Below are 144,179 nucleotides of genomic sequence, written 5' to 3'. Positions count from 1 at the left end.
GCCATGACTTATATCGGGCTGCTACGCATCATCGTTTTCCTAGTTGCTTGTTGTTTTTGACGGATCAAATCAATATGAACTGCAACATATCAGAAAAAGCAAAGATATCCATCATCATCTTTTTTTTTTCCAAAGTGTGTGAATATTTTATTTTGTCTAAGACACAAAAATAATACGTCGGCTTTCAAGAATGACTAAGAAAATTGTAAAACATTCACATTTGAGAGGCCGGAAAAAGAAAATTTGTATTTCATTATAACATTAGAAATTATAACAATGATAAAATTATAATTATATATATATATAAAAATTTTAATTTTAATTTTATTTTATTAATTTATTGATTATTTTATTTTTATTTAATTTTATAATATATTATATATATATATATATATAACATATGTATATAATATATAATATATATTTTTAAAAAATAAAAAAAATATTATATATAAAATCTATAATTTTTACAATTTTATTATATATATATATATATATATAGAGAGAAAATATTATAAATTTAGAATTATAACATTAAAGCAGTAATCGAATCCCAAAATGGTTGCCGACTGATTTGATTTGTTGTTCCTATGAGCTATTTATTTGATATTCTATTATTATTATTATTATTATTTATATATCTATTTCTTTAGTTCAATAGTATTTCACTTTTTTTTTTATCAAAATGCTGGCACTTGGAACTTTCTTTTGTGTTATTTTGCAGCCATGATCAAAAATAAAAGTAGAGACTTGAGATGAAAAAACACTTTTGAATTGAAGAACTAACTCGTGGCAAAACAGGAAGTAGAGACTTGAGATGAAAAACACTTTTGAATTGAAGAACTAACTCATGGCAAAACAGGAAGTAGAGACTTGAGATGAAAAAACACTTTTGAATTGAAGAACTAACTCGTGGCAAAACAGGAAGTAGAGACTTGAGATGAAAAACACTTTTGAATTGAAGAACTAACTCATGGCAAAACAAGAAGGTGAAAAAAAAAATCACCGTCTTCAACGAAGGTACAAAGTACTTTTGTTCATCATTGATATGCAATTAGAATTGTTTTTACACGTGTGTTGGGAAAAAAAAAAACTGCAAGTCAGGCCTTGTGGACGCTAACCAAGGTTCCATTGTATTTTGTTAAATAATAGCGAGGATTACATCATCGATGTATTTCCAACTGAGCTTAAGTCGGCGTAATTATCTTATAATTGGAAAGATTGGGCAACGTGAATGACTAGCAATGTTCGAATTCGTGCTCTTTCACATGACACTAATCACACCGCCGCTACTTGATCTTATCCCCCCCCGCAGGCTTGAGTAGGAAGCACCCGTGAGAGGAAAGAAAAAAAAAACAAAGATGCTTTGATTACTTTTAAGTACTGAGTCATAAGACACTACGCAACTGTCTGTAAACTGCCTGAAAAAAGGTCACGTTTTCCCATCTACGGGCGTGTTCACACGAGGGCATAGGTGTCTGAAGCATACTTTGTATCCAGCAAGGTATGACGTATACATCCTCAATAACCATAACTTTTGAGCCTACACACACACACACACACACACACACACACACACACACAACTAGTGCATACAAAGGCTTGTGCAGCTGCGTGTGTGTGTTTAGCATCGTAGTGACTGACAGCACAAGTGGCAATGTGAACTTAAGACATAAAAAATAGAGATTTTTTTTTAAAACATCACATCTGCAGTGTGACTAATCACATCGATAAAAAAAAAAAAAAAAACGCTGCTGGTTCGACGATCCGAGGAGTGATTAAAAAAATGTTCCTGTATGTGTGACAGATGAACCCAAATGTGCTTTGAGACTTCCTTGAGTTCCGCGAGGGAGCGCCGTGTCTCCATGACAACACACTGCATCCGAACTGGATGGGGAGAGTGACGTGTCTTCACGTGCATCTTCATGTGTGTTGTCAGTCTAGTTCAGGGGAATCCGGTGAGTCTGAGGGTTTCTCCGCATCTTCTGGGTGGTTTACAGCGTCCCCCCGAGGTGAGTTCCTCTCCGCGGAGTCTGGTTCTTCATCAGTCGGTGTCACAAACTCTGTTGTTTCCTCTTGGATTGTTGTGGACTCCACTGGAGAACCGTCGTCTTCAACTCTTTGTTCTACATCACTCTCCTCGTCTAGTCTCTGGAGGAAGGAGAGCGTGGCGGGGAGGTGGCCGGCACATGGGTGGAGGTGCGGGGAGTCCGCAGGGGGGAGCAGCGTTAAGGACTCCACGCTCAGGGTGTCGGCGTTGCTGTCCGTGAGGAGGGAGATGGTGGGTTGGGAGGCCGGGGTGAGGCTCGGAGCCAAAGCCGGCGCTGGGGTTTGGGTGGAGGGGGCGGGGGTTACTTCCCCGACACCCGCCTCCACCACTTCTCCGCATGATGAGGCGGGAGGGGTGTGCTCCAAGAATGTGCCATCATCTTTAGAAACAAAATGAGGGAACTTTTCTTTATTATTTCAACTGAATTAACACAACTTTTAGTTAATTAATTTCAGTTGAAGTTAATACAATACACAATAACAGGCAAAAAAAAAATTAAAATAAGTGCTAGAGTATGTTTAAAAATGCTTTTAAAGACATTTTTTTTAATTTTATTGCACGCAACCAGAGGTGCATATGTATATATATATATATATATATATATATATATATATACTTTTTAAAAATAACAAAAATACTCATGGCATCACATAAATATAAACAGTTATAGTATATACTATTAATATTATTGATTGTTTATACAGTCATTTTACATATTAAATAGAATAAAAATAAAATACATATATTATGTAAATAAAAAAAATGTAATTTAATTATTATTAATATATTACATAAATATATTTTAATATACAATAAATATAACATTTCATGACAAAATACAAATACCCAAGGAATTCATTTTACATATTAAATAGAACAAAATTAAAAATACACATATTATGTAAATATAACAATAAAAAATCAATTAAATTATTAATATATTATATAATTATATATTTTTAATGTACAATAAATACAACATTTCATTACAAAAATACAAATACCCAAGGAATTCATTTTACATATTAAATAGAATAAAAATAAAAATACATATATTATGTAAATATAATAATAAAAATCAATTAGATTATTATTAATATATTATATAATTATATATTTTAAAATATACAATAAATATAACATTTAATCACATTAATTTTAATTAAATAAAACATTTAATTTTCATAAATAGAGAAACAATCATAAGTCAATTTTGTTTTTTATAAAATAAAAAAAATGTAAGTAATGCAAATATATGTATTTTTGTATTGGTGTAGTTTTAATATTTACATTTCCTTTTTATTTTTGCTGTTATTAATACACGTTCCATTACATATTTAACAGCCCTGTGTATATATAATTACAGAAAACTGTACAGTATATGAATAAGGATCTGGTTTTGATTCTTTAAAAGTTATGATCTAATCATTTGTGAATACTTACGGTAATAAATACGGTAATAAGCTGCTTCCTAGTCAGCCGACATGAGAAGTAGACGGTGTTTGTTCCTGCAAGGACTGTGTGTGTGTGTGTGTGTGTGTGTATGACTGGCGTACCTGTGGGGCTCTGAGCTGAAATGGAGCTTGCCGTAACAGAGTCGCATCTTCCTGTGCTCCCACTTCCACTGGAGGGAGTAGACGGGGAGGACAGAGGCGAGGGACTGTGTTGCGACACACAATGTGCTACCGCAAAGCCTGGGGGACGATATATATATATATATATATATATATATATATATGCGTATATATATATGAACATGAGACATTTTAGGCCATCAGGACCTAACAATTACCTGGGACTTTATCAACTGAGGCAAAGACGGCTCTGCTGGCCGTGGGGTCATTGGGCGCTCGTCTCGACTGCTCGTAAAAGCGGAAAGGGAGGCCGCTGGGGGAAGCGTTGGCTGTCTGACCGAAACCAAGCACCTCCGTCGTACTGGGCTGAACAGGCAGGTCCAATAAAGCTGAGTAAAGAAGCAGAGAAGAATTTTGATGGTAGTTTTTGCTTTTGCTTTTATTTTGAATGCCGAGATTTGGATAAGTGACTAAATGTGCTTTCACTTTCTGTACAGCTCACGACTGCCTGTGTATCCTCACCTGCAATTCTTTGCATTTTCATACGTCTGGCTTGGATGCGACCTTTGGCCAGTCTCTGCTTGGCGATAATGCAGCGGATGTGGTCTGCAAAGATGAAGTTGGCCTGCAGGATCGGCAGCGGCTTAGCGTGAGGGTTGGAGCTGGGCTTATGTATGATGATGTTTAAAGCTCTGCTGTCGTCTTCAACGCCAGACACTTGCATGTCCTGGAAGCAGGGGGATTGCGGGGGGGAGTTTATTGTTTATGGTAACAAAGGATACAGAGTTTAAAAATGAAAGGGAAAGAGAAAGCATCAATTGATCCATGTGAAAGAAACCAACCAATCAAGTTACAATTCTCTTTCCGTGAAACTACATGAAGCAATATTAGCAGAAATGACATGTGAATGCTCAAATCGGTTGATCAACCGGGAAGTGAACCAGCAACCGTCATGTTGGGAGACAACCACTCTGCGACCTGCGAGTCATGCCACCATGTAATGTTAAATGTAAAATTAATTTTGAAATTTCCCATTAATTTACAATAAGGACAAATGTCAACTAAAATATTGCATTATGGAAAATGTGGGAATTTTTTTTTTTTAAGTCTCGAAAGACAGCCGACATGATGTGAATGTTGGACTGCTTTGAAGAGGTTGGAAAATGTGGGAGTAATTAGCGGACACAAAGAAAACAGAGTTTGAAATGTTGGCATGTAAAAAAAAAAAGAGGTATCTAGAATGATCACACAAGGACTGTAGATTGAACCAGCAAGCTAATTATAAATTAATAAAAAAAATAAATTTAAAAATAAATAATTATTTTTCACCATTAAGGGGGCACTTTTAATATTTTTCCTTAATTTTTAGCAGACAAAAACTGCCAATTTTAAATGGAATTGGAAAGTAAAAATGCAGACCGGATGCTGAAATGTACAAATAAGTTGAATGACTACAGCGAGGAGCGAACCAGCGACCAATAATGAGCAGAAGTAGTAGAGGAATAAATGGAAAATTCCGAACTTCCGCAATAACCCCATTCATCAATAAATGTAGATCAGGGTCTCAAACATGCGGCCCGCGGGCCAAATTTGGCCCACAGGACACTAGTTTGAGGCCCCCGCCTTCACATGAAACATTTAATGTTAGTGCGGCCCGCGCAAGTATGATATGGATGCTGTATGGTATCATGTACCCAGAAAAAAATATTACGTTTGATTAATGTTCATGTTAAAGGTTAAATAACTGTTAATAGTTATCCTCCCTATCCGTGTGGAAGTGGTAAGTTTTTGGGTTTGATATGGATGCTGTATGGTATCATGTACCCAGAAAAAATTATTACGTTTGATTAATGTTCATGTTAAAGGTTAAATAACTGTTAATAGTTATCCTCCCTATCCGTGTGGAAGTGGTAAGTTTTTTTTGGCTATTTAAGTTTAAATGAAATAACTTGAAGGCTACCATTTAGGTCGCTAGCTCTCTAGTTTTTGCGAGTTAGCATGTGTCTCAAGACCCTGCAGTTGCGCAATAGGTTGTCAATAAAAAGAGTATAAATGTGACTATAGTCGTGTTTTGTCATGTCTACAGGGCTCTAATAATGCTTTGTTCATTTTAATCGGGAAAAAATAATTTGTCTACACACCAACTATATGTGGTTTCTTAAGTTTTTATTATATGCCGTTTTATTATTATTATTATTATATTTATTTATTACTGATTGATTGATTTTCTTTATTCTTGATTTATTTATTTTTCATCTTATTTTGTGTAGAAAAATAAAAATGAAGATATTTGAGAACAGTGGAATGTTTTATCAGAGCTTTTATTGTAGAAAATCGGAACCAAAGCACTGAAAAAGTTTGTATATTTTTCTGTTTTTAATAAATGGGTTTTTTTTTTTGGAAAACCTGATGCGGCCCATTGGGGCATCTTTTCTTCTGATAAATGACACACACACACACACACTTTTCTCCTACCTGCAACAGCCCAGCAAACTTCACAACACCCCATCCGAGGCGTTTGGTTTCTGGTTCAACCAAACTCATCTGGTAAACGTCGACCGCTAGGAATCGTTGAGCCTGGCAGCCATCTTTGCTGACCACCATACACGCTATGAGGTCGCTGTTATCTGAAATCATCATGATGGTCACTCTGGTTAAAGTAAATAACTTCATCACAGCACAGAAACTTGGCATAAATTCATTTGATTCTTGACACAATCACATTTATGTGTCGACACTTGAAAGCACCATGATACATTGGCAGCCACGAACATGCACACACGCCCTAAAAAAAAGAACAAACGGTTCTCCTTTCAACAGCATCACTTCCTGTTGCCAAAAAAAAACGGTCTCGGCTGCAGATGCTGATGCCCCCCCGCACTCAGGTTTTGTTCATTGAGGCTCTAAAACATGGGTCTCAAACATGCGGCCCGCGGGCCAAATGTGGCCCACAGGACACTAGTTTGAGGCCCTCTCCTTAATATGAAAGTTTAATGTTTGATATGGATGCTGTATGGTATCATGTACCCAGAAAAAAATATTATGTTTGATTAATGTTCATGTTAAAGGTTAAATAACTTAATAGTTATCCTCCCTATCCGTGTGGAAGTGGTAAGTTTTTGGCTATTTAAGTTGAAAGGAAATAACTTGAAGGCTACCGTTTAGGTCGCTAGTATTTATTATTTGTTTTATTATTATTATGATATTTATTTATTTATTACTGATTGATTGATTTTCTTTATTCTTGATTTATTTATTTTTCATGTTATTTTGAGTAGAAAAATAAAAAGTAAGATATTTGAGAACAGTGGAATGTTTTATCAGAGCTGTTCTTGTAGAAAATTGGAACCAAAGCAAAGTTTTTTTTTTTGTTTTTAATAATTTTTTTTTTTTTTTGGAAAACCTGATGCGGCCCAGTCTCACCCAGACCTGAGTTTGAGACCCCTGCTCTAAATATAAAAGAGTAACTTCAGATTGACGTACAGATTCCCCTTGCAGACTCGCACTTCCTATTAATGTGGTTCCTTTAATTCTGGTACCTTAGTAACTGGAATGTTTCCATCTGTCGGGTGTGACTAATGCAGATTTATATTGCGTAGTAAAACGAGAGGCTACCCTTGGGATAGGTCACTATGTCAGAAGTCAGAAGAGTCAAAAGGGAGTGAAAGGTTTTGACAAAAGAGGGGAAATAAACCTCCACCCATTCTCAGCTTTACTTAGCTTCCACAGAAGGGCGGAGTGTGGGTTTGGTGTGACGAGCAGATCTTTCGACAATGGATGTGATTTTTCGACACAATCCTACTGAGCAGGGTGTCAACTGGAATTAAATGTCGACAATGGAGGGACTGGATAAAAACTGAAACTGAAAGTAATGTCAACAGTCCTAAAAATGGGAGGAAGAACAACTACTTCAATTCAACATATCAGTACATAACAGTAGTGCATAAGTAAATCTACTCATTTACTTGTTAAGCAAATATTTTTGTAGTTAGAGCAGAGAAAAATGGCTTCCAATCTTCTAAATACAGTTTTAACATTATTAGAGCCTTCCAGACATGAAATAACACCCCTATAGACACCCTTACACTCATTCATTCATTCATTTTCTACCGCTTTTCCTCACGAGGGTCGCGGGGGGTGCTGGAGCCTATCCCAGCAGCCGCCAATTAACCTAGCATGTTTTTGGAATGTGGGAGGAAACCGGAGTACCCGGAGAAAACCCACGCATGCACGGGGGAGAACATGCAAACTCCACACAGAGATGGCCGAGGGTGGGGGAAAGACAAAATAAGAAGCCAAAAAGTTACCACTTCCACACAAAATAGGAGAACTCATTCATTCATTCATTTTCTACCGCGGGGGTGCTGGAGCTTATCCCAGCTGTCTTTGGGGCGAGAGGCGGGGTACACCCTGGACTGCAGACTCAGAAGCGGTAGAAAATGAATTCATGAATGAGTTCTCCTATTTTGTGTGGAAGTGGTAACTTTTTGGCTTCTTATTTTGTCTTTCCCCACCCTCGGCCATCTCTGTGTGGAGTTTGCATGTTCTCCCCGTGCATGCGTGGGTTTTCTCCGGGTACTCCGGTTTCCTCCCACATTCCAAAAACATGCTAGGTTAATTAGCGACTCCAAATTGTCCATAGGTATGAATGTTGAGTGTGAATGGTTGTTTGTCTATATGTGCCCTGTGATTGGCTGATTAGGGTGTACCCCGCCTCACGCCCAAAGACAGCTGGGATAGGCTCCAGCACCCCCCGCGAAAATGAATGAATGGACGACTGTCATGGCTACCGTAACTCCACTGTGAGTAAAATGGTGTAAAAAATGGCTTATTTTCTCATATGATGTCAACTCTATTGGGTAATACAAGTATAAATGTGAATATAGGGTTGTTATTTCATGTCGAGAGCTCTATAATAATGTTATAAGTAGAGTGGCAAGATATAATAGACTTCAAGGAGCATTAAGAATACTTGATCTATGTCATCTTGAATCCGAGTGTGTACCTAATGAAGTGACCTTGAGTCTGCATCAAATCAATCATGTTTTGCGGGAGTGCCAGGTTTGTGGGTCTTACTGAGGTCTAAGACGTCGTCGGTCTTGATGAGGTCCTCGGGTCTGGTCAGAGGCAGCTGAGTCTCCGGTTCCCCTTGCAGCTGCAGTGATAGCGATCGCAGCATGAAGAACACACGTATGGCCTGGATGCGGATGAGAGGAGAAGGTCCACAGCATAAAAAGCACATGAGATGCGAGTTGAGATGAAATCCACTGAGTGATTTAACGCACCCTGCGTGTCTTCTCCACATCGCCGCAAGGCAACCTCTTGACAAAGTCGATGCCAGTCAGAGGCGTGCCGGTGGGTGGCAGCAGTATGGAGGCGTCCATCATTAAATACTCCACATTCAGTGGTTTGCTCTGAAATGATCACCGCTTTAATGCCAAACAAATATGTGCAAATATGTGCTAGGAATGGAAAGGGCAACTTACTGTCATGCTCCTGTACTCATCTTCAAACATGTCCAGAAAGATCTCCTCACCCTGCAGTGCAAATATGTCTTTTGTATTAATGCAGCGATGTACACAAAGCATGCTATTTGCAATTAGCGTCTAAAGGTCAGTGAAAGTCTTGCATTAAAAAAGGAAGGTTTTTTTTTTTATATCAGGTTCTATACCAGGGGTGGGCAAACTACGGCCCGCGGGCCACATCCGGCCCGCCAAGTGTTTGAATACGGCCCGCCCAATCTTTCCAAAGTATTTCATTTAAACTCAACATACAACCTGGCATCATGGCCTGAGCCAACCTTTTGATGGTTTTATCAATTTCGTTTTTTGACATGGTCTGTTGTTTACAAAGTGCTCCTGAAAAAAGGGACACAAGCACATAATAATAATAAGAATTATTATTATTATTATTAGATTATTATAATTATTATTAGAACTATTATGATTATTATAATTATTATATTAATGCTAATTATTATATTAATTATATATAATATTATTGTTATATTTGCATATTTTACACAATAATAATATAATAATTATTATTTTAATTTTATTGTAATTATTATAATATTTTATTATTTTTTAAATATTTAAATATAAATATAAAATAATAAATAATAATAGCAGATTGCATGACAATTTTACAGATACAATAATACCAGGTGGACTGTTACGTGTAAAATATATAGTCTACCCCCCCCCCCCGTAAATTTTGTCATATCAATGCGGCCCGCGAGTTCTATACCCAATTGCACATGTTGTATGTTGTTGAGTTATGTATGATATAAATAACATAACATAATTATGTTGGTCCTGTTAGACTGTACACATTAGGATGTGATGATAATCATCTTTAGTTGCTTCTGACTTATGTATACTTGAAAAATATTGCAATGCTACGGTCTTATTTAAGAACAAGAAAAAAAGGACAACTAAGAAGATTTTTTTTTTTAATGCAAAAATTGTAGATCAATAATTGCCATGCCTAGTAACTCTTATGACCAAAAAAAATTTCATGTTTATGTTCTGATGTTTGAAGGAATTTATACAATACTTATTATTTTGGTGTGCAAAAAGACTTTTACTTTAACCCTTAGATGCATAAGTGGGTCAAAAATGACCCGGTCAGGTTGTTTTCATATTTCATATTTTCATCATATTTGGCATGATATCATATTTTTGATATCATGCCATTCACATTTTTAACTTTTAAGAACTTTTTGTGTTACTACCCCAACCTTCCATAAGTGGGTCAAAAATGACCCGGTCAGGTTGTTTTCTGAAAAATTTTTATCATTTCATAATCCAGGTATTGCTCAAAAAACATGTTTTTGATATCATGCCGTTCACATTTTTAACTTATCTTTTATACATTTTAAGAAATCTTCGTTTTTATGTTACTACCCCAACCTTCCATAAGTGGGTAAAAAATGACCCGGTCAGGTTGTTTTCTGAAATTTTTTTATCATTTCATATTCCTGATATTCCTCAAAAAACATGTTTTTGATATCATGCCATTCACATTTTTAATTTTTAACAAATTTTCGTTTTTGTGTTACTACCCCAACCTTCCATAAGTGGGTCAAAAATGACCCGGTCAGGTTTTCTTGAAATATCTTTGTAATGAAAAATTGTTATTTCATATTACAGGTATTCCTCAAAAATTATATTTTTGATATGATGCCATTCACATTTTTATCTTACTTTTTATAATTTTAAGAAATTTTTGTTTTTGTGTTACTACCCCAACCTTCCATAAGTGGGTCAAAAATGACCCAGTCAGGTTGTTTTCTTGAAATATCTTTGTAATTAATTTTTTTTATCATTTCATATTCCAGGTATTCCTCAAAAAACATGTTTTTGATATCATGCCATTCACATTTTTAATATATTTTAAGAATTTTTTGTTTTTGTGTTATTACCCTAACCTTCCATAAGTGGGTCAAAAATGACCCGGTCAGGTTGTTTTTCTTGAAATATCTTAGTAATGAAATTTTTTTTTATCATTGCATATTCCAGGTATTCCTCAAAAATCATATTTTTGATCTCATGCTGTTCACATTTTTAACTTACCTTTATGCAACACATAATGGATCCTCACATTTTCTATTGTTGTACGGGGTCATTTTCTTTTTCAAAGATGGGAAAAAGTGAAAAATTAAGATTTTTCTAACATTAGATTATTATTGTGTGGTCCTAAATATAATACTAAATATCATACAAGTGATTATTCCTAACCAAAAAAACGCATTGATTCTAGTATGGGTGATTTTCGACCCACTTATGGAAGAGTGTAGGGTCCACTTCACTCACCTTGTAGAATCGCCGGAGTAAGTGCAGACTTTCTTCTCTCGCCCCCTGTGACAAACACAGGAAGAGTTTTCACATGGAATCATAGAATCATAACAACAATTAAAACCGGATCCGCTTCGACCGGCTTTAATTCCTGCAAATCGGCAGGGCTTATGAATAGGAATCTGTTTTTGACGTTTTCTGCTACGCCCTTTGCAGAGGCAGACAATGCATGTTCAAGCACATCCCATGTAACACAAAGCAACTACTGCAGTATAAAGTTTTATTACGAACTGAGGTGCCAAAAGAAACTGAAATCAAGTAAAGCCTGGAGAAGAAAAACAGTCCAAATGGTCCTGAGCAAACACTGACTATACGTGAATGTAATCAATAATTAAAACAATACAACAATAAAAGGTAACAGGGGAACAGGGAAACGCCTGCTTCCTGTAAATCAATGGAGTAGAAGATGACGTACACTGCATCAAAATGATAGAGGAAGTAATACAAAAAATACAAGAGGAAGCAGTTCAGAGTTCCAAGAAGATCAAAGTATGTTGATATCTTCCTGCTTCTCAATACCGATAACGATTTTTTTGCCCTTCATCATGGAATGTTCCTCTTCCACTGAAACAGCCCCACACAGAGGACACCACGCTTCTTTACAAGTGAGCTGACAAGTGAAGGAGCGCTTGATTTGTGCTGCCTGACCCGCCTCCAGCCCTGAATGGGTAATCTTGCCTCAATGGAGCTGTTTTTTTTTATGTATTTTTAGTGTATTGCGGACACTTTTCTGTTACTAATACTTTCTAATATACTTCTGTCATGTCTGTAAGTAATGTGCAACTATAATAATATGACTAAGATGTGGTATTTCTGACAGCGGTGTTGTTTATTTAGCACACTCATTATGTCTATGTTGGGTATGGTACAGTAACTGTAACAGTAACTTTGATGTCCTCTGTGAGCTGGAGCCTACACCAGCTGACTTTTGGCATGAGTCAGGAAACACTCATGAGAGAAATATTAGTTATTGTTACACGTGTGTTGTGCGTGACATACCTCCAGACAGGCCAGATGGACGTCTTTGATTATACACTGACTTCCAGACAACACGGATTGTTTTAACAAAAGGCAGCTGAGCTCCAGGGTAGCAAGGCGCACCCTGCCATCTAAACACAAGAAAAACACACAAAAAATTTATAATTCATTTATTATTAATTAATTTATTATTATTAATAATATTTTTTATTATTATTAATAGTGATTTTTTATTAATATTTTTTAGGTTGTTGTCTTTTATCTTGTATTTTAGATTGGTGTTTTTATCTCCTGTACAGCGACCTTGGGTGTCCTGAAAGGCGCTTTTAAATAAAATGTATTATTATTATTATTACAGCAAGGTGCACCCTGTCATCTAAACACAAGAAAAAAACAAAAACAATTAATTATTATTATTTATTATTAATTATTTTATTAATAATAATAATAATAATAATAATAATTTATTAATAATAATAATTTCTTATTATTAATAGCAATTTTTTATTAATAATATTTTACAGCAAGGTGCACCCTGCCATCTAAACACAAGAAAAACACAAAAACAATTAATTATTATTAATTAATTTATTATTATTAATAATAATAATTTATTATTAATAGCATTTTTTATTAATATTTTTACAGCAAGGCGCACCCTGCCATCTAAACACAAAAAAACACAAAAATATTAAATAATTAATTCTTATTAATTTATTATTATTTATTTTTATTAATTTATTATTATCAATAGCAAATTTTTATTATTTTTTATTAATAATATTTTTACAGCAAAGCATACCCTGCCATCTAAACACAAGAAAAACACAAAACATTTTAATAATTAATAATTATTAAATTATTAATAATTTATTATTTATTATTAATAATAATTTATTGTTAATAATAACATTTGTATTAATAATAATTTATTATTAATTATTATTTTTTATAATTTATTATTAGTAATAATTATGTACTGTATAATTCCAGCAAGGCATGCTTAGAGGTGCAATTCCACGTAGTGCATATCACCTGGCTGTGCTGCCTGGCTCATTACTCTGATCAGCCTCTCGGCAAGCACCAAACTGTAAGAGCTTCGTTCCTGGTCGGGGACGGGCAGCTGCAGCCTCTCTAGAAGGTCGCAGTTTATACCTGAAGAAAGACAAGCAGGATATTCAGACAAGTGAAAGAAGCCTTAAATTGTGCAATAAAAGAATAAAAGGCCAACCTTTGCTGTGTGAAACCGCGTAGAGCAGGCAGAGGACAAACAGGGCATGGTAGTCGTCATCGGAGCAGTCCAGGGCGCTGTACACCATGTCTAAGAACGGCCTGCGGGACAAGTAGAGGATAAAATAAGTTTTGTTTTTTTTTCTTGTCACCGTTGGGACGTGATCATCATGTACCTGCTTCTTTGCGTGTGCGAGCGGGTGGCTGCTGCGGTCTTCTCTTCATCCGTGATGTTCTGTTCGGTCAGCTCCGTCACTTTACACGTCTCCATCACCACCATCTCGATCTCTATGTGTGCAAACATAGACAAGTTGCATGCATATGTGATATCATGTAAAACTCTTTATATGCATTTAAAGCTTATATGACTATGAATTGACGAATATAGTTTTCCACAATAAAAGGAAAACACCACATTTGGAAATTTGTATCATGTGTTGCTGTCAGAAAATATGCATTCAAATACATACATTTCTGTACAGAATATTCAAAAAATAAAAATCAAAGTGAAGGAGGACTCGGGCTTGGATGAACAGTGGAATCTCACAAGTCAACCCTTTGGATGCACAAGTCTGAATTTTTCAGGAAAAAATATTTTCCCATTTTTATAAGACAGCAGCGTAACCTCAAAGTTATGGAAACCATGAAAAGATTAGCGCATGGTGTGTGCTTTGAGCTACACTTATGAAAAGTAAAACCGAGTTAATCACAGCTGCAACAATTTCTCAACAAATCAGTGATTAATCAGTGAACACCACAACTATTCGTGTTTTGATTTCAAATGTAAATATACGTATTTCAGCCTCTGACTGGTGGCCAGCCAATCACAGGGCACATATAGACAAACAACCATTCACACTCACATTCATACCTATGGACAATTTGGAGTCGCTAATTAACCTAGCATGCATGTTGTTGGAATAATTTTACTTTATTTTAGTTTTATTGTGTGCGAGATTCATTGTTTTGTACCCCCCCCCCCCCCAAAGTGAGTGCACATTCTACCGCTTATCCTCATGAGGGTCATGGGTATGCTGGAGCCCAGCTGTCTTCAGGGCGAGAGGCTGGTGGCCAGCCAATCACAGGGCACATATAGACAAACAACCATTCACACTCACATTCATACCTATGGACAATTTGGAGTCGCTAATTAACCTAGCATGTTTTTTGGAATGTGGGAGGAAACCGGAGTAACCCGAAGAAAACTTCTTAGATACTGCTCCCGGCGTTGTACTCTGTGGAAGGTACTGCGCAATAACCAGTGATTGGGAGAGTATTGGTAGCTAAACAGAGTCTAATTTTCTCTTAGTATGTCTACTATATTGGGTAATTCGGGTGTAAAAGTGACTATAGGGGTATTATGTCATGTCTACAGGGCTCTAATAATGTTCATTCATTCATTGATTTTCTACCGCTTTTTCCTCACGAGGAATCCCAGCTGTCTTCGGGGCGTGAGGCGGGGTACACCCTGGACTGGTGGCCAGCCAATCACAGGGCACATATAGACAAACAACCATTCACACTCACATTCATACCTGATTAACTTAGCATGTTTTTGGAATGTGGAGAAAACCCACGCATGCACAGGGAGAACATGCAAATTCCACACAGAGATGGCCGAGGGTGGAATTGAACCCTGGTCTTAGAATAAATATATAATATAATATATAATACAAAATATGAGGGAAAAAACTTTGGAAATCCATGACTTACTATGGGGTCAATTGTTTTGAAATCAAAACAAATCAAAGGTTGACCTTTAGAGCAGGGGTGGGCAAACTACGGCCCGGGGGCCACATCCGGCCCGCCAAGTGTTTGAATACGGCCCGCCCAATCTTTCCAAAGCATTTCATTTAAACTCAACATACAACCTGGCATCATGGCCTGAGCCAACCTTTTGATGGTTTTATCAATTTCGTTTTTTGACATGGTTTGTTGTTTACAAAGTGCTCCTGAAAAAAGGGACACAAGCACATAATAATAATAATAATAATAATAATAATAATAATTATTATTAGATTATTATATTAATGCTAATTATTATATTAATTGTATATAATATTGTTGTTATATTTGCATATTTTACATAATAATAATAATATAATAATAATTATTTTAATTTTATTGTAATTATTATAATATTTTATTATTTTTAAAATATTTAAATATAAATATAAAATAATAAATAATAATAGCAGATTGCATGACAATTTTACAGATACAATAATACCAGGTGGACTGTTACGTGTAAAATATATAGTCCCCCCCCCCGTAAATTTTGTCATATCAATGTCAAAAAGTTTGCCCACCCCTGCTTTAGAGATTCCACTGTGTTTGGCTTCAAAGACACACACACACACACACACACAGACCCACACACACACACAGAGCAAGATTAAGAGACAGGCGGACAGATGAGGAGCACAGGATGGATGATACGTCATTGCGGAAATGGACAGCTGACTTCTAATGGAGGACATGATGTATGATAAGTGGTAGCCATGGGAACCAAATGGAAGTGCCAAATAAGGGAGGCATATTTTTGTCCCTACGCCAACACAAGAGCGCTCGTTTGGGCTGCTGCAAAGGTGGCTTTTGGATAACCGGGGTGGTACCCCATGGCAGACCGCATCAGACTCACGGAGATGAACAAAGACAAAAAAAAAAACGATCCTGTTGTCTCACAACTCACCTTCCGCCGCATCCCCACTCGCTCTGCTTCCCTTAGAACTCCCACCTGCTCCTACAAGATCTGTACCTTTTCCCTTCTCCCTCTCTCGGCCTCCCTCTCCTCCTCTGCTGTTATCGTCCCAGCCCTCCTCTCCGCCTTCCCGACCGCCTCCGCCGCCTGCTCCTCCTCCTCCTGCTCCTCCTCCTCCTCCAGTAACCCCGTCATCATCCTCCTCGCCCAGGTTCTTGTAGTTTGGCCTCTTTTGGGTCCTTTTGCGACCACGGTGGCGGGAAAGCTCCAGCGAGCGCTCCAAAGACTCTGGTGGCTTGGTGAAACGCCGTACCCCTCCTGAACTTGCCTGCAAGGAAGCGGAAGATGCATTGGAATTAGTTCATTATCCTTAAGTTAATCATTCGCTACCGGAAAGAGGTGATGATGCAACTCCACAATAGAAGAGAAAGCATGTTTGGTGCAGTTTTAAGCCGGAAAAAACAAGCCATATACGTAGTAGCAGTAGTGGATTTTATAAGAACTGCAACTTTCCCATAGATATACATGCTACACAGTGTTGTTCATGCATTCATTTTCTATCGCTTTTTCCTCACGAGGGTCGCAAGGGATGCTGGAGCCTATCCCAGCTGTCTTTAGGCGAGAGGCGGGGTGGCCTCACATTCATACCTATGGACAATTTGGAGTCGCTAATTAACCTAGTATGTTTTTGGAATGTGGGAGGAAACCGGAGTACCCGGAGAAAACCCACGCATTTCACGGGGAGAACATGCAAACTCCACACAGAGATGGCCGAGGGTGGAATTGATCCCTGGTCTCCTAGCTGTCTGCACGCTAACCACTCGACCGCCGTGCCGCCCAGTGTTGTAGTGTTAAAAGAAATTATGCATTGAGAGGAAAAATAATTGTGTTGTTTATGTTTATATTTTGGCTAAATGTACCCATCCATCTATTTTCTATGCCGCTGACGAGGGTTGCGGGTCTTTGGGCAAGAGGCGGGGTACACCCTAAACTGGTGGCCAGCCAATCACAGGGCACATATAGACAAACAACCATTCACACTCACATTCATACCTATGGAAAATTTGGTGTCACCCCGGAGAAAACCCATACACGCACAGGGAGAACATGCAAACCACTCGTCCACCGTGCAGTCCGCTAAATGTAGCGCATATGGCTAAGTTCTTAAAGTGAAAGTTGTGCTTCACAAGAAGCTGTTTTTCTCCCTTTTTTGTTGAGAACTGATATTTTGCTGAAACTTACCGATGTAGGGTCAAGTGTAGAAACAAACCTTTTTTTTTTTTTTGTCATGAAACATGAGAGGGCGGCACAGCAATCTAGTGGTTAGCGTGCAGACCTCACAGCGAGGAGACCAGGGTTCAATTCCACCCTCGGCCATCTCTGTGTGGAGTTTGCATGTTCTCCCCGTGCATGCGTGGGTTTTCTCCGGGTACTCCGGTTTCCTCCCACATTCCAAAAACATGCTAGGTTAATTTAGCGACTCCAAATTGTCCATAGGTATGAATGTGAGTGTGAATGGTTGTTTGTCTATATGTGCCCTGTGATTGGCTGGCTACCAGTCCAGGGTGTACCCCGCGCCTCTCGCCCAAAAGACAGCTGGGATAGGCTCCAGCACCACCCGCGACCCTTGTGAGGAAAAAGCGGTAGAAAATGAATGAATGAATGAATGAAAGATGAGAGTCTAACCTTTCTCCCTCTCGGTACGGAGTGTTCTTACTGTTATGTACCCCAATGAATAAACTGTGATGTAAAGTATGCATTAAAGTGCTCATGAAACCAAAACAGATTAATTTTGCTATTTTCTACATGCAAATGATAATCATAACTTCATTTCAGGTTGTTTACTGGTCGGTGACATCACGTTGACAAAAAATCTTTCATGAAGTGAATATTTTTTATTGGTTTTTTTTTTCTTATTTTTACAGAAGGTGCACTCACAGCCCAGAGACGCTTTTCCAGAAAGCTTATATATACATATATATATATATATATATATACACCACATAAACTTGAAATGGTAGCTATTTACACGCTAGACGCTCTCTTACAGTAAATTGCTACTGATGTGTCAGGTTGTTCACGCTACATCACTGATGCAGAGACACTGACCGGCAAACACGACACTCCAACCACACGCAGACACAAAGGAAACAGCTGGTCTGCATAGATAAGAACTTGGTGAGAGGATATGAAGTGTCTTACAGTAAAACTGAGTAATGCTGATAATAATTATTGGCTTAATTTGCTCAAAGGCGATAGTGGTCTTAACATGACGTGATTCCAAGGCGATAGTGAGTATGCATGTGGTGAAGCTGTCAGGACTGCAGATAAAGGGAGAAGGGTTTCATCTTAAGCAGGGGTCTCAAACACGCGGCCCCGCGGGCAAAATGTGGCCCGCAGGACACTAGTTTGAGGCCCCCGCCTTGATATGAAAGTTTAATGTTAGCGTGGCCCGGGCAAGTTTGATATGGATGCTGTATGGTATCATGTACCCAGAAAAAATTATTACGTTTGATTAATGTTCATGTTAAAGGTTAAATAACTGTTAATAGTTATCCTCCCTATCCGTGTGGAAGTGGTAAGTTTTTGGGTTTGATATGGATGCTGTATGGTATCATGTACCCAGAAAAAATTATTACGTTTGATTAATGTTCATGTTAAAGGTTAAATAACTGTTAATAGTTATCCTCCCTATACGTGTGGAAGTGGTAAGTTTTTGGCTATTTAAGTTTAAAGGAAATAACTTGAAGGCTACCGTTTAGGTGGCTAGCTCTCTAGTTTGCGAGTTAGCATGTGTCTCAAGACCCTGCAGTTGCGCAATATGTTGTAAATAAAAAGAGTATAAATGTGACTATAGTCGTGTTTTGTCATGTCTACAGGGCTCTAATAATGCTTTGTTCATTTTAATCTGAAAACAAATAATTTGTCTACCCACCAACTATATGTGGTTTCTTGATTTTCTTTATTTTTCATCTTATTTTGTGCAGAAAAATAAAAATTAAGATATTTGAGAACAGTGGAATGTTTTATCAGAGCTTTTATTGTAGAAAATCCGAACCAAAGCAATGAAAAAGTTTGTATATTTTTCTGTTTGTAATAAATGCGTTTTTTTTTTTTTTTTTGGAAAACCTGATGCGGCCCAGCCTTGCCCAGACCCTAGCTCCAGTGGCCCCCAGGTAAATTGAGTTTGAGACCCCTGATCTTAACCTTCTAATGACCACGATAATGTCTCCCCGTGCATCATGTTTTGAGACGGATGAAGATACTCAAACTGAAACTCAGATGCCCTATTTCACCCTACCTCTTTAGCAAACACAAACCGTCGAGCACACAAGGAACCATGCAGCACATAAACACATGCATGTACACTTTGTCTGTGTGTGTTACACTTTCTCAGCATTCACGTGCCGGAAGCAGTAGTTTCCCGAATATATTCAGACAAAAGATGAATATGTTTAAGTATGGGCTGCACTGCCTTCATTTGTGTAGATCAGGACCGCACTAAGATTAGACTTTCATATCAAGGCGGGGGCCTCAAACAAGTGTCCTGCGGGCCACATTTGGCCCGTGGGCTATGTGTTTGAGACCCCTGGAGGATCACCTCAAAGCGCTGCAAAGTACAGTCATCTCTCATGGTGAATTGGTTGCACACTTGACCATGATAAGTGAAGTTAAATACAATTTTTTTTAGCATTATTAGAGCCCTGCAGGCACAAAATAACACCCCTATAGTCACATCTCCATTGCGATTACCGTTTGTTTACACCACATTTGTTCAACTGGAATGTGCAGGCTACGGGATCACTGCAGGGACACAACAGACGGTCGTGGCTTTAACCATTAACAAGCTAGCAAGCTAACTAGTGAGTACTACTAGTTTTTTTTGCTGATATCGGCTCATATTAATCTCAGATCAGGACAGTCTTAAGCAAAATGCTGAAGCCTTGCGTGTTCAAACCCCTTTTTAGTGCGGCTTTTGACAAATATTACTGACAATTATTCGTACCCGGTGCGTCATAATACCACGTCTATGTTGACTTTCATATACTTCCTTATTAGCTCAATTTGGGAAGAAAAAAAAAACATTCATTGCCAATCTGCAAGTCAATCAATGACATAAATAACATATTTAATGTAACATATTTAGAGCACGTGATTCCAAACACGTCTGTCAAAACCGAGGTCAAAGAGCCGATAACTGAAGTCAGTGTCGACTCTGAATGCTTCCGGAGGCAAGTGAGTGAAAGGAAGGTGTGAAACCTGTGGGATTGCACTGTATAGTGGCTGCAACGTGCACATCAAACCACAGACTAGTATCTTTTGCGTGGGCTACACCTGTCAGATGACTATGTTCTGGTAAACCGCTCACGCTCTGGTGCCGATGCTGAGAAATTAATGGAGGTCACGGTGCTTAAGAGACACATAGAAACACACCGATCTCGTTCTGGTTACCGAGGAACATGCCACAGACATGTGTCAGTGAAGTGCATGTTGACCGACCGCTGTAAGCACATGCATATGAAATTTCCATAAAAGGCATATGTTGCAATACTAATGTCATCATCTGATCTGCTTTCTTGACGCGTTGCAGGAAGTGCAATGTGACCACCTGCACTGACGCAGAACAAATAATCCGAATTATGATTAATTAACAAAAAACATTTATCAAAATGTAACTGGATCTTGTTGTTGCAGGACAACAAGGCCGGAATAACACACTTAAAACAGGGGTCTCAAACTCAATTTACCTGGGGGCCACTGGAGCTAGGGTCTGGGCAAGGCTGGGCCGCATCAGGTTTTCCAAAAAAACAAAAACGCATATAGTTGGTGGGTAGACTAATTTTTTTTTCAGATTAAAATGAACAAAGCATTATTAGAGCCCTGTAGACATGACAAAACACGACTATAGTCACATTTATACTTTTTTATTTACAACATATTGCGCAACTGCAGGGGTCTTGAGACACATGCTAACTCGCAAACTAGAGCGCTAGCGACCTAAACGGTAGCCTTCAAGTCTTTTCCTTTAAACTTAAATAGCCAAAAACTTACCACTTCCACACGGATAGGGAGGATAACTATTAACAGTTATTTAACCTTTAACATGAACATTAATCAAACGGAATAATTTTTTTCTGGGTACATGATACCATACAGCATCCATATCAAACCCAAAAACTTACCACTTCCACACGGATAGGGAGGATAACTATTAACAGTTATTTAACCTTTAACATGAACATTAATCAAACGGAATAATTTTTTCTGGGTACATGATACCATACAGCATCCATATCAAACCCAAAAACTTACCACTTCCACACGGATAGGGAGGATAACTATTAACAGTTATTTAACCTTTAACATGAACATTAATCAAACGGAATAATTTTTTTCTGGGTACATGATACCATACAGCATCCATATCAAACCCAAAAACTTACCACTTCCACACGGATAGGGAGGATAACTATTAACAGTTATTTAACCTTTAACATGAACATTAATCAAACGGAATAATTTTTTTCTGGGTACATGATACCATACAGCATCCATATCAAACCCAAAAACTTACCACTTCCACACGGATAGGGAGGATAACTATTAACAGTTATTTAACCTTTAACATGAACATTAATCAAACGGAATAATTTTTTCTGGGTACATGATACCATACAGCATCCATATCAAACATTAAACTTTCATATCAAGGCGGGGGCCTCAAACTAGTGTCCTTCGGGCCACATTTGACAAATTGACAATTTGACAAAAATGGAGGTTCCAATGTACGTATGTTTCAAACTGTCCACACTTTTAAAGCCTGCTGCTGCTGAATACATAAACACAGTAGGTGTCAGACTCGGGTTTGTGTACAGATGCTCCCCCTCTGTTGTGGTCGACCCGACCAGCACTGTTATAACACTTAGCGCCTCGCGTTCACTGAAAAGGTAGGCTGCTTCTGAAAAAGCGGCGCTTAGCGGACGCACGCAGTGAGGTGAACAACCGCGAAGGTTCTCAGAAATGCTGTCTGCATACGAGGCTAACACCCACCCTACTACAAAAACAGATGGTCAAAACCAAAGAAAGCAGGGGTGGAAGGCTTAAGGGGGTGGGGGGCTGTCTAAATTTGAAAATGACAGAAGGGGGGAATGAGTTAGGAAAGGTGAGCGGGTGGCAGAGAGAAAGAATCAAGAAGCTATTTTATTTGCATGTTTCTGCACTGATTAGGGACTATGAATTAGGGAATAAAAAGTAGATACTACCCCCACCCACATCTTATAACCAGCTTGTGGGTCTGTGTGTGTGTGTTGCATATTAATGGTGGGTAAGTATGCACGCAACAATTTATATTAGAATTTGCCATAATGTATTTAGCAAATATTGGTTGCTTATTAATCAAGTCTATAATTACAGTTTCTATTTTGACCACTTAACGCAGGGGGCCAAAAACTTACCACTTCCACACGAGTAGGGAGGATAACTATTAACAGTTATTTAACCTTTAACATGAACATTAATCAAACGTAATAATTTTTTTCTGGGTACATGATACCATACAGCATCCATATCAAACTAACATTTAAACTTTCATATCAAGGCGGGGGCCTCAAACTAGTGTCCTGCGGGCCACATTCGGCCCGCGGGCCGCGTGTTTGAGACCCCAGACTTAACGGGAACCTATTATGCTTATTTTGGGCCCTTTGTATTGAGTTATGGACTCCTATAGAGCAGCGACACACAATAACTCCCACAGAAATCGTTCTAGATCTTCCAGAATCTGCACCTATTCCAGCTGTATTTCCTTGGATTTCTCCAAAATGGTCCTTTTTAATTTATTACACACACACAACCCGCCTCCGGGCTGTGATTGGTCTCACTCAGCTTATAGCCGGGCACGCCCATGTAAGGAAGTCGCCGGCTCAACGGGGAAGTCACAGGGAGCCCGTGTTAGGAAAAAAAAAACTGAAACTGAGCGTTCAGAGCCACCCCAAACGTCTCGCAGGACTCTCACTTTCAAATGCGCAAACCTCATTATGTGAAAGACGATAATACAGCATTCTAACAAGATATGTAAGTCAGAAAAGTGTAAAAAAAAAATTATGTGTCCTTTAACTATGCCGAGTGTATCGATGTGTGGAGAAAAACGCATACCACCTACCGTGTTCTTGTGTGTGCTATGAAGGTCCATCTGCGGGATGAAGACGGACAGGTCTCCGTTAAGGATCACGTCGGCCAGGGCGTTGACGAGGGGCTGATAGTGGATGATCAGAAACACCTGGAACATCAGAGTGTGAAATATTGTGTTAGTTCACCAATCTTGTCAATCTTGAAATGGACCAATCAGAATTGTTTATTTAGACCGCGGTCCGTAGTCCACAGTCCGCGTTTTACCCACATCGCGTTTTCTTGTTCGCGATCAACCAATCAGCGATGGTTTGACTATGAAAACATCTATCATGGCGTCCCTGCCAACATGGTCTAATTCTTCAACAATCACCAAGGTGGAATCTTGTCAATCTTGAAATGGACCAATCAGAATCGTTTACTTAGACCGCGGTCTGCGGTCCACAGTCCGCGTTTTACCCACACCCGTTCTTCTTTGCGATCAACCAATCAGCGATTGTTTGACTACGATCGTTTGTCAATGTTCTGCAATGGCAAAAACCATTGCAGCCCATAGGGGGCTCCAAAATGTCATTTAAGGTTGCTTACTTGAGAGAGCAGGTAGAGGGACACCTGAGGGTTGATCTTTCGCTCATCAGACTAAAGGAAAAAAATAAAATAAAAATAATTGAAAAGGTCACATTCATAATTTGAGCTATTTGGGAACCAACTTACTGTTTCATGGCTGACCAATGAGTACACATAAAGGGGTAAGAAGAGGCGGTTGAGGAGGTGGTCGGTCAAAACGTCATTGAGGAATTCACAGTTGATGATGAGGATGTCGTTCAGGTAGTGAAGGTGGTCGAGGTGCTCGGCGACCAAGTCGCTTAACTTGCCTCGGTTCTTGTGCCTGAGAAAATAGCAGAGAGGATTTTTTTTTTTTTTTTTCATCATTTAAAACAGGGGTCTCAAACTTGCGGCCCGCGGGCCAAATGCGGCACGCGAGCCGCTAGTTTGAGGCCCCCCACCTTGATACCAAAGTTTAATGTTGAAATGACAGCTTAAAGCTGTGTGCACACCGGACACAATTAACATGATTTTGCCCCGCCCATACTGTTACCCTACCCTGCTTTGCTTTGGATTAGCAATGAAGCTAAAGGCTTATGACGCTGGGTACAAATAAATGCAGGAAATGATTTGGAATAAAAACGGAAAATACACGTCAAGATAAAGCATCTCATCAAACATGTTGTTAAAGTTACGACGCTGCTCCCAGATGGAACCGAGTACGATGCTAACTTGCTAATTGGGTAAAATTATTACGTTTCATTAATGTTCATGTAAAAGGTTAAATAACTTAATACTGTACATTTGAATCTTAAAAAAATAAGTTCTCTACCAACTGTATGTGGTTTCTTACGTTTTTCTTATTTGCTGTTTTATTATTATTTTACTTATTTATTACTGATTGATTTATTGTCTTTATTCTTAATTTGTTTATTTATTCATTTTTATCTTATTTTGTGTATAGAAAAATATTATAAATATTATTTATAATTATTATAATATATTTTATAAATAATATAAAAGATATTTGAGAACAGTGGAATGTTTTATCAGATATTTTGGTGTGGAAAACCGGAACCAAAGTACTGAAAAAGTGTAGGGTATAGCAGAAGCAAAAGCATTGAAGATAGTTTTTTATTGATTTTTTAATAAATGTGTTTTGTTTTGTTTTTTTTTTTTTTTAAATCTGATGCGGCCCGGCTTCACCCAGAACCTCGCTCCGGTGGCCCCCAGGTAAATTGAGTTTGAGACCCCTGATTTAAAATGTCATATTATATCACATGTTCAGGGTCGGACATACGTAACTGTGACTGAGGTGCTTCTGGGTGGTTAAAAACAAAGAGCAAGGGCGACCCCTGGAGGCCATCCTTGACAATAGAATAAAAAGTACAATGTGCTTACTCTTCATCTGTCTGCACGCACTTATCCAGTTCGATGACGTGGCTGCCGATGAACCAGACCAGGTTGCTGAAATACGGCACCGCTGTCTTATCTCGGATGTAGTGCAGCATGTGCTGGTTGTCCACTGAAGAGAACAGGAAGTTAGGGAGACTGCTCGTTAGCACGCATGCACACACTTCCAATATTCACACACACACACACGCTGTGCGGCAAAAAAAAAAGGACGACAAACTGACAGTGACAAACATAAAAAGCAAAAAAATAAATAAAATAAATCAAAATTAAATAAAAATAAAATAAATCAACATTAAATAAAAATAAAATAAATCAAAATTAATGAACCGATTAATTATTTTGCCATAAATGTCTTGTTATTTAGACGCAGTGATATTATTAACGCCAAATCTATGATTTGAACAAGTCACACGACAAAGCTAAACAACAGTTTACTTGTAATCGGCAACAAACCCGTGATGTAGCGAACTCGTCATCGCGTTGATCAGCTGAGAAGGCTTAACTACACGCTGATTGGACGCACATCAATTTCATGAATGGTCGGGATTTAGACAAGACATTTAGCCTGGCTTCCAACCTCGTGGAACAGTTTAGTTGAGGTCCTAGTCCAGCCTAAAAAGGCATGACTGGATGAATATGAATTTTTTCACCTACAGTTGAAATACGAGCAAATGATGAAAAAGGCAGGCTTCGCTACACATAAAAAATAAAGACCAGAGCATATAAGGGAGCTATAATTTACGGCAGGGGTGGGCAAACTTTTTGACTCGCGGGCCGCATTGATATGACAAAATTTACGGGGGGGGGGGGGGGGGGGACTATATATTTTACACGTAACAGTCCACCTGGTATTATTGTATCTGTAAAATTGTCATGCAATCTGCAATTATTATTTATTATTTTATATTTATATTTAAATATTTTAAAAATAATAAAATATTATAATAATTACAATAAAATTACAATAATTATTATTATATTATTATGTAAAATATGCAAATATAACAACAATATTATATATAATTAATATAATAATTAGCATTAATATAATAATCTAATAATAATAATAATTATTATTATTATTATTATTATGTGCTTGTGTCCCTTTTTCAGGAGCACTTTGTAAACAACAGACCATGTGAAAAAACGAAATTGATAAAACCATCAAAAGGTTGGCTCAGGCCATGATGCCATGTTGAGTTTAAATGAAATACTTTGGAAAGATTGGGCGGGCCGTATTCAAACACTTGGCGGGCCGGATGTGGCCCCCGGGCCGTAGTTTGCCCACCCCTGATTTACGGTATATAATAGCGAATAGGCTAATAGCATGCTGTTGCTGTTTAAAAGGGAGCGTAATTTTAGCACTTTAGCTAAAAAATAATTCAAGGTTTTTAAAAAAGCTTCTCGGTGCCACACAATGTCGGACATACAGGAATGAACAAAACAACATTAGAAGTACTTTAAAACTGTCGAAATTCCAGTTTTGGATTTCGGGTAGCACACTGAATACACCACTGTGAGTTGAGTAATGATATAATATGAGACCTTTAGGCAATAATGAAGCACAAAGGAGAAAAACACTACGATATTGTCAAACGTATCACCAAAAGAAGAACCAATATGTGGCGTAACGGGATGGGGGGGGGGGTGCCAGAGGAGCCACTGTTCCACCAACAACTGAAGAACCGTTTAGCAAGGACGGCATGCACGTTTTCCTGTATGAATGTAGGTGGGTGACAACGAATGATTAATCGAAGTAGAGATACACACACACACACACACACACACACACACGACAGGGCTGGGTATCAGTAAAACTGACGTGTGAGAGTTTTTTTTTTTATAATTTTTCGGTGGGTCAATTAGCGTTTATCGGCCTCACGTCACAGCAAACAAAGCTAGTTTCAGGAATACCCAGCCCGAGAATAAGACTGAATGAATGGAACCAACTTACATGAGACTGGATTAGGCAGATGGGGCGCGCAGAGGGAGGAGGAGGAGGAGGAGGAGGAGAGACAAGGAAAGCAGGAGGTGTGGTTGTTGTGGGGGGAGAGGGGGAAGGGGGGGACAAACACAGTGTTAATGTGGATACTGGGGTGGCTGTGGAGGGACAGAGGTTGACAGGGACCCCATTTATTCATTTTTTTTTACATATAAAACTGCCAGCAATATCACATCTGGTTATGGCAGCTTTCTATGAATTGATGTCAATATTTGAAGAAGATAAACAAAATTCTTTTAGAGGACGTATGCCAAGGAATCAACCGGAAGCATTAAAGCAGCGGTGTCCAAAATTTTGCCGCCTACGGCCACAAAAAGGAAAGGAGCAATTCATGTCGGTATGCTAGGAAATGGCATTTATTACCATCTTTATTTATTCTATTATCTTCTATTTATCTATTATTTATTACCACCTATAATTACCATAAATGTGGGGCTTTTTTTTTTCCAAACATTTCAATTGAAATTATTTTTTTAAATTAACTTCTCATAATATTATGACTTTTTCACTCAACCTATTTTTTTAATGACAACTGCAGTGCTAATATGACATTATCTTTCTTCCTAATATTACATGTTTATTTTCATAAAATTGGGGCTTTTTTCTCCACCCATTTTTCTTTTCAAACATTTCAATTGAAATAATTTTTGTAAATTATGTTCTCATAATATTATGACTTTTTCACTCAACCAATTTTTTTTAATGACAATTACATTGATAATGACATTATCTTTCTTCCTAATATTACATGTTTATTTTCATAAAATTGGGGCTTTTTTCTCCACCCATTTTTATTTATTTTTTTATTTTCCAAACATTTCAATTGAAATAATTTTTGTAAATTATCTTCTCATAATATTATGACTTTTTCGCTCAACGTATTTTTTTAATGACAACTATGGTGCTAATATGACATTATCTTTCTTCCTAATATTACATGTTTATTTTATAAAATTGGGGCTTTTTTCGCCACCCATTTTTATTTTTTTTTAATTTTCCAAACACTTCAATTGAAATAATTTTTGTAAATTATCTTCTCATAATATTATGACTTTTTCGCTCAACCTATTTTTTTTAATGACAATTACAGTGATAATATGACATTATCTTTCTTCCTAATATTACATGTTTATTTTTATAAAATTGGGGCTTTTTTCTATACCCATTTTTAATTTTTTTTTATTTTCCAAACATTTCAATTGAAATAATTTTTGTAAATTATCTTCTCATAATATTATGACTTTTTCACTCAACCTATGTTTTTTTTTAAATGACAACTATTGGTGCTAATATGACATTATCTTTCTTCCTAATATTACATGTTTATTTTTATAAAATTGGGGCTTTTTCGCCACCCATTTTTTATTTTTTTAATTTTCCAAACACTTCAATTGAAATAATTTTTGTAAATTATCTTCTCATAATATTATGACTTTTTCACTCAACCTATTTTTTTAATGACAATTACAGTGATAATATGACATTATCTTTCTTCCTAATATTACATGTTTATTTTTATAAAATTGGGGCTTTTTTCTATACCCATTTTTAATTTTTTTTATTTTCTAAACATTTCAATTGAAATAATTTTTGTAAATTATCTTCTCATAATATTATGACTTTTTCACTCTTTTAAATGACAACTATTGGTGCTAATATGACATTATCTTTCTTCCTAATATTACATGTTTATTTTCATAAAATTGGGACTTTTTTCTCATCGTTAGAATATGACATTTTTCACTTAATATTTTGACTTTGTTCGTGTCAAATGACGGCTGTTTTGTTTTCATTTCTGCTGTTATAATTTTGCTATTTCAACTTTCTTCTTGTAAGTGACTTCATTCATTCCCACAATAATTGATTTTTGAGTGTGCGGCAGGCCGTAAAACGCCACAACTTGGACACCCCTGCATTCAACAGTTACATGTTTAACATTACAATCATGAAGAAAAAAAGCGTTACAAGTTCAAGTTGTTACAAAAGGAGTACATAGCAACAGGGTTGACTTGTTATCAACCATAAATGACAAACCCACAATGCAATAAATGAACACATTCTTCACTATAGTGTAGTAGGCCTTAGCCACAATGTGTACCTTTACCATTACGACACTGCTGGGGGCGGGCGATAAATGGAGGTGTAAGCGGCACGGTGCAAAGGGTCACATGCAGGACAAGACAAGACCGTTTCAGGGGTTTTCAGCCATTGCTAATATATTGCAGTAATACAGTATATATTGACGCAATGGTATGTTATGCAAAGTGAGCAATGTGAGCAAACGAGGCCAACCCTCTCGATGCACTGCCCGTCTGAGGCGGTGAACAGGCAGCGAGAGCGGCGATGAGACTGTGAAGCTGACACGGCGGAAAGCGACACTTTCCCGTTGTTGGCGCGCTGGCGACATCACCGCTGTTGCACTCTCGAAATGAGTTTTGTTCAGTAAAACATTGAATAACGTCAATAATAATTGGCTTTATGTTTGCACAACGCAACCACGTCTTAGCATGACAAGTCACATTAACGTGATTCTAAATTTAAGCCTATGATAAACTTGTGGGAACTAGGCCTGAAACGATAATGAATTAATTCATCACACAATAACTGAACATGAGCGCTAATGTTGCTGGCATGTGCATACGTGTCACTTTTTCCTCGTCTCTCGCCTCCAAACAGGCACTCTGTGCATTGGTTTCTTCCATAGAACAACAGCCTGAACGGAGTGAGACCTTTTGTCAGTCCTACAGACTTTGTCTTGGTTGTATATAGTCTTGTCTCGTGACACCGCTATTAGTTGGTATAGCAGTTAGTAGTATAGCATGACCCATGCAGTGTAGCCGTAAGCAAAGTGAAATACTTCTACAAAAAAAGGTGCAGAGGATCAATCAAAAGTGCAAATGTAGCAAAAAGGCTGTAGAAAAATTGCGTGTGCTGCAACAAGCTTTGACATAAATTTGACGTCACACTTCATATCGATACCATTTTTTGGCAGAGGTAACATGTGTGGTTACCTGGCAGTCATGCTCATGCATCATAAAAAAGCAAGATAACGGGAAAAAAAATAATGTGTGTGTGTGTGTAGGCTCTCAAGACTCACCTTTGTAGACGTTGAGCGTGATGGTGCGGACTGCGATGCGGACCATGCTTTCAGGGTGGTTGAAGAACTTAATGGCCTCGGTGTACAGGGCAAAGTCATTAGTGTGCTGCGTGGGGGAAACAGAGAAGAGGCACCTGTGAGCAAACTCCACACAGAGATGGCCAAGGGTGGGGAAAGACAAAATAAGAAGCCAAAAACTTACCACTTCCACACAAAATAGGAGGAGAACTCATTCATTCATTCATTCATTTTCTACCGCTTTTCCTCACGAGGGTCGCGGGGGATGCTGGAGCCTATCCCAGCTGTCTTCGGGGCGAGAGGCCGGGGTACACCCTGGACCGGTGGCCAGCCAATCACAGGGCACGTATAGACAAACAACCATTCACACTCACATTCATACCTATGGACAATTTGGAGTCGCTAATTAACCTAGCATGCACGGGGAGAACATGCAAACTCCACACAGAGATGGCCGAGGGTGGAATTGAACCCTGGTCTCCGAGCTGTGAGGTCTGCGCGCTAACCACTCGACCACCGTGCCGCCCCCGTCCCTTATTACTATTATTTATCACAATTAAAATAGTACATAATAGTATGTCTCAGACGTGCAGACTTCTCTAAGGCATCGCAGGTTTAAGCCGTTTTTGCGGATAAACGAGGAACGCCGCAAGATAAGCCGCGCCGCGTCGCCTCACCTCGTTGTAGAAGAAATGCACGGTGTGATTGTTGAGCTTGAGTGACAGCGTCTTGAGGAAGGAGATGTAGTAGGCCATGATCTCCTCATCGGAAAAGTCAAACTTGTGGACGATGATGGAGTTCACGTGGTTGTTTGATAAGAGGTAATCTGCAGAGAGGAGGGTTAAATGTGACCAAAGTGATGGATTCTTTATTTATAAATCTGATATTTTCATCGTTAGAGCATAGAAACCCTGTTTACAACCTCCAAAATACATTTTTATAGACATTATTAGAGACCTCTACACATGAAATAGCACCCCTACAGTCACCTTTACCCTCATATTACCCAATATAGTCGACATAGTTATTCATCAGTTATTAGGGATTCAGAGTTGAGTTTTAGCTAGGTGTGGGTTGTGTTGAGAGATCATTCAATAAAAGCCTGTTGTCTGGTGCTTGTGTGTCTCATCCAATATTACTGACACCTGTTGTCCCGGGTAGAATACTACATATCATCTTCGCGTCTTTGAATGTGTCTTCTGAATATATTTTGATGCTTAAAAATGCTTCTTTTAGGAAAAATAAAACAGTAAAATGTGCTTAAAAAGCTTTTTTTTTTTACATATTACAGGTTGTTGTCAATCACAAAACAGCATGTTTTAGTAATGAACATATTTGAACCAGAAGCAACAGAACCAATGTTGTAATAATTGTACAAAAAAGCTGAGCACTTAGGATACTTCAAATTCAGCTACTGCTATCTTGTGAAGTTAATTACAAAAAATTAAAATTAAAAAAAAAACACTCGATATGGAGGTTGCCTACAGCCACAGCTGTCAATGCCAATGTTTTCTACTAATTCAATAAAAAACTAATATATAGTGGATGCATACGTAGTATGTCAAAAGACTTACACAGAGACGTCTCGTGGCTGATGTTCTCAAAGAGTATATTCAGGGTCTGAAGAAGCTGAACACATACATAGCGACCAGACTTCTGTCGCAGGATGTTCAGGAAGAAGGCAAACATGTTCTTCTCCAGGAAGAAGCTGAACACATGACATTGACAAGTTCATCGTCAATATAAAACAGCTTTTGGAGCTTTGTATGTTGGAATAATGTGCTTGTCTGCCAGTGTTATTTGTCCACAACTACAACAATTGTTATGACAAATAACAGTTAACACAAAGAATATTGGAAAACACTCAAAATAACTCCATAATTTCAGATATCAAGGAGCTGCATTGATGTTGACTTACTCAAACACAGAGCTGTCATTCTGGTCCCCCCAGATGAGGATCTCTGTGATGGAGCGGATAGTCTCCACCAGGAGGTTCCGGTTGTGGTCTGTCACTGTGGTGTTTTTGGTCAAGACATGATACATGTACCTAAAGGCGATTTGAAAACAATACATTCAAGTAAAGGCAAACCTTGAGGCCTTTAGCATGGAGGTCAAAGTTCATTTCCAGCACTGTGACAGCTATCAGGGAACTATGTGAGCAAGTCAGCATTGTAAATAATTATACAAATAATCACGTCTACGGTGGCAAAAAAGAATACAATCAACTAAAGACTTCTATGTGACTTCTAAGTGACAGTTTCTTTTTTTAGATGACGATAAATCAGTAAATAATATCTATCGCTGGTATGTCAGAAGCGTATTATTACAGTTATCGTGTTAGCTAACGTTAGCATGTATATTTTCATGCTAGCTACTCACTTTAAATGGTCCAAGGAATGGATATTTTTCGATTTCCCCTGTCCCCCAACCCAGCTCCTTGACCTGCCAAACATGGCTGCGGTTGCAAGAGCGCTGACGCTTTGGCAGGTCTTTTATTTCGCTGATGTTAGTAGCGTCTGCATCTGTCCATTACACCCACTTTCGGTGGGGTAGCTACTTTAGCACGCAGACGGCTATAGGCTGCGACGAGATGGAATGAAGAATCGTTACGTAATTGCGGCCGCGCGTGTGTGAGATTTCTGGGAGTTGTAGTTTTTCCACGTGAGCGTGTCTACAAAAGTTAACGTGTAAAAACTACACGACGTCCCCTTGTTGTTGACGTATTTAAGCACGTGACGAAGAACCAACTGCAATACTGATTGACAGCTTACACAACCAATTAGAATACAAGTTGGTGATCAGCGAACCAATCCGCAATCAAAAGCTACGGCGTCACTTGCTGCGGTCCGCAATGTTTTGATACAGTTGCTAAAAATGTTGAGAACATATGTGTGGTGGTTAAAGAACGAAGACGTGTATTTTTTCTCTGGGAAATACTATTCAAGGTTCGAATGGACACAATACACATAGAATTTCTGTATGTACTTTGTTAATTTTTTTTTTTTTACCGATACTCTTTTTTAGCTTTGGTTAGTTGGCATGACTAGAATTCCGCTAATAAGCAATGTGAAGCTAAGGTGATATCAATGTGAAGCTAAGGGTAGCTATAGTGATATCATGATATTGTTTATTGGTAGCTATGATCGTGAAGCTTTTATACGCACACGCGTTTTATTGTCTTTACCCGTCGTAAATGTTCACATATCGTAGTATTTATCACTTTTCCGGTCCGGTCGGGACGGACAAGATGGCTTTGGCGGATCAATGACAACAGAAGTTGTGCACCGCAGCGCCTGAATCGTGGCTTTGTTTCTCTTATGACACACGCAATTCATGCACAGTTAGATTCAGTGGAATCGCTTTTGGACGAGCACCCCTATATGTTTTATCTGGGCCTATTCTTTGTGAACGTTCTCATCCTCTACTATGCCTTCCTCATGGAGTACATAGTCCTGAATGTGGGGATAGTATTTCTGCCAGAGGATATGGATCAGGCCCTGGTGGACCTAGGGGTTCTGTCTGACCCGGCATCCCTCCCTTACGACACGGACACGGACCTGGATGTGTTTGAGGGATACCTGGACTGATGAGACTGGTGCTGATGAAGGTGATGAGGATGCAGAGGTCGGGGGCCTGCTTGGACCTTCATTGGAGAGGCAAAAGGTAATTTTTTTTGCAGTTAAACTGAAATAAAATGCAGAATAATTATGTTTTTAAATATGTTTTTGCATAAAATGATTGGCTTGGTTTCTTATTTATGTCAGAAAACAATTGCTGTTTTATGCAATATCCTTTAAAGTGGACAACTCTTTCCATAAAACTTAGTATACAATTAATACTTTCATTGATCGTGGTTAATTAGTTCCAGACTCACAAAACACAAACAACCATTCACACTCACATTCATACCTATGGACAATTTGGAGTCGCTAATTAACCTAGCATGTGTTTGGAATGTGGGAGAAAACCCACGCATGCACGGGGAGAACATGCAAACTCCACACAGAGATGACCGAGGGTGGGGAAAGACAAAATAAGAAGCCAAAAAAAGTTACCACTTCCACACAAAATATGAGGAGAACTCATTCATTCATTCATTTTCTACCGCTTATCCTCACGAGGGTCGCGGGGGGTGCTGGAGCCTATCCCTGCTGTCTTCTTCGGGCGAGAGGCAGGGTACACCCTGGACTGGTGGCCAGCCAATCACAGGGCACATATAGACAAACAACCATTCACACTCACATTCATACCTATGGACAATTTGGAGTCGCTAATTAACCTAGCATGTTTTTGGAATGTGGGAGAAAACCCACACATGCACGGGGAGAACATGCAAACTCCACACAGAGATGACCGAGGGTGGGGAAAGACAAAATAAGAAGCCAAAAAAAGTTACCACTTCCACACAAAATATGAGGAGAACTCATTTTCTACATTTTCTACCGCTTATCCTCACGAGGGTCGCGGGTGCTGGAGCCTATCCCAGCTGTCTTCTTTGCGCGAGAGGCGGGGTACACCCTGGACTGGTGGCCAGCCAATCACAGGGCACATATAGACAAACAACCATTCACACTCACATTCATACCTATGGACAATTTGGAGTCGCTAATTAACCTAGCATGTTTTTGGAATGTGGGAGGAAACCGGAGTACCCGGAGAAAACCAAACGCATGCACGGGAAGAACATGCAAACTCCACACAGAGATGGCCAAGGGTGGGGAAAGACAAAATAAGAAGCCAAAAACTTACCACTTCCACACAAAATAGGAGGAGAACTCATTCATTCATTTTCTACCGCTTATCCTCACGAGAGTCGCGGGGTGCTGGAGCCTATCCCAGCTGTCTTCTTTGCGCGAGAGGCGGGGTACACCCTGGACTGGTGGCCAGCCAATCACAGGGCACATATAGACAAACAACCATTCACACTCACATTCATACCTATGGACAATTTGGAGTCGCTAATTAACCTAGCATGTTTTTGGAATGTGGGAGGAAACCGGAGTACCCGGAGAAAACCAAACGCATGCACGGGAAGAACATGCAAACTCCACACAGAGATGGCTGAGGGTGGAATTGAACTCGGGTCTTCTAGCTGTGAGGCCTGCACGTTAACGTTTATGAGCTTCCAAATTGACTTTTTAACATTAGAGCCCTCTAGACATGAAATAGCATCCCTATAGTCACCTTTACACTCCTATGACCAAACTCCACACAGAGATGGCCACTCGTCCACCGTACCGCGCACATCAATTATATATTACATGTAATTATTATCACTAACTTTTGTCTTTTTACATGACAGGTTGTCTCGGTTGAAAATAAACCAAAGAGAACCTGTTGGGCTTCCGTCCCTTGAAGAAGACTCATTCTACCAGCACCGGACGCTGCACCGCTGCTTTATGTCCGTCACCCGAGCCGCACTGTGGATTAAAAGCGATTAATCCGGGAGAAGAGAAGCATGTCCATTGCACCATCGGAGCCTAAAAAGCTGTTGAACAGCATCTACAGCACAGCATGCCAATTCATTAGTTCACGCTTTTAAATTGCTCACGATGGAACTTGATTGAACTGGAATGTGTTGCCGGCGCTCACGCTTGGGTGAGAGGTGTGTTACAGTAAATACCTTGTGAGTTTATTCACTTCATAAAGTCAGACATTTTTGCACCATGTTAAAGTCTGCAGTGTAGCTAACATAAGCTATTATTTTGAAAATAGTTTTACACACAGGAAATAAATATGAAGCTGAAAGGAGGTACTTGAGTTATGCATACTTTTTAGTATTTTACACATGGAAGAGACTTGAAAAGGACTCGTGTTGGCTGTACGTTGAGATGTTTTTGGTTTTATGAATTCATACTTTTGAAGCAATAATGAACTGGATTGAACAAACTGGCTAATAAACAGTTCTGCTTTGCGGGTGAGTGAAATAAAAGCATCTTTCAATGAGACAAAACTTTGTTTTGTAGCTGCAGTATCAAAGAAAAAAGTGTGTGGGACAATGGAATGTGTGGAAAACAAAACAGCAGCCTCGACTTAACTTGCCAGTTCCTTGAAACCACGTGTTTTTCATGTGGGTGTCATGTTACATTGTGTCCACCAGGGTGTGCTACTGTACCTTCAAAGCGGCATCATAGGGTGTTGCACCGAAGAGTAACAGTTAACGTGGGCATAATTTTCATAGGAGCCGCTAAGGAGAAGAGAAACCCGTTGCGGAGGAAGTCACAGGTTTTTAATAGAAAAAAAAACAGATGAGATTAGTGAAGTGACATAAATATATTGACAATATACAAAACTGACACACATAAAACAATACTGTAATACAGTATTGCAGTATTGTAGTGCTTTCAAGTCATTCCTTTGTTATTTCTTGAGTGTCAAACAAGAATAGTGCAAATGTATCTGTACCCAATACTGTACTACTCATACTCATGATGTACTTACTGTATGTGGCCTGCACATACTGTATATATATATATATATTATGAGAAATGTAAGCATGCATAGAGGGTGGTGCATGGACCTGAGCTTCTATAGCGCTTTAATGCCAAAGTATCCTGGAGTCCTGCTGCTTTAGTCTCTCAAATACTCCGTATGGAATGCACTGGTTCCACATCCTAGGATGGGAGGAAGAAAAAAGCAGCAAGATGAGGAAAACGATTGGAAGTTTCAGCAAAATATTCTCGAAAAATATGATGAAAACTTTGGAAGATGAATCAGACATGGCCCCCTCGACCTCCTCCGTCATTTAAGACCTTCAATTAATATATCAGTGAACAAATTACAAATAAATACAAAAAAGGTGAATAATAATAGTAATTGATAATAAATACAACAATTTAAATAGCCATACAGTTTGTACACAATAAGCTACCTTTACTGTATACTATGCAATAACTGTATACAAAAACTAAATAAAATACCTACATACAAAATATATTATGTAGAAAAATGATGGGAGGGGGCATTTCTTATTATTTTTAAGTCATATAAATTGGGCATTGCTTTACCAATTCATTCATTTTCTATGCCGCTTCTCAACATTTTAATTTAATATATAATATTTTTAAATTAAAACAGCTTGAACATAATTATAATAATTTATATTAAATTCTATGTGACTAAAATTATATATTTTTTCCATTTACCAATACCATTGAATAATACTACAAAAATGAGAATATTTTATATTCTTTTTTCTCTTAATATTTTGACTTTTTTCTTTAAAAATCACAGCTTTATTTGTTGTTTCTGTTGCTAAAATAAAAAAAATCCACATAATGTTACATTTTTCTTATAAAACTGCAACTTTTTTCTATTTATGTATTTAGAATATATAAAAAAAACGGGCCAGTCGCACTGATTTGCCCGTCTTTTTATGCATTTACTGTAAAGCCATCACAGAATGTGGTAGCAATTAGCAGAGCATTAATGCAGTAAAAACCTTAATTTTTAGCTTCAGCCGCTAGACAGTACACTCAAAATGGCCGCATCCCTCCGAAACGTGACGTTTTCCCTCACCTTAAAGTCTTCATTTGTTTACAGCTCCTCAGGCTAGCCGCCAAGCGCTCTGCGCCGACATCTGACAGCTTGTTGTACGTCACGCTGTCAGCAAAACATCATTGACATTTCTCACCTGATGAGTCAATATGACTTATGAAAATATATATATTTTTTTATGTCATAAATCTTACTCTAGGTCCGTCAACAAAGTCATGTGAGGTAGGACGAGAGATAAGCTGTAGGCTCCTCTGTCGGAAATCACATTGCTATACAGGCTGCAGAGATAAAGGCAAAGAAAGGGAATTATGATGACATAATGTGTTTATGTTATGTGTGTGTGTAATTCCATACATTAAACAATGCAGTTTAGGTAGATCCTTTAGTGTGGTCACCAGTTTCCTCACCCCCTTGTCTCCTATATCATTCTGCGACAGACTAAAACCACAAAAGCACAAAAACACAGTGAAATGTTTTTAGTCCCGGTAGTTGATTAGCATCATGAATTCATTCCAGCAAGTTCGACTCTAACCAAAACGTATGCTAACCAAATAATTTTTTTCCAAAGGAAATTGTGAATCCAATGAATGTGTTCCGGTACAGTAGTCCCTCGTTTGTAGGTTAAAACACTATTAGAGCCCTTTAGACATTAAATAACACCCCTATAGTCACCTCTACATTCAGATCATTCATTGTTTACATCGCATTGTGCAACTCTTATGCTGCAGGGACTCGAGACGGCCGCAAGCTAGCAAGCTAACCATCCATCCATTTTCCTCCGCTTATCCGGGTCCGGGTCGCGAGGGCAGCGTCTTAGTAGGGAAGCCCAGACTTCCCGATCCCCGGCCACCAAGGCGTTCCCAAGCCAGCTGTGAGACATAATCCCTCCAGCGTGTCCTAGGTCTGCCCCGGGGGCCTTTTCCCGGCTGGGCATGCCCGGAACACCTCACCAGGGAGGCGTCCGGGAGGCATCCGGACGAGATGCCCGAGCCACCTCAACTGCAAGCTAACCAGTTAGCCTCAAATTTCATTCTTCTAAACTGAATATGAACACAATATCATGTCATACATGCCGTGGCTGACTTCACGGCGCGGTTAGCTAATGTCATGTAAGCGTTGAGGTTTACTCACTTGAGTATCTCGAGAAACGAGAGGGAGGCCAACGTATCAGCCAGCTGCTCAGCTCCTTGGTCTCCAATCTTGTTGCCCTCCAAACTGAAAGAGAGCGGCATCAACGAAGTCAAAACCAGATGTGAAAGGGACAGCATGGATTGACAAAGTTGTATGACCTCATCATCAGCGGTGTAGTGTATCAACGGTAACTTACCCCCCCCCAAATTTGTTCCATGAGTGGGGTACCAGTGAGGAGAAACGTAGTTCCGGTGAGTTGGTGCGGTGACTGAAGTAAAGAGGAACGCGGAACTCCGCTTACAGACCAAAGTAGGGGGGTAAGTTACCGTTGATACACTACACCGCTCATACAACAAGTTGAAGCTGAGTATTACTCGAGGTGCTGGAGATCACGTAAATCCGGTAGAAACTCCCAAAGCTTGGGGACCGCTAGGGGCCAAAGTTCTGGACCAAGACTGGAAAAAATAGGAAGATACCGGTTCACTGTTTAGTTGGTAGTTTTCAGGTCCGCAGTTGCCAAAAAGACTCACTCAAACTCTAGTTTCCGTAGTCCCTTGATGGCTGGAACTCCCTGGTCCAGAATGGGGTCAGGGTCTTTGAGACTAAAAAGGTAAGAGAATTGTGAATTCCCGGTTCAGGTTCCAGGATGTACGGAATGGATCCATGTGTGTTCAGTCACCAGTCCGAGAGCGTCCTGTGTGTGTGGATGTTCACAAGTTTTGCCAAGTGGTCTATTTGGCACACTTGCATGACTTTCAGTGGGTGGATCTGGAATTTGGTCACCATGTCTTTTAGGAGCCCCCTTTCGCCGTTCCGCTCTAACTGCTCCCACAAGGCGATGACATCGGCGATGCAGGCCCTAAACAAAAACACACAAGTTTGGATGACTTGGGAATACCAGGAAGAAAGGATCGGACCAACCAATACCTGTATGTGCTGCAGATGCTAAGACTCACTAGGGACCTGAGTCCTGAGATCCGTATCCCAGTGTCCTGCAGATCTAAAGAAAAAGGTCCGGCCTTTTCAAGAATCTTCTGCACAACAAAGACGTCCGGTGGGCTGAGTGGAACGCTGTGAAATGTGAGCTCCTCAGGTTTTTCTACCAATTGTTCACTACTCCTGTTTCCATGTATGAATCCAGACTCAAAAAGATAGTGGCACGACTCCAGGGCCTGTCCTGGGGCCAGGGCGGCAAGAGAAAGCCTCTTGAGATGGTTGGTGACAAAATCCCGCTTTTTGGGCTGGATGTCCAGATGAAGCCGGTGATGCTGCGTTCTGTGAAGGAACATGATGCCGACCACGAATCGTTGAGTTAGCTCTTGAGCTTCTATTTGGAGACGCCGACGTCCCTTCGGACTCGTCTGGAAGGGGAGGTTCCGGATGAAGTGTTTGAATTCGAAATTTCTGTAGAAAAGAGAAACGCCGGTTCACTCAGAGAAGATAAACCGAGGAGGAAACTGAGATACATGGACTCGTCATGGACTCAGTTGGAAAAGGTTGGATTGCAACTCCGGGGCTGGGAGTGAGTTCAAGTATCTTGAGGTCTTAGGTGATGGAAGGTGGTCACCTATGGTCATGATTGAAATAACGGGACTACAGTATATGTCTTACAGCTGATCTGGGAACGCCTTACTGTCCCCCCGGTATCCAGGAGAAATATGATCTCAGGGAAGAACTAAATTTGAAACACTTCTATGCTAGGACTACGTTAAAAAGCCATAGCATTTCAGTATGTGGAATCAAACTATGGGATGGATTGAGTAAGGACCTCAAACAATGCACAACGATGAGCCAATTGAAGAAACAATACAAGCAGTTGATGTTTGCTAAATACAAGGATGAAGAGTCTTGAACCAGTCATGATGTGCTATATATATCACTATATTGACACATACTATGGTACCCATGATGTCATTGTATGGTCATATCACCTTGTACTTCGGGACGTGACAAAAAATAAAAATAAATAAAAATTAATTTAAAAAAAAAATCGAAATTAAATAAAACTAAAATAAATCAAAATTATATTAAGAAAGCAGGAAGTGAAGCAGTTGATGTTTGCTAAATACAAGGATGAAGAGTCTTGAACTATATCACTATATTGACACATACTATGGTACCCATTATGTCATTGGATGCTCATATCACCTCGTACTTCGGTACCAAAAATAAATAAATAAATAAATAAAATTAAGTAAAAAGAAATTTATTTAAAAATAAATTTAAATTATATTAGGAAAGCAGGATGTGAACAAAAAACAAATAAAAAATAACAAATAAAATTAAGTAAAAAATATTAACTAAATAAAATTAAAATAAATTAAAATTATATTAGGAAAGCAGGAAGTGAACAAATGTAACAGTTACTGATTGTAAAAGTACCAGATGCAGGGGTAGGATTTAATAAGCTTTGCTTCTTCCTACTATGAACTGATTATGGGATGGCACTCAATTGTAATCTGATGCATGTTCAAATGAAATTAAACCATTATCATTACCGGTAGAACTGGAATAGGGACCCAGAACCAAGACCTTGCCCCCAGCACCCAGACCTGGATAAGTGTAAGAAAATGGATGGATAAAGAAGTCTTACCTTGAAAGCGACATATGGACTCCTGCTAGGTAACACTGCAGGAAAGGGTTGGCCCAAAACAAGATGTCGTCGTTCGAATCCTTGTTTTCCGTGTCCACACATTCAGGATTTTTCCTTTGTTTTGCATCTTCTCCTTCGTCTCCTCTTCCCGTTTCATGACTTGAGTGGGCTGGTCTTGTTGTCACTTGGTAAGCAAGAAAAAGTCCCCACTTGAGTCCAAAAGTCTTTAGTTGTGAACGGAAATTGACTTCTGTCGGGAGGATTGAAGAGCTGGCCTTGACTCCTTGGTAGGCCAAAAAACTCAACTCCGAAAGCATCTCTCGTTCCTCCAGTCCAACACTTTTCCGCTTCACTGGTTTTTTGCACTGTTTTTTCTTCATTGTTCTTTTTCTTTTTCTCACCTCTGCTCCGTTTAGGACTTGAACCGGGTCTTCGTCTGACGATTGACTTTGATCGTTGGCCTGGGTACGCGAACCCCAGTTGTCGCTTTGCACTTTGATACAAAGCACTTGATGGCAGAGCTCAGTTAAAGTTCTCGGAAGGTCCTCAGAACCGTTGGAGTGTTCCAAAACCAAACACACCAGTCGACAGAGTCCGGGATTCCAACAAAGTTCACGTAGGTACCTATTTTCTTCTAAGCACTTGCTAGCATATTTTCGAACATTTGGTGTAGAAAAATACTTGAGGAAATAATCCTGGATGTAATTTACGGTGAAGCCGCTAATCTCCAAAAGACTGTCCAATCGCTGCACGACTTGGGAGGCGGTGCCTCGTGGTCTGGCACAGAGCAGAAGGGTGCATCCTTTGAGAGCGGTCCTTTGCAGGATCACGGAGTACAGTTGGCTCACCGTGCAGGACACGCCTTTACTTTCTTTCTCCAACACAGCATAGTCCTTTTCCGGGCCTTGAAAAAGAATATCGTAATCCCGAAGTTCATCGAATCCATCAAAAATGATAAGTACGCGTTTAGGGGATGCAAGGATTTGAGTGTACACTTCCTTAGCCTCGATGCCGGAAGGCACAAAGGAGAAGAGGTTGAGAAGAAGCGTTTGAAGACTGTAGGACGGCTCCGTTAAAGTGGCAGCTTTGCCGTTTAGTAAAAATAGAAAGTCAAATTGCGGTAAGCGGTCCCTCGACCAATCGTGGCATAGCTTTCTGATCAGGGTGGTTTTGCCCATGCCTGCATTGCCGAGCAACAGAATGTATCGTTTGGGTTCTCCATTGGAGTTCTCAAATATCTATTAAGAAGACACAAAAAATATTGCACTTGAAGTATTCTGCGTCATCATGATTACTTACGTAGTGTCCTGCCAGCTGTACTTGCCACTCACAAAAAAAAAATGACCATGCCCCCCCCCCCCCCCCCGACACCCCTTCTCGAGTGCTTAAGGCAGTGTTTGTCAACCTTTTTTGAGCCACGGCACGTTTTTTTTACGTTGGAAAAATTTTGCGGCACACCAATAACCAACATTACAGTAAAGTCTGGTTATATCGATATCAGTTAAAACGAATTACTACTTATTACGATACTATTTTCATTCCCCGGCAAATTTCTAGTCTTTTATGATATAATTAGCTCGGTTAGTACGATACACGGTTATTATGATAATCCGGTTACTACGATGCCCTTTTCATCTCCCGCCAGCCAATTTGGTCTGCTTATATTGATACAAAAGCAGCTTAAATCTTTGCTTAAGGATTTCAATACCAAAAAAAGAACACGGCGAACGGCTGCTTCCAGTCAACTTTATTTTTCACACTTCCACCACCAGAGTGCAGCACACACAGCGCCAAACACCCGTCCCTCGCGCCTACCCCTCCGGGTGGCAACACCTTCCCTATCGATAGTTCCGGGGTGAATTATGTCCCGGTAACCGGTAATCATACAGCGTAAGTTTATTTTTATTTACTGTAGTACAAAATGTATTGTAGTACAAAAGCATGCTAGATACGCAATCCATGAACTCAAGGAGAAAATTACATGCCATATCAAAGATCCGCCCACTTTTAATCCTTTTGATCCGCATACTAATTTAACCAACAATGTTACAAAATGTCAACACTACCTCTCACGTGCATCGCTAAGTCTATTAGAGGAACGAGGCACTCAGCTACGTGTTGCCACTTTGTGTCTTTTTCACCAATGACACGCGACAATGACATAATATTTGTAGAAAATTATTAATACATGTTAATTAAAAAAAGTGATACAGTAAACCTCGGATATATCGGATTCAATTGTTCCCACTGGTTTTGTCCGATATAAGCGAAATCTGTTATATGCGTATACCGGAAAATGTCCGTTTTACGCATATATCGTAAACTATGTTTCCAATGTACCTGGACTGGGCAATGAAAAGAAAAATTGTTAATTAAGCTAGGCCCTGTTACGTTATTTCCAATAGTGAGGTTAAGATCTCATTCACTGCTGTGCTAGTATTATTGACGTCACTCACTTTTATATTTGTCCTAAATCTGGAGCCAGGAGAAAGAAACGATGCGGCCATCCGATATATGCGAGGGAAATTGGAACGGGACTGGAGATTTTGTCCGAAATAGGCGAAATCCGTTATAAAAAATCCGATATATGCAATGAATTTTTATTGGAAATGCATTGGTTCTTTTTTATCTGTCCGTTGTGAGCGAATTTCCGATATATCCGAGGTTATCCTCACGGCACACCTGATGATTTCTTACAGCACACTTGTGTGCCGCGGCACAGTTGTTGAAAATCACTGGCTTAAGGGATGTCAAGACCGACTGAAGCTATCCTCCTCAACTATAAAAGGCCCCCCGAAAGACTTCGGCCCCCTCCAAAACAGCAATCGTCCCTCAGCCAACAGCCTTGGCATCATAATACATAAGACATAAGACAGTGATTTTAAACTCAATAAACAAATTAATGCAGTTATAAAATCTTCAGCTTTTATCTAAAATTAAATCTTTTTTTATTTTTGCAACACTTTGAGCAAGTCATGCATTTATTTCATCACGTCTGGACTACTGTAATGCACTTTAGTCTTGAATTAGCCAAAAGTCTCTCTCCCGCTTACAGTTAGTCCAGAACTCTGCAGCACAACAGGAACCAAAAAGGGGGAGCACATCACCCCAATTGGTTGCCTGTTCGCTTTAGTATTGATTTTAAGATTTTATTGTTTGTTTTTAAAAAGGCGTTGAATGGCCTGGCTGGCCCCCCAAATACATCTCGGACCTCATCCAAATTGACTCTCCAGCGCGGTCACTGAGGTCCGAGGGACAGCTCCAACTTGTGGTGCCCAAGACGAGACTTAAAGACCAGGGGAGACCGAGCCTTTTCTGTGGTTGGCTCCAAACTATGGAACTAAAAAAGGCCCCCAACATCGAAAGCTTTTATTCTCACTTTTATTCTCTGGCTTTTAACTCGGAGTGAGTCGTATGGTCCTGTGTCTTTTAGTTCTTTGTTTTTATTGTAATTGGTTTTATTTTTTATACTTTTATTGCGTTGTTTCTTGTTTTTAATATTTTAATATCTATTTTACTATTTTACTTCTTAAATCTTAGATCTTTTAGTTTTGGATTATTACTTTTTAATTTTACTAGTCTGTGTAACACTTTGGAAACTCTGTTTATAAAATGTGCTATATAAATAAAGTGGATTGGATTGTCCTTTAAAGCCGTCAAAAGTTACCTGGTTCAATTTCAGCACTCGGTTTTGCCGATCAATATCTCCCATGGCATCCATTTGTTTGCTAATGCACGTGCTGCTTTTGTTTTTCCTTTTCTGTGAGTGGAAGATCTCCCGTCGGATCAGTTGAGCGTCCACGTAATGAGACGTCAAACTTAGCCCCGGCTCCATCTCCTCACAGGTTTGATTCACGAGGGCTTTGGCGGACTCAATGTACTTCTTTACGCTCTCTGAGGATGACACGGAAACGCTGATCGGTCTTTGTTTTCCTCGTGTTTCCGATCATTTTAACTCACGTGGAATGTTTATCACGGTGGGAGACTGTTCAACTCTGTTATTAGGAGCCATCTCTGAAATGTAAGCATAGTGTTTATTATAAGATGTGGATAAAATTGATTCAGTTAGAGTACGTTTTGGTTTTAGTTAACAATGGCGACAGTAATTTTACCCACCTTGGGAGACGGGTGGCTGCTTCAGTTGACATGGCGGTTGTGAAGGAGGCACTGCAGCCGCAGGGGATCATAAGATTCATAAGAACATAGGCAAAAACATAAGAAAACGCGGCTTAGCAGTGAGGTCAGATATTGCTAATCACATAAAAATAAAAAATATGCGATAGAAATTCCCTTTTCAAGCCAAGCCATAGAACTGTGGTTGAACTACAAAGTTTATGTCGGCACATTCTAAAAATATACATAATTGAACAAGAAAAATCTGCAGTAATTTTAGATTTTTTTTTTTTTTTTAATTTTAGAAAAATATATATATATTAAAAGAAAAAGTTGCAATTCATGAGAATAACATAGCAATTTTATGGGGAAAAATAACATTGAGAATGTGAGTGTGGATGGTTGTTTGCCTATATGTGCCCTGTGATTGGTTGGCCACCAGTCCAGGGTGTACCCCGCCTCTCGCCCGAAGACAGCTGGGATAGGCTCCAGCACCCCTGCAACCCTCATGAGGATAAGCGGTAGAAAATGAATGAATGAATATTCTAAATGTGTTTTTTTAACATTATTAGAGCTATTAGAGCTTATGACATTACACAACTCTTTTGCTGGAGACCCGAGTTCAATTCCACCCTCGGCCATCTCTGTGTGGAGTTTGCATGTTCTCCCCGTGCATGCGTGGGTTTTCTTCCGGTACTCCGGTTTCCTCCCACATTCCAAAAACATGCTAGGTTAATTGGCGACTCCAAATTGTCCATAGGTATGAATTTGAGTGTGAATGGTTGTTTGTCTATATGTGCCCTGTGATTGGCTGGCCACCAGTCCAGGGTGGTCACCCAAAAACAGCTGGGATAGGCTCCAGCACACCCCCGTGACCCTCGTGAGGAAAAGCGGTAGAAAATGAATGAATGAATGAAAATAACGTTGAATAAAGTTGAATTATTTGAACAAGTTGTCATTGTTGCAAAGTTATGTTGGAGAAAAAGTACTAATTAAAGTATTATGATATTATTTATGAAAAATGTTTAAATATTTAAAAAAATAACGAAAAAAAAACCATAAAAAATTGGAAAAAAAGACTCACAAACTCACCTAATATGTATGTGGGAGCAGCAGAGTGGATAAGCTGATAAGCTGTAGTGTTTGGGAATGTGACACATGCGAGCGAGGGATTGAGAGGAAAGATATTCCTTTGAGGTGTGGAAAGAAGTCCTGGGTCTCCCTGACTCCTCTCCACCAATCCCGTGTCAGCGCCTGGAAAAGTCACATGTACATCTTACATCTGTACATCTGAACGCTGGGTCGTGACATAAGAGTCTCTAAAAGTGTCCATCGTGTCAGAAACAGTGGGGTCTGAAAACTGGCTAAATATCAGTGGAAACGCTGTTCCCTCTTGGTACATCTTCTTATTCCCTGGCAGAATAAGAAGACGTAGCACATCCATTATGTGTGCTGCTTTTGATCGTGAAATTGGTGTGAAAATAGAAATATTGAATATGGATAATAACAATATCAAGTTGTTAGAACTTGTTAAAAACAGGCATGTCTTTTCCAGACCAGCGGACTTGTTTGTTTAAAGAAGTCGGTGTTACCTCTCTGTCTTTTTTGGCCATTTTTTCTTGCGCTGGGTTTGATTTTTTCTCCCTCATGGTTGCCGTCAGGCTTGGGTAGCTCAGCTGGTATAGGAGTGCCACCTGTACGTAGAAAACAGGAATATTATATTTCAACATTTTCTATACAAAGTACAACAATGAGTCTCGCACACAATAAAAGTAAAATAAAGTAAAATTATTCCAACAATATGCATGCTAGGTAAATGGGTACTCCAAATAGTCCATAGGTATGAATGTGAGTGTGAATGGTTGTTAATGAGTTCTCCTCCTATTTTGTGTGGAAGTGGTAAGTTTTTGGCTTCTTATTTTGTCTTTCCCCACCCTCGGCCATCTCTGTGTGGAGTTTGCATGTTCTCCCCGTGCATGCGTTTGGTTTTCCGGTTTCCTCCCACATTCCAAAAACATGCTAGGTTAATTAGCGACTCCAAATTGTCCATAGGTATGAATGTGAGTGTGAATGGTTGTTTGTCTATATGTGCCCTGTGATTGGCTGGCCACCCGTCCAGGGTGTACCCCGCCTCTCGGCCGAAGAAGACAGCTGGGATAGGCTCCAGCACCCCCTTGAGAAAATGAATGAATGAATGCTCCGCTACACTCTTCCACACTCTGTGTGTATGCTAGCGGCCCAGCCTCCACCCACCAAGACAAAGAGACTGTATGACTGAAAAAAGGGCTCATCCTATTCATGCCGTTGTTCTATGGAACAAACCTGCCAAGGTGCTGAAACCAATGCACAGAGTGAACTCTCATCCTGACTGTTTGGACTGTTTGTTACTTTTTTTTATACAGTAGAGGGAATTTACTTACTGAGGTTGTTGACCTCTTCGTCCAAATTCAGCAGGTGATCATCACCAAAGAGGCTGCCTGTGTCTGGTAGAGCATAAAGCAGGTCAACAGTGTGTTCATGCATCATGTGGCATATTGAGAAAACTAATAATTTATTCATAATAATCTAAAACTCATCAATACTCGACATGACTATGAAACCAGGTATGCTTCAGGTGTTCACTTTACTCGGCCTCTGCCAAGAACTGATGCATTAAAGAGGACTACAATGTATAGAGCAGTAACATACAGTTAACCATAATAAATAAAGCAAGATTCAAAAATAAATTAAGAGAAGCAGTAATGAAATTTTGAGTGTGTAAATTGGAATATTTTTTGTTGTTCTGATTGGTTTCAATAATCTTAAGAGTTGTATTCCATTACATCTCAGAGCATTTTTGTTTAGATTTAGTTCTATTTAATTGTAATGACTGTTTTTATTGTATTATGTTTGAAGTTTGAAATGTAATTTTTTTGGACCCCAGGAAGAATAGTCTTCACCGCAGTGAGGACTAATGGGATCTGGAATAAACAATAAACAACAATGGAATATAGCACCTTTTTCTGCTTGCGTTCATGTTTTAATATTCTACGACGTGTGTGTAGTGTTGGTAGCAACCTACCGACTGTTGTCTCCAGGTATTTGTCGTTCATGTACTCCGACAAATCCTCTGAAATGAGAATCAAGACAAAAGATTCGGAGATGGGGTGGGTCCACGCAGCTGTCAAATGATGATTAATCACACTTTTTGAAGAAAATAGAAGAAAAATATAAAAATAATGGAGGTTCTAATTGGACCTTCAAACTGCATGTATATATTTCCATGAATTATATGCTAGGACTACGGTAAAAAGCCATAGCATTTCAGTATGTGGAATCAAACTATGGAATGGATTGAGTAAGGAACTCAAACAATGCACAACGATGAGCCAATTGAAGAAACAATACAAGCAGTTGATGTTTGCTAAATACAAGGATGAAGAGTCTTGAACCAGTCATGATGTGCTATATATATCACTATATTGACACTTACTATGGTACCCATTATGTCATTGGATGCTCATATCACCCCGTACTTTGGTACGTGACAAAAAAAAAAGAATAAAATTAAGTTAAAAAAATTATTAAATAAAATTAAAATAAATTAAAATTATATTGGGAAAGCAGGAAGTGAACAAAAATAAATTAAAAGTAAAAATAATAAAATTAAGTAAAAATATATTAATTAAATAAAATTAAAATAAATTAAAATTATATTAGGAAAGCAGGAAGTGAACAAATGTAACAGTTACTGATTGTAAAAGTACCAGATGGAGGGGTAGAATTTAATAAGCTTTGCTTCTTCCTACTCCTTTTGGACATGTGGAACTGTGAACTGATTATGGGATGGCACTCAATTGTAATCTGATGCATGTTCAAATGAAATTAAACCATTACCATTACCACTTTAGCCTTAAGAGAAATGAGGGCTTGATATCAAATGATTCATTTTGTCTCAGAGACACAAAAACGGGTCTTGATGAAGAGGTACGTACTTGCCCCCCCCGAGTCAGCTGGGATAGTCTCCAGCTGACTCAGGACCCTCATGAGGATAAGCCGTAAGTAATACAGTCGGATGAATATTTTTATAAAATTGAACCGTGGTTAGATTAGACATTTGACAGTGAATATGTACACAAATAATGTACGCAAAGTAGAAACCTGGTAAATATCCGTAGTCGTCACCGAAAAAGGGATCCCGATCCGTTTCCTGCATCCTGGAACCTATCGAGAGAACATGCAGCTTTAATAGTGTAAAACTAGAAGAGGATTTACTCCAATACTGTACTTTACTCCATTATAACAGTGCCGTTTGCTTCGTAAGTGCTATGATTTTCCAGAGAAGCCTAACATTTGCAATGTTTTTCAAGTGGGACATTACTAAAAAAGGCATACAAACTACTTTGTGGTCACAGTTGGAAGAAGAGCTTTTCGGTTCCAGCATGACTTGGATAACTTTGGTGTTGAAGAACGTGAGACCTAGACCTCAACTCCACTAACAAAAGCACAAAATTACATCTTTTTTTTTTTTTTCTTTTAAGTTTAGCAAGTTTAATGGCTCGGTTGTATCCATATATTGTAGTTTTACATCGTGTATTTAAGCAAATTTCCTTTTTGGCAGCGTCATAATCATTTTTCTTGTCATATACAGAATGAAAAAGGACCAGTGTGACTTACATTAGATATAGCTAAAGATCCAATCATATTAGCTGAATAAATATTTTTAAAGAAGGGTTATAGGTGTGCTGGAACAGTACTACAGTACAATCCACTTGCACTACTTAGATAGATAAGAACCACCACACGCCCCCGATCCCAAGCAGCATCAAAACAAAACTTACCGGGCAGGCTCGGTTCTCCAAACGTACTGTACCGCAATTGCTATTTTTATCTAATGTCTTCCACAAAAAAAAAAAAACAAATTCTCAACTAAGCGTGTCCTGCCTCATGTCCTTGTACGACCTGCTTCTACTCCATGAGGCCGGGGGACAACAATAACACTTTTACTTTCTGTTTTGGTTTAGAAATGAAAGCAGCTCTGCTTTATTTCTGGACAAAAAAAAAAAAAAGAAAGGGAGCAACCATTTCAAAGAAATATCTTTTCAAAAAGAACACAGAATAAAATGAGTGAACCTTGGGACTAGTCTGTGTACAGCTTGGGGAGCCATTAACAGTCATTGCTATAAACATCTGGCAACACATTCGAGTACAACACACTGTGATCATGTCCAAATTCCGAATTCCCCAAGAGGTATCAATGGGGTATGGGATTTTAGCAGGATTGACAGCTTGTTCCTGATAACCTACTTTATGTCATTTTTTCTCTTTTGTCTTGTTTACGTTAGGAAAAGAAAGCAAGGGAGGAGTTTTGGGAGAGACTCCAAATAAATTAACTTGATCTGATGTGTTGGCAGAAACTTCATTTTAAGGTGTGGCGCCTTGGGGGGGGGGGGGGGGGGGGGGGGGGATTTGAGGTGGAAAGTACCTACCGATGCATTTTTAGTCATCCCAACATTTGTGTGACCACCGGTTGAATAAACAGTTTTTTTTTTTCCAACAGAAATTTGCACTGCATGCATGATTAAAATGCAAAAACATTATTCATGTGAATAACTTCCCTGGTGTAAAGCTCCTCAAAGTTCACTCAAGCATTTAATTTTGCTTATTTTGGGTATTCTCCCCAACAAAGCGCTTACCTCTTCACGGGGTCACGGGTGCGATGAAGCCGATCCCAGGTGACTTTGGATGAGAGGTGGGCGTGCAACCTGGTCTTCGGTCAATGGCAGCATACAAAAAGACAGCCGACCATCCACATCTCCAAACCTTACATGCATGCAAACTCCACAAAAGCTGTAGCGATTAATCAGATTAATTGACAGGGACGAGACACTAGCTGTTACTTTTAAAAAAAGAAAAGTACAATGAAAAAAAAAAATATCTGCTAATTTAATTTCTACTACAATCAACTCTACTGCACTCTGTGTGTATTTCCGCGGCCCCGCCTCCGCCCATTACGCTGTTCTATGGAACAAATGTGGCAAAGTGCTGAAACCGATGCACAGAGTGAACCCTCTTCCTGCCTGTTATGAGGAAAACAAACACGCATGCACATGGCTACGCATGAAGGCAGGCTAAATAAGTGATTCATTTTTAGTATTTATTGTGTGAATAATTCATGAACAAGAAACCTTGTCACGTTGTAATCTCGCAAGATCTTGTGACCCCCCCCCCCCCCAAAAAAACCTATTTTGATATTCAATTAATCTACACCTTTCCAAAAGGATGCATGTTAAGATGTTGCAAAGCATTATCTGTTTGGGTTTGGTTCATTTTGACTTGATTCCGTCTAGGCCAGGGGTGGGCAAACTACGGCGTGGGGGCCACATGCGACCCACCAAGCGTTTGAATCCGGGCCTGCTAGTTGCTATCTAAGTATTTCAACTTTTAACATACAAAACTGGCAACCTGACTTGCAAATTGGATGTCATATTTAGTAAAAAAAAAAAAAAAAAACAACAAAAAATGTAAAATTAAATTACATATTTTGATGGGGTCTGGTGTTTAAAGTGCTCCTTTAAACAGCTGATAGTATAACACTTTTATAGATTAAATTTGACAAATAAATCAAGGAAAATTATAAGCATAAAATAGTGTGTGTGTGTGTGTGTGTTAAATATATGTTCTGGCCCCCAGGACAATTTTATTAACTCAATGCGGCCTGCGATTCAAAATATTTGCCCACCCCTGGTCTCGGGCTGAAAGGATAACTCAGTTAATCCATACAACTTTTTGATTAATCCACTAAGAAAATAATCGTACAGATGTATACTCCATACAGAGAGGTCCAAGGTTTATTATATTATTATTATAACATGTTGGGGCGGAGTAATTTAACCTAATGTTTATATGTGTTATAATCAGTCAATTATCATTTTGATGCACTGGGTGTGCTATTCTATCATCGTGGTAAAAATGCTTCCCATCCATTGGCTTATTTGACAATGGTAACACTGGTAATAGTGATTGAAAAGAAGGAACTAAGACAACATATAGTCATATTTACACCTGATGTTCAGGGTTGAAAGCAATATTACTGCTCGAGCATATTATATATGTCTTGAAAAACCATCACACATGTTGCATTCTACTCATTGTTCATGTTTTCCTGTATTCCAAAGTGCTGCCACTACATTCAAATGAATTGTAACATAGTCATTAATACGGAAAGTCATATTTTAGAATGTCTTTCCAATGTGCGTAGCTAGTTTTTTTTTTGAAATTCTGTGATGTCTTAGCTTTGGTCCAACAGGGTTGCATAACCGCGGCTTCAACCAGTGTTCTCCTCGTCTGTGGTATGTTTGGAACAGTAGTCCTTGACACCTGGTAGAGGGACATAAGATGATTAGATTTAGTGTTGCGTCGTTCAATTACGTTTTTATTATTGTAATTGTATTTTTTAAATTAATTTTAATACTAGCCATTGGATGAAGTACTGGAAATTTCAGACACTCACGTTGACATTTTATATAAGTTATAAGTTACAGTTACTATGGTACCCGTTATGTCATTGTATGGCATTATTAAAAAAAAACAAAAAAAACCCTTAAACTGTATTATGGAAAGCAGGAAGTGAACAAATGTAACAGTTACTGATTGTAAAAGTACCAGATGGAGGGGTAGGATTTAATAAGCTCTGCTTCTTCCTACTCCTTTTGGACAAGTGGAACTGTGAACTGATTATGGAATGTACTCAATTGTAATCTGATGCATGTTCAAATGAAATTAAACCATTACCATTAATAATTACATAAAAATATTCCACATTAATTATCATTTATTTATTTAAATTAAATAAAATTAAAATAAATCAAAATTATATTAAGAAAGCAGGAAGTGAAGCAGTTAAATACAAGGATGAAGAGTCTTGAACTATATATCACTATATTGACACTTACTATGGTACCAATTATGTCATTGGATGCTCATATCACCTCGTACTTCGGTATGTGACAAAAAATAAATAAATAAAATTAAGTAAAAAGAAATTTATTTAAAAAAATTAAAATAAATTTAAATTATATTAGGAAAGCAGGATGTGAACAAAAAAATAAAAAATAACATTAATAAAATTAAGTAAAAAATATTAATTAAATAAAATTAAAATATCATTTATTTATTTAAATTAAATTAAATTAAAATAAATCAAAATTATATTAGGAAAGCAGGAAGTGAACAAATGTAACAGTTACTGATTGTAAAAGTACCAGATGGAGGGGTAGGATTTAATAAGCTTTGCTTCTTTCTACTCCTTTTGGACATGTGGAACTGTGAACTGATTATGGGATGCATTCAATTGTAATCTGATGCATGTTCAAATGAAATTAAACCATTACCATATAAAATACTAATCTTTGCTGCAAATGTGGCCCTCAGGGTAACGGAGTTGAACATCCCTGTCATATAGTAGCACGCAATTACTTTTATTATCTGTTATTGTAGGTATGACCAGTGATTTCTGATGCGACCATGTTTCTTCTGCTTCCCTTATCTGTTGTTACTTCTTCTTTCACGGTCTGGTTGAAATTGCACCGTAAAAAAAACGAGACACCGGCATTGGTACGGTATATGCAACAGTAAAGCAGCGTAATGTCACCTTGCACAATCCTCTGGTAGACTTCCGCAGCAGGGGAGTCGGGGATTTGGTTTAGGAATGACCTGCCCTCATCACAGCTTCTTGCTATTCTTGGGTCGAGCGGCACTTTGCCCAGCAGGGGCAGATTCAGGTCTGAACACATTTTCTCAGCGCCACCGCTGGTGGGAGGAAAGATCTGCGATGTGTTCTAAAAAGGAGATTACAGTTCAATCCTGTGTATAGTCGATGGTAAAGCTTGCATTGCTCTGATTGAGACTGGAAGTACAGTTAAAATATTATATTTCACAAGTGTAAAAATTATTTTTGACAGGTTCCAGTTAAAAGAATAAAATCTGCAGACCTAGCCTGTCGGTGTTTAGTGTGTATACAAATACTATGTTTGTTTGCGGTCTTGTGTGCATCGCTCGGTGACCTTGCATTTGGGACACACAAAGCCGCTCATGTTTTCCACCACTCCGATGATCGGCAGTTTGACCTTCTGACAGAAGCGAATCTCCTTTCGGACGTCTTGCAAGGACACTTCCTAGAGAGGAAGAGAGAGAGACAGAACGTGAAGGATCAATGTCACTTCAAAAATGTGTGCAGGAATCAAGATAGAAGTTTTGCTCGGGTAAGTCTCATTTGACCTGTGGTTTGATGCTTGCCTGTGGTGGAAGAAACAAATGGGGAAGTGATTCCACCCATGATATGAAATAGTAATAGTAATGGTTTAATTTCATTTGAACATGCATCAGATTACAATTGAGTGCCATCCCATAATCAGTTCCCAGTTCCACATGTCCAAAAAGGAGTAGGAAGAAGCAAAGCTTATTAAATCCTACCCCTTCATCTGGTACTTTTACAATCAGTAACTGTTACATTTGTTCACTTCCTGCTTTCCATAATACAGTTTAAGGATTTTTTTTTTTAATAATGTACCTCGTACCGAAGTACGAGGTGATGTGACCATACAATGACATAATGGGTACCATAGTAAGTATCAATATAGTGATATATATAGCACATCATGACTGGTTCAAGACTCTTCATCCTTGTATTTAGCAAGGAGTCTAGTCTGTCTAAAAGGAGTCTAGTCTAAAATATGGTGGTTTCATTTCATTTCATCATTTGTTCGTTTCTTTCGACTTTTTGATTCGCACACTGATTTTGTATCAAGTAAAAATACACAGAAATGAAATAACTGCTGTTTATTTGTTGTGTATCGACAAGTACACGACTTGTTTACTTATACTGGCACAACTAACTGGATGCAACATGTACAGGTGTTAAAGATAAAAATGCCATTTCATTATGACGCATGGTAAGTGCTCATTGAGGGTTTATGGTGAAATACCGCCCCCTGCTGGTACGTCCTTTTTCCATGTCAGTTGCATTACACGGCAAATAATGTTGTTTATTTGTATTCATTTAGAATTCTGACTGTATTATGCTGGGATAATTCATTTGTGTGTGTGTACCTGCGGGGTGGTGATGATGACAGCCCCATCAACATGGGTGGAGCTTAGATACTGGACGATTGACAGGTGCTCGTCAGATGTGCCAGGGGGCGTGTCAACTATGAGGTAATCCAAGTCCCCCCAATCCACATCCCTCAGAAACTGCTTGATCATTCCTGAGAGGACAAATACGATCCAAAGGAAGTTGCCATGCCTGACTTTTCCCTTTTTTTTTTTACCAAGGTCCATTGCTTATTCCCAATCTATTCCAATTCTGAGTGAATCCAAAATACAAATCTGTGCATATTAAGACTGTGTGATATACCATTTTTCTTGGGGCCTCTCCAGATCACAGCATCATCAGGACTACCCAGCAGGAAGCCAATTGACATGACAGCCAGGTTGTCATCCACATACTGAAAAATCAGCACATTACATTTGATTTGTTTCAAACTAGACACAGATATTCTATTAAAATCCAAAATAAGAGACGTCAGACACCATCAGAGAGGTAATAATTCACATCTTTTGTATTTATTTTACTGGGCAATGTGTGAAAACCTAGTAAAATAATCGACTATGGGTATTTTATTGATGAAACATAGCCTATTTTAAACTGACTCACCACAGGGGACCAGCCTGAGTTGCTCTGATGTACCTGTTGAACAGGGAAATAGATTACTCGCATGCTTTATCAACAGAAATAATAGAATGATTGAAATTACAATCACTACTGAAACACACAATGGTGTCAAAGCAACAAAATATATCTGTGTTCATATTTCCTTACTTGCTCTCCCTCCAGCCCCATCATTCTCGGAATGGACGGGCCACAAATGTCTATATCCAACAGTGCAACCTAAAATTGAATGAGATAAAAAAAAAAAGGTGGGAATATCAGCAAAATGTTTGAATGATCACTTTAATTACTATAACATGTTCGTAAAAGAAAACCAAAAATATGACCTCATTGGTGATGTCGCTTGCCAAAGCGTGAGCCAGGTGAGCACTGAATGTACTCTTCCCCACGCCTCCCTTTCCGGATAGGACAAGGATCTTGTGTTTGACCGTAGACAGCTTTTCTCCGATTTCCTTAATGGCTGCAGACACCACAGGATGTATGAAGACAAGACAGGATGCTTGCGTGTTTATAGAACATTATTGAAGTACTGTACCCGGGTCTGGGGCCTTGGTGGCTCCAGAAGCACATAGTTTTTGGTTGGGGCAGCCTTGGCATGATGAAGACTTTCCTGCTTGTTCGCTCCTTGTACCTGGACAGTCTGAAATGATAAGACAAGGTGAACCTTCAGTCTTAATAGTGTAGCGGGAAAAGTGTAGGGTTAGTAAAGTTGCTCTTTTTGGACAAAAAAAAAACTTGAGAGGACGCGTGGGCTCCATTTATTAACAAGACAAAACTGGCAACAAAAAAAACAACACAAACCTCCCTACTTCAGTCGCACTTCCATGACGTCATCAATTCATTTACACCAAATTAAACTGTTACAATATAAATTATTTAATTTCTTAAACAATACATAATTCCAGACAAGAAGGCAATTAATTTGCTAAATTAAATATTAAATGAAATATTATTGTTACATGGTCACACGGTGGTTCTTATCAAACAACACTAGCTTGAGTTCGAATGCTGCGTCACTTTGGTTCAACTACTTTTCTGTGTTGTATCATTCCATTAAACATAGCCTCACCTACAAAATTAATATAAAATGAACAGCTGCCCAAATATAGTTAATTAAAAATTTAAGTTCAAATGTTAAAATTGACAGGAAATGATGGGGTAAACTGTGACGCAGTTGACAAAGCAGACTAGCCATGAGACAGAACTACGCCATAAATTATTTCGAAACACCAAGTACCACACAATCATTTAAAATTTGTTTTTTTAACAAATAATTCAGTGTTAATTTAAAAGTTTAAAAACTCACGCTCATTCGCATTCTCTGGTACGTCGTCCATTTTGTGTCCGACTATTAAAGTCGTCCCCTTTTCTCTTCGAAGGTTCCGGGTGTCGTTTATCCACGTGACGTTTGCCTTAAGAATGGTACATAACAACAGTCATATAATTCACTTTAACTGGAATTAGTAATTATTTTTAATGCAGGTATATATTTTTGTTGTTGTACTGTCTCTAATATATCAGTAAAATTTAGTAAACATGGAGTGTCACGACAACAGTCGCTGAACAATAATTACCAACGAGAACGCTGTTCTCCTTTTTGTCCAGCAGGGAGTGCTGTTTATACAGTTATGTCGTAAGAAAAGTTATGTCGTTCACTACAATACATATTTTGATTTTTAATTAACACATTTTTTAACTGATGCATCTCAAACACAGCAGGTTCTTACATGTGCATTACATGTGAAAATGCTGACATGTAATACTCATTATTATTGTGTCAGCAATGTGATATTATTAGTAAACAGGTGATGTAATACAAAGTATGTGTAATTTTATCCTGTGTTTTGAGATATTTTGCTTGTGTTGGCAATTAAGCACACAAACAAGAAATTATACTTGCATACATACAATCTAGTCTTTTCATCCTTGCCAGGTTTACGCTCTGGAAATTTGAACACAACCCAATTTGCTCATCCGCAGAACCAGTTAGTCAATTACTCAGCAGCACATACTGTACGCTAGCCAATTTGTTATTGTCTGCTACCAAATTGGGAATTGCACTATTGCCAGTGGACGCATCCTGCTGGGCCTGTTTTTTCACTAGCTTGGCTTTATTATTTATTTATTTATTTATTTTTTTAAACTGAACTTGACTTTTCTTTGGTGCTCCAGGCTCCTGTTGCATTTGAATACAACAGCAGCATGAAAGCGGTAAAAAATGGACATAAGCGTGTAAAGATGTATACACAGCGGTGCAGGTAAAGCCAGAGGTGTCATTAGGCGTGTAAGTCATCCCTTCAGGCTACATAGGAATCCAAACAGCAGTTTTGGGGGGGGTTATATTTAGCAAAAGAGAGAATCTTCTTAATAAAGATAATACTGTACTGCTGTGATACATAACTATAACTATGCATTAATGCAGTGGAATCGAATGCACTCTTTCGTGACGTTGCATGAAATGTGACAAACGTACATTAGTGAGGTACGGAATGAAGTCAAATCCCTCGCTGAAGGGCTCCCTTTCGGGTATATTTTACTCGTGCTGTGTTGACACTACAATGCACACACCCTATGGTAGTGTGTATGCTTCAGTACTCAGTTACAATTACATTTTAGACCGTATATTCATGTTGTGCATTAGTACAATATGAAGTACAATATATCCAATTTTTATCTAGAATTATTTTTAAGTTTCTACTTAATCATAAATAAAATATAATATGTAAAATATAATATAATATGTAGTACCTACATATCATTTTTGTAAATGAAATATATTAAAAATATTATATTCCAAAGTAATATATATATATATTTTGCATGCGTGGGATTTCTCCGGGTACTCCGGTTTCCTCCCACATTCCAAAAACATGCTAGGTTAATTAGCGACTCCAAATTGTCCATAGGTATGAATGTGAGTGTGAATGGTTGTTTGTCTATATGTGCCCTGTGATTGGCTGGCGACCAGTCCAGGGTGTACCCCGCTGGGATAGGCTCCAGCATACCCATGACCCTCGTGAGGATAAGCGGTAGAAAATGAATGAATGAATGAATGTGCACTTGGGGGGAGGGGGGGCGTACAACAATGAATCTGGCACACAATAAAACTAAAATAAAGTAAAATTATTGCAACAACATGCATGCTAGGTTAATTGACGACTCCAAATTGTCCATAGGTATGAATGCGAGTGTGAATGGTTGTTTGTCTATATGTGCCCTGTGATTGGTTGGCGACCAGTCCAGGGTATACCCCGCTGGGATAGGCTCCAGCATACCCATGACCCTCGTGAGGATAAGCGGTAGAAAATGAATGAATGAATGAATGTGCACTTGGGGGGACGGGGTGGGGGCGTACAACGATGAATCTGGCACACAATAAAACTAAAATAAAGTAAAATTATTCCAACAACATGCATGCTAGGTTAATTGACGACTCCAAATTGTCCATAGGTATGAATGCGAGTGTGAATGGTTGTTTGTCTATATGTGCCCTGTGATTGGCTGGCGACCAGTCCGGGGTGTACCCCGCCTCTCGCCTGAAGACAGCTGGGATAGGCTCCAGCATACCCATGACCCTCGTGAGGATAAGCGGTAGAAAATGAATGAATGAATGTGAACCTGGGGGGAGGGGGGCCTACAACAATGAATCTGGCACACAATAAAACTAAAATAAAGTAAAATTATTCCAACAACATGCATGCTAGGTTTGACTTACATACTCTGCTATCATGGCGTTAAATACCGAGTCAATGAAGACACATTCTGTCCATTCAGCAAGAGGACCGCAGTGGCACATCCTATTGGACTCAGGACAGACTTTGGTCACAGGGTTACTCAGCAAAAAAGTTAAGCCTTGGCTTCATGAGCACATCCAGGCCTTAGCACTCTGTAAGCATTAGCAGGGAAACTTTGCGGGTCTATTTTCTTTATGCCTGGCTGGAGATGACACTCAACCGAGGTAAAAAAAAAAAAAAGAAAAGTATTTTTTGGTGCAGGAAAAGGAAGAAAGGACATTTCCTGGTAAACACGCAAGAGGGAAGTATGTTTGACCCACGGTTGGCATTCAATTCAGGGTGTACCCCGCCTCTTATCCAAAAAAATTCATGGATATCGATGTTGAAAATTAAGTACACACGTCACAGTTCAAGCTAGGTACTGAGTACCTACTCCGGAAATCCAGGACTTAAGGGTAGAATCCCAGGGAACTCTTGTTTGGGGATGGCCACCCATTCCTTGGGTCGCCAATGGGGTTCCGTCGTCACTGTTTCCGCTCCTTGGGCTTGGCATTGCGCAACCAAAATCATGAACCAGTTGTTTGTTATAAAACTCCTAAAATCAAACAGAAATACAATGGAACCTTGGTTAGCATACATCTCGGTGAGTGTGTTTTTTTTGGTTAACATAGAAAATCTTGCCTCGGTTTGCGCAAATTTTGCGGTTAGCATACAATATGGTGTCCTGCTGTATTATTAATACACTGCAAGAGTCCAACTGTGTTCTTCATGTAATTTAAAGACACAATGTGTCAGCAAGATCAACACGGACACCCCCTTCTTGTTTTGCCATGAGTTAGTTCTTGAATTCACGGTAAAACACACAGGTGGTTTATGTTTTTACTACTATCTTCTACCCACTACATTGTGTCTCTGGCAACAATCACGTCTTCAGTGAAAGTAAAAATTACCTTAAATGTTAATTTATTATTTATATGCATTTTTAATTGTGAAAACTATAACTATAACTACATGGGCTTGGCATTGCACAGCCAAAATCATTAACCTGTCATTTGTTATAAAACTCCTAAAATCAAACAGAAATACAATGGAACCTTGGTTAGCATACATCCCTGTGAGAGTTTTTTTTTTGGTTAACATGGAAAATCTTGCCTCGGTTTGCGTACATTTTGCGGTTAAATGATAAATAAATGAACATTTAAGAAATGTGATTGTTCTTAAAGACACAATGCGGCAGCGAGATCAACACAGACACCACCTTCTTGTTTTGCCATGAGTTAGTTATTGCCAAAGTTAATTCACGGTAAAACACAAAGGTGGTTTATGTTTTTGCTATCTTTTAACCACTACATTGTGTTTCTCCGGCAATAATCACGCCTTCAATGAAGGTAAAAATTACCTTAAATGTTAATTTATTATTTATATGCATTTTTAATTGTGAAAACTATAACTATAACTACATGGGCTTGGCATTGCACAGCCAAAATCATTAACCTGTCATTTGTTATAAAACTCCTAAAATCAAACAGAAATACAATGGAACCTTGGTTAGCATACATCCCTGTGAGTGTTTTTTTTTGGTTAACATGGAAAATCTTGCCTCGGTTTGCGAACATTTTGCGGTTAAATGATAAATAAATGAACATTTAAGAAATGTGATTGTTCTTAAAGACACAATGCGGCAGCGAGATCAACACGGACACCACCTTCTTGTTTTGCCATGTGTTAGTTCTTGAATTCACGGTAAAACACAAAGGTGGTTTATGTTTTTGCTACTATCTTTTAACTACTACATTGTGTTTGTCCGGCAACAATCACGTCTTCAATGAAGGTAAAAATTACCTTAAATGTTAATTTATTATTTATATGCATTTTTAATTGTGAAAACTATAACTATAACTACATGGGCTTGGCATTGCACAGCCAAAATCATTAACCTGTCATTTGTTATAAAACTCCTAAAATCCAACAGAAATACAATGGAACCTTGGTTAGCATACATCCCTGTGAGAGTTTTTTTTTGGTTAACATGGAAAATCTTGCCTCGGTTTGCGTACATTTTGCGGTTAAATGATAAATAAATGAACATTTAAGAAATGTTCTTAAAGACACAATGCGGCAGCGAGATCAACACGGACACCACCTTCTTGTTTTGCCATGAGTTAGTTATTGCCAAAGTTAATTCACGGTAAAACACAAAGGTGGTTTATGTTTTTGCTATCTTTTAACCACTACATTGTGTTTCTCCGGCAACAATCACGTCTTCAATGAAGGTAAAAGTAACCTTAAATATTCATTCATTATTTTTATGCATTTTGAATTGTTAATATAATATACAATTATATTAAAATTATATATGATTAAATAAATACATATAAATATAATAAAAATAAATAAATAAAAATAAAAAATAAATAAATACATATATTATAAATAAATATAAATAAAAAATATATATAATTATAAATTATAACTACTTTGAGACATACTTGCTATGTCCATCCTTCTCCATCCACCATTCAAAGTCCTCCATCCATTCCTCCTGCTCTCACTATTTCACTCACATGAAATTCCCAGCTGCCCCAGCCATGCGGGGTCGCAGCCTTTGAGATAATTTTAACTATTTTTAACTGCACCTTGTTCCCGGAGCGCAAGCTTTTAAAGGCTGCAAACTGAAGACCATCAAAATGTCCCCATATTGATGTCCACTGAGCGTGAGAATCTCTGCCGGGTTCCTTGAAAACAACATCCAGGTGAATGCGACGTCTCTTCAGTGCATTTGAATACCGGACACCATGTGCACCAACACGCGTGTTACCCATGTGGAAAAATACATGGAGATGCTTCTGAGAGTTATTTACGGTCAAGCAGCTGCTAAAGGAATCCTGGACATCAACGTTGTCTTCATGTCTCCTTCAAAGAGCTTCTACTTCGTGTGTTGCAGGACTGTATTTTTACTTTAGCATCATGTCACAATTCCTGGTGCTGCTGTAGTCACACAGAATGATCCCGACATTCCTTAAAAATGTCCTAAAGAATCAAACAAGAGTTGGACTGGATTCTTTATCTTACCTTGCTTGTCAATCAATGTAGCTGATTGATGGATATTTGTCAAAAACAGGGGCGTCACTAGGTTCTGAAGACAGGATAGGTTCTGGAGATACACAGGATATGAATGAATGTAGTAGACATTTTAAAAAAATTCCAAAAAACAAATAAGGAACAAAAACCGGGATATAATTTTCCCACTTTAGGACAGATTTAGTAGAAATACTCAATTGTTTTAGGCCACCATTAAATGTACACAAGTACAACCAATCTACACTGCAAAATGGCTGCTCAAGCTCTGCAACCATTCTGTCCAATGGACAGTAATCAATTATATAATAATCATTATTATATTATTAATTAGCCTATTATTATATATGAAATTTGTCAGAGATTTTTTTGTAAAAAAAAAAAAAAAAAAAAATCAAATTATTAATGTTGGAAAAAAAGGACTCAGCTGCACGGCGGTCGAGTGGTTAGCGCGCAGACCTCACAGCTAGGAGACCTGAGTTCAATCCCACATCTCTGTGTGGAGTTTGCATGTTCTCCCCGTGCATGCGTGGGTTTTCTCCGGGTACTCCGGTTTCCTCCCACATTCCAAAAAAAAAACATGCTAGGTTAATTAGCGACTCCAAATTGTCCATAGGTATGAATGTGAGTGTGAATGGTTGTTTGTCTATATGTGCCCTGTGATTGGCTGGCCACCAGTCTAGGGTGTACCCCGCCTCTCGCCCCAAAGAAGACAGCTGGGATAGGCTCCAGCGCCCCCTGCGACCCCTTCGTGAGGAAAAGCGGTAGAAAATAAATGAATGAATATTATTAATTAGTCTATTATTATTACTATCATTATTATTATATATCTTCTGATTATTACTACTACTACTAGGCTAGCATTAGCCTGCTTATTGGCTTGCTTATTAGCCTGCTTTTGCCTGCTTTATATGAAATTTGTCAGATATTTTTTTTGTAAAAAAAATAGAAAATAAAAATAAAAATCAATAAAAAAAATTTAAAAATCAATAAATTTTTTAAATCAATAAAAAAAAATCAAAAAAATATATCAAATTATTTAGGGGGACTTAAGAAGCCCCCCTAAAATAGGCGTAATGACGCCACTGGTCAGAACCCCAAGATTTATTATTTTAAGATGTGTAGTGAAGCCTGTTTTTTCGCCGCAATGGACCGCTGATGCAGAGTCCTTGCTTGTAATGCAACACATGTGAGCGCCTCCTACTGTTTAGGGTTGCGAGCACGATGCCACTTTAAGGTGGTAATAAAGATGGCATCCTGACACGACCTCTGACATGGCGTCGCCGTGAACAGCCTGCATGGACTGTATGTGTAAATTCTTATGTGTTGGCTGACGGTGTGTGTGTGTGTGTGTGTGTGTGTGTGTGTGTGTGTGTGTGTGCGCTGTGGCAGTTGGATATGACGATAAAAATGCTCTTGGTTGTTAGGAAGGGAAGCATTTGTCTCCGTCTACTCTGTTTGTGTCAAGGAAGGAAGATTAGCCAGGCTTGCAGACTATTTGTGGTCACACTGCGGCAGTTACAAGTTCACACGTCCATACTGTACACACACACACACACACACACACACACACACACACGGGTCTGAAGTCAAGGCTTGTTTAAACAACAAAGCGGTCCCCATCAACCCGAAGCGCCCGAGGCCACAAAACCCCTCAGCACCGCTCTCACTAACAGGTTCAACCTCTCTACCGCATATCAGGTGTCACGCTATATACGTCAGTATTGATGCATATCATTTTACTCCTATTGTTGCACATATTCACATGAAAACAACAAGGTGCACACGTCCACACCCACACCCACTCATTTTGAGGTGCTTTGGTTCCTTTTTTAGACTTTTCACTTTACACATGTAAAAATATCCTAGAAATGTGCTGGAGTCTATTCACCTACCGAGGATCGAACCAGCAACCACAACAAGTACAAAATAAGCAGAATGTGACATGTCATATTAAATAAGGGGAAATATTGAAATTGTCTATTCATTTTTTATGTCACCGATAATATTTAATTATGGAATTATTTTAGGAAAAGGGCTGCACGGTGGATGAGTGGTTAGCGCACAGGTCTCACAGCTCGGAGACCCGAGTTTGATTCCACCCTCGGGCATCTCTGTGTGGAGTTTTGCATGGGTTTACTCCGGTTTCCTCCCACATTCCAAAAACATGCTAGGTTAATTAGCGACTCCAAAATTGTCCATAGGTATGAATGTGAGTGTGAATGGTTGTTTGTCTATATGTGCCCTGTGATTGGCTGGCCACCAGTCCAGGGTGTACCCCGCCTCTCGTCCGAAGAAGACAGCTGGGATAGGCTCCAGCAACCCCTTCGAACCTCGTGAGGATAAGCGGTAGAAAATGAATGAATGAATGTAACTTAAACCAGGCTGCACGGTGGACGAGGACGTTAGCGCGCAGGCCTCACAGCTAGGAGACCCAAGTTCAATTCCACCCTCGGCCATCTCTGGGTTTTCTCCGGGTACTCCGATTTCCTCCCACATTCCAAAAACATGCTAGGTTAATTAGCGACTCCAAAATTGTCCATAGGTATGAATGTGAGTGTGAATGGTTGTTTGTCTATATGTGCCCTGTGATTGGCTGGCCACCAGTTCCAGAGTGTACCCCGCCTCTCGCCCGAAGAAGACAGCTGGGATAAAGGGAGGGGGGGACAAAACAGGAATATTCTATTTCAACATTTTCTACACAAAGTACAACAGTGAGTCTTGCACACAATAAAACTAAAATAAAGTAAAATTAGTCAAACAATTACTATTATCTTATCTATTAATAATGGGCTTTTTCAACAAGAAATATATCAAATTTCTCAGCATATCTCCATGTGTTGCTTTAGTAAATATCAAAGTGGCCTTGAGTCCAGTATAAGAATAAATATATGAATATACAAATGATATTTTCCATGTGTATTTAATATAATGAACAAGTAATTTAGCTACGCTTTATTGAAAAACAGAATGGGACACCCGGGCCATTACTTTCACAGGAAATGAAAACGCAAGAAAATATGAAACAGGTCGTCACAGTTGGCTTTCCGTGGGAATTCCTATGCTTTCACATGGAAAAGAGCATTTGCGAGGTCAGATGTTGTCGTGTTTGATGAGGTTTGAGATCAAGGTTCTTAATTTATATCCAATACATTTTGGAGTCTTTTGGAACGAATATACATCCTAATGAATGTTTCAAGCAAGAGTAATTAGTGCCTTCTGTTGCCGCGGCGTTCCTTTCATGTACAGCGGGAGGGGGGGGGGTCGCCCGCACGGCCATTAAACTTCATCTCCAGCAGTTGGAACATCTGGAAACGTGCCACACGAGCACACTATGAAGCAAACACATCTACGGGGCAGACAGGAAGCAACCCCCCCCCCCACCTCCTCTGTTCCTGTTTCTCAGCGCGCGCACGTGTGTGTTTGTGTGCACGTGAGCGACTACTTTGGGCATGGCCGGAAACACAATGCACAAAGAAACTAGTTAGAGGAGAACCGATGCAATATTAGTCAAAAATGACAAAAATATTGATAGTTATGATAAAGACGAGGTCAACTCGACAGAAAATGTGACATTGTGGAACAATGCTGGCAGTCAAACTGTTTCCTAGAACGCTTCCTCTCTCGTTTCCTTCCCTCTGTCCCATGTTGAGGGGACCTACACAGATAAATCTAAAAATACTGCCTGCATTCACAACCCGAAAGCGCACCTAAAATAGAATAAAAATGTTAAAAAAAAAAAAAAAAAGACTCGGCTGCACGGCGGTCGAGTGGTTAGCATGCAGACCTCACAGCTAGGAGACCTGAGTTCAATTCCACCCTGTGTGGAGTTTGCATGTTCTCCCCGTGCATGTGTGGGTTTTCTCCGGGTACTCCGTTTCTTTTAAACATTATTAGAGCTCTCTAGACATGAGGTAGCACCCCTATAGTCACTTATACACTCCTATAATTCATTATTTATGACATTACACAACTCTTTTGCTGGAGACCCGAGTTCAATCCCACCCTCATCCACGTGCATGCGTGGGTTTTCTCCGGGTACTCCGGTTTCCTCCCACATTCCAAAAACATGCTAGGTTAATTAGCGACTCCAAATTGTCCATAGGTATGAATGTGAGTGTGAATGGTTGTTTGTCTATATGTGCCCTGTGATTGGCTGGCCACCAGTCCAGGGTGTACCCCGCCTCTCGCCCGAAAAAGACAGCTGGGATAGGCTCCAGCACCCCCGCGACCCTCATGAGGATAAGCGCTAGAAAATGAATGAATGAATGAACCTTCTAAATGTGTGGTTTTTTTAACATTATTAGAGCTCTCTAGACATGAAGTAGCACCCCTATAGTCACTTATACACTACTATAATTCATTATTTATGACATTACACGACTCTTTTGCTGGAGACCTGAGTTCAATTCCACCCTCAGTCATCTCTGTGTGGAGTTTGCATGTTCTCCGGGTACTCCGCTTTCCTCCCACATTCCAAAAACATGCTAGGTTAATTAGCGACTCCAAATTGTCCATAGGTATGAATGTGAGTGTGAATGGTTGTTTGTCTATATGTGCCCTGTGATTGGCTGGCCACCAGTCCAGGGTGTACCCCGACTCTCGCCTGAAGACAGCTGGGATAGGCTCCAGCACCCCCCGTGACCCTTGTGAGGAAAACCCACGCATGCAGGGGGGGGGGCATGCAAACTCCACACAGAGATGGCTGAGCATGGAATTGAACTTGGGTCTCCAGCAAAAGACTTGTGTAATGTCATAAATAATGAATTATAGGAGTGTATAAGTGACTATAGGGGTGCTACTTCGTGTCTAGAGAGCTCTAATAATGTTAAAAAAACACATTTAGAAGGTTCATTCATTCATTCATTTTCTAGCGCTTATCTCTACGAGGGTGGCGGGGGTGCTGGAGCCTATCCCAGCTGTCTTCTTCGGGCGAGAGGCAGGGTACACCCTGGACTGGTGGCCAGCCAATCACAGGACACATATAGACAAACAACCATTCACACTCACATTCATACCTATGGACAATTTGGAGTCCGCTAATTAACCTAGCATGTTTTTTTTGGAAACCGGAGTACCCGGAGAAAACCCACGCATGCACGGGGAGAACATGCAAACTCCACACAGAGATGGCCGAGGGTGGAATCGAACGCGGGTCTCCTAGCTGTGAGGCCTGCACGCTCATTTGACGATTTTGTTCTGTAACCCTCTTTGAATAAATTAAAAATGTCTGTCTTACTGCATCCACCCTCAGCTGCATTGACTGTTGTTTGGGTTTCCCAAGCTGAGGATCGGGACTCTTCACGGGACGATAGAGACAATGAACAAATAGAGAAGCTAAAATATTTTAATGTCTCCATTCAAAACTTGATCAGTCCGTTTAAGATTAAAGAGCATCCGCACATACTACTCATTTCCATGGTGGAATATTTGCATCCACACATTTTCATCCATTTGCCTATGCAAGGCAACAGGAGTAGGAGGAGCTAAAGAAGAAGTGACTTAGTGACCCTCACACAGTCACACAAGTGCTGCCTTAGAAAATCAACACACTGATAACAACACACTGATCAATAATCGTCAATAAAGTACGACTGACACAATCACCATTGAGCAACACTTTTAAAAACAGACCCGACCTGCGGCTGGAAACAGGAAATAACCAGCGTTTCCTGTGGCATCCATCACGACCATGTCAATGTTGTTGTAAAATATCACATTATTTTGCTTCTCATTAGTCACATGGGTTGGTCTTTTTTAAAGTGGGAAACGTGTACATGCACATGTACATACATGTTATTCTGTACATTAAGTACAAAATCTTTCATTCAAATCTTGAATAAAGCAATATTTGCGAATAAAGTTGAAAAAAAAAATCAGTTCAAAACATTTGATTTTGTATATTATTCAATTTATAGGGAAATTGACAACCCATTTGTAACCGCGGTGCTGCTATTCGATATGTTATGTTTTTCCATAGTGAGCCTCAATCGAACCTCGGTTAGCATACACCCCAGTTAATGTGTTTTTTGGTTAACATTGAAAATTTTGCCTTGGTTTGTGTACATTTTCTGGTTAGCATACATTGTTTTGTGGTGTTATCCAACACTGTTGGTAAACGTTCTTGTTAGCAGCTGATTAGCTTGCTAATACAGTACATGGAAAGACAAACCAGAGGGCAGCTCTGTCCCCTGTCTATGATGTCATCAGCTGTTGACACTGTGGTTATTTTTTACTAACACAGTTACGCTGTTATGGTTATAGTTTTTCATTCATTCATTTTCTACCGCTTTTTCCTCACAAGGGTAGCAGGGGGTGCTGGAGCCTATCCCAGCTGTCTTTTGGACGAGAGGCGGGGTACACACTGGACTGGTTGCCAGCCAATCACAGGACACATATAGACAAACAATCATTCACACTCACATTCATACCTATGGACAATTTGGAGTCGCCAATTAACCTAGCATGCATGTTGTTGGAATAATTTTACTTTATTTTAGTTTTATTGTGTGCGAGACTCACTGTTGTACTTTGTGTAGAAAATGTTGAAATAGAATATTCTTGTTTTGTCCCCCCTCCCTTTATCCCAGCTGTCTTCGGGCGAAAGGCGGGGTAACACCCTGGACTGGTGGCCAGCCAATCACAGGGCACATATAGACAAACAACCATTCACACTCACATTTATACCTATGGACAATTTGGAGTAGCTAATTAACCTAGCATGTTTTTGGAATGTGGGAGGAAACCGGAGTACCCGGAGAAAACCCACGCATGCACGGGGAGAACATGCAAACTCCACACAGAGATGGCCGAGGGTGGAATTGAACTCGGGTATCCTAGCTGTGAGGCTTGCGCGCTAACCACTTGACCACCGTGCAACCCAAGGACACTATATTATAGCTGGATTACACTTGGCTAACAGACCAGATACACTCACACTGAGTCTCCATTATACTTAACTTGCATATTTTTGGACCCTGTGACGATACTAAGGCAACAGGAGAACGTGCAAACTCCACTCAGGAAAGCCCAAGCCAGTTCTGCACCCAGACGGAACAATCCAATTTTTGCCACGTGAGGGTTTCAGACTTAGGAATCTTATTCATGCGTGTGTCTGTGTGTCAATTAGTCAAGACAGTGAACACATTGTGTGACGTTGCAATCACTGACTATTCCTCTCTTGTGTGAATGCCTCACAGTCCATGTATGTATGTATGTATGTATGTAGCTACGTTAGCTAGTTCTTGTCTGCGTGCACTGCAACTATACACGTGCAAACATTCCAAATGCAAATTGCGGTCTATGGCAACCTGTTGTTCAGGCATAGAAACACGCATTTGTAAAGAATCCAATCAATTGTCTGCCCAAGGACGGCACTTATATTACTTTTAAATGAAAATGCTGTGTGGGAGAAGATAATGCAGGAAAATATACAAGCTTCATTGGATGAAAAGTCCCCTCTTTGCAGCTATTGTATTTTTTTTTTTTGTAATTTGGCTCATCCACTCACTTAAATCAAAATATGTCCAGTAGGATTCTTTATTTATACATAGAATATTGTTTGTATTTACGTACAACCTTCAATAAATACAGTTTTTAACATTATTAGAGCCCTCCAGGTATGCAATAACACCCCCACAGTTGCCTTTACGCTCATGTTACTTCATATAGTAGACATAACAAGAGAAAATAAGACATTCATTCATTCATTTTTTACCGCGGGGGGTTCTGGAGCCTATCCCAGCTGTCTTCGGGCAAGAGGCGGGGTACACCCTGGACTGGTCTCCAGCCAATCACAGGGCACATATAGACAAACAACCAATTAACCTAGCATGTTTTTGGAATGTGGGAGGAAACCGGAGTACCTGGAGAAAACCCACGCATGCTCGGGGAGAACATGCAAACTCTACACAGAGATGGCAAAGGGTGGAATTGAACCCTGGTCTTCTAGTTGTGAGGTCTGCGTACTAACCACTGGACTGCCGTGCCGCCTGTAAAAAAGCTTGTATGTTAAAATTTGAAATACTTTGAAAGCAACTGGTAGGCTGGATTCAAACGCTTGGTGGGCCGCATGTGGCCCCCGGGCCGCACTTTGCCCACCCCTGATTTAGCCTTTTTTTATGCTGAAAAATGCTTCATTTTGGCAAAAATACGTACAATATTCAAAGCTTGGAGAATAAAGAATTCAGTGGATTCAGTGATATGGAATGAGATCGAGAGCTCGGTGAACTTCTCTGAAACTTGCTTATGTTAATTTAGCCTTTGTAGTCTCCAAGGCATGTTTTTTATGCTACTGTGTAGCTGAATAACACATTTTTGGAATGTGGGAAAACCCACGCATGGACGGGGAGAACACGCAAACTCCACACAGAGATGGCAGAGGGTGGAATTGAACCCTGGTCTTCTAGCTGTGAGGTCTGCATGCTAAACACTCGACCATCGTGCCGCCCGTAAATAAGACATCCAACTTTCAAGTCATGTTTCCAGTTTGTATGTTAAAACTTGAAATACTTAGAAAGCAACTGGCGGGCCGGATTCAAACGCTTGGTGGGCCGCATGTGGCCCCCAGGCCGCATTTTGCCCACCCCTGATTTAGCATTTTTTTATGCTGAAAAAGGTTTCATTTCGGCAGAAATATGTACAATATTCAAAGCTTGGAGAGTAAAGAATTCAGTGGATTCAATGATATGGAATGAGATCGAGAGCTCGGTGAACTTCTCTGAAACTTGCTTATGTTAATTTAGCCTTTGTAGGCTCCAAGGCATGTTTTTTATGCTACTGTGTAGCTGAATAACACATTTTTGGAATGTGGGAAAACCCACGCATGGACGGGGAGAACACGCAAACTCCACACAGAGATGGCAGAGGGTGGAATTGAACCCTGGTCTTCTAGTTGTGAGGTCTGCATGCTAACCACTCGACCATCATGCCGCCCGTAAATAAGACATCCAACTTTCAAGTCATGTTTCCAGTTTGTATGTTAAAACTTGAAATACTTAGAAAGCAACTGGCGGGCCGGATTCAAACCCTTGGTGGGCCGCATGTGGCCCCCGGGCCGCATTTTGCCCACCCCTGATTTAGCATTTTTTATGCTGAAAAAGGTTTCATTTCGGCAGAAATATGTACAATATTCAAAGCTTGGAGAGTAAAGAATTCAGTGGATTCAGTGATATGGATTGAGATCGAGAGCTCGGTGAACTTCTCTGAAACTTGCTTATGTTAATTTAGCCTTTTTAGTCTCCAAGACATGTTTTTTTTATGCTACTGTGTAGCTAAATAACTGTTCATATGTTACGTCAACATACCGGACAGCCATTCAATCTTTTGTTCCGGATTAAATATCTGCTCTTGGTTTTAAGTTTTCTGTATTCCACTTGGACATTTTCCCTAATCAGGTTATCATGCTTATTACATGCGTCTCACGTGTAATTGATGTACTGCTGGCTGAGTCGCATTCATTCCCCGCATTGCAGTCTCGTGTTGTAGCCCAGAAATGCAAAGAATTATTTGCGGCGTAACAATCCTCAACAATGAGCTCTTCTTCTTCTCCTGGCTAACCATGTTCTTATGACTCCACACATGAACCCCCCCACCCCCACCCCCAAGGCATCACAATGCATACTTTTAGTCAAGTACACAACAGATCGGGACGCTGTGGATTAATGTTGAGGTTGTATTCCACTGTTGATATTTCCGTTATCGATTATTTGCATGGAACAGCTCACAATGGCACAGTGGCTCCACCCCACAGCTGATGTGCCTCGAGAGATGGGTGTGTCATTGAATAAACACCAGCTTTTCAAACCCCCGCAGGTAAATGAATACATCAGTTATTCATCCTCAGATGAAATACTTCAATAGTCCACGTGCTCGCATTTATTCATCTCTCATAAGATGACTTGTGACAGGTTGAAGTGCGGCACCAAAAGAGGTGTGCTGCAGGAACACCCATATCGTCCTGAAAAAGGGCGCATGAAGAGCGCAGGAAAGAAATAAATAAACTAGTAAGGTTTGAAAAAGTACAAAAAATACACTAATACACTAAATAAACCCAAATACAAACATAAGATGCATTCAAAAACATTAAAATACTATGTAGTACTCTACACTGGCCACTAGTTGTCAGTAATGCTCCTGCAATGCTGCTGTGTGTTGTGAGACACACAAGCACCAGACTTGTTAGCCGCAAAAACAGGCTTTTATGGCAGGTTGCAGTCATAACCCACCCAAGCGAAAACTCAACTCTGAATCCATGATGTCACTTCCTGTCTCACAGCAAACGCATTTACAGCAACACATACCTCGACTATACTGGGAAATAAAATGTCAAAGGTGACTAGACGGATGTTATTTAATGTCTAAAGGGCTCTAATATGTTTAAGAAATTAATTTAGAAGGTTGGAGATTGATTTTCTATGATTTTCTGCAATATTATTCAATTTATTAATAAAATGCAGTGTGGAAGGTCATTAACATTACTGATGCTAGTCCATATAAGTTGTCTTTCGATGTTTTTTGACTAATAATATCAGCCACAAAACAGCGGTTATTTATTAATCATTAATTATGGGCTGCATGGTGGATTGAGTGGTTAGCGCACAGGCCTCACAGCTAGGAGACCCGAGTTCAATTCCACCCTCGGCCATCTCTGTGTGGAGTTTGCATGTTCTCCCCGTGCATGCGTGGGTTTTCTCCGGGTACTCCGGTTTCCTCCCACATTCCAAAAACATGCTAGGTTAATTAGCGACTCCAAATTGTCCATAGGTATGAATGTGAGTGTGAATGGTTGTTTGTCTATATGTGACCTGTGATTGGCTGGCCACCAGTCCAGGGTATACCCCGCCTCTCGCCCGAAGAAGACAGCTGGGATAGGCTCCAGCACCCCCCGCGACCCTCGTGAGGATAATTTGGAGAAAATGAATGAATGAAGGAGTTCTCCTCATATTTTGTGTGGAAGTGGTAACTTTTTGGCTTCTTATTTTGTCTTTCCCCACCCTGGGCCATCTCTGTGTGGCGTTTGCATGTTCTCCCCGTGCATGCGTGGGTTTTCTACGGGTACTCCGGTTTCCTCCCACATTCCAAAAACATGCTAGGTTAATTAGCGACACCCAAATTGTCCATAGGTATGAATGTGAGTGTGAATGGTTGTTTGTCTATATGTGACCTGTGATTGGCTGGCCACCAGTCCAGGGTATACCCCGCCTCTCGCCCGAAGAAGACAGCTGGGATAGGCTCCAGCACCCCCCGCGACCCTCGTGAGGATAATTTGGAGAAAATGAATGAATGAGTTCTCATATTTTGTGTGGAAGTGGTAACTTTTTGGCTTCTTATTTTGTCTTTCCCTACCCTCGGCCATCTCTGTGTGGCGTTTGCATGTTCTCCCTGTGCATGCGTGGGTTTTCTCCGGGTACTCCGGTTTCCTCCCACATTCCAAAAACATGCTAGGTTAATTAGCGACACCCAAATTGTCCATAGGTATGAATGTGAGTGTGAATGGTTGTTTGTCTACATATGCCCTGTGATTGGCTGGTGACCAGTCCAAGGTGTACCCGCCTCTTGCCTGAAGACAGCTGGGATAGGCTCCAGCATACCCCTGCGGCCCTCGTGAGGATAAGCGCTACAAAATGAATGAATGAATGTGCACTTGGGGGAACGTACAACAATGAATCTCGAACACAATAAAACTAAAATAAAGTAAAATTATTCCAACAACATGCATGCTAGGTTAATTGGTGACTCCAAATTATCCATAGGTATGAATGTGAGTGTGAATGGTTGTTTGTCTATATGTGCCCTGTGATTGGCTGGCTACCAGTCCAGGGTGTACCCCGCCTCTTGCCTGAAGACAGCTGGGATAGGCTCCAGCACCACCGCGACCCTCGTGAGGATAAGCGGTAAAAAATGAATGAATGACCATTTGCAAATATGTTGTAAAATCACAATGTAACCCATCAACTCCACCCTTTTTAAGGCCCCTTCAGGGTCCCTTAATGATTTTTCTATCCACTTCCCGCTTGTCATCACTCTTTTGTCACCCCTTCTCTCTCTTACACACAAACACACACACACACACACGCGCGCACATATTGTCCCAAAGCCACACCCAGGCCCAGCTCGAGCCCTTCCCACGCGCGTTCACGTCAGCAGTCGGACCAGTGTGCGAGCAAGAGTGCGTCTGTAACTTTTTTGTGTGTGTGTTGTGCAGTTCTTGTCATACTTGCTGACTTGAATATTTCCAAGGCTGAGCCGCTTGGTGCTGGGCTGTTTTGTGTGCGTTCCTTTGGGTCCAGGCTCGGTGAGTGAGTCAATGTTTACACAATGTTTTTTTTTCTATATGTTACAACGTTTTATATATGTCACGTTCGTGTGCGTTATTCCTGGAGCAAAATACTAAATCACAGTATTATTAGTTTAACGCGAATCGTGTAGGACTGTGTGGTACTTGATGTTTTCAATACACTTTGTGTATTTGTAACGCATAGCAAAGTTTGTGATGAAAGGGGCGTAGTCAGCCACTCGTGCGTGCGCGTGCGCAACCAAATGAATGAATACATTTTTTTAAAGGTAACAATTTTAAACATATTTCTTTTCATTATCCATCTGAAATAATATATATTTAATTAACATGTTTCATCTGTTGGTAACATTCCAATTTGCTTTTTTGTACGCTTCCATATGGCACAGCCACGTTTAAATACAGCACGTGACATTTTGTTAGTTTACTTGTCTGTAAAAAAAAAACGTCATCGTAATTTCACATTTGTTGTTAGACTTTTTGTATTGATATTGGATAACGAAAAACTGTTAAAGATCATATTCATAAATCAATTTTGTCACACGCCTACGCGTATTATGCTATAAAGAAACCGCGCCCTCTAGCGGTGCTAATAAAAGATGGAGGCCTATAGTGGATGTGTTCGGTGGATTATCAAATAAAAGTTATTAAAAATAATGTCATTGTAATGTAATGTAACGCTGGTTATTGATATGATGTGTATAAAACAAAGACAGGCACAGTAGAGTATCGAACAGAGGGTTTTGACTGCTTACGTTGTGAAATCTTCACATGAAGGAAAGATGACTACCCACAACACATTTCCGGCCTTCACAATAAAAGCACTTCCGCCCCATAAAAGTTGCTCCCAACAAGTAGGAAATGAATAAAAACTACTAGCCTGGCGATTGTTTATAACATTGTTGTTTGATGTGTGGGTGACGGGCAGTGTGCTAGCATAAATTAACTTGACACCGAATAAATAGGAACAGGAGCGATCAACACTGACATAATAACGTCAACAAACCATTTACACAAATTATTAGCACTTGGGAACAACGATGAGGCGAAAGCAGCACGGGAAAAATGTGTATTTGTTGCAGTATCACAGAATATTATATGTAACTATTACTCTGTATTGGAGCAACACAGCTATGATGCGTTCAAGGACGGACAAAGAAATTGGTAATCTACAAAATTGAGAATAAAACAACGGTTGGGACAGAAAAGTAACGTGTTTATATTGTACTATTGGATTTAATTGAAAAACAACTATTATGTTGTTAAATACAAATAATATTCATAATATAACTATATTTTGAATGTCATTAAATATAAAAAGATGGTGTTTTTACAAATGCACATGATCTAACAATATATAAAGTCTGGAGACTATATAATATAATATCCATAAGTGCCCCCCCCCCAAGAAAGCTTCAAAGTAGTATCCAGTAATATGAGCTCCTATCTGCTTCCTGTCTGCCAGCAAGCCAAAACGCCAGTGTTAGTTTTTCCAATATTTTCTGTCATCATAAACGCAACAGGAGCAGAGAGGTGGTTGATTATGTGATGAGGTATTTTCAAAGGTGCTGACAGACGAAACAGATGAAAAAAAAAAACCCAACAACAACATGACGTAGGGATGCTGAAAAGAAATGCACATCAGATATTCCCTCATCATTTAGCAGCCATTACTCAGGCCTGTCACTTTGGGAATGTGCGTGAAATACACGCGTTGACTCACACTAAAAAACATGTCAATGTCCGACATGAAAGAATACCAAAGTCAGAGGGAAGTCTTTCAACCCTGCTGGAAAAAAACATGCATGTGTTTATGTGGGCATTTGTCCATTTTTTTTTTTTTACAAGATCCTAATTAGTTTTGACTACACACACACATGCACACACACAACACACAACAATTACTCCTTGCATTGTGTTTGTGATATTAAGTAATTCAACTGTGTGCTCCAAATGGTCCCAATTTGAATATAATTTTGTTTTCCAATCACTAGCTTGTCTTAATGTTGTTTCATTGCTGGGATATTTTGTATAATTTCCTGTTGCCCAACATGGGGGACTTATGCCTGAAGACATAGAACCTGTGTACTGTGTACGCACAAGGTATTGTCTGAATGATACCAGGAATCTCATAGTTGACTGTTAATATGTGCTGCTGCACTGGATTTTCCAAATTTCGACTTAAGCCTGGTTTGTACTGAATTACAATGAATTACAAGGAAGTATGGTAACCGGACCGGTAAACATTTAACCAAGAAACGCACTAACCGAGGTTGTTTAGACTTAAGGGGCTCCTGCTTGGAAATTCATCAGTAGTATTCTCGTTCATCCAGGTCATTGGATTCTCAGGATACTGAATCGTTCGCAACTGGACTGTCCGTATTGTCGTTTCGCCTCTCATCATTCATCATTCATGCTCAAAGACTAGATAGGACAGCTCTAATCTTTGAGCATGAACCGACAAAGGTTGCTCAGATGAGCGGCGAAACCTAACAGTCAGTTTGCGATCGATTCAGTACCCTAAAAATCAATTTATTGTATTTCGAACGCTCCTAGTATGCCACACAGTGTCGTATTAGTAAATAATCACGTCCACTTTTATCAAGTGACAGTTAGGAGGAAGAAGCCAATAGATTCAGTGATGTAAAATGAGATCGGGAGCTCGGTGAACTTGCTTGTTGGACACTGTTCTCAAATATCTTACTTTTTATTTTTCTACACAAATTAAGATGAAAAATAAATAAACAAATCAAGAATAAAGAAAATCAATCAGTAATAGATAAATATAATAATAATAATAAAACGGCAAATAATAAAAACTTAAGAAACCACATATAGTTGTTGGGTAGACAAATTATTTTTTTCAGATTAAAATGAACAAAGCATTATTAGAGCCCTGTAGACATGACAAAACACGACTATAGTCACATTTATACTCTTTTTATTTACAACATATTGCGCAAATGCAGGGTCTTGAGACACATGCTAACTCGCAAACTAGAGAGCTAGCAACCTAAACGGTAGCCTTCAAGTTATTTCCTTTCAACTTAAATAGCCAAAAACTTACCACTTCCACACGGATAGGGAGGATAACTATTAACAGTTATTTCACCTTTAACATGAACATTAATCAAACGTAATAATTTTTTTTCTGGGTACATGATACCATACAGCATCCATATCAAACCCAAAAACGTACCACTTCCACACGGATAGGGAGGAGAACTATTAACAGTTATTTAACCTTTAACATGAACATTAATCAAACGTAATAATTTTTTTTCTGGGTACATGATACCATACAGCATCCATATCAAACCCAAAAACGTACCACTTCCACACGGATAGGGAGGATAACTATTAACAGTTATTTAACCTTTAACATGAACATTAATCAAACGTAATAATTTTTTTTCTGGGTACATGATACCATACAGCATCCATATCAAACCCAAAAACGTACCACTTCCACACGGATAGGGAGGATAACTATTAACAGTTATTTAACCTTTAACATGAACATTAATCAAACGTAATCATTTTTTTCTGGGTACATGATACCATACAGCATCCATATCAAACTTGCGCGGGCCGCACTAACATTAAACTTTCATATCACGGCGGGGGCCTCAAACTGGTGTCCTGCGGGCCACATTTGAGACCACTGGTTTAAAAGCTACAAAGAGTTCTAAAAAGAATACATACAGTATAATATTTTTCCATCACAATAGTTTATAGCTTATCTTAAGAGTCTGACTCTATGGAAAAGTCAGTCTATAGAAATATTTTTTCAACTGGTGAATGTAAATGGGTGGAAGTTTGTTTATATAAAGTGTGTGTGTTTGCTCTCCTATAAACAAAACGTGACTCCATGACAGGGAAGATATGCTTTTTGTGTTTTCACTAAAAATAGACCTTGGACTCTGATTGCTGTGTACACACACACACACATATGGACACACACAGACATACATAAATATAATTAAGCAACGGGTTGGGGCAGACCCCCCTCCATCTTCACAATACTTTTGGTGCAATTTTATTTCTGCACTCATTACCGAATGACTAGAAGTCCTTCAAAATAAAGTTCAACTACTGCAGCCAAATTGTATCCCAGGGCAAGACACAAAGCACTCCACACTGAAACGTCTGCTGGTAGTAGATCCTTCCAAGAGGTTTCCGAGGGGGAAGCTTTAATACGTTTAGTCACATTTTTCATTTGGAGCCAGAGGGCTACACTGCCGTTCTTCTTCTCTATTCATCACTTTTCATTGGTTTTTGCCAAAAGCCAAGCAAGAGAAGAGCTGAGCAGAGAGTGCGACAGCGAGAGAGACGGGGGAGTGAGTTTCAGAGGCCCAGTTAAGTCTGTGGCTTTGTGTTTTTATGAAAGAAAAGGACATTAAATGTCAGCATTTTCCAACCAGACACACACACACACAAGCACAGAGTCCCCTCGCCTCCTATTATAAGGGTGAGTGGAAAGGAGGAATGGTTGTATTTGGTGGCTACCATCTGATAGGACGCTTTTAATGCTAAAAACGTGAGCGGTTTCACACTTTTTTGCAACTGGTGGCTGCAGGATTGTGTCTAAATGAGTTAACCGAGGTGGTTATTTGCTCGTTGATTGACACTGCACAGCTGCTGCTTTGTGAACACACGTCTACTGTGGCGGATAGACCATGAGATTTGGGAAGACAATGTAATGCATGCCAGACCAGCGAGGCCGATGTATATGGCATGTGTGTGTGTGTATGTGTGTGTGTGTATGTGTGTGTGTGTGTGTGTGTGCAGCTGTTGGCCGGTGTCTGAGGTGAGCATTAGTGCAGTCACACTTACAAATAACTGCTAAGTGATAGTCAAGAAAGAGAGCACTGTTATTAACGAAAATTAAGGCTGTGAAATGATTTTTAAAAATGTTTTAAAATTGTAATTTTAAATTTTTTTATTTTTTTATTTTTATTTTTAAAAAATTAAGTTTTTTAATTTTTTTAAATTACAATTTTTTTTATTTAAATTTTTTAAAATTTTTAATCGTGATTAATTGCCATTTAGGGCTGCACGGTGGAGGAGTGGTTGGCGCGCAGACCTCCCAGCTCGGAGAGGAGGATAAGCGGATAGAAAATGAATGAATGAACGAACCTTCTAAAAAATTTTTTTTAAACATTATTAGAGCTCTCTAGACATGACGTAGCACCCCTATAGTCACTTATACACTCCTATAATTCATTATTTATGACAAAACACAACTCTTTTGCTGGAGACCCAAGTTCAATTCCACCCTCGGCCATCTCTGTGTGGAGTTTCCATGTTCTCCCCGTGCATTCGTGGGTTTTTCTCCGGGTACTCCGGTTTCCTCCCATATTCCAAAAACATGCTAGGTTAATTGGTCGCCCGAAGACAGCTGGGATAGGCTCCAGCACCCCTTGCGACTTGTGAGGATAAGCGGTAGAAAATGAATGAATGAATGAATTCATCACCATTTACAACTACGTTAGAAATACGACCCTTTTTACTGTACAGTAGAACCTCGGTTAGCATACGCCCCATGTTAGCTTGTTTTTCGGTTAAAGGAGAAAATTTACAACCAATTTTTTCGGTTAGCATACCATATGGCGTGCATCTTTGTATGTATTTTTTTATCACTAAATGTCCTTGTCAGCATTTTGCTAGCAAATGGAAAGTTAGTGCTGTTGCCTGTCTGTGATGTCATCGATGGTTGACTGTAGTTCTTTGCTAACGAACACAGTTACAAGTCACAACTATGTTGACACATACACAACACATTTGTATAGTTTTACAATTATAGTTTTACATGTGTTAAACAATTTTAAAATGCGTATGAACAGATGTGATCAACACGGACACCACCTTCCTGTTTAGTCATGAGTTATTTCTTAAATTCAATCGTGTTTCTACCATTCTTTACTAAAATATTGGCACTTGTAACTCTCTTCGGCGCCGATTTAGATTATTTTGCAGCCAGGTGATCAAAACAAAAGCCGAGACTTGAGGCGAGAAACACTATTGAGTTCAAGGAATAACTCATGGCAAAACAGGCAGGTGGTGTCTCAGTCATTTAAATGCATTTAGATTTGCTTTATACATGTAAAACTATTAAAAAATTTGTTTTTTCTTAACATTTGTGGCTTTCGAAAATGGATGAATGAATGAATGTATTTAATTAATTTGGTTGGAATACGTTTTGGTTAGTGTTGGAGCTTCTTGAACAGATTACTGACACTAACCAAGGTTTTTAATGTATTTGTTTGTATAATAAACCACAATGACATTATTAGAAGTCCATAAATGTCAACACTGAAGTAACAGTTACTAGTAGGTCAATACTCTTGTACCCGGCATATTCTTGTGGCTATTCCAGTTGCTTCTACTAATAGAGGCAAGTAGTTCACACAATGCAGTTGAAATAAAACCTAATTATTCCAACATGTTTCTATATTGTGGCTTTACATAGTTTAAATATTGTATGTGTGTGTTTCCCATTGGGGTTCCCTTGCTTTGACTTTAATATTTCATGATGAATACGTTTATTATTGTGGGCCCGCAGTTTGCAGTGGAGTAGAACTGCACTACGTGGTACTGAGAGGTATGTGGGATATTTTAGTTGGCTAGTGGGTGTTTTATATCGACTTAGAAGTTGGGAATATACACAACGTTCATGTAATATCGACGAGCAGTCAAAAGTTTGGAGACACTTTGTTATGATATTTAATAAGAAAGTGGTTTCTTTATCACAATTTGGGTTGAAACATGTTTACGTTTAGGTTACGTTGAGGATTGTTTAGCACAAGTAGTCCAGGTTTACATTCCAGTCTAAACCCTCAGCCCATACACGCCATCATTTCATGATTTAGCCTCTATTTTCATGTCCTCTCCACCTCAAAACCGGGCCGGCCTATCTGCTGGTAACACCCCCACAGCCATATGCGCTCACACAAAATTGCCGCCTGCTTCCTGTCGGCGGGAGGAGTCTGTTTTTACTACGACTCCATTTTGGCAGAGAGGGCTAATTCCTTTGCTGTGTGTGTGTGTGTGTGTGTGTGTTTATGTGTGTGTATGTGCACTCGCATGTGTTTTTAAACGTCCGCTCAGCTCCTTTTAATGTTCGCTTTGAGTGGCAGTTCCCAAGAATTCGAATCATATAATTACTCGATGGATTATAAACTGAACAAAATGCAAACATGAGTTTTTTTTCCCCTCTAAACTCCAATGTAGTACTTTTTACTTGTGTTGCTCAAGTATTAAATTACCATAAACAGTAGAGAGGTGAATCTGCCTAAACTAACAAAAAGATTAATACTACAATAAACACTCAAAAATATATTAATGACAATAGCCACCGCAGGAAGTACTACACCAAAAAACAGCAACAAGGAACTCTCCCAATGCTAACATGTGTGAGTCTATATTATGTACTACATACAGTATGTTACTATGTTATTACATTTTCTATATTGAGTAGCAGGGGTGTAAAATGCGACTATAGGGGTGTTATTTTATGTATAGAGGGCTCTAATAATTATGTAAATATTATATAAAATATCATATATAATCATAATATATTTATAATATATAATAATAATAATATATTATAATAATTATTAAATTATTAATAATAATTATAATTTAGTAATAATTTATTATATAATAATTATATAATTAATATAATATAATTATATATATATATTATATGTTGTATATTAATATAATATGAAATATAATTAATAATAATTATTATATAATAATAAATATATTATCATAATATATGTATTATATATTATATTAATATATATTATATACATATAATATATATATCATATTATCATATATATATCATATATATCATATTATATTATATATTAGTATAATATAAAATATAATTATATAATTAGTAATAATTATATAATAATAAATATATTATTATTATATATGTATTATATAAAATATAATAATAAAAAAACATATTTAGAAGGTCATAAACAGATTTTTATACTCAGAGGTGTCCAAATTTTTTCCAGTAAGGACTGCATACTGAAAATAAAAAAATAAATATCAAATTAGTATCAATATTTCAGCATATTCTCTTTATATTTTGCCCTTTTGTGTTATTTATTTTACCCATTTTTGCTATATTCTGCCGCGGGCCAATAAAAAAAAAAGTTGCATGCCATAAATGGCCCCAGGGCCACGCTATGGACACCACTGTGCTCAGCTAACACAACAAGCGTCGCCATCAGAAGCCTAGAGCGCCCTCTCATGGTTGTCGACTCTAATGTTCACTCTTCGGTCAGTATGAATTAACACAGTATTTATTTATACGTCGCAGGACCAGCTTAACCATAAAGTGGTAACAGATCAGAAACATTGTTGCGTTATTAATATTTCATCGTAAGTCAATAGAAAGATCATCTTGACATGTCATTTCTGCTCCAGACAAACAAACTAAGAGGTGAGAAGCGCTGAAACAAGGAAACAAGGAAAAGCAACCAGCGACACCGAAGCCCATCTTGGCATTCATCAACCAGTAAAAGAGTTCCGCGGACAGAGGGTGGCAGCCATGTTGATCATCCTACTCCTCATCATCCTATTCCACGTGGCTGCGGCCGTCCTGCTCTTTGTTGCAACCATACACAACGTGAGCGCCGTCCCACACGTACAGATCACTGCTTATTGTTATGACAACACTGGAAACAAACCCTCAAGAGAGAATGTTTGTGCTCCAGGCATGGTGGGTGGTGTCTCCGCCCGGACAGGATGTGATCTACTCGGACTTGTGGTACTCCTGCAATGCCACCTGCTACCCCGTGGAGAAGAGCCATACGCCTGATGCAGGTGAGGAACGGTGTACGGTATGTGACGCGGTGATAATGATATCAAATCGACCCCCCCCCCCCCCTCTCCGTCTCTCTCTCTCTCCAGCCTACCTGCAGACAGTCCAGGCCACCATGATCCTGGCCACCATTTTATGCTGCATCAGCTTCTTCGTCTTCATTCTTCAGCTCTTCAGGCTCAAGCAAGGAGAGAGATTCATCTTCACCGCGATTATTCAGATATTGGCCTGTGAGTGACACACAAACACAAACAGCCATCAAGAAATATTCATTCATTTTCTTCACGAGGGTCGCGGGGGGTGCTGGAGCCTATCCCAGCTGTCTTTGGGCGAGAGGCGGGGTACACCCTGGACGGGTGGCCAGCCAATCATAGGGCACATATAGACAAACAACCATTCACACTCACATTCATACCTATGGACAATTTGGAGTCGCCAATTAACCTAGCATGTTTTTGGAATGTGGGAGGAAACCGGAGTACCCGGAGAAAACCCACGCATGCACGGGGAGAACATGCAAACTCCACACAGAGATGGCCGAGGGTGGAATTGAACTTGGGTCTCCAACAAAAGAGTTGTGTAATGTCATAAATAATGAATTATAGGAGTGTATAAGTGACTATAGGGGTGCTACTTCATGTCTAGAGAGCTCTAATAATGTTAAAAAAAAACAAATTTAGGAGGTTAATTCATTCATTCATTTTCTATCCGCTTATCCTCACGAAGAACACGAGGGTGCTGGAGCCTATCCCAGCTGTCTTTGGGCGAGAGGCAGGATACACCCTGGACTGGTGGCCAGCCAATCCCAGGGCACATATAGACAAACAACCATTCACACTCACATTCATCCCTATGGACAATTTGGAGTCGCTAATTAACTTAGCATGTTCCCAAATTCAAATTCCCGCCCTCTTCCTTATGCTCCTCCCTTCAGCTCTGTGCGTGATGATCGCGGCGTCCATTTACACGGCTGAGAACAAGTCCTTCCATGTGACCAGCCTCCACGACGGCTCTTATGGATCCTCCTATATTTTGGCTTGGGTCAGCTTCCCAATGACTCTAATCAGTGGCGTCATGTACCTGGTGCTCAGGAAACGCAAGTAGACGTCACCGTGTCGACAACCCCCCTCCCCCGGGGTGTACGTACCACTTGGATGTAGGTTATCAAGGAAAAGAATTGTGCAGTATGTTCACGTTGCAGTATCACTACCATAATCTCAAGCATCCTGTGTCACTTTGATGGCCACAGCCTCCATTGCAAAAAAAAGCACAATGAATCTCACTGGGTGGATTTGTAGCTACCAAAACATTGTTCAGGATACATTTTATTGTATGAACTGCTGTGTCAATTTGCAATTCAGGTTTGGCAAGTGTCATCTGATTTCCCCAGCTAGATATATTGCTCCGCCAAAGGCCGATTTGCATAAAATCTAGGTGAACATCCACTCCATGAGCTGCTCTACACAGCTATGAAAAGAGGACTAACATCAACATGGTGCTAATCTGACTTTTTAGTGTACTAGTTATTACCCACAGACATGTGACCTGCTTCACAATGTACATTTACGGCTCATTGTTTGATAAATTTTTATATTTCTGGAATATATAACATAATATATGATTTGAAATACAGTGGAACCTTGGTTAGCGTCGTTCATCCGGTGTAACTCTAACCAAAGCAGACTCTAACCAAAATTTCCCCACAAGAAATCATATGAACACAATAAATCCGCTCCAGAAAGGCAAAAATGTTAACAAAATATGTTTTTTTATACTTTTACAATGATAGTTTAACAGAAAGGTTCCACTGCTAACTGCTAACAAGGATGTTTTGTAATAAAAACTTGGTGTATTAACAACACATCAAGATGCAGCGCCATATTGTAAGCTAACCAGAAAATCTACACAATGAGTCAAAACTTTGGTATTGATTTTCAATGTGCTAATATTTATCTATACGCTAACCGAGGTTCCACTGCGCTAGCAAGCTAACAGCTTGCTTTTTTGATAAAATACATTGAGAAAAGAGTTGGACTCATGCGGTGTATTAATATTGTCATATTGTAACCGGAAAATGTATGCAAACCAAGGCAAAATTTTGGATGTTAACTGGGAAAAACTGCGCTAACCAGGTCGTAGTGATAAAAAACACAAAAAACACAATTGGACTCAGCGTATTAATATTGTCATGTGGTATGCTAACCAAAAAAACATGCTAACCGAAAAACAGGGTGGATGCTAACCATGGTTCCATTGTATTGCAGTAAACAACAACAACACAACAACAAATTAGTTTTGTCTCACTGGGTCCTCACCTTTTTCCCCCAAAAAGCGATTAACAAATGAATTATTTTGTACATATATATTTGCTGTGTATGTGTCGTATAGTTATTCTAAGACTGAAGTACTAATGTCTTTAGTAACGAGTAGTAAAGTGTATGTTAAACATAGCATAGAGGAAGTGTAGCGATACCATTGGGTAGGATTTGGACAATGTCTGTGATTGCGTCTATTTTAGCGGTGAACACTTAAAGCGATGACGTGCTGTGATATTTGGGATTTAAACATGACAACATGCAAACTTGAACTAGGAATGTGTGCTTATTATTATTTTTTTTGTCATTGTTATATACCATTTTGTCCTCAAATGAGACAAAATCTATTTATTAAAAGAATTGTAGCACATATTAACATGACATTCTATGTGCATTGTGCCTCCCATCAGTACCACCGATTATTTTTAATTCAAGATATTTGCTTACAATATAGCACTAATTTTTTTAATCTTTTTTTTTTGGTGTGGTTTTAACATAGATTTTTTTTTTTATTTGGAAATAATGTACAGCAATGTAGTAATGTGCCTAGTTCAGCTATTATGATCAGTGATGCACTGGCTTGTTTTGTCACGATTCTGTCTCTTTAAAACCTGATAATTACAATAAAGATTCAGGGAAATGGATGGAAGCGGTTGGCTCTGCTATATCGAGATGCTACATGCTACATGAGATGAAACATGATCAAAGTACCACCCTGTATGTGATGTTGTTTTTATTTGTGTACTTTATGAAGCTGATTTAATATTCACTAATAAGCCTCTGTTGTTGTGCTTGTCTTTCCATATTAACTTACTCACTTCTAATACTGTTTTAATTAAATGTGTAAATAAATTAAAATAAATTAAAAAGTTTTTGTTCAATAAATAATGAGAATACATGAAAAGATTTTTAAAAATTAAAACAATTAAAACATTAAATAATTTCTGAAACATGTTTGCATTTCTAGTATTATCTTTTAACTGCAACTTATCAGCTATAACAATTGCTTTTAAAATTACTCATTTATCATTCAATTTTTAAAATGCTCATATTTATTTTTAAAACATGCATATTATGGTCCAGTATGAATTTTCTTCTGTGGTATGGCGTCTTTTTTCTTTTTTCCCCTACACACTAGTTTGGTCTACTTTGTCCTCTAGCGACATCAAGTGGACAAGCGGTGAAGTACACCCCTGGGTAGCGCTTGACTAAGTATATGTAATTGGGTAGTATAAAATCCTGAATCCTCCTCACCGAATGGTGGCGCTATTTCCCGCAGAACGTTGCGTAGCAATCAAACGAGGAAGTAGAAGGAAAACCAACAACAAAGACGACAGCGCTTCCGGAGCCAAAGAAGAGTGTATAATACGAGATTTTTAGAGGTATTACTCATATGTTTTTATTCAATTTTGTGTAAATCAATTTGTTTCAATTTAGCGAACGTTTAAGACGTCAGGCTAACTGCAAATCAGACTTTGGCTTCATAGCGAGTTGAATGTTTGAAGTAGTTTTTTTTTTGCATTGTGTTCCAACGCTAACCACACATCGTTTCATAGCACGGATAATAATGTACAGTAGCCGATGTGATTTATTATGCGGTGTAGTCTCATGCGGTGTATTAATATTGTCATATTGTAAACGGAAAATGTATGCAAACCAAGGCAAACTTTTGGACGTTAACTGGGGAAAAAAAAGCGCTAACCTGGACCTAGTGATAAAAAAAAACACATTTGGACTCAGCATATTAATATTGTCATGTGGTATGCTAACCAAAAAATGTACGCAAACTAAAGCGAAATGTTCAATATTAATCGGGAAAAACACGCTAACCAGGGTGGATGCTAACCATGGTTCTATTGTATTGCAGTAAAAAACAACAACAAGTTAGTTTTGTCTCACTGGGTGTGATTTATTATCAATATTTACAACCATAAGTGCGACATATTTTCCTCCATATTTGTCTCAGTTTTTTTATTATAAAGAATGAAGCGGTTGCTCCCTGACGCTGAGGATTATGGGAACTGGAAACTAAAGTTATCCCAGTCTGAAGTAAGTGACACCATTGCAGTTGTTTTGTATGCTTTGGAAAATGCATTTTATGTGTTTTTTTTATTTTTATTTTTAGCTCCAGGCAATGGTCGAGCAGGAAGTGCAGAAGGCAGTCAGAGTGAGGAACTCCAGGCTGCAGTTTTTAACAGAAACCATTCAACAACTTCAACATGACATAGATTATGAGAGCGCCATTCAAAAACTCGAGGTTGGGACCACTCGCGGTTATGTTTGCATTAGCAGTGATTTGACTTTAATTTTTCCAGCATATTTTATTGGCTAAGTTATTGTTTGTTTGAGTTGCGGTTGTTTGAGTTTGTTTGAGTCGTACATCACTACAGATGTTTTTTTTTTTGGTCCTCAGGCACGTATTGACACTATTACGAAGAGATCAAAAGCAGCACTTGCCGCCAAGAAATCTACAAAAAAGGTTAGAAAACTCCTGATTCACACGTCACTGTTGCGTTCATCATTTCTGACAAACCTACAAATCTCCACAATTTCAGAGTACTTCTTTAAACGAAGGAGAAATTATCAAGTGAGTCAATTTCAGCAGCCATGATGTCGATTTTGTGTGAAAATGGTTTCAAGTTAACCGTGAAACAATGACACAATGTCACCATGTCCTACTCTGCAGCTTAGACTCTGACGATGACAGCATTCCAGAGGGTAAGAGCGTGTTATTATGCTAATAATAGTTATCATTGCTGGATTTGATTTGATAACTATTCATTGAAACGTCAACAGAAATTAAGGAGCAGAAAACAGAGAAAAACGGTCTGATAGAAATCATGGTAAGTCTTGAATATCATGTTGATTTGGTAATGGTTATGGTTTTATTTCATTTGAACATGCATCAGATTACAATTGAGTGCCATCCCATAATCAGTTCACAGTTCCACATGTCCAAAAGGAGTAGGAAGAAGCAAAGCTTATTAAATCCTACCCCTCCATCTGGTACTTTTACAATCAGTAACTGTTACATTTGTTCACTTCCTTCTTTCCTAATATAATTTTGATTTATTTTAGTTTTATTTAATTTTTTAAACTTCTTGAATTGGCTCATTGTTGTGCATTGTTTGATTTCCTTACTCAATCCATTCCATAGTTTGATTCCACATACTGAAATGTGGATTTTTAAGGTAGTCCTAGCATATAAGTGTTTCAAATGTAGAGATCATATTTCTCGTCTCTTGTAGAGAAGGTAATTGGTTATTTTTAGCCTTATGCATTATTTATGCATTATTTTAGCTGTTTGAAGATGAACTATATCAGCAAGTTGAAGTATTTGTGATTTTAGAAATAAGGAGTTAGTATGTTCTCTGTAGGCGCCATTATGAATTATCCTTACTGGCCTTTTTTGCAGTACATTTAGCAAGTGAAGATTGCTTTTGTAATTATTTTGAAGAGATTTGTGTAATCGCTATTGATACATTTTGCAATGTCATCTCTCTAAACTTCTTTTGTGTTCAGGAAACCACCAAGTTGTCTTTACAGAGGATGCAAACAGAGAATCAAGGTATGTTTATGTTTGACGAGTCAAAGTGGATGTATGCATTTATCTTTTTTGCCCTCTGCTCGTGTCTATCCAGCCATAATGAGAGCCATGGCAGACTTAAGTAAAACGACTCCTGTGAGTCAGGTAGGCTTCCTTCACACGCTCGTATGTCCGTGGATTACAACCCTGTCTTCCTGCTAACATTCATTCCTGTGTCCCAACGATGAAGCAAACCAAAGCACAATCTCACTCACATTCCGAAATAACCAGCGCCCCGCGTGTATTCTCACACCAGGTCAGACTCTAATAATATTGATAATAATAATGATATTTATAATCTCACCCGGCTTGTTTGATTTTCCACTCCGAAGGACGATCCTCCGTATCCGACTCTGCCTTTGAATCCTTTCCCCTCCGTCCTGAACATGGAGGCTGCGTCTTACAACATCCCCGAAAAAGTGAGTGTCCACCTGGCTCTCATCAAGCAGCCTCCCAGCCTGTCGGTGATGTGGAATGGGGATGAGAAGGAAACCTCACTGCCACAGATGGAGAGCTACAGGTACACATATATTATTCAACATATTATTAAAGCCTTCTAGATATTAAATAACACCCCTATAGTCACCTTTATCACATCATTACTCACATTTGCTTTGTCTCGTTCTCTCTCTCTCGCCACATTCCAGTATCCTGCTGACGATGGAAAAAGTCAAGGGAAGCAGAGTCTTCCCAGCTTGGAGAACGTTGGGCACGGTGGCCGCGAAACCTCTGCCCATGTGCGTGTCCATCACCAAATACAACGCAGGGCACAAGCTGTGTGTTGCTGTGGTGGGAAAAGACATTTATGGCCGCTACGGACCCTACAGCGATGTGGTATCTGCAGTCACACCTGACTAGGACCAGAACCAGAGAGGTTAAAAAACATATTTATAATGTTGTAAACAGGTTTTTCTATGTTACAACTATGAATATACTCCATTTATAAATCAGGAATCCTACTTACTGGAACCAATTAACTGCAATAAATGTACAGTAATGTATTTCTGCACTTTGAAATGCCTCTGTGACTATACTACAGTATTTGTACATTGTTTATATTGTGTATGTCTGGAAGACATACAATGTTACTTTAGGATGATTTTTAAATAATAAATGTCATGTACAAGTGAATATTGTATTGTTAAAAATGTAATAGAATTTAAATAACATTTAAATAGCAAAATGTCATCCTACAATGACATTAAATGTGGTTTTATTTACAATTATTCTTGCCGTTGTCATCCATTAAGGAGACACGTGCGGGGCCCAAGTGACCAACCGGTCCCGTCACTATGACGTCATATAGGCATCCGCGGCAGGTGCCTGTCCGTTTTGACGTCACTGTCAAAAAAAATTAGCATCGTTAGTTAGCGCTAACTCGACAAGATGACCTATAACGGATGCCACGATTTTTTATGTACATTACAAGTTTTTCTCAAGAACCAACTCTGTAATGGCGGTTTTTACCGAGCCGCGAATCACCGTTAAAGAACTAAAGAGGCACATAATGGCCAAAGAGAGGCGACTGCTCATCTCAAACGCCCAGACGACGAAGGTAATATGACGACTTTAATTGTAAAAGCCCCAAAATATACAGTCTCTTTATTTACCATTAATTTCCTTATTAGAGATACACTTTGTTTGCCCCAACAGTATTTTTTTTCAATATCTAAAACTTTATATTGCCATTCAGCGTCCACAAATGATGACGTCATGGAATGGAATGACGTGAGAAACCTGTTGTAGTTCACGCTCATGAACAGAGGGTGGCACTATTTCACCCAACTGTCAACACGACCAGCAGAAGAAGACTATAGCGGAAGTGTGCTCCAAAAAAGAGGCGTTGACGTGAACAGCGGTAATTATGTGTGTACACATGACTATCATGTTATAAAGCAACAATGTCTTCGTATCAGTACATTAGACATTTTGTCAACGAACGACTTGCCGCCGCCGCGGAAGAGATTGCGGGGGTCTTTATAAATACTATCGTCGAGTATGAGGAGGAGATCGGTCGCCAACGTCGGCTTTTGGATTCCATTCGCACACCCCGAATAAAGCTGCAGGGATTAGGTTAGTAAATCATGAAAATGTGCAGTTTATTCAGGACGAAGTATATAATGTCCAGTATACCGAGAATACAAGTGTTGTTTCATTGTACGTGAGGATGCTGTGACGTCACAGCAGTGAATTGGAGCATTGCAGCTCATTTAGATGAAGCTTTTTGTCATTGTTGACATTATTATATTATCTATATCTATCATTTTTGGTCCATTAGATTCCCAAGAGCAAGACGAGCAACAGGAAGTTCTTCCCGGGTCTTCCTGGTCCAATGTGGACCAAGAAGAACCCCAAATTAAAGAGGAACCCTGCACCAGTCAAGACGGAAAAGTGGAACTGAAGCAGGAGCGAGACACCTTCACACTAATTTGTCAGGCAAGTCGTGACCGAGACAACCCGACTCTGGACCCGATCCTCGGTGAGAGTCGGAGTCGTGCAGAAGAATCGGAGTGTGACCACGAGCCTCGTTTACGCAGTTCGGATGTTGACGAGGCCGCACGTGAAGAGGCAAAACTAAACCTGGACAAAAGCAACACTCATGGTAAAATATATCCATATGATCATATTCCATGCCGCTTCATCTTCATTAGTGTATGCTGGAGCCTATCCCAGCCTGGACTGGACCCACCAATCACAGGGCACATATAGACAACCATCCATGCCATTTATTCCTATGGACTATTTTTTTTTTAAACCCCACAACGTCACTTCCTGTCGACGCCCCAATCAGCTCAGCACTCATAAACACATAAGACGTCAATAAAGAGTAATACCGTTTTGTTCTTTGTCCCTTAAGACCTCCAAGAGCAAGATATCTCCAAGCCGCAGGAGCTTCTCACTAGGTCCGACTGGTCCATTGTGGAGCCCCCACAGATTAAAGAAGAACACTCCACCAGTCTGGATGGAGAGCAGCTGGAAATGAAGCAAGGGATGGAAAATTTGATGTGTTTTCCTGATGGTCGGGAGAGTTCCCACATAGAGGATGTGGTATTGGATAAAACCACAAACGCGGAGAGTAAATTAAAACACGGGCCTTCAAGTCCATACGCACGTACGAGAATCCGCAAAGGGGAGAAACGGTGCGTTTGTAGCCTCTGCGGGAAAAGGTTTTACAATAAAACAACACTCAGGCTGCATATCATGAGCCACACCGGCGAGAAGCCCTTCGCCTGCGACGTCTGCGGGAACAGATTCACCGTGATCGCCACGTTAAACCGTCACATGAAGATCCACACCGGCGAGAAACCGTACCCGTGCGGCCACTGCGAGAAGAGATTCGGCGACAAGACGGCGCTGAGAGTGCACATGCGGACCCACACGGGCGAGAAGCCGTACCCTTGCGACCTGTGCGCGAAAAGACTGAGCAGCGCCACGGCCCTCAAGGTCCACATGCGGACTCACACCGGGGAGAAACCGTTCCGCTGCAACACCTGCGGAGGCGCATTCCGAGCCCAGACGGCGCTGAAGAGCCACATGAGGATCCACACGGGCGATAAGCCGTACACCTGCGACTTCTGCGACAAGAGGCTGAGCAGCACGACGGCGTTGAAGGTTCACTTGAGGACTCACACGGGGGAGAAGCCGTACCCTTGCGGCATGTGTGAGAAGCGACTCAGCAGCACCACCGCCCTCAAGATACACATGAGGACTCACACGGGAGAGAAACCCTTCTCGTGCAACACGTGCGGGAGTCGATTCAGAGCCAAGGCCACGTTAAAGATCCACATGAGGACCCACGCCGGTGAGGCCGCGCCCCTCTGACCTCTCAGATACCAACTGGTTCCACCCGAGTACCTCTATCCATTTGGAACACTTGGGAATGGCTGTTTGTCTATATGAGCCTTGTGATTGGCTGGCCACCAGTCCAGGGTGTACCCCGCCTCTCGCCCAAAGACAGCTGGGATAGGCTCCAGCACCCCCGTGACCCTCATGAGGATAAGCGCTAGAAAATGAATGAATGAATGAACATTCTAAATGTGTTTTTTTAACATTATTAGAGCTCTCTAGACATGAAGTAGCACCCCTATAGTCACTTATACACTCCTATAATTGATTATTTATGACATTACACAACTCCTTTGCGGGAGACCCAAGTTCAATTCCACCCTCGGCCATCTCTGTGTGGAGTTTGCATGTTCTCCCCGTGCATGCGTGGGTTTTCTCCGGGTACTCCGGTTTCCTCCCACATTCCAGAAACATGCTAGGTTAATGAGCGACTCCAAATTGTCCATAGGTATGAATGTGAGTGTGAATGGTTGTTTGTCTATATGTGCCCTCTGATTAGCTGGCCACCAGTCAAGGGTGTATCCTGCCTCTCGCCTGAAGACAGCTGGGATAGGCTCCAGCACCCCCGTGAATAATGAATGAATGAATGTATTCTAAACCTAAGAAGGATTTTAAACGGACTGGGAAGAAGGACAAAGAAGTCAAATACGTACCACTTCCACACTGAATAGGAGGAAAACTTATTTTCACTCTATCAGGCTGGGCGTGCCATGGTTGATGGTAATGTTAATGGAACATTGCTAACACTAAGCGGCAGGAATACTACCAAAATTTTTGTCAATATTTTTGGACCAATAAGACGCCATCGTCAACCCTCATTTGCATATGCATCAAATGTAATGAAACCTTGCACAACACAATTATTTTGGCACCTAAATTGCACCGCCATAACATTGTTATTTCCATTAAGTTGACCAGCCACCAAGCGGGGGCCCGGTGTAATAGCAAAGCGTAGAATGATGGGCCCCCGAACACCACTCCACAGCGTCATCCACACTGACACACAAACACACCACGGCCTAATTAGAGCTGAGGGGGCTTATGAGTGAAGAAGATGGGTGCAAAAAAAAAAAAATAGTGCAGAGTAGCCAGATAGAAAAAGCAGAGGTGGAGCAGCAAGAGCGATTAGGGAACAAATGTGCTCGCTCTTGAAAGTTTTAAAGTGAAGTGCTGGCAGAATGGCGGCCTGTAAAATGGATGATGTCCAAAGCAATATTAGTACACTTCTCACCAATGTGTGCCTTAAGAGGTTTAAGGCTTGTCAGCTTAATCTTCTTCGTCCTGGCGTTGAACTTTGCACTCTTAAAACTCACAGGACGAATCTGAACCTTTTAAAAAATCCATTAGATAAAAAAAAAACGAGTGTAACTAAAATTAGCTAAATTAGCACAATTCATGAAAGCCGAGCCCATCTGTTATGGCGGTATAGTTTGACGTCACAGTTAGTTATACAACACTTCCTCATTCTTGGGAGGGTGCATTCACGGACACTCGGAACATCACGACGTCTTCGTTAAGCTCGTTAATGACGTGTTGACGTGTGCATACACAAAAAGAACAACAATACAGTACGTGGATGTGTCAATTAGCATTTAAGACGCTCGGAAATCACAGAAAATACACCTAAAAGATGTGAATTGTACTTAAATTACATGGTGTCTTTGAATGCAACCTCTTTGCTCATAATAACAGCATTAAAAACAGCAGTGCAATCACAACATCGAATAAGATAAATAAACAAGTATATAGTCCGTTCCCTCTGGGACAACACTTCCTCATTCTTGGAGGGTGCATTCAAAGACACTCGGAACATCACGACGTCTTAATTATTATTATTAATGACGTGTACATAAACAAAAAGAACAACAACACAGTACGTGGATGTGTCAATTAGCATTTAAGACGCTCGGAAATCACAGAAAATACACCTAAAAGATGTGAATTGTATTGAAATTACATGCTGTCTGTGAATGCAACCTCTTTGCTCATAATAACAGTTAAACAGCAGCGCAATCCCAACATCGAATAAGATAAATAACTACTAAACACGTCTATAGTCCGTTCCCTCTGGGACAACACTTCCTCATTCTTGGAGGGTGCATTCAAGGACACTCGGAACATCACAACGACATCTTAAATATGGGTGTTTATGACGTGTAAATAAAAATAACAACAATACAGTACGTGGATGTGTCAATTAACATTTAGAAAATACAGAAAATACACCTAAAAGATGTGAATTGTACTTAAACTACATGGTGTCTTTGAATCCAACTTTATTGCTCCTAATAACAGTTAAAGTGTGATTCAAATCTTGATTCACATCTCCAATTCATTTGGAGCCGTTAAATGTCCGCCATGTTTCCTCCGCGGGTTATATTTGAAACGGAACATTAAAAAAAATCGCCATAAAACCACAAATTGGCAAGCTGCTATTACAACCACTTACCGCTAGAGGGTGGTATTTAACAGCCTGTCGACATTGCAGATTGTTTTGGTTCGAATAAACAATTTGAAAGACTTATTTTCCATCACAAGTGCATTATTCATCAGGGGAAAGCATGTTAAAAAATTAAATACCTTGAATGTGAAATTCCCATAAATGACAATATCCTCCTTAATATGTCTGATGCGAAAGGCACCCAACACACACACACACACAGTGAACAAACAGACACACTAAAATGTAGCTAAACATCCTCTTAGAGACGACAGGCTTAAAGCTTTTTTTTACGCATGAGTCACTTCCTGTTTTGAGTTATGCAAATGACTTCTTCATCGCCACACTTGGCTCACTTTTGCCGACCATATGCTGGAAAGGTCAGAGAGGAGCAACTGTCCACAAGTTTTGGACGTTTCGGGGGATCACCAAAGTCATTGGGATTAATTCCCTTGGGAACACACACACACACACACACACACACACACACAGGAAGTGTCACCGTTGTAATCCTCATGCAGGTTTTGACTGTAAACATTTGGCCTGCTGTCACCACAGTCGTACGTTTACGTTGACTGTGTCACAGTAGCATCGCGCTCGACTTCCATGTCATAGGAACAACAAAAAGCTGACATTAGCGGTGCTTGACTTCTTTTTACACTTCACGTACTTTTACTTTTGTTTTCATATTGTGACGCTGACATTGCTTCAGTTAGTTTTCTGAGTTAAGAAGCTAACTTGTTAAGTTTTTTTTAATTAAACAGTATATTAGGACTCCATATTAGCAGTGGCTAACTTATTATTACACTTGTATGACAGTGGAGAATGTTATTTAGCTATTAGATGTTCTGGGCTTTTCTCCCTTGATGGGAGTCACAGCGGTTCATGTATGATTACACAACATTTGAAATATTTATTTGTTATTATTTATTATTAATACGTTTTATTTTGCCTATTTTTATACTGAACACATTCAATTTAGTTATTCGATTTTTTTAAACCTTGTTTTCTGCACTTTTATGAAACCGAAGACAATTATTTCTATATTTTTATATCTTATTTCTTGCTTATTTTTTACACTTGCATGTCAACTAAGAACACTATTTGTAATTTATGATTTATTTATTTATTTATTTGTTGTTGTTGCCAATGGTTAACTTATTTTATGCACCCGTATAAAGAATTGAAAAAAAATATATATAGTTATTTATTTGAATATTTGACATTTTTATATCCCATTGCTGCTTATTTTTAGTTTGATTTTTTTGTTTGTATATTTTGATATGAGTATTGGTTGACTTTTTTTTTTTTTGCAGTTGTACGACAATTGAGAACTTTTTAAAATAAAAAATATATTTTTTTATTTAATATATATATATTTGTATTTTTTCTATCTTGGCTTTATATAATTGATATATGATAATGAATACCTTAAAATGTATAATATATAATATATACCTTAAAAAATATATAAAAATATTAAAAAAAATATAATAGTTATTTATGAAAATCTATTTGAAAATTCATAATTTAGTTATTTATTATATATATTTTTTGGTTTGTTATATTTCACAATATGACCATTGATTGACTTATTTTTTTTCACTTGTATGACAATTAAGAACTTAAAAAAAACATTTATATTATATGAATTTATTTTTTTATTTATTATTTTTTATAAATAATTATTTTAAAATATAATAAAAATAATAAAATAGTTAAAAAAATAATGTATAAATAATTATTTTTACACTTGCAAGACAATAAAGAATGCTATTCATAATTTAATCTATTGAATGTTTTTGGTTTGTTTCTATAGAGGAAGCCAACGATGAGATTTAGTTTTGACAGGGACTAAAAATGTTTGAGAATCATCTTCATAATACCGATATGGGATATGGGAATATTGCCCTTATTAAGTTGTCTCTACTTAAATATAAAAAGTAGAGGCTAGTGTGTATGAGAAGGTTTTAGAGGGACGGCCAGAGGAGCCCTCCTAGACGAATTAGCATCACATCAATCTTTCATGCCTCCTGTTTTTCCCGTCGCATCCATCTAACTCGCCCTGGTTCCACCATCTGACGCCAGTACGTTTGCCGTGCACGCCCCCCCCCCCACTCTCCTCCCCCCCTAGTCGCCATCACTGACACGTACAAGAACCCACTCCCTTCCATATTCTATTTTATCCTCCCGTAGTGGTCTCGTTGCTTCGTTTCATGTCCAACTTACACGGCATGGGACTTGAGGAGCAAACACGAGTAAGTGGAATAACATCATTGCTGTGGATGGAGGATCAAACGGCGGTCGTGGAAGATGAAGGTCAAGTGGCGTGGATGGGTCTGGGGGGGGGGCATCTACAGGAGGATGGGATAATAAAAAAAAAATGTTGATAAATATTGATATAATAATCCATTCATTTGGATTACAGGGCCGAAACCTAAGACTTATTGACTTAGTGCTCAAGTCTGAGTGCACTTAATGAGTGCACTGAGTTGGATCATGGCGCACGTCGCCAACAATATAATGTTGCAGAGACATTTATTACACATGTGATGAATGAATGAGCGGCACGGCGGTCGTGTGGTTAGCGCGCAGACCTCACAGCTAGGAGACCCGAGTTCAATTCCACCACTGCATGTTCTCCCCGTGGGTTTTCACCGGGTACTCCGGTTTCCTCCCACATTCCAAAAAAAACATGCTAGGTTAATTAGTGACTCCAAATTGTACATAGGTATGAATGTGAGTGTGAATGGTTGTTTGTCTATATGTGCCCTGTGATTGGCTGGCCACCAGTCCAGGGTGTACCAAAGACAGCTGGGATAGGCTCCAGCATACCCATGACCCTCGTGAGGATAAGCAGTAGAAAATGAATGAATGTGCACTTGGGGTAGACGTACAAAAACAATCAATCTCGCACACAATAAAACTAAAATAAAGTAAAATTATTTCAACAACATGCATGCTAGGTTAATTGGCGACTTCAAATTGTCCATAGGTATGAATGTGAGTGTGAATGGTTGTTTGTCTATATCTGCCCTGTGATTGGCTGGCCACCAGTCCAGGGCGTATTGTTGCTAAACGTGCTTTAAGTGTTGACTAAATTAAATAAAATACCTACATAAGATGCATTCAAAGACATGTGATGATATGTAGTTTTCTACACTGACCAGTAGGTGTCGGTAATGTTATTATATTTGGTCATAGAAGTGTAAAGGTGACTATAGGGATGCTATTTCATGTCTAGAGGGCTCTAATGTTAAAAAGTCCATTTGGAAGGTCATAAACGTTAGCGTGCAGGCCTCACAGCTAGAAGACCCGAGTTCGATTCCACCCTCGGTCATCTCTGTGTGCACTTGGGGGGGCAGGGGGGGGGGGCGTACAACAATGAATCTCGCACACAATAAAACTAAAATAAAGTAAAATTATTTCAACAACATGCATGCTAGGTTAATTAGCGACTCCAAATTGTCCATAGGTATGAATGTGAGTGTGAATGGTTGTTTGTCTATATGTGCCCTGTGATTGGCTGGCCACCAGTCCAGGGCGTATTGTTGCTAAACGTGCTTTAAGTGTTGACTAAATTCAATAAAATACCTACATAAGATGCATTCAAAGACATGTGATGATATGTAGTTTTCTACACTGACCAGTAGGTGTCGGTAATGTTACTATATTTGGTCATAGAAGTGTAAAGGTGACTATAGGGATGCTATTTCATGTCTAGAGGGCTCTAATGTTAAAAAGTCCATTTGGAAGGTCATAAACTTTAGCGTGCAGGCCTCACAGCTAGAAGACCCGAGTTCGATTCCACCCTCGGTCATCTCTGTGTGCACTTGGGGGGGCGGAGGGGGGGGGGCGTACAACAATGAATCTCGCACACAATAAAGCTAAAATAAAGTAAAATTATTTCAACAACATGCATGCTAGGTTAATTAGCGACTCCAAATTGTCCATAGGTATGAATGTGAGTGTGAATGGTTGTTTGTCTATATGTGCCCTGTGATTGGCTGGCCACCAGTCCAGGGTGTACCCCGCCTCTCTCGCCCGAAGAAGACAGCTGGGATAGGCTCCAGCACCCCCGCGACCCTCGTTAGGAAAAAGCAGTAGAAAATGAATTAATTTGATTTTTGTTTTTCAGGTGCTAAAAAAGGTGGATATAATTAAAAATAGATTAACTATTGATATTCCTTAATGAATATTTCACTGGGTATGGAAGTTAAACATGGGAATAAACATCCCAATAGGAATTCCACTTGATATGGATTTGACCATATACGTCCTCATATACGCATTACCAACAGACACCCAAATATTCTATGTTTCTAGAATGTGTACAGTACAGAGTGTGTGTGCACGGAGTTCAGTGCTGGGAGTCGGCACATTGGAGTTTGATGTTTCCTTTTCTTTGCCGTCATGAATATTTGATTGTGCGTACCATCCCCAGAAGGTTCCATCCAAATGAAAGCTAAAATAACAGCATCAACAGCAACTACAAGAACACGCCGCTTCCAACAGAGGTGGTGTGCTCAGCATCGGCCTTGTGTAGACGTCAGATGTTATACGCCTTAAAAAGGCAAATAAGACATTTATATAGTAGAACATACATTAGTAGAGCTCTCCAGACATGGAATAACACCCCTATAGTCACCCATTACCCAATTTAGTACACATAATAAAAGTAAACAAGCCATCAAAGACATAAATAAATGTGTGTGCTGATATAAATGCGTTCCTAAAACAGACAGGAAGTGACATCACAGGTTTAGAGTCGAGTTGAGTTTCAGCCCGGCAGTCGCCCGTGTCTTTTTATTATGGATTTTTGTTAATAATTGGAATCCGCAATAAATTCAGGCGAGCAAGTCTGGTGCTTGTGTGTCCCACCAAATATTACAGTAACATTAGCGACACCTAGTGACCAGTGTAGGATACTACATATCATCACAGTGTCTTTGAATGCGTCTTCTGAATGCCTTTTACAAGTTACATTTATTTTTTATAATTAAAATATTAAAATATTAAAATATTAAAATATTAAAATATTAAAATATTAAAATATTAAAATATTAAAATATTAAAATATTAAAATATTAAAATATTAAAATATTAAAATATTAAAATATTAAAATATTAAAATATTAAAACTGTTAAAACATCAAAATGTTTAAACATAAAAACATCAAAATGTTAAAATAAAATATTAAAATATTAAAATATTAAAATATTAAAATATTAACATATTAAAATATTAAAATATTAACATATTAAAATATTAAAATATTAAAATATTAAAATATTAAAATATTAAAATGGTAAAGCAGCAAAATAGTAAAATATCAAAATATTACAATACTAAAATATCAAAATACCAAAATATTAAAATATTTTGTAACATTTCTCCATACACTCAAATTGTGTTTGAATTGTAATAATCAACCTACTAATTTAGACGCAGCAACTCACATGTATTTCACTCCTCTGACTGTGCCTCGTTTTGGCGCCGTTCGGCTGTGGTGTTTTTGTATCCTTATTAAAACACATTGCTCCTGCTGTCCTGTTTTCCACCTCAGCCTACTAATTGAACAGAAAATGCTTGCAGACTAAAGCCAGTTAGCTTCTTCTTCTTCTTCTTCTTCTTCTATTGTCTATTGTTATAGTTAGCAAGCAGTGGGAAATGGATAACTAGATAAAAAATGTTGCGTTCAAATCTTTTTGGTCAACCGAAATTCGTAACGAATGCCAATTAAAGGCTTGGGCGTGAGTCAAAGTGTAGCGTGAAATGCGCGGTTCCACATCGGAGGGGAACGGTCCTGGTTCACATGGTGTTTTTTTTTTTGCAGTATGACTCATTTCTATAAATGAGATATTCACAGTCCCCTTAGGCGCTCGAGTGGGGGGGGGGGGGGGTTGTATTATGAACCCCATAAAAATGAGCATGCAAACTTGAAGGACATTATATTAAAAGCGGGGCACTCGAAAATCGATTGTTTTGCGCCTTTGGGGAAAAACGTAACAGCAAACATCAACACGGCATCAAACCACATATCCCGATGATGCGTGTTAGATTAGTCGGGGTGATTTGAATATGCTGAGTCTGTGCGTGTGTGTGTGTGTACTTCCTGTATGCTGTCCTAGTTTTGCCTCGCACTGTTTGAGGTCAAATAAGGAGCAAACATTCCGCATCAAGGAAGGAAGAATCGTAGCCACGGGCACGCTAGCCCACTCACACACACACACACACACACACACACACACACACACACAATTAATTCATGTACTAAAATCAGATTGGCCACGCTGTCAGGACTGGTTTACACGGACGCCATTAAAACAACATCATTGTCCACGCGATCAATGAAGTGACAGGCAGTGCGGGAACGCTTTTTCCATATAAGGAATATTATTTATCATATCCGGGGAAATACATGGACGTCCACACCGGTGTTGATGTCACTTGAGGAGAAGAACACACAAAGAGGGGGTGTCACATACCGTCACTGTGGACAGGTCAGTGGGATGACACAGCCAAGATGGACACCACTGCCAGCAGGTTCACACACACACACACACACACACACACACACACACACGGCCAGGGAAAATCAGACATCATGGGACCTGACGTAGGCTGGGGGTTTGGGTCTGATTGGCTGTCACATGCACTCTGGTTGTCGTGACAACCACTGTCCCTGCGGGACACCGGTGGCCCGAGCGCGGCATGGGACCGAGCTGTGACACTGATGAAGGAGCTGGAAACTTTTAGAAGCGTTGTTATTTTATTTTATTTTTTTATTATTTTTTGTTTTATTATTGGTTTGTGGCAGATTTTAATCGTGTTTTTGGGTAAGACCGTGATCAAGAATGGACGCCCGGCGGGAGCGGGGCTCGTTATTTTTAACGCACAACGTGCAAAATGATGCTTTTTAGGGACTATTTTGATCATCAAGCAGTGTGATTATATACTACTTATATACTACTTATATACAGTATTTGTACAGTCTTTGTACACATTCACCCACAGTTATTGCTCATACTGGAAAGAGATTAAAAACTATTGAGAGTTCTGATCTGCAATTAACTGATTAATTAATATTGTCATCGCCTCAAAAAATTACATTACGTGGCCGATACAAATATTGCGACTGGGTTTCCTCTCCGCTACTCGCCGTGCCCTCCCAACTACAATCAAACAAGGCCCAACACAACAACACCCAATCCAAGTCCGCTTTAGATAACTCAAGCACAAGAAGCCCATTGTATAAAATCTTAGAGATTAAAAATGCGATTCATGCAATTTAATAAAATATTGCATTAAATATGACTAATTAATTAATCACATACATTTGCTGTGTGTTATCATATCTCATGATGCTTGAGGTAGCTGTTCTCATAAGTCAAATCAGTTCTAGGGCTGTCAAAAGTAATGCATTAATGCGGATTAATCCATCATTTTCATTAATCTGATGGAAAATTCACTCGTCTGCCTTGCAGAATGACTCAAAATTATTGAGAGTTCTGATCTGCAATTAACTGATTAATTCATATCCTCATCACCTCAAAAAATTACATTACGTGGCGGATCCAAATATTGTGACTGGGTTTCCTTTCCGCTAGTCGCCGTGCCCTCCCGACTACAATCAAACAAGGCCCAACACAATAACACCCAATCAAATTGTTTTCAACTTCAGATAAATCAAGCACAAGAAGCCCAACGTATATAAAAACGTAGAGATTAAAAATTTATGTAATTTAATAAAATATTGCATTAAATATGACTAATGAATTAATCACATACATTCGACACCGTTATCATATCTCATGAATGCCTGAGGTAGCTGTTCTCATATGTCATATCTGTTCTACGGCTGTCAAAGGTAATGCATTAATGCGGATTAATTTATATTAACTCAAGCACAAGAAGCCCAACGTATATAAAAATTTTGAGATTAAAAATTATTCATTCATTCATTCATTCATTTTCTACCTCTTATCCTCATGAGGGTCGCGGGGGGGTGCTGGAGCCTATCCCAGCTGTCTTCGGGTGAGAGGCGGGGTACACCCTGGAGTGGTTGCCAGCCAATCACAGGGCAGAGATAAAAAATTATTCATTCATTCATTCATTCATTTTCTACCACTTTTTCCTCACAAGGGTCGCGGGGGGGGGGGGGGGGGGGGGGTGCTGGAGCCTATCCCAGCTGTCTTCGGGTGAGAGGCGGGGTACACCCTGGACTGGTCGCCAGCCAATCACTAGGGCAGAGATTAAAAATTAGATTAATGCAATTTAATAAAATATTGCATTAAATATGAGTAATTAATTAATCTCATACATTTGCTGTGTGTTATCGTGTCTCATGATGTTGTTCTCGTATGTCATATCAGTTCTCGGGCTATCAAAGTAATGCATTAATGCGGATTAATCCTCATTAATCTGATGCAAAATTCACTCATTTGCCTTGCAGAATGACTCAATTTCCCTTAAATGTCTCGTTTTTACTCAAGAAGTAGACAAACTGCTTTTCTCGGATAGCGTGAAAAAGATCGTGTTTTGCATATCGCTCTCCAAAGTCTCACGTGGTTTACGAAGGAGGTTCTAAAGCTCAGACCCAACAAGCTACCTGGAAGAGTTCTCCAAAAGGAACATGAAATGTTGCCAAATGTGTCATACGCTTCCATCTATGGCATATCCCAACGTGTCAGACCGCCATTGATCCATGCCGCTTCGTGAACAAACCCATTTGCACATCAGCGCGGTGTGACGTTTATTTATTATGACTTTTACAGCACCGCCATTGGATTTTTTTTTTTTTTTTTTTTTTTTTTTTTTAACGACGGCGTGTCCGCTGCCACATGACACACCGAGGTAAGAAGGATGTAAAGAACATTCAGTATTACTGCTAATTCCAAATGCCCCTATTTCACCTAATGTGTGCCAGTGTTTACATAATGTGTGTACACATTGTCTTCTCTCATTTCTTTCCATTTGGTTGGAAATAGTCCCATTAAAAGGTGATTCTCTTGCCTCACTCTTATTCTCCGCCTTGGATAATGAAGCCGCAGGAGAGGCACATTCCGGCGGAATTAAACTCTCTCTCTGTCTCTCAGACACAAATACACAAGTTAAATAATTTGACATGTGACCTCACTCGGCAGCAATGAGAACATGCTTATAAATAGCAGCAATTTACAGCAAGAGTGGACGGTGCATCACAAAGATGAATGACTCGACTCCAAATGCCTTTTACGACTTTTTGTTCCCTCAATCCTTTCCCTCTTTCCTTTTCCTTTTCCTTTCCTTTCCTTTCCTCGCCGCTTTGTTGTGGCGCTGATCGCTCAGGCCGATGACTTACACACAGGATGCGCACACTCACGCAGCACAATAAGAGTTGCGCAACACTTGGATATGACTCCTAATGATAAATAGTACAAAAACTGTCAGTAATTTTACAAAAATGGATAATATTTAGACAAAAAGTGAAAAAGTTATCATAATATTATGAGGGAAAAATCATGTCATTTTGGTAGCATAATTATGAAATATGAAAAAATATATTATTTTATAAAAGTCATAATATTATAAGAAACCAAAAATATTGGGAATAAAGTCATGAGAAAAAAATTGAAAAAAGTGAAAAAGAAGAGCAGAAAGTTTAAATTAAATTATTAAATTATTAAATTATTAAATTATTAAATTATTAAATTATTAAATTATTAAATTATTAAATTATTAAATTATTAAATTATTAAATTATTAAATTATTAAATTATTAAATTAAAAAGTCAAACAAGTAAAATTCAAAAATGAAACAAAAAATGGAAAAAAGTTTATATTATTAAATTATTCTTATTCTTATTATTCTTATATTCTCATTATGAAATTATGAAATTATTAATTTTTTAATCATTAAATTAAATTATGAAATTATGAAATTAAATTAAATTATGAAATTACGAAATTACGAAATTATGAAATTATAAAATTATGAAATTATGAAATTATGAAATTATGAAATTATTAAAAAGTCAAACAAGTAAAATTCAAAAATGAAACAAAAAATGGAAAAAAGTTTATATTATTAAATTATTCTTATTCTTATTATTCTTATATTCTCATTACTAAATTATGAAATTATTAATTTTTTAATCATTAAACTAAATTATTAAATTATGAAATTAAATTACATTATTAAATTATGAAATTATGAAATTATGAAATTAAATTACATTATTAAATTATGAAATTAAATTAAACTAAATTATTAAATTATGAAATTAAATTAACTACATTATGAAATTATGAAATTATGAAATTAGCCTGCCCGAGGAAGAGCACTCATTGTCGGACACACTTTGTCAGAGGCGCCGCTTCTAAATGCAGACACAACCCTGGTTCATCAAGTTCAGGTTCACTAAAACAGAGCTTGGGGGAGGCAGACTGTGCCTACAGCCACGCTCCTCTGTGACATCACAAAAGAAGAGTTTTGCCACACCCTCTGAAAGCGAGCGTTTTGAGGCATCTCAAACTTCTTTCAGTGCTCAATTCCAAATGTGAAACTGAAACTTTGGCCTGGTTTAACACCAGAATACAACATTCTAACTACATTTATAGGTCAGAAAAGTGGAAAAAAACACAATGTCACTTTTACGTCGGACACCCCTGATTGGGACTTTGGGCCACACTACTGTACTCCCGATTGTTCCGTGACTGTCAGTCTTCTACCTCCACCTTCACAAAAAAATCGTACGAGTGCTGAGTGGACACATTTCTTGCAATATTTTGATTTTTCTAAAATCTGATTTCTCCCGGCTCAGGATTGCTGAGCGTACAACACCGCACGCACACATGGCCTCCAGAGAACACCTCACTCTTCCTTAACAAGCACCTCATCTGGCACCCGGCTTGAAGTTCTTGCTAAGAAACCACTTCAGAACATGCAAGAGAAGAGCCGCAGATGCTCGCCTCTCACGTTGCGATCAAGCAGGGCCCGGCCTGGAGGTTATTTACACACATTAATCAGCTGCGGGATTAACTATGCTCCTAATATGACAACAGGAAGTGCGCCAATGCTGAAACGTTTGTCACCTGTGACTTTAACGAGTCAACGGCTACAACTTGGGATCATAACAGCTTCGAGGAGATAACGTTTCATTCACTTCCTGTTTGTTTGTTTGTTTTTTTTTCTTCTCTTCACTGGATCCTTGGGAGAGAAACATGCAAGGAAATCTTACATAAGCACAACAAATGACAAGCTGATGTAATGAGACGGGACAGAGATATTAGCATCCCAACATGCTAAATGGCATTTTTCATTGCAGATGTCTGGATCAGAGTCAGGCTGCACATTTGTTTGACGGCGCCGCTTCCCAGCATGCACACGTACGGTGGCGCGCTCGTTTCGTTTCCATCACACGCAATTTCAGTTACAGTTTTTGCTGTAGCAATTTAATACATTTGGGGATTCGACAAAATGTCTACCATAGCGGGTAATAGCAGTGTAACGGTGACTATAGGGGTGTTAGTTCACATCTAGGAGGGCTCTAATAATGCGTCTATTATGTTTTTTTTCCACTTTTCTGACCTATAAAATGTTGTATTATTTCATTTCAATCACACGCAATTTCAGTTCTAATTTTTGTTGTTGCAATTATAATTAATTATAATAATATAATAATAATAATAATAAAAAAATATATATAATATAATATAATCATTCATTTTCTACCGCTTTTCCTCATGAGGGGCGCGTGGGTGCTGGAGCCTATCCCAGCTGTCTTTGGGCGAGAGGCAGGGTACACCCTGGACTGGTCATAATAATAATATAATATAATAATATATCATATATATATTATATTATTCTTTTTTTATATTATTATATATTATTTTAGTTGTTGCAATTATAATTAATTATAATATAATATAATCATAATAACATAATATAATATATATTTTATATATATATAATTATATTATTACTATATTACTATTATAATATTATTATTATAATTATTATATTATATATATATAATATAATAATATAATAATATAATTAATACATTTGGGGATTTGACAAATTGTCTTGTATTCTGTGATTATGTCTACTATAGCGGGTAATAGCAGTGTAACGGTGACTATAGGGGTGTTAGTTCACATGTAGGAGGGCTCTAATAATGTGTCTATTATGCTTTTTTTCCTACTTTTCTGACCTATAAAGTAGTTACAATGTTGTATTCACATGTTAAACGATCACAAAGTGAGCCCTAAAAGAAGTTAAGGATGGCTCAAAAAGCTCGGTTTGAAAAGGCGTGGTAAAGCTGTCCCTTTGTGATGTCACAAGGGGTAGACTTCCTTATATGGGCTCTAAATACATGATGGAATATGCAAAATGTAATAAAAGTTTTCTGTGCGGGTTATCAAAAGAGGGCGGCATGGCGGTCGAGTGGTTAGCGCGCAGACCTCACAGCTTGGAGACCAGGGTTCAATTCTCCCTGTGCATGCGTGGGTTTTCTCCGGGTACTCCGGTTTCCTCCCACATTCCAAAAACATGCTAGGTTAAATTAGCGACTCCAAATTGTCCATAGGTATGAATGTGAGTGTGAATGGTTGTTTGTCTATATGTGCCCTGTGATTGGCTGGCCACCAGTCCAGGGTGTACCCCGCCTCTCGTCCGAAGAAGACAGTTGGGATAGGCTCCAGCACCCCCGCGACCCTCATGAGGATAAGCGCTAGAAAAAACCTTCTAAATATGTTTTTTTTTACATTATTAGAGCTTTCTAGACATGAGGTAGCACCCCTATAGTCACTTATACACTCCTATAATTCATTATTTATGATATTACACAACTCTCCGGTTTCCTCCCACATTCCAAAAACATGCTAGGTTAAATTAGCGACTCCAAATTGTCCATAGGTATGAATGTGAGTGTGAATGGTTGTTTGTCTATATGTGCCCTGTGATTGGCTGGCCACCAGTTTTAGCAATGGGGTGAACAGACTATTAATCACAGCACACGTTGAACTCCAAAGAGAATAGTGTGAGTCCATTTAGGGCGACATTACCCCGATTCTGACACTGGCTTCTGAGCAGCATCTCGGCTGACAGGACAAGACCTCATGAGACAGCAGAAGCAATTCCGCCTGAGCTGCTTGATGCAAAAAAACAAAAACATACACCATATGCCAAAATAAATACAAATCCACGGTGACGGTTTTGTATAGCTAGCTGGAGGAGGACGTATTAAAGAACCAAGAGAGCAGGATCAGGGAACCAATGGGGCGGAATTGAACTCGGGTCTCCATCAAAAGAGTTGTGTAATGTCATAAATAATGAATTATAGGAGTGTATAAGTGACTATAGGGGTGCTACGTCATGTCTAAAGAGCTCTAATAATGTTAAAGAGAACATGCAAACCCCACACAGAGATATGCAGAGTGTGGGAATTGAACACGGGTCTCCTAGCTGTGAGGTCTACGCGCTAACCACTCGATTGCCGTGCAGCCCCTGATCATTCAAAGCTGCAATAAAAGCCTCTTGTGATGAAGTCTGGTGCTTGTGTGTCTCACCCAACCTTACAGTAACATTACTGCCACTCGGTGTCACGGACATTTGTGGATATTTTTTTTTATTATATTTCACTTTGCCGCTCTTAATGAGTACAAGTACAATTTTTGCTGGATTCAAGTACACTCGGAAAATTACAACGAAAACTCAAGTTACACGGTGTCTTTGAATGCAACCCTCATTGCTCATAATAAGCTCAAGTGTAATCCAAAAGGGCTGCTACAATTAAATAAATGAATATTTATAGATAAATAATATATGAAATAAAATATATGAATAAAAAAATATTAATATATATGAATAAAAAAAATTAAAAAAAAGAAATTAATATTCCAGTTCATTTGGATGTGTTCAAGGACACTGTATCTAATCCTGTATTTTATTTATCTTTCAATAAAATACACAAAAACTTCAGACATTGTTGCAAATAGTGATTAATTAATTACAAACCTGTTATTAATCAATTAATTATTAATTATTAACTAATCTAATATATATTTTTTTTAATGTACATCTTCTGGAAAAGGGTTGCATAAGTGTGAAAAATTTAATTCCAACTCCCAAAAATCATCCTATTATGTCATAATAATATATTGCAACATAGATAATAATAAATTATATACATATAATAAAATAAAATAATAATAAAATATAATATAATAAAATAAAAAAATAATAATAAAATAAAAAATATAATAAAATAAAATAAAAAAATATAATAAAATAAAATAAAAATAATAAAATAGAATAAAAAATAAAGGCCAAGAAAAAGCCAGGTATTAATAATCTCTGAGGTTATTGTTGATATTGCTTCTTGATTATGAACATAACCACAGTACCAAATAATGAAGCCGTATATTAATTTGTAATATTCAATATAATATCATATTTTACAGAGTTACTGAGCATGTGCATTGTTTATCCAGAGGAAAAATACGAGTAATAATAATAATAATAATAATAATAATAATAATAATAATAATAATAATAATAATAATAATAATAATAATGACTCTTTCGGAGATTTAGTGTACGGGCCGCCATCCCAACACAATCAACCTGGAAAACGACGAGAGTCGTCGTTCCTAAAAATGCGTGTGCGCTCCCATCCCGGATGAGATCTGATGGACAAGATAGCAGAAGCGATGGGAGAATGAGATGTATCGGGATGTGAATACTAATAGCGTTCTTGCTCAGGCATTCTGGGATCTCTCCATCTTGTCTCCCCCCTTTTTCCTCCCTTCCTCACTCACTCACTCACTCATTCACTCACTCTTCTCCCGGTTTCCTTAATTCCCTCCTTCATGCCTGTGCTGCTCCCGTTTCTCTTATCTCTCTGCGGAAACAAACACATTAGCGGAGATCAGGGAGGGGAATCACGTCATCTTGAAGTTCTCTGCCCCCCTGCTGTTGCCTAGCGGAGCGTTCCGCGCCACAATGCCAGTGTGGATGGGCGGATGCGCCTTTTGGTGTTAACACATGATTAAGCATGTGCATGTTTATTCGTGCCCAAAATGTGTGTGTGTGTGTGTGTGTGTGTGTGCCCCCCCCCCCCCCAGAGAAGCCTGTACAGCATTCTCCCATGCTGCAGGCATTGAGCAGTGAGAGTGTGGGGTAGGGTTGAGGTGGGGTGGTGGGGTGGTGGGGTGGTGGGGTGTCGTTGGGGATGTGCTTGCCACTGCAGTAAATGAGGGAAAAGAAAAAAAAAAAAGAAAGGGGGGGGGGGTGGACGTACTGTAAAAGTTGCTGAGGCAAACAAAAGAACGGAGGGAGACAGTAAGAGTCTCTTATCCTTAATTAGACTTTCCACCCCCCCCCCATCCCACCTCCTCCAATCGTAGAATAAAATGTAGATAGAATAAATATAACGTTAGTTATCACCCTTAGATCCATTTGCTTAGACAATAGAAAGTGTTTGAATGTGCTCCCGTGACCCTGATCAGAGACCCCCAGCGACCCCCCCCCCCCCCCCCCCAGGTCCTGGAGGTGCCTGGATGGATGGAAAAAGAAAGAAAAAGAAAGAAAAAGAAAGAAAAAGAAAGCAAAAGAAAGAAAAAGAAAGAGAAAGAAAGAAAAAGAAAGACAAAGAAAGAAAAAGAAAGACAAAGAAAGAAAAAGAAAGAGAAAGAAAGAGAAAGAAAGATGGACGGATAGATGGATAGATAGATGGACAGATGGATGGACGGATAGATAGACAGATGCCTGGATGGATGGATGGACAGATGGATGGACGGACGGACAGATGGATGGACGGATGGATAGATGGACGTGTGGATGGATGGATGGATGGACGAATGCCTGGAAGGATGGAGGGATGGATGGACGGACGGACAGATGGATGGACGGATGGATAGACAGATGCCTGGATGGATGGATGGATGGATGGACGGATAGATAGACGGACGCGTGGATGGATGGATGCCTGGAAGGATGGATGGATGCCTTTGTGGATGGACAGATGGATGGACGGACGCCTGGATGGACAGTAGGACGGACGCCTGGATGGATGGATGGACGGATGGACGAATGGACGGATGGACGGATGGACGGATTGATGAATGGACTGATGGACAGATGGATGGATGGATGGATGGATAGACAGATGCCTGGATGGATGGATAGACAGATGGATGGATGGATGGACGGATAGATAGACGGACACATGGATGGATGGATGCCTGGAAGGATGGATGGATGCCTTTGTGGATGGACAGATGGATGGACGGACGCCTGCATGGATGGACGGTAGGACGGACGCCTGGATGATGGATGGATGGATGGATGGATGGACGGAGGGATGAATGGACGGACGGACAGATGGATGGATGGATAGACAGACGCCTGGATGGATGGACAGATGGATGGATGGACGAATGGATAGACGGACGCATGGATGGATGGATGGATGCCTGGAAGGATGGATGGATGCCTTTGTGAATGGACAGATGGATGGATGGATGGACGGTAGGACGGACGCCTGGATGATGGATGGATGGACGCCTGGATGGACGGACGCCTGAATGAATGGATGGATGGATGGATAGACAGATGGATGGATGGATGGACGGATGGATGGACAGACGGACGCGTGGATGGATGGATGCCTGGAAGGATGGATGGATGGACAGATGGATGGATGGACGGATGGATAGACGGACGCGTGGATGGATGGATGGATGGATGCCTGGAAGGATGGATGGATGCCTTTGTGGATGGACGGATGGAAGTCCTCACTTCACCTTTGTCAGTCTATTTGCCCACTCTGGATTTACATTGTCAATTAATCACCATGACAACCAATGTACCACAGTAGATGGAAAAGTTGGGTCTCGGCCAACCCCCCCCCTACCCCCACAGGGATCTTTCTTTGTCATAATGAATTTTGCCTCCATGTATCCGGGGACCGCCATGTCCCATGATTGGCATGTTGCTGTAATCCTACCATTAGCTAAATGTGCTAACCTTTGCCAGATGTTTTTGTACAGAATTGCCTAATGCCACACCTGGGGAGGGACAAGGATAGATAGAAAGAATAAACAGATAACACGGCGGCCACAGAGAGGAGTTAATAACATGTCAAGTGGAATATGGCCGCCGGCGCCCGGGGGGGGGGGGCTTTGTCAAAATCTCATTTTTGAAAGTGCGCCAATTGAGCTCTTCCCGCCAATTACGGCACATCCATCAGCGGCGCGCCGATCGCTCTTTTGTGCGAGCGCGAGAGCTTTCATTAACGTCCCATTTTGTGGAGCTGCACCGTGTGTCACCATCACGCCGTCAAAGCGCTTATTGAGTCCACCTGCCGGCTTTCTTTTCCTCCCACTCCCGGTCCGCCATCACCCGGACATTATGTGGAATACGCTCCACCGTGTACAGTCCACTCATTTCACGTCTAAAGCCCACAGTCACTCCACTCCACTCCACTCCACTCCACAGGCCGACAAGTGTGAAGAAATAACGCACATACCACAACGCTACCGCAGGCTATGCTAACACATTCATGCTGCCTTCGAGACGGTGGGAAATTGGAAAAATACTACCAGCTGCACTTTTGGGAGAATTTTGTCCACCACCTAAAATACTTACGTACAATCTTTATCCTCTTTACTGTGTGTTCCAAAGAACGAAAGGAAGGAAAAAAGGAAGGAAGGAAGGAAGGAAAGAAGGAAGGAAAGAAGAAAAGAAGGAAGGAAAGAAGGAAAGAAGGAAGGAAAGAAAGAAGGAAAGAAAGAAGGAAAGAAGGAAAGAAGGAAGGAAAGAAGGAAAGAAGGAAAGAAGGAAAGAAGGAAGGAAAGAAGGAAAGAAGGAAGGAAGGAAAGAAGGAAGGAAGGAAGGAAAGAAGGAAGGAAAGAAGGAAAGAAGGAAGGAAAGAAGGAAGGAAAGAAGGAAAGAAGGAAAGAAGGAAAGAAAGAAGGAAAGAAAGAAGGAAAGAAGGAAAGAAGGAAGGAAAGAAGGAAAGAAGGAAAGAAGGAAGGAAGGAAGGAAGGAAGGAAGGAAAGAGAGAAGGAAAGAGAGAAGGAAAGAAGGAAAGAAGGAAAGAAGGAAAGTAAAAAGGAAGGAAAGAAGGAAAGAAGGAAAGAAGGAAAGAAGGAAGGAAAGAAGGAAAGAAGGAAGGAAACAAGGAAGGAAACAAGGAAAAAAGGAAGGAAAGAAAGAAGGAAGGAAAGAAGGAAGGAAAGAAGGAAGGAAAAAAGGAAGGAAAAAAGGAAGGAAAGAAGGAAGGAAAGAAGGAAAGAAGGAAAGAAGGAAAGAAGGATGGATGGATGGATGGATGGAAAAAGAAAAAGAAAGAAAAAGATAGATGGACGGATAGATGGAGAGATGGAGAGATAGATGGAGAAAAGAAAAGAAAGAAATATAAAAAAGAAAGGAAAAGAAAGGAAAAGAAAAGAAAAGAAAGGAAAAGAAAGGAAAAGAAAGGAAAAGAAAGGAAAAGAAAGGAAAAGGAAAACAAAGATGGATGGAAAGATGGATGGAAGGATGGACGGATGGATGCATGGATGGAAGGATGGATGCATGGATGATGCATGGATGGATAGATGATAGATAGATGGAGAGATAGATGGATGAGAGACAGAGAGATGGAGAGAAAGAGATAAATACTATTAAATGATATATTATAAAGATATAAAAACAGATAAAAGAGACATAGATAGATACTATTATATTATATATTATAAAGATATAAAAACAGATAAAAAGAGACAAATAGATACTATTATATTATATATTATAAAGATATAAAAACAGATAAAAAGAGACATAAATAGATACTATTATATTATATATTATAAAGATATAAAAACAGATAAAAAGAGACATAGATAGATACTATTATATTATATATTATAAAGATATAAAAACAGATAAAAAGAGACATAAATAGATACTATTATATTATATATTATAAAGATATAAAAACAGATAAAAAGAGACATCACTGCACCCCAAAAAGCACCAACAACGCTATATTTACATATAACGTGACGTACATATTTATATTTACATATAACGTGACGTACATATTTATATTTACATATAACGTGACGTACATATTTATATTTACATATAACGTGACGTACATATTTATATTTACATATAAAATGACGTACATATTTATATTTACATATAACGTGACGTACATATTTATATTTACATATAACGTGACGTACATATTTATATTTACATATAACGTGACGTACATATTTATATTACATATAACGTGACGTACATATTTATATTTACATATAACGTGACATACATATTTATATTTACATATAACGTGACATACATATTTATATTACATATAACGTGACGTACATATTTATATTTACATATAACGTGACGTACATATTTATATTTACATATAATGTGACGTACATATTTATATTTACATATAACGTGACGTACATATTTATATTTACATATAACGTGACGTACATATTTATATTTACATATAATGTGACGTACATATTTATATTTACATATAACGTGACATACATATTTATATTACATATAACATGACATACATATTAACCCAGCCACAGCAATATAGGTATTATTACTGTTATTAACATTGCTACTATTGACACAACAAGCTGGTGACGTACAGTAGGTGTGTCCCATTACCTGCAGTCATTAGCCCTCTCTTTTTACCCGCTTTGGTACCTTTAGAACGCACAAAACGAGGAAGACGTGTGTGGGCAAAATCTGAACTTAAGCTCGTCCAATCAGCACTCAGAAAAATAACACCTGACGACACGTTGCCTTCCACTCCCCAAAAGTGATGAAGAAGTCAACAGTGAATACCGCTCAACGGAGCCCCCGACGGACCAATCACGTTTGGGGAATGAAATTCATCTTTTCACCTCCGGGGATTTTTTTTTTGTGTGTTGCCTGTCACTGCTCAAGGATTGAATAAAAGATGAATGATTAGGCCATCAATATTTATTGATTCATCAAGAGGCTCACATTTCAAGGTCAATGAAAGTTTAATCCCCGTGGATGAAAAACTTCTGTCCTATTATCTCACCACACACACACACACACACACACACACACACACATTTAGACTCCAAACCAGATAAGTATCTGCTTTTTCCTGACACACAATTTAAATGTGGAAGGGTAAGAAGTTAAGGCAGACCTCCATGACAGGCGTGGGCAAACTTTTTGACTCATGGGCCACAGTGGGTTTAAAAATGTGGTGTAAAACAGCCTCAAGATGTTCAATGTACTCCTGGAAAAAAAAAAAAAAAAAAAAAAAAAAAAAGGCATCCATGCACACACAGCAGATTATGACACGGCTACGGCTAAAATAAGACAAATAATTCCATGTGGAGTGTCTTATATACTGTATATAACTAAGAGTCTGTGGTTCTGCTCCAGAAAAGGGTGGAGGAGTTTAAGCGCCTCACGGCGAAAGGATGGAAAAGGTAGATCGGCTCGGTATCGAACAGAATATCGTGAACGTACCACCAAAGATGTGACAAAACACCAAAACAAACACCCAAATACTTAATAAACGTCTTAAACACTCTTCTACAGCTTCCCTCTGCTGCTCTTGAACTCACCTACAGTTTTAACATTATTAAAGACCTCTAGACATGACATAACACCCCTATAGTCATCTTTACACTCCTATCACCCGATATAGTAGACATTCATTCATTCATTTTCTCGCGGGGGACTGAAGCTGGAGCCTATCCCAGCTGAGAAACTCCTAGTCGTTAGCCTACATGCTAACCACTAGTCTGTTAGTTAATTGGCGGTTAATTGGTTCCAGAAGTAGGATTCCTTTATTATATATTAAATATTTTCATATTTAGAGCGTAAAAAACACGATTACAACCTTATAAATACAGTTTTAACTTTATTAAAGACCTCTAGACATGACATAACACCCCTATAGTCATCTTTACACTCCTATCACCCAATATAGTAGACAATCATTCATTCATTTTCTACCGCTTATCCTCACAAGGGTCGCGGGGGACTGAAGCTGGAGCCTATCCCAGCGGAGAAACTCCTAGTCGTTAGCCTACATGCTAACCACTAGTCTGTTAGTTAATTGGCGGTTAATTGGTTCCAGAAGTAGGATTCCTTTATTATATATTAAATATTTTCATATTTAGAGCATACAAAACACGATTACAACCTTATAAATACAGTTTTAACATTATTAAAGACCTCTAGACATGACATAACACCCCTATAGTCATCTTTACACTCCTATCACCCAATATAGTAGACAATCATTCATTCATTTTCTACCGCTTATCCTCACAAGGGTCGCGGGGGACTGAAGCTGGAGCCTATCCCAGCGGAGAAACTCCTAGTCGTTAGCCTACATGCTAACCACTAGTCTGTTAGTTAATTGGCGGTTAATTGGTTCCAGAAGTAGGATTCCTTTATTATATATTAAATATTTTCATATTTAGAGCGTAAAAAACTGATTACAACCTTATAAATACAGTCTTAACTTTATTAAAGACCTCTAGACATGACATAACACCCCTATAGTCATCTTTACACTCCTATCACCCGATATAGTAGACATTCATTCATTCATTTTCTACCGCTTATCCTCACAAGGGTCGCAGGGGGACTGAAGCTGGAGCCTATCCCAGCGGAGAAACTCCTAGTCGTTAGCCTACATGCTAACCACTAGTCTGTTAGTTAATTGGCGGTTAATTGGTTCCAGAAGTAGGATTCCTTTATTATATATTAAATATTTTCATATTTAGAGCGTAAAAAACACGATTACAACCTTATAAATACAGTCTTAACTTTATTAAAGACCTCTAGACATGACACAACACCCCTATAGTCATCTTTACACTCCTATCACCCGATATAGTAGACATTCATTCATTCATTTTCTACCGCTTATCCTCACAAGGGTCGCGGGGGACTGAAGCTGGAGCCTATCCCAGCGGAGAAACTCCTAGTCGTTGGCCTACATGCTAACCACTAGCCCGTTAGTTACAAAACATTTTTGCCCTCATTTATGGCGGTTAATTGGTTCCAGAAGTAGGATTCCTTTATTATATATTAAATATTTTCATATTTAGAGCGTAGAAAACCTGAATACAACCTTATAAATACAGTTTTAACATTATTAAAGACCTCTAGACATGACATAACACCCCTATAGTCATCTATACACTACTATCACCCGATATAGTAGACATTCATTCATTCATTTTCTACCGCTTATCCTCACGAGGGTCGTGGGGGGTGCTGGAGCCTATCCCAGCTGTATTCGGGGTACACCCTGGACTGGTGGCCAGCCAATCACAGGGCACATATAGACAAACAACCATTCACACTCACATTCATACCTATGGACAATTTGGAGTCGCTAATTAACCTAGCATGTTTTTGGAATGTGGGAGGAAACCGGAGTACCCGGAGAAAACCCACGCATGCACGGGGAGAACATGCAAACTCCACACGGAGATGGCCGAGGGTGGAATCGAACTCGGGTCTCTTAGCTGTGAGGCCTGTGTGCTATCTATTTGACTATTTATGGAAAAGCAACAGACAGTATCAATAAATACCGTATTTTCTGGACAAGGCCAAAAATGCATAATTAAGTAGAAAAAAAACCATACATAAGTCATAAAATGTTATAATAATAATAATAATAATAATAATAAATTATTAAATAAATAAATAAATTATTAAATTAAATAAATAATAAATTAATTTATAATTATAATTATAATTAATTTTAAATTTATTTTACAAACTACTTGACCAAAACAGACATTACGTTCTCTTGGAAGGCAAGTTCTAACAATAATAAAAAAAAAATAGAGAACATGCTAATAGGTGTAAGATATGCTAACACAATGATTATTCAGCTACACAAAAAATAAACATAAACACAAAAAGTGTCCAGTGTTTATGTAACATAAATATTTTTTTTCATTTATAAGTCGCTCTGGAGTATAAGTCCCAGGAATAGCCAACCTATGAAAAAAAGTGCGGCTTTTAGTCTGGAAAATAAGGTATATAAATACACACAAAAAAATAATAAAAATAAATACAAATAATAATAATTTTTTTTAAATTTTTAATAAAAAAATAAATACAAGATACCCAAAATGGCCGAACTTTTGTTATGTAAAGTTACACAAGACACACAAACAAGTCCATGTCTCCGCCTCCGGTTAAATTTTGGATGAAATCTGCATTTGCCCTTGAGGCTGCCTCCACACCCTGTTAATATTCTCCCCGCCATTAAGATGTTATTGCATTCCCCAAATCTCCCTCTCCGCCCCACCCCCCACCCCCCGTCCCCATCCCAGCGTTGCCCTCCTCTTTATTTAAATAAGTGTTTCAGGTAATAACTCCGGGTTCTGCCTAGACCGGCTCTTTTTGTCATCGGAGTGTAATTACCTGGGCTCAGATGAGAGCCCGTTTTGTGCGCCGTACATTTTTTGGTGTGTACGCAAGCTTTATTGCTCCCTGCACTAATTACACGCTCTTGCTCCACCGCTGTGGCCTTGTTGGGGATGGCGTTCTGATTAGCCTGGACATTGGTCAGCTATACTTGACACGGTCTCCCACGCTTATTTACAGCAAAGTAACCCCGAGTAATAATCATGGCGGGAAGAAGAAGGCGGTTCTAATTGACCCAACCTCTTCTTTCTTGCTCTCTCTGCCTCATTTATCCACTCATCACCCCCCCCCCCCCCCGCCACACCCACCCACTCCACAGAACAGCCAGTCCAGCACTTTCAGACGGTTAGCTAAAGTTTAGCACAAGCTCTCGCTCCATATCTGCAAAGTTTGACCTCAGGGACCAAAACGAGAGTTGACGGAAAAAATGCACTTCTGCACTTCTTTGATGGTCGATAGAAAAGTTGCCAAACAGACCAAAATAGTCGAGTACGCTCGACCCCAAGAGTGTGGTTAAGTGGAAATGTCCGGAAGCATCCGTGTCTGTGTTCGATTGGAAAATGATAGGAAAGGACCTCAGTGGAGGATCCCAAGTTAAATAAACTTCTGTTGTGTGGTTCTGCCCGCCGACGGCAGTCGTTTGGGTGCGGTCACCCTCAGATTTCACGATGGTCGTGGACAGGCCTGAAACCTAGGCGGCAATGTCGTTCCCCTTTCAAACAGAATGAGAGTGATTCCACCCAAACGACTACCGTTGGTTGTCTGAGGTCCCACTTCATTGCACCTTTAACGACTATCGTTTTTGTGAAACCTAGGCAGCGGTGTCGTTCCCCTTTCAAACAGAATCAGGGTGATTCCAGCCAAACGACTACCGTTTGTTGTCTGAGGTCCCACTTCATTGCACCTTTAACGACTATCGTTTTTGTGAAACCTAGGCAGCGGTGTCGTTCCCCTTTCAAACAGAATGAGGGTGATTCCACCCAAACGACTACCGTTTGTTGTCTGAGGTCCCACTTCATTGCACCTTTAACGACTATCGTTTTTGTGAAACCTAAGCGGTGGTGTCGTTCCCCTTTCAAACAGAATCAGGGTGATTCCACCCAAACGACTACCGTTTGTTGTCCGAGGTCCCACTTCATTGCACCTTTAACGACTATCGTTTATGTGAAACCTAAGCGGCGGTGTCGTTCCCCTTTCAAACAGAATGAGGGTGATTCCACCCAAACGACTACCGTTTGTTGTCTGAGGTCCCACTTCATTGCACCTTTAACGACTATCGTTTTTGTGAAACCTAAGCGGTGGTGTCGTTCCCCTTTCAAACAGAATCAGGGTGATTCCACCCAAACGACTACCGTTTGTTGTCCGAGGTCCCACTTCATTGCACCTTTAACGACTATCGTTTATGTGAAACCTAAGCGGCGGTGTCGTTCCCCTTTCAAACAGAATGAGGGTGATTCCACCCAAATGACTACCGTTTGTTGTCTGAGGTCCCACTTCATTGCACCTTTAACGACTATCGTTTTTGTGAAACCTAGGCGGCGGTGTCGTTCCCCTTTCAAACAGAATCAGGGTGATTCCACCCAAACGACTACCGTTTGTTGTCTGAGGTCCCACTTCATTGCACCTTTAACGACTATTGTTTATGTGAAACCTAAGCGGCGGTGTCGTTCCCCTTTCAAACAGAATGAGGGTGATTCCACCCAAACGACTACCGTTTGTTGTCTGAGGTCCCACTTCATTGCACCTTTAACGACTATCGTTTTTGTGAAACCTAAGCGGCGGTGTCGTTCCCCTTTCAAACAGAATGAGGGTGATTCCACCCAAACGACTACCGTTTGTTGTCTGAGGTCCCACTTCATTGCACCTTTAACGACTATCGTTTTTGTGAAACCTAGGCGGCGGTGTTGTTCCCCTTTCAAACAGAATCAGGGTGATTCCACCCAAACGACTACCGTTTGTTGTCTGAGGTCCCACTTCATTGCACCTTTAACGACTATCGTTTTTGTGAAACCTAAGCGGTGGTGTCGTTCCCCTTTCAAACAGAATGAGGGTGATTCCACCCAAACGACTACCGTTTGTTGTCTGAGGTCCCACTTCATTGCACCTTTAACGACTATCGTTTTTGTGAAACCTAAGCGGCGGTGTCGTTCCCCTTTCAAACAGAATCAGGGTGATTCCACCCAAACGACTACCGTTTGTTGTCTGAGGTCCCACTTCATTGCACCTTTAACGACTATCGTTGTGGACTGCAAATCGTTCTTGTTTGGGAATGCCTCAGACTTAATGATGGTCGTGCACAGGCCTGAAACCTAGGCGGCGGTGTCGTTCCCCTTTCAAACAGAATGAGGGTGATTCCACCCAAACGACTACCGTTGGTTGTCTGAGGCCCCACTTCATTGCACCTTTAACGACTATCGTTTTGGAACGCAAACAGTTCTTGTTTGGGAATGCCTCAGACTTAATGATGGTCGTGGACAGGCCTGAAACCTAGGCGGCGGTGTCGTTCCCCTTTCAAACAGAATGAGGGTGATTCCACCCAAACGACTACCGTTGGTTGTCTGAGGCCCCACTTCATTGCACCTTTAACGACTATCGTTTTGGAACGCAAACCGTTCTTGTTTGGGAATGCCTCCCCATTCGGTTAAATACTGAATCCTGCACCAACCCCTCAGTCAAGTCCATCGATTCGATGCCTGACCTCCTTCAATCTTTCAGACTTTTGTTGTGCGGTTCTGCCAACCGACGGCAGTCGTTTTGGGTGATGTCACCCTCAGATTTAACGATGGTCGTGGACAGGCCTGAAACGTAGGCGGCGGTGTCGTTCCCCTTTCAAAAATTTTCTGCGACTGAACGACTGCCGTTGGCTGACTGAGGTCCCACTTCATTGCACCTTTAACGACTATCGTTTTGGAACGCAAACCGTTCTTGTTTGGGAATGCCTCAGATTTAACGATGGTCGTGGACAGGCCTGAAACCTAGGCGGCGGTGTCGTTCCCCTTTCAAACAGAATGAGGGTGATTCCACCCAAACGACTACCATTGGTTGTCTGAGGCCCCACTTCATTGCACCTTTAACGACTACCGTTGTGGGACTGCAAACCGTTCTTGTTTGGAAATGCCTCCCCATTCGGTTAAATACTGAATCCTGCACCAACCCCTCGGTCAAGTCCATCGATTCGATGCCTGATCTCCTTCAACCGCCCACAGAAACGACATCGACGTACAAACACGGGCACAAATAAAACAGACAAGACTTTGTTCAATGCCCTTTATACCAAAAACTGTGCATTTCCCGATCAGAGCCGCTTGTTGTTCACCATTTGTGCGCGTCTGCCTCGTCTGCTTGTGTCAGCCTCGCGGGGTGTTGACACCAGATGGGCCGACACAGACTGAGGAATGATGTGATGAAAGTCGGATGTGATGAAAGCTGATTGAGCTCATTTACACGCCACTTAGTGGAGATGGGCCAAGATTTCCTGCTGCCAATATTTGCTTGAATGCGTGTGACATTTGACAATATGCTCCAAGTATCCAACGGAATATCAATGTTTCTCAATCCGGATTAGCTTTGTTTGTCACGGCCAAAATAATCATATATCAATTTTTATTGACAAAAAAAACAATCAATAATAACAATTAATATTGCTGAGAATACATTATCGATGTCATTTGAGCACAATTTGTTTACGTTTTACTGCACATGTCCCAAAGCGGCGCATGTAAACCAGAGATTGGAATATTCTTTTCCATGTATACTATTGTTTTAGGAAATATGATTCAGAAATATTCCATTCGGAAAGATGTAAAACTAATGACAACATTAGCAATGTTAGCAACACTAGCATGACACATTTTAACAGCAACATCATGCTAGGTTGGTCTACTCGGGGAAAAAAACTAAATGATAAAAACAGCTAGGATTGTTCCAATCTAATATTTGTATTGGATATCAGTCTTTATTATTATTATTATTATTAATTATTTAAAAAAATATTTATTATTATCAATTATTTTTCATTGTTTATTATTATTATTATCATTAATTATTTTTAAAACGATTTATTATTATTATTATTAATTATTAATTTTTTTTTTTTATTTTCTGCAAATATTAACAAAACAAAATAGAGTGTCCACATTCTTTGCAGTGACGATGACAACAAACAACAATTCAGTAATCCCTTTTTAATTGTTTATCATTATTATTATTATTATTCATTAATTATTTATTATTATTAATTATTTTTTAAAAATATGTATTATTATTAATGATTATTTTTTAATTATTATTTGTTATTATTAATAATTATTTTTTAAATTATTTATTATTATTATTATTTATTTTAAAATTATTTTTAAAAATTAAAATTATTTATTATTATTATTAATAATTATTTTTTAAATTATTATTTGTCAATATTATTAATTACTTTTAAATAATTTGTTATTATTATTATTATTATTAATACATTTATTTTTATTATTTATTTATTTGACAATGACAACAACCAACAATGCAGTAATCCCTTTTAATTGTTTATTATTATTATTATTATTATTATTATTATTATTATTATTATTATTTAATTATTTTTCAAATTATTTATTATTATTATTATTTTTAAAAAAATATGTATTATTATTATTACTAATTATTTTTTTAATTATTTATTATTATTATTAATTATTTTTTAAATTATTTATTATTATTAATTATTTTAAAATTATTGATTATTATTATTAATAATTATTTTTTAAATTATTTGTCAATATTATTAATTATTTTTTAATTATTTGTTGTTATTATTATTATTAATAAATGTATTATTTATTTATTTATTTATTTATTTATTTATTTGATGATGACAACAACCAACAATGCAGTAATCCCTCGCCACTCGCCAAAATCGCGTCATGTTTTTGTGTTTGAATATTATTTTGTCTTTGGTATAATAAAAAACAAGAAGCATGGGCGCTACATCAGCTAATATTATACACAGTGCTAGCTCATCTAGACTTTACGTTGACGTAAACATCCAGATTTTATTTCCACAACATGATTCAAAAGTAGATGAACCATGTCGTGTTTACAAACTTCCATTGTTTTATTGCCCATATTGTATTTCTATAGTTATATAGCTATATTCATGGAAGTCGTACTGACGGTTATGAATCGCCGTGCGTTAATTTAACACTCAGCTTGGTGCTTGGCTGTTGTGCGGATTGTATACGAGGGCTGCTAAAGAGTTGGGGGGGGGGTGAAATGAAAGTTTAATTGTTCAAACTGCAGGTAATGTTGCCTGCTCCCTGACGTGTGATTCATCGACATATATAAAGCCTTTAAGGCGGGGGATTTGGGGGGGGCGGGGCACTATTATTTATTATTATTTACTTTTTCTTCTAACATCATGAACGCTGTCATGAAGCAAAGTGTTTTTAATAACCGTACACAGAGCTTTTTCTTTAAAGAAAAAATCGTTTTTAATTATGGGGCTTTATTATAATTAAGGGAAGAGCAACCAATCCTATTATTCCTCATACCATTATTCCCGGACAATCGGGATACAGGCCACACCTACTATTTGTACATGTACACGGGTTGCACCGCTCTATGAGGTGCAGGCGTCCACGTCGTAACATGAAATATTTAATAACACAGAAATATATGACACAGAAACAACGGTGGGGACGAAAACCAGCCTTATAATTCCTTCATCACACACTTTGTCGGCCTCTTTGTTCTCGAATCACTTTCGTCCTGAGGCAAATTAGCACTTTAGTAAAAGTAAAAAGAAATTTATTAAATAAAATTAAAATAAATTAAAATTATATTGGGAAAGCAGGAAGTGAACAAAAAAATAAATTAAAAAATTAAAAATTAATAAAAATTAAGTTAAAAAATAATTAAATAAAATTAAAATAAATTAAAATTATATTGGGAAAGCAGGAAGTGAACAAAAAATAAATTAAAAAATTAAAAATTAATAAAAATTAAGTAAAAAAATAATTAAATAAAATTAAAATAAATTACAATTATATTAGGAAAGCAGGAAGTGAACAAATGTTACAGTTACTGATTGTAAAAGTACCAGATGCAGGGGTAGGATTTAATAAGCTTTGCTTCTTCCTACTCCTTTTGGACATGTGGAACTGGGAACTGATTATGGGATGGCACTCAATTGTAATCTGATGCATGTTCAAATGAAATTAAACCATTACAATTTATCCATTGATTAGCTGCAACATTGGTTAAGTTAAAGCGTGAACCTATTGGTCCGATTCTGCTGCAACTCATGCGGGACAAACCGTGCAAAAAGCAGTGCAAATTGAACTATTCATGCCCTTATTAAAAATATTATTCATTATTATAATATTATTATTATCATAAAATATTCTAAAATATTATTAATTGTTATATTAATATTATATAAAATATTATTTAAATATAATATTTAAAATATTAAAAACTGCATTAAATAATATAGCATTGTAATAATAATAATAATAACATAAAAAGTGCCTTTATTCCTTTTTTTGTGGTTAATAAGAGTTTGCAATGGCGTCACATGTGTTCAGGCAGTCCATATAAAAAATGAATAAAGCGACGGTGTACTGCACTGTTAGACGTATGCATATATACATACATACAGTATCCTGCCTCAGTGCACATCTTCCTTGATTGACAGAATACATGCTTTGGCGTTTGAAACAGTTATGCTGGCCCCCCACCGAGATGCATCTTTTATTATTATTATCATGTTCACTTCACTTTTTTATGAAAGTATGTGCTGTTTCACTGCAGGGAAAACCTTGTTGTGGTGCACACACACATATACACACATATATATACACACACAGTGTGGAAAGGGTAAAGAGTTTCTGCACTAGTGAGCAGAGAGGACATGCTGTGGACTAAGTTTGGGACATTGTGTTAATTTGTGATATGTACAGTATGTGTTTATTCCACAGGGCTATTCTTGTCAGGTCAGGTTTAAAATGTAACACCCCCCCCTTCTCTCTCTCTTGTGTGCAGACCTTTACATCACCTCACTCTGTTTTTGTGTGTGTGTGTGTGTGTGTTTGTGTTTTACTGTATACCTCTGAGGCCTTGCGGATGCGGAGATGAAGTCCCGTTAATGGCTTCCGAGGACAATCCAGAAGCGTCAGTACTTTGTGGTTTTTGTGTCTGGAGAAAGCAGAAACTCACATGTAAATTATTCATTTTTTTTTTTTTTTTTTTAAGAGTGTCAATATTTCATGTTAGATTTAATTGTAGGTTTTATTATTTAAATAAAGCATCAGACAATTTTATTTGCTTTTATTTTGATCACTTTGGAAATTAAAAAAAAAAGAAAAAAAAAAGAAAAAAAGAGACGCACACATCCACTCTCGCTCTGCTCTGACATACATGATTATTTTAGCGGTACGAGGTAGCAAACAAATGAGAAAAGCGTGTATTTTTACGGTCTTGTAATGTTAGCGACGTACACACATAAGCTTTTACTTGACTTGCGGTTGAAAACCTCCCTGGGAAAAGGGTTTGTGGGGAAAAAGGGGGGGGGGTGCACCCAAGCGAGCGTAAGGAACTCTTAGACTTTTTCCATTTCATTTCCCAAATTTGACTGATTTGGAAGTTTTTCCCGGTGCTTGAGTGTGCTGAGGTGATGTGTGTTTTATCAGTTATGCTGTGCGCACAGAATAATGAAAAAAAACTACAGAAAATGATATTAAACTGTAGCCAAGTGAGTGTGAGGTTAAGAAATAGCAGTCATACTCAGAATATACTAATTTCTATGTGAAGTATTTCCATATTGCCTCATATTATGCCTCTCTAACAAGATCTCAGTGTATAGACTGGTCATATATCTCATCTCGTTTCATATTATCTATATTCTGTATTGTATATAACTCTGGGAAAAACTGTTGATTTTGTTGTTTATATTGTTTATTTTTCTATATTGTGTATTTTGTACTGCTTAACTGACTGTACTCTTGCCGCCGTGCAATACAAATTTCACTGAGGGACGAATAAAGGCATATCTTATCTTAATCTTAATCATACGAGGTCGGTTTTTAGCTAACTATTGACAGTATTGTGTAAAATTACCTCAGTACCTTGTTTTGAAGTAAATTCCTCTATTAATACTGCAGGATAAACATTACATTTATTTTTCAACTGTTGAAAACAATCACCTGACTGCTCCCACTAATAATATTATGCTGCCGGGACGCGACTAATGGCGACACTTTCAATTGCTTAAACTCATCAGCGGGCTCATGAATTAGAGAAAGGAGTGTGATGGCAGAGTGACTTTGGCAGACGTTTGCCCTCTTGAACCGGCGAAGCTAACTCAATGTCAAAACCGAACAGCCGTTTCTCTCCTCCGTTGCTGCGGGCGACAGTCTATTCGTCTTCATGAGCCGCTTCGGTTTCAAGTTCAGTCAACATCTGCTCTGACGAAGATGCTGAACCTGGACTAGATTCATGGACGTGTGGAATGGAACCTCTCCTGACCTTTCGGTGAGGGGGGGAGATCAATACGCTTTCATAAAAGTCAAGCCTGTCCATTGCGGGTCGTATATACGTATATCTGCCGTGACCTTTGCCCTGTCAGCCATGATATAAAAAAAAAAAGATCATACGCTTCCCGGGAACGTTTTAATTCATTCAGGGATTTGGGCCTTCTCTCGACAACCAACCGTGTACTGGCTCGTACATCTCACCAAGAATATCCTGCAAAAGTCAGTTTCCTCAGGCTAAGAAATCCACAACGCTGCTCTTGCTAATACATCTCTTATAAATTATGAATATGATATGATGTATCACTAAGCTCATCACTAAGCCATGATAATGTATGCAATCAAAATGATGTGGAAAAGAAAAATAGAAATCCTGTTTATGACCTTCTAAATATGGTTTTAACATTATTAGAGACCTCCAGACATGAAATAACACCCCTATAGTCAACTTTACACTCCAATATCAAATATATAGTAAACAAAAGACATTTAAGTCATAAATAAAGCATTTGCTTGTGTGTGATGCATGTTCAAATGAAATAATTAGAGACCTCTAGACATAAAATAACACCCCTATAGTCAACTTTACACTCCAATATCAAATATATAGTAAACAAAAGACATTTAAGTCATAAATAAAGCATTTGCTTGTGTGTGATGCATGTTCAAATGAAATAATTAGAGACCTCTAGACATGAAATAACACCCCTACAGTCAACTTTATACTTCAATATCAAATATTTTGTAAACAAAAAGACATTTACGTCATAAATAAAGCATTTGCTTGTGTGTGATGCATGTTCAAATGAAATAATTAGAGACCTCCAGACATGAAATAACACCCCTATAGTCAACTTTATACTCCAATATCAAAAAAAGTAAACAAAAAGACATTTAAGTCATAAATAAAGCATTTGCTTGTGTGTGATGCATGTTCAAATGAAATAATTAGAGACCTCTAGACATAAAATAACACCCCTATAGTCAACTTTACACTCCAATGTCAAATATATAGTAAACAAAAAGACATTTAAGTCATAAATAAAGCATTTGCTTGTGTGTGATGCATGTTCAAATGAAATAATTAGAGACCTCCAGACATGAAATAGCACCCCTATAGTCAACTTTATACTCCAATATCGAATATGTAGTAAACAAAAATATATTTGTCATAAATAAAGCATTTGCTTGTGTGTGATGCATGTTCAAATGAAATAATTAGAGACCTCTAGACATGAAATAACACCCCTATAGTCAACTTTATACTTCAATATCAAATAAATAGTAAACAAAAATACATTATAGTCATAAATAAGGCATTCGCTTGTGTGTGATGCATGTTCAAATTAAATAATTAAAGACCTCTCAACATGAAATAACACCCCTATAGTCAACTTTATACTTCAATATTGAATATATAGTAAACAAAAAGATATTTAAGTCATAAATAAAGCATTTTGTTGTGTGTGTTGTTGTAAAAATGTTCAGCTGGGAGGGAGCCGAGCGGGGAGGTGGACAGGAAGTGATGTCAGGCGTTTGATTTTTTAAATTATTTTTAATTTTTTTTGTTTCTGATTTTTTTATTTCGGCATAGGTTAGCCCGTGTTCAGGATTATTGTTCAGTTCAAACCTGCAATAAACTAAACTACTATATTAGGAAAGCAGGAAGTGAACAAATGTAACAGTTACTGATTGTGAAAGTACCAGATGGAGGGGTAGGATTTAATGAGCTTTGCTTCTTCCTACTCCTTTTGGACATGTGGAACTGGGAACTGATTATGGGATGGCACTCAATTGTAATCTGATGCATGTTCAAGTGATAATAATTAGAGACCTCCAGACATGAAATAACACCCCTATAGTCAACTTTATACTTCAATATCAAATATATAGTAAACAAAAAGACATCCCAGGTGTGTTGTTTGTGTCGACATGTGTCAATCATCATGGCTTCCAACCTTCAACGCATCGACTGAAATGGAGCACAGATGGAAAATTCCGACAAAAAAAATGAGCTTTTCCTCTAGCAGACCGTGTCAACCTTGACGCCCCCTTTGCACGAAGATAAGAAAGCGTTTTGGGGTCTAACTTAGTGCTTTTAAAGCGTGGAAAGAGTGACAGTTTTCCAAACTGTGACTTTCGGAAAACAAGTTTGTGCTCCCGCCAACTTCGCCAGCCCCCGGGAACGCCGGCCATGTTGTGGTATTTTTCACCTCTGCTGCCGAGGCCATCCAGCGTGTCGCCAAAAAAAGAGAAGTCTGACCTTGCCGACATCTGGGACCGCTTCCCTCAGGCCGTGTGAGGTTTAGGGTTTTTAGGAAAAAGTAGCGTCGGATATAGCGAGTCTTCTTAGACTTTATTCTCACAGAATGGAACCTTCAAACAACAGGATTTTCACAAAGTTGACACTCTTTTTGTTACAACTTCAAGAAATCTGTATGATTTAATCGTTCATATTTTCCTCAAAATATGTACCTTGTTCTTGTACAATTCTTAATATTATAATATTAATATATATTAATATACTTAATATATGTTATTCTAGTAAAACGAATGGTCTTTTTTCTATTTTATTGTTTATTTCTAAAAATGTTTCAATGTTTTGCAGGACTTGTAAAATTCTTATTATGATGATAAAATACCACTAATAATAATAATATTATAATATCATATTAATATATGTTAATATATTATTATATATTAATATACTTTCTGTTATTATAGAAAAATAACTGGCCTTTTTTCTATTTTATTGTTTATTTCTAACAATGTTTCAATGTTTTGCAAGACTTGTAAAATTCTTATTATAATAGTACTACTAATAATATTATAATATCATATTAATATATGTTAATATATATTAATATACTCTATGTTATTCTAGTAAAATGACTGGTCTTTTTTTCTATTTTAATGTTTATTTCTAACAATGTTTCAATGTTTTGCAAGACTTGTAAAATTCTTAATATAATAATAATAATAATAATAATAATAATAATAATAATAATAATATAATTAATATGTGTTAATATATTAATATACTTAATATATGTTATTCTAGTAAAATGTATTTTTTCTATTTTATATTTTCTATTTTATTTGTTTATTTCTAAAAATGTTTCAATGTTTTGCAGGACTTGTAAAATTCTTATTATGATGATAAAATACCACTAATAATAATAATATTATAATATCATATTAATATATGTTAATATATTATTATATATTAATATACTTTCTGTTATTATAGAAAAATAACTGGCCTTTTTTTCTATTTTAATGTTTATTTCTAACAATGTTTCAATGTTTTGCAAGACTTGTAAAATTCTTAATATAATAATAATAATAATAATAATAATATAATTAATATATGTTAATATATTAATATACTTAATATATGTTATTCTAGTAAAATGTATTTTTTCTATTTTATATTTTCTATTTTATTTGTTTATTTCTAAAAATGATTCAATGTTTTGCAGGACTTCTTATGATTCTTATGATGATAAAATACTACTACTACTAATAATAATATTATAATATCATATTAATATATGTTAATATATTATTATATATTAATATACTTTCTGTTATTCTAGAAAAATAACTATTGTTTATTTCTAACAATGTTTCAATGTTTTGCAAGACTTGTAAAATTCTTAATATAATAATAATAATAATAATAATATTATAATATCATTAATATATGTTAATATATATTAGTATATATTAATATACTCTGTTATTCTAGTAAAATGACTGGTCTTTTTTTCTATTTTATTGTTTATTTCTAACAATGTTTCAATGTTTTGCAAGACTTGTAAAATTCTTAATATAATAATAATAATATAATTAATATATGTTAATATATTAATATACTTAATATATGTTATTCTAGTAAAATGTATTTTTTCTATTTTGTTGTTTATTTCTAACAATGTTTTAATGTTTTTAATGTTTTGCAATATAATACTTATGATATTAATATATTTAATAATATACTAGACTGCCATGCAGCCTCTATTGTGGAGTTATGTTGGGTTTAAAAAAAACTACTTACGAATACGTCTCCTCCATATACTTATCACCTGATTCAAATAGCACTGGGCGTCTGGGCATGTGAGTCTGCATATAGTTTTCCTAAATTGTACCTCCCATTATTCTCAAAGAACGTGCCTTGCAGATTTTCCCTTAGCGTGTAAAATTAGAACATATGACAGATCACGGATACTCCAGTTGTACACTTTTGTGACACACGACCGGAAAAGACGATAATTCATATTCTCGCTCCTCCTCCGAACGTCCATCCACTCTCATCCGTCTCTCCATCGCTCTCTTACTTCTGTCTTTGTCATGATTTCATGCTTACCGCTTGGAAAATATTCCAATCATTATTACTGTAAGAAATGAAGACACCGCCCACCCCCCCCCCCCCACCTCATTCGCCCCTTCTCGTTAGCGGTTGGCGGCCCGAAATTAATTCTACGCACCAAAGATAGTGATTCATTAGCAGTTAAAGATATATTTCATATAAATTGCTCAGCCGGGTTTAAATGAAGGTAAATGATAATTCCAATTTAATACGAAACCTCGCCAAATGTACTGTACTTTATACCCCTGGGGTCAGAAATGATTATTCATTGAAAAAAAAAAAAAAAAAAAAAAAAAAAAAAAAACAGACTCCTTTACTCTTCGCCCTCGTCCTCTCATTTTATTTCCCACTCCATCAACCAGAGGGTCACTTTTCCAGTTGGTTAGTCCAAGTCAGATTTCCATCAGGTAGTCGACAGTGATACAAGACCATCCAGACACCTGCATATTCGTGTGTGTGTGTGTGTGTGTGTGTGTGTGAGAGTGCTCGACAGATCCATTTGTCAGCTTTACTCCTGTCTTCTTCGCTTGTGCCATCTTTGCCGTGACCCGAGACGACACTGACTGAAGAATAATATTTAAGATTTTTTTTTCTTCTGTCTCCATCAGACAAACACACACAAGCACCAGAGATGGGTCGTTTGTGAACAAATCGGCTTTTAGAGCTGGCTCAAAGCAGGAGGAGGAGGAGGAGGAGGGTGGGGTGACACACGCACGCAAGTACGCTGGAAAAGGTGAGTAAAAATGAGCAGCAGGAAACAAAAGCTGAGCCACTTTGGGTTTCTGGATACCCAAATCTGACCAAAACGTACTCTAACCAAATCAATATACAGCGGAACCTTGGTTAGTGTCATTACTCCTTTCCAGAAGGTCCGACTCTGACCAAAACGTACTCTAACCGAATCTATATACAGTGGAACCTTGGTTAGTGTCATTTCAATATACAGTGGAACCTTGGTTAGTGTTATTACTCCTTTTCAGAAGGTCAGACTGTGACCGAAACGTACTTTAACCGAATCAATATACAGTGGAACCTTGGTTAGTGTCATTACTCTTTTGCAGAATGTCTGACTCTGACCAAAAGGTACTCTAACCGGATCTATATCCAGTGGAACCTTGGTTAGTGTCATTACTCATTTTCAGAAGGTCTGACTCTGACCAAAACAAACTCTAACCAAATCAACGCACAGTGGAACCTTGGTTAGTGTCATTACTCTTTTCCAGAAGGTCCAACTCTGACCAAAAAGTACTCTAACCAAATCAATATACAGTGGAACCTTGGTTAGTGTCATTACTCCTTTCCAGAAGATCCGACTCTGACCAAAACATACTCTAACCAAATCAATATACAGTGGAACCTTGGTTAGTGTCATGACTCCTTTCCAGAAGGTCCGACTCTGACCAAAACGTACTCTAACCAAATCCATATACAGTGGAACCTTGGTTAGTGTCATTACTAATTTCCAGAAGGTCTGAATCTGACCAAAATGTACTCTAACCAATTCAATATACAGTGGAACCTTGGTTAGCGTCATGACTCCTTTCCAGAAGGTCCGAATCTGACTGAAACCTCCTCTAACCGAATCAATATACAGTGGAACCTTGGTTAGTGTCATTACTCCTTACCAGAGGGTCAGACTCTGACCAAAACATACTCTAACCAAATCACTATACAGTGGAACCTTTGTGTAATTAGTCCTTTCCAGAAGGTCCGAATCTGATTGAAACCTCCTCTAACCGAATCAATATATAGTGGAACCTTGGTTAGTGTCATTACTCCTTTCCAGAGGGTCCGACTATGACCGAAATGTACTCTAACCAAATCCATATAAAGTGGAACCTTGGTTAGTGTCATTACTCCTTTCCAGATGGTCCGACTCTGACCAAAATATACTCTAACCGAATCAATATACAGCGGAACCTTGGTTAGTGTCATTTCAATATACAGTGGAACCTTGGTTAGTGTCATTACTCCTTTCCAGATGGTCCGACTCTGACCAAAACGTACTCTAACCGAATCTATATGCAGTGGAACCTTGGTTAGTGTTGTTATACCTTTGCAGAAGGTCCGACTCCTGACCGAAATGTACTTTAACCAAATCAATATACAGTGGAACCTTGGTTAGTGTTATTACTCCTTTCCAGGTGGTCCGACTCTGACCAAAACGTACTCTAACTAAATCAATATACAGTGGAACCTTGGTTAGTGTTATTACTCCTTTGCAGAAGGTCCTACTCGCATTGCCTGCACAATGTGGCGTAAGCAAAGACCAATAGGAGTGTAAAGGTGACTATAGGGGTGTTATTTGAAGTCGACAGGGCTCTAATATTGGTAATCATAAACAGGTTTTATATGAGCAAACGGGTTTGAACAATTACCACCATGATAGAGGAGCGATGAGGGTACGTCCATTATCTAGCAGAAATGCCAATCAAACGTAGACTATACCATTTATCGGTATGGGGACGAGCAACGCCGAAAGCAACGCCATCAAAACAAACTGATCACTGTTGTTTTGTTTGAATAAATCAGCGATGACAGCCTGGGGTAATAAATGTGATGATTGATTAGAGGTACGATTCCACCAAATTTGATTGATAACATCCATTGGGTAGATAAATGAGCTATTAAACTATGAATTATTTATGATTATATTATATGTCAAATATCCATGCAGTGCTCTGAAAAGAAGGAACATTCATTCATTCATTTTCTACTGCTTTTTCCTCACGTGCTGGAGCCTATCCCAGCTGTCTTTGGGTCGAGAGGCGGGGTACACCCTGGACTGGTGGCCAGCCAATCACAGGGCACATATAGACAAACAACCATTCACACTCACATTCATACCAGCAGCAGCGAGATGACTCAATAAAGAGCCCTCTAGACATGATATAGCACCCCTAAAGTCACCTTTACGCTCATTCATTCATTCATTCATTTTCCTTATCCTTATTTTTAGAGCCCTCTAGACATGATATAGCACCCCTAAAGTCACCTTTACGCTCATTCATCCATTTTCTACCGCTTATCCTTGTTATTAGAGCCCTCTAGACATGCTATAGCACCCTTAAAGTCACCTTTACTCTCATTCATTCATTCATTTTCTACCGCTTAACCTTATTTTTAGAGCCCTCTAGACATGATATAGCACCCCTAGTCACCTTTACTCTCATTCATTCATTCATTTTCTACCGCTTATCCTCATTATTAGAGCCCTCTAGACATGATATAGCACCCCTAAAGTCACCTTTACTCTCATTCATTCATTCATTTTCTACCGCTTGTCCTCGTTATTAGAGCCCTCTAGACATGATATAGCACCCCTATAGTCACCTTTACTCTCGTTCATTCATTCATTTTCTACTGCTTGTCCTCGTTATTAGAGCCCTCTAGACATGATATAGCACCCCTATAGTCACCTTTACTCTCGTTCATTCATTCATTTTCTACCGCTTATCCTCGTTATTAGAGCCCTCTAGACATGATATAGCACCCCTAAAGTCACCTTTACTCTCATTCATTCATTCATTTTCTACCGCTTATCCTCGTTATTAGAGCCCTCTAGACATGATATAGCACCCCTATAGTCACTTTTACTCTCGTTCATTCATTCATTTTCTACCGCTTATCCTCACAAGGGTCGCGTGGGGGGTGCTGGAGCCTATCCTAGCTGTCCTAAAGCGAGAGTCGGGGTACACCCTGGACTGGTGGCCAGCCAATCACAGGGCACATATAGACAAACAACCATTCACACTCACATTCATACCTATGGACAATTTGGAGTCGCTAATTAACCTAGCATGTTTTTTGGAATGTGGGAGGAAACCGGAGTACCCGGAGAAAACCCACGCATACACGGGGAGAACATGCAAACTCCACACAGAGATGACCGAGGGTGGAATTGAACCCTGGTCTCCTAGCTGCGAGGTCTGCGCGCTAACCACTCGACCACCGTGCCAAGAAGGAACATATGCTAGAAATCATGTCATGTGAAAGTGTTTAATGTGACGGTGTAAAGTACTACTTTTGAGTGTGTATTTATACATGAATATATCATTGAAGAGGTTACACAGGGCAGTAAAAGCCACCGGCCGCGATATTACTTGTCATTGTCGGCCCCTTCTGCGTCCTTTCATATAAATCATAAGCGGCGAGCTGGGACGGCACGCCCAATTTAGACTACACTAATATGTGTCCAGTGCAGTTTTAATATGAAAGTTATCAGGAGTTATTATCTGAGCAGGAGGCGCAGCAGGAGCAGAGAGGCTCTATAAAGAAAGTCATCCAGCGTCCATAATCGTATCTGAGGGACGGAGGGGTGGCGGATGGTGAATGTGCTGCCATGTTTGTGAAAGCGATGAACGGAGCGACGAGAGGAGAGATGCTTGTTATAAATGTCTGATTCAAAAGTCGAGTTTTTGTTTTGTGCGGCAAAACCCGTCCAAAACGCTTCCATTAATGACATTCATTCATTCATTCTCTAGCGCTTATCCTCACGAGGGTCGCGGGGGTGCTGGAGCCTATCCCAGCTGTCTTCTTGGGGCGAGAGGCGGGGTACACCCTGGACTGGTGGCCAGCCAATCACAGGGCACATATAGACAAACAACCATTCATACTCACATTCATACCTATGGACAATTTGGAGTCGCTAATTAACCTAGCATGTTTTTGGGAATGTAGGAGGAAACCGGAGTACCCGGAAAAAACCCACTCATGCACGGGGAGAACATGCAAACTCCACTTAGAGATGGCGGGGTGGGGAAAGACAAAATAAGAAGCCAAAAAGTTACCACTTCCACACAAAATAGGAGAACTCATTCATTCATTTTCTACCGCTTATCCTCACAAGGGTCGCGGGGGGTGCTGGAGCCTATCCCAGCTGTCTTCTTGGGACTGGTGGCCAGCTAATCACAGGGCACATATAGACAAACAACCATTCACACTCACATTCATACCTATGGACAATTTGGAGTCGCTAATTAACTTAGCATGTTTTTGGAATGTGGGAGGAAACCGGAGTACCCGGAGAACATGCAAACGCCACACAGAGATGCTGAGGGTGGAATTGAACTCGGGTCTCCAGCAAAAGAGTTGTGTAATGTCATAAATAATGAATTATAGGAGTGTATAAGTGACTATAGGGGTGCTACCTCATGTCTAGAGAGCTCTAATAATGTTAAAAAAACACATTTAGAAGATTCATTTATTCATTCAGTTTCTAGTGCTTATCCTCATGACGGTCGCGGGGGTGCTGGAGCCTATCCCAGCTGTCTTCTTCAGGTGAGAGGCGGGGTACACCCTGGATTGGTGGCCAGCCAATCACAGGGCACATATAGACAAACAACCATTCACACTCACATTCATACCTATGGACAATTTGGAGTCGTCAATTAACCTAGCATGCATGTTGTTGGAATAATTTTACTTTATTTTAGTTTTATTGTGTGCGAGATTAATCGTTGTACGCCCCCCCCCTCCCCGAAGTGCACATTCATTCATTCATTTTCTACCGCTTTTCTACCTCACAAGGGTCATGGGTATGCTGGAGCCTATCCCAGCTGACAAACAACCATTCACACTCACATTCATACCTATGGACAATTTGGAGTCGCTAATTAACCTAGCATGTTTTCGGAATGTGGGATGAAACCGGAGTACCCGGAGAAAAGCCTGGACTGGTGGCCAGCCAATCACAGGGCACATATAGACAAACAACCATTCACACTCACATTCATACCTATGGACAATTTGGAGTCGCCAATTAACCTAGCATGTTTTTGGAATGTGGGAGGAAACCGGAGTACCCACGCATGCACGGGGAGAACATGCAAACTCCACACAGAGATGGCAGAGGGTGGAATTGAACCCCGGTCTCCTAGCTGTGAGGTCTGCGCGCTAACCACTCGCCCACCGTGCAGCCCATTAATGACATCATATCATTTAAACACACTCATCCATGGACAATGGAGGACACTTTCATGCATGTGAGTCATGCGGGTTACTTTAGCAACAACAAGAAAGGGAAAAATAAACCGGAGTCAACAAATATTGTTCCAGGAGTGAAGTCATTTGACATTTAAGAATCAGTCAGCCATGCCCAGCCAGAGTATGCATGTGTGTGTGTGTGTGTGTGTGTGCGTGCGGGCAAACAGGAGAGCCCAGAAGGCATGCAGCTCAGACGGAGTCATTATTTAGTGGCACACAAACAATGGCGTGGCCTCGGCAGGGACACACACGGGAATTATTACATTGATTATTTTGCCTTTCAATATATTATGTTCATCTGGAAAAATAGTCACATTAATTATGGATCCAGGCTGCACGGTGGAGGAGTGGTTAGCGTGCATGCCTCACAGCTAGGAGACCCGAGTTCGATTCCATGTTCCACGTTCAATTGCATGTTCTCCGGGTACTCCGTTTTCCTCCCACATTCCATGAATTAGCGACTCCAAAATTGTCCATAGGTATGAATGTGAGTGTGAATGGTTGTTTGTCTATATGTGCCCTGTGATTGGCTGGCCACCAGTCCAGGGTGTACCCCGCCTCTCGCCCGAAAAAGACAGCTGGGATAGGCTCCAGCCCCCCCGCGACCCTCATGAGGATAACCGCTAGAACATGAATGAATGAATGAACATTATTAGAGCTCTCCAGACATGAGGTAGCACCCCTATAGTCACTTATACACTTCTATAATTCATTATTTATGACATTACACAACTCTTTTGCTGGAGACTCGAGTTCGATTCCACTCTTGGGCATCTCTGTGTGGAGTTTGCATGTTCTCCGGGTACTCCGGTTTCCTCCCACATTCCAAAAACATGCTAGGTTAATTAGCGACTCCAAATTGTCCATAGGTATGAATGTGAGTGTGAATGGTTGTTTGTCTATATGTGCCCTGTGATTGGCTGGCCACCAGTCCAGGGTGTACTGTTGCTAAACGTGCTTTAAGTGTTGGCTAAATGAAATAAAATACAAACAAACAATGCATTCAAAGACATGCGATGATATGTAGTATTTTACACTGACCAATAGGTGTCGGTAATGTTACTATATTTGGTCATTGGAGTGTAAAGGTGACTATAGGGATGCTATTTCATGTCTAGAGGGCTCTAATGTTAAAAAGTCTATTTGGAAGGTCATAAACGTTAGTGTGCAGGCCACACAGCTATAAGACCCGAGTTTGATTCCACCCTCGGTCATCTCTGTGTGGCGTTTACATGTTCTCCGGGTACTCCGGTTTTGTCCCACATTCCAAAAACATGCTAGGTTAATTAGCGACTCCAAATTGTCCATAGGTATGAATGTGAGTGTGAATGGTTGTTTGTCTATATGTGCCCTGTGATTGGCTGGCCACCAGTCCAGGGTGTACCCCGCCTCCCGCCCCAAGAAGACAGCTGGGATAGGCTCCAGCACCCCCCGCGACCCTTGTGAGGATAAGCGGTAGAAAATGAATGAATGAGTTCTCCTATTTTGTGTGGAAGTGGTAACTTTTTGGCTTCTTATTTTGTCTTTCCCCACCCTCGGCCATCTCTAAGTGGAGTTTACATGTTCTCCCCGTGCATGAGTGGGTTTTTTCCGGGTACTCCGGTTTCCTCCTACATTCCCAAAAACATGCTAGGTTAATTACCGACTCCAAATTGTCCATAGGTATGAATGTGAGTGTGAATGGTTGTTTGTCTATATGTGCCCTGTGATTGGCTGGCCACCAGTCCAGGGTGTACCCCGCCTCCCAACTGATGCTAAAGTATTTTCATTGCAAATGTGTACTGCTTGTTATTGTATTTGATGTATCGGCAGTCACTATTGAATTCATTTTGTATTGTAAAGACTCATTTGTACGAGAGTAGACAAAGCATTCAAACGCATCGGAGTGGAAAAGAATAGCGATAGTGAGCAGCCGCTGTTGACACTAAATTGATTTTTATTGTGCGAGTGCACGACACACAAATGAAGTGGCCGGTGTCGAGATGAGTGTATTGTGTATCTATCCCCACTTTCCATACTTTACAAGACGTACAACAATTGCAGGCTGATCTACAAGCGCTTTAATTGCACTATTTGTTTTATCTCACCTTTTTGGAAGCGACAGAACGAGGAGAGAAGGAAGAACGAACGCTGGCGTGAGACAAATGAACACGCCCGCTGATGGCTTTTAATTGCTCCGCTTAACAACGTCCATCAAGGACACTCCATCTGGAGGACGTGTCTGCTGCTCTGATGGGTATGAAATTGTAAATAAAGTTATCTCAAATTAAAATTAAAATGTAGGATTATGAGGACGCATTGGTTAATATAGTAATATAAGATAGAAAAAACACACCTCACTGGAATCCTACTTTGTGGAAATTCACTCATCACTGCGTTAAATGAGGGATTACAGTATAGACAAAGCAAGATGTAATATTTTTTACTATACATAATACATTTAAAATAAATTCCTTAGATACATATTCATTCATTTTTTACCGCTTATCCTAACAAGGGTGCCTGCTGGAGCCTATCCCAGCTGTCCTTGGGCGAGAGGCAGGGTACACCCTGGACTGGTGGCCAGCCAATCACAGGGCACATATAGACAAACAACCATTCACACTCACACTCATACCTATGGACAATTTGGAGTCGCTAATTAACCTAGCATGCATGTTGTTGGAATAATTTTACTTTATTTTAGTTTTATTGTGTGTGAGATTCATTGTTGTTCACCCCCCCCCCCCAAGTGCAGATTCATTCATTCATTTTCTAGCGCTTATCCTCACGAGGGTCATGGGTATGCTGGAGCCTATTCCAGCTGTCTTTGGGTGAGAGGCGGGGTACACCCCTGGACTGGTAGCCAGCTAATCACAGGGCACATATAGACAAACAACCATTCACACTCACATTCATACCTATGGACAATTTGGAGTCGACAATTAACCTAGCAATCCTGGAATAAAACCCTGTTGTTCCAGTATTCAAGTCTGGTGCTTGTGTGTCTCAGCCAACATTACAGTAAGAGCTTGTGACCGCTGTGGAATACTACTACATCGCAAGGTCTTTGAATGCATCTTCTGAATGCGTTACATTTGTATTTTAGTTCATCTAAATCTCGGTTTAAAAGGTGCAATCAAAATAAAATATAATAAAATAAAAAAATAACATTAAAAAAATAAAATAAAATAAAATAAAATAAAATAAAATAAAATAAAATAAAATAAAATAAAATAAAATAAATAAAAAAATAAAAAAAAAAAATAAAATAAAATAAAATAAAATATGCAATCCCGATGTAATGTATTTGTGTTTGAACCCAGTAAATAGCCACATCCAAACCACGATTTCATGACCTGACCGTGAGAAGATCTGGCAAATAAACACACACACAAACAAACAAGTGATAATAAACCAAAAGGGCCGATCTCCATGGAGTCAGCGAGGCTAAAATTACAGCCTTGTCACATTCAGTCAGCGCTGATGAGCGTGTGAGCGTTTGCAAGCTCATATGCGAACGCAAACGGAAAGTGTTGTGTTTGGCATTGCCCCGAGACATTGGCAGAAAAGTAAACAAAACAAACACGTTACACACACACACACATGCATACTGTACACACATGCTTGGCTAATGATGCTTTACAGTCAGTGGAGCTCATGTGATGATGATGAGGAGGAAAAGGAGGAGGATGGAGTTTGATGATAACCGTTTCTCCTCCGATATGCGCGAACAACAGCTTCACTAAAAATAGTTTAGTGTCTAACTCAGCTGAGTCAGGAAATTAAACATTTACGAGACACTCCTGTCAGCCGTGCTTTTAACACAAGTGATGAAGAATGAACTAAAATGGCGGAATAAACTAACGCTTATTTGACAGCTACAGTACGGTAGAATTTTTTCAGTGTTGTCGTGTTCTAAATATACGACATGAGTCCAATAAAAAATACTTCTTACCTCCTCTGAAGCCACCCAGCACCCAGCTGTGTCGTCCCCAGTCTATGATGTCATCAGCAGTTGACTTTGTAGTTCTTTCTGTAAAAAAAATCAATTAGGTTTTAGACCACTTTTGGAATGCATTAGTAACCAAAACCGAGGTACTGTTGTACAGTGGAAGCATGGCTGTGTCCGGCTTTAACCAAAACGTACTCAAACTGAATCAACTTTTCTCATAAGAAATCCGGAAGCCAAAACGTTAACATCCTTTTAGAGTTTTACATGAAAAAATTCTAAATGTAGTGTGAATGGTTGTTTGTCTATATGTGCCCTCACTAGCGTGCTATGTATATAGCGGCCGTTTCGAGTGCAGAGTTCGATTCCACCCTCTTCCAGTGTCATGACTCCTTTCCAGAAGGTCAGAATCTGACTGAAACCTCCTCTAACCGAATCAATATACAGTGGAACCTTGGTTAGTGTCATTATTCCTTTCCAGAAGGTCCGACTCCTGACCAAAACGTACTCTAACCAAATCAATATACAGTGGAACCTTGGTGTAATTACTCCTTTCCAGAAGGTCCGACTCTGACCAAAACATACTCTAACCAATTCAATATACAGTGGAACCTTGGTTTGTGACATGACTCTTTTCCAGAAGGTCAGAATCTGACTAAAACCTCCTCTAACCGAATCAATATACAGTGGAACCTTGGTTAGTGTCATTATTCTTTTCCAGAAGGTCCGACTCCTGACCAAAACGTACTCTAACCAAATCAATATACAGTGGAACCTTGGTGTAATTACTCCTTTCCAGAAGGTCCGACTCTGACCAAAACATACTCTAACCAATTCAATATACAGTGGAACATTGGTTAGTGACATTACTCTTTTCCAGAAGGTCCAACTCTGACCAAAAAGTACTTTAACCAAATCAATATACAGTGGAACCTTGGTTAGTGACATTACTCTTTTCCAGAAGGTCCAACTCTGACCAAAAAGTACTTTAACCAAATCAATATACAGTGGAACCTTGGTGTAATTACTCCTTTCCAGAAGGTCCGACTCTGACCAAAACATACTCTAACCAATTCAATATACAGTGGAACATTGGTTAGTGACATTACTCTTTTCCAGAAGGTCCAACTCTG

The 144,179-nt window shown here is 38.9% G+C and overlaps 7 protein-coding genes and 1 long non-coding RNA gene across 12 annotated transcripts; 4 read left to right on the top strand and 4 right to left on the bottom strand.

Annotated features, from left to right (window-relative positions):
- Window positions 1–137: 137 nt before the first annotated feature.
- Window positions 138–34,473, bottom strand: clec16a (C-type lectin domain containing 16A). Of its 3 annotated transcripts, none has more exons than XM_078797003.1 (23): window positions 34,175–34,473; window positions 32,515–32,643; window positions 32,171–32,304; window positions 31,274–31,422; window positions 30,579–30,684; window positions 25,465–25,588; window positions 24,232–24,406; window positions 24,106–24,156; window positions 23,552–23,668; window positions 16,384–16,720; window positions 13,868–13,979; window positions 13,693–13,793; window positions 13,497–13,616; window positions 12,483–12,592; window positions 11,442–11,486; window positions 9,111–9,161; window positions 8,910–9,038; window positions 8,701–8,821; window positions 6,100–6,251; window positions 4,147–4,351; window positions 3,843–4,013; window positions 3,607–3,744; window positions 138–2,429 (listed from the first exon to the last, which is right to left on the bottom strand). In XM_078797003.1, the coding sequence occupies exons 1-23, from the start codon at window positions 34,243–34,245 to the stop codon at window positions 1,936–1,938; spliced, it is 3,342 nt and encodes a 1,113-aa protein (XP_078653129.1). In that variant the 5' UTR covers window positions 34,246–34,473; the 3' UTR covers window positions 138–1,935. The 3 variants fall into 3 exon arrangements, with proteins under 3 accessions (XP_078653129.1, XP_078653128.1, XP_078653130.1); XM_078797002.1 differs by lacking the exon at window positions 34,175–34,473 and adding an exon at window positions 32,976–33,286; XM_078797004.1 differs by lacking the exon at window positions 34,175–34,473 and adding an exon at window positions 32,976–33,285 and having other exon boundaries at window positions 16,450–16,720.
- Window positions 33,409–36,550, top strand: dexi (Dexi homolog (mouse)). Its single transcript, XM_058048366.2, has 2 exons — window positions 33,409–34,259; window positions 35,899–36,550. The coding sequence occupies exon 1, from the start codon at window positions 33,914–33,916 to the stop codon at window positions 34,181–34,183; it is 270 nt and encodes an 89-aa protein (XP_057904349.1). The 5' UTR covers window positions 33,409–33,913; the 3' UTR covers window positions 34,184–34,259; window positions 35,899–36,550.
- Window positions 36,340–50,787, bottom strand: ciita (class II, major histocompatibility complex, transactivator). Its single transcript, XM_078797005.1, has 19 exons — window positions 50,751–50,787; window positions 50,071–50,133; window positions 48,992–49,039; window positions 48,351–48,413; window positions 47,523–47,624; window positions 47,023–47,184; window positions 45,934–45,984; window positions 45,778–45,831; window positions 45,485–45,711; window positions 41,818–43,055; window positions 40,152–40,628; window positions 39,904–40,083; window positions 39,755–39,826; window positions 39,599–39,679; window positions 39,225–39,308; window positions 38,448–38,531; window positions 38,288–38,371; window positions 38,115–38,198; window positions 36,340–37,210 (listed from the first exon to the last, which is right to left on the bottom strand). The coding sequence occupies exons 2-19, from the start codon at window positions 50,123–50,125 to the stop codon at window positions 37,135–37,137; spliced, it is 3,222 nt and encodes a 1,073-aa protein (XP_078653131.1). The 5' UTR covers window positions 50,126–50,133; window positions 50,751–50,787; the 3' UTR covers window positions 36,340–37,134.
- A 1,941-nt stretch (window positions 50,788–52,728) lies between these two features.
- nubp1 (nucleotide binding protein 1 (MinD homolog, E. coli)) lies at window positions 52,729–60,924 on the bottom strand. Its single transcript, XM_058048365.2, has 11 exons — window positions 60,806–60,924; window positions 57,945–58,050; window positions 57,174–57,278; window positions 56,965–57,098; window positions 56,789–56,857; window positions 56,624–56,656; window positions 56,324–56,414; window positions 56,020–56,174; window positions 54,975–55,085; window positions 54,563–54,749; window positions 52,729–53,289 (listed from the first exon to the last, which is right to left on the bottom strand). Exons 1-11 carry the CDS (start codon window positions 60,866–60,868, stop codon window positions 53,237–53,239), a joined length of 1,107 nt encoding a protein of 368 aa, XP_057904348.2. The 5' UTR covers window positions 60,869–60,924; the 3' UTR covers window positions 52,729–53,236.
- Window positions 60,925–62,320: 1,396 nt separating this feature from the next.
- Window positions 62,321–91,665, bottom strand: LOC131103328 (uncharacterized). The gene is made up of 5 exons (XR_013629930.1): window positions 91,102–91,665; window positions 90,799–91,008; window positions 84,688–84,821; window positions 63,445–63,526; window positions 62,321–62,330 (listed from the first exon to the last, which is right to left on the bottom strand). It is a non-coding gene; the product is annotated as an uncharacterized LOC131103328 (long non-coding RNA).
- On the top strand, window positions 75,597–87,780 carry emp2 (epithelial membrane protein 2). The gene is made up of 5 exons (XM_058049489.2): window positions 75,597–75,745; window positions 84,197–84,398; window positions 84,487–84,595; window positions 84,683–84,823; window positions 85,528–87,780. The coding sequence occupies exons 2-5, from the start codon at window positions 84,321–84,323 to the stop codon at window positions 85,695–85,697; spliced, it is 498 nt and encodes a 165-aa protein (XP_057905472.1). The 5' UTR covers window positions 75,597–75,745; window positions 84,197–84,320; the 3' UTR covers window positions 85,698–87,780.
- On the top strand, window positions 88,211–91,671 carry atf7ip2 (activating transcription factor 7 interacting protein 2). Of its 3 annotated transcripts, none has more exons than XM_058049488.2 (12): window positions 88,211–88,290; window positions 88,875–88,957; window positions 89,034–89,165; window positions 89,322–89,387; window positions 89,464–89,495; window positions 89,595–89,626; window positions 89,705–89,751; window positions 90,431–90,476; window positions 90,550–90,599; window positions 90,685–90,750; window positions 90,827–91,014; window positions 91,142–91,667. In XM_058049488.2, the coding sequence occupies exons 2-12, from the start codon at window positions 88,892–88,894 to the stop codon at window positions 91,350–91,352; spliced, it is 936 nt and encodes a 311-aa protein (XP_057905471.2). In that variant the 5' UTR covers window positions 88,211–88,290; window positions 88,875–88,891; the 3' UTR covers window positions 91,353–91,667. The 3 variants fall into 3 exon arrangements, with proteins under 3 accessions (XP_057905471.2, XP_078653133.1, XP_078653132.1); XM_078797006.1 differs by having other exon boundaries at window positions 88,234–88,290; window positions 88,891–88,957; window positions 91,142–91,668; XM_078797007.1 differs by lacking the exon at window positions 90,685–90,750 and having other exon boundaries at window positions 90,550–90,590; window positions 91,142–91,671.
- A 566-nt stretch (window positions 91,672–92,237) lies between these two features.
- LOC131103325 (uncharacterized) lies at window positions 92,238–98,101 on the top strand. The gene is made up of 3 exons (XM_058049485.2): window positions 92,238–92,567; window positions 92,773–93,096; window positions 93,352–98,101. The coding sequence occupies exons 1-3, from the start codon at window positions 92,396–92,398 to the stop codon at window positions 94,314–94,316; spliced, it is 1,461 nt and encodes a 486-aa protein (XP_057905468.2). The 5' UTR covers window positions 92,238–92,395; the 3' UTR covers window positions 94,317–98,101.
- The last annotated feature ends 46,078 nt before the right edge of the window (window positions 98,102–144,179 follow it).

The sequence above is a fragment of the Doryrhamphus excisus genome, linkage group LG16 (assembly GCF_037039965.1).
Source record: "Doryrhamphus excisus strain RoL-2023G ecotype Guam linkage group LG16, RoL_Dexc_Guam_v1.1, whole genome shotgun sequence".
NCBI lineage: Eukaryota > Metazoa > Chordata > Actinopteri > Syngnathiformes > Syngnathidae > Doryrhamphus > Doryrhamphus excisus.
This window is presented reverse-complemented; position numbering and strand designations above follow the sequence as displayed.

Bases quoted from the DNA above. Each gene is read 5' to 3' on its own strand.
- clec16a (XM_078797002.1), bottom strand. From the start codon at position 33,049: ATGTTTGGCAGGTCAAGGAGCTGGGTTGGGGGACAGGGGAAATCGAAA. The intron at 13,980-16,383 runs GTGAGTTGTGAG...TTGCACACATAG, and splicing joins GAGTGGGGATGCGGCGGAAG to AGATCGAGATGGTGGTGATG. The intron at 9,162-11,441 runs GTGAGTGAAGTG...TTTGCACTGCAG, and splicing joins TACTCCGGCGATTCTACAAG to GGTGAGGAGATCTTTCTGGA.
- dexi (XM_058048366.2), top strand. From the start codon at position 33,914: ATGACACACGCAATTCATGCACAGTTAGATTCAGTGGAATCGCTTTTG.
- ciita (XM_078797005.1), bottom strand. From the start codon at position 50,125: ATGCAGGAAACGGATCGGGATCCCTTTTTCGGTGACGACTACGGATAT. The intron at 39,827-39,903 runs GTGACTGAACAC...TTACCTTTTTAG, and splicing joins CACAGGACGCTCTCGGACTG to TCTCAAAGACCCTGACCCCA. The intron at 37,211-38,114 runs GTGAGGGAAAAC...CTCCCATCCTAG, and splicing joins AAACAAATGAAGACTTTAAG to GATGTGGAACCAGTGCATTC.
- nubp1 (XM_058048365.2), bottom strand. From the start codon at position 60,868: ATGGGTGGCCATCCCCAAACAAGAGTTCCCTGGGATTCTACCCTTAAG. The intron at 57,099-57,173 runs GTACAGTACTTC...TGGTGTCTGCAG, and splicing joins CACCAAGGCCCCAGACCCGG to CCATTAAGGAAATCGGAGAA. The intron at 54,750-54,974 runs GTCACCGAGCGA...TCTCCTTTTTAG, and splicing joins TTGTGTGTCCCAAATGCAAG to AACACATCGCAGATCTTTCC.
- emp2 (XM_058049489.2), top strand. From the start codon at position 84,321: ATGTTGATCATCCTACTCCTCATCATCCTATTCCACGTGGCTGCGGCC. The intron at 84,399-84,486 runs GTGAGCGCCGTC...TTTGTGCTCCAG, and splicing joins TTGTTGCAACCATACACAAC to GCATGGTGGGTGGTGTCTCC. The intron at 84,596-84,682 runs GTGAGGAACGGT...CTCTCTCTCCAG, and splicing joins GAGCCATACGCCTGATGCAG to CCTACCTGCAGACAGTCCAG.
- atf7ip2 (XM_078797006.1), top strand. From the start codon at position 88,892: ATGAAGCGGTTGCTCCCTGACGCTGAGGATTATGGGAACTGGAAACTA. The intron at 89,752-90,430 runs GTAAGTCTTGAA...TTTTGTGTTCAG, and splicing joins ACGGTCTGATAGAAATCATG to GAAACCACCAAGTTGTCTTT. The intron at 91,015-91,141 runs GTACACATATAT...GCCACATTCCAG, and splicing joins CCACAGATGGAGAGCTACAG to TATCCTGCTGACGATGGAAA.
- LOC131103325 (XM_058049485.2), top strand. From the start codon at position 92,396: ATGTCTTCGTATCAGTACATTAGACATTTTGTCAACGAACGACTTGCC. The intron at 92,568-92,772 runs GTTAGTAAATCA...TTGGTCCATTAG, and splicing joins AATAAAGCTGCAGGGATTAG to ATTCCCAAGAGCAAGACGAG. The intron at 93,097-93,351 runs GTAAAATATATC...TTGTCCCTTAAG, and splicing joins GGACAAAAGCAACACTCATG to ACCTCCAAGAGCAAGATATC.